Source organism: Pelmatolapia mariae, linkage group LG18 (assembly GCF_036321145.2).
Source record: "Pelmatolapia mariae isolate MD_Pm_ZW linkage group LG18, Pm_UMD_F_2, whole genome shotgun sequence".
In the NCBI taxonomy this organism is placed as follows: Eukaryota; Metazoa; Chordata; class Actinopteri; order Cichliformes; family Cichlidae; genus Pelmatolapia; species Pelmatolapia mariae.
This window is the reverse complement of record NC_086243.1, coordinates 25,348,047-25,462,772: the sequence shown is the minus strand read 5'-3', so window position 1 is coordinate 25,462,772 and position 114,726 is coordinate 25,348,047. Positions and strand designations below refer to the sequence as shown.

The window sequence follows — 114,726 nt, the reverse complement described above, 5'->3', positions numbered from 1 at the left end:
TAAGTTTAGAAGAAAAAAATGGATCGTAGTCTCACAGTGGTTTGATCCACCAACTTTCCCTAACACATTTATTTTTGGGAAAATTTGGGTTGAGCTGAATCTTGCTTTCACTCCAGTACAAGGAGTACAGGCAGGTTCTTCTGGCTTCCTCTGGAGCCGGAAGAACCTGTTTGGCAGCTATAACTGGAGCCGTTTTAATTCTCGAAATGCTGGGAAAGATGCTTGAAAAGCTCCTTTTAGTTCCCTCTTTAGCAGAGTAGTTAAGGAAATGAGAGTGCCATGCCTTATGGATTAGCACTATCTAATAGTTACTAAAACAACAATTGAAAAGTGACTCAGAAATGTAAATGTTAATAAGACATTTTTCCTATTATGCTGCATTATATAGCCAAAACTGCTGAGCCCTTACACATTACACCTACAGGAGCTGCTCAGCCATGAAGCTCCCGGTGTACAGTTTCTGTGCTGATGATAATGCCAGAGGAGTTTTGGACCTCTGCAGTTATTACCACTGTGAACCTCAGTACTGGTGACTCTGCTCTGTAATTTTGTGTGGTCTGCCTCTTTGTGGCTCAGTTGCTGTGGATCCTAAACATTTTGCAATAACACTACATGTAGTCCACCACTTGCACAGCACTTTGCTCACTGACTTACTTGGAAGCACTTGTCACTGTTGCCAAGTGCTTGCTCATAGAAGATTGTGTGATTGGTTTCTTTCTAATATTGTAGGTGTTTTAACCTTACAGTAGAAAGCACCTTGAGGTGACTGTTGTAGTGAATGGGCACTACATAAATAAAATTAAATTAAATTGTGCAAAATCCTGGAGAAAAAAATTGAACAAACCAACTTGTTGGAACAATGACATCCTATCACAGCATCACATTCCAATTCAGGGAGCACTTTTTAACAACCTAGTTCTTTATGAAGATTCGTAAATGGAGGCTATAGAGAGAGGTATTTAATTTTATACACCTGTGACTGAAAGCAATTGAATCCAAAGATTAAGACATGGCCCAGTCATGTTATCCATATGATGAATTTATGGCTGTAATCAAACGGCATTTTTTTTTCAGCTCCATTACACCATTGTTGAATGAAGTGCTTTAGTGTGGGCTCCATATTGATAAGTGGTAGTCATATTACTTAATGCATATTTATGGAGATGGGTGGTTGGCTTGCAATTTTCATTATTTATTTTTTTCAGGGCAATTGATATAGTAATTATACAGTATAAAATGTTCTGATTTCTCATGGGCTTCCCATTATTGGACTGCTCCCTACTCTGCAACACTTCTTTAAAAATGGGGATGATTTTTTTAATAATATAAAAATACTTCCTTACCAGTGAAAGTACTTCATTAAAACTTTTTATGAGGCACAGCAGAAGCATAATCTGCAAAATATCAAAAATAAAAGCGGTCCTATGTTATCCCGCTATGATACACCAAAATAGTGTGCGCTTGTTTTTTGTTTAAAAACTCATCCTATAACATCAAGAGTTGAGCAGAAAAACCTGACACACAGGTTCTTATCTATATGGGATATTATGACATCATCATGTTACCTTGCTACCACCTAGCAACCACCTAGCAATGGGTGAAAATGACCATTTTAGTATTCATGTGCCTACAACAACCTTATGAAAGAACTATAATTTTTATACAGTGTATAATTCTACTTTATATTTACAAAGGTTGAATTAAACATGATATATTATGGCACCATCACATCGCCTGGCAACCACCTAGCAGTCAGTGTAGCCTTTCCCTGTTAGGTGTCAAACCTAAGGCCCAGGTAACAGAATTGGCCCAGAAGACCAACTGGACAACTTGAAAATGAAAATATGAAGGAAAGCATCAATTTTGTACTTTTAACTGTATTTTCATACATTTTACAGCTTTTCCTAATGAGACAAATCTCCCCATTCATACTGCACCAAAGTAAGTGATAGTGAAAGTAAGTGATAGACAGTCTATTTGTCTATCACCCCCCCCCCCCCACACACACACACACACTATGTACTATAGAAATTTTAGCAGTTACTAGTCCGCAGTCCTACAACAGGATATTTTCTGTCATTTTTTGTTAACTGGAGTTAATAAAAACATTAAATGTTGTAATTACACAACAGCATTGGCACTGAGCTACCAGAACTTGTTTCAGTAATTTTACACATTTATTTCTTGCTTGCTTTAATTTCTGTATTATTTGTAATTGAATTACTTGTTTTCTTAAATGTAAGCCATATTTTGTCTCATGAGTAGGTTGTTGGAACTTTAAACAGCATTTCCATATCGTATAAAGCAGGTTGAAAAAATATTATAATAATAACATTATATTGTAATAATATATCCAAATTTCTTAGATTTATAGTAAAATGCTGCAATGAAGTCTATAATCTTTTAATGTTAGTATTACAGTACAATGTAACAAAATACACAACATTTACTAGCATTACTACTTAGGATAGCGTAAACAGCATTTCAGCTGTCTAAATATAAGAAATTAAACTCATGTTGATAATTTTTGACAAGTAGAACAATAATAAAGAGGGGAAAAGTTAATAAAAGTGCTCTTCTGTATCATTAAAAACAGGCTGACTATCTAAAAATAGAAAAGAGGAAGTGAGCAATTGTACTCTGTTTCATTTAATTTCAGTTTTATCTTTCAGTTTTATTTAGTTTTATTATTTCTCTTATTATTATCCTATTATTATTATTATTATTACTACATTACAAACCAATAATAAAGTTATTAAGACTTTTATTAGTCTTTTATATCTGCTTGAGCACTTTACATTCTCTTTTGGTAGGTTTGCATCCATTACTACAGTCACTGTTTTTCACTTTCCCGATCAGTAATTACAGGAACTGTTTATATTGCTTTTAACACTGCGTTATTAAAACTGCAGCCGGGTCTGCGAGTACGGAGGGGTTAAAAGAGTTTGGGTGGTTTTACACATCACATCCCATTTCATTGATCACCTCTGACGGTGCTGCATCGTGCTGATCAATTCCTCCATGCCTGTCATCCTCTGCGAGGGCTGGCAAGGTTACAGAGAGTGGGGATGAATGGGCCATTTTGGCTCTAGGGTGTCGTGAGCGGGACGGAGCCGCGGACCCTCCCCGGGGCTCAGCACCTCACCCTCCGCTCCGTTTGAGCCAAAATGTCCCTGCTGCTGCTGCAGCGGCGGCGGCTGGACCACAGTGCAGGCTGGACGGAGCTGAACGGTTGGAGGTTTGTCAAGTTTGACACTAAGGCTTGGTTCAACACCGGAAACTGCGCGATTGTTTGCGGGAAAGTAAGAGCTCAGAAATTAAACTTTAATAATAAGTGGGAATGGCATTAAATCATATGTTACATACACGTGATAAAAGGCTATAAAGTGTTGTCCTTTTAAGAGCCTTTAGTTGCTTAAGTCATTTCTAAATAAAAAATACAGTCTGTTCCTCCTTTACAAATATGTGTGGGTTTAGCCTAATATTATAGACTGTCAAATAGATTTCAACACAGCCAGACCTTTGACTATATTAATTTTAAATCTTCCTTATTTGAAAACTATTTTCTTCCTGTTTTATAAACAAGCAAATCTCTCCCTAATATTTTAGGGTCTTTCCCTTACAACACTATGAGGTGACTGTGGTGTAGAAATAAAACTAAATTCAAGGTTCAAGGTTCTTTATTTGTCACATGCATAGTTATACAAGTATAACACACAGTGAAATGTATCCTGACACGCTCCTCAACATGTGCAAAAAAAAAAGGGGGGGGGGGGGGGGGGTAGAGGAATAACATTATAAATATATATATATATATATATATATATAGTATATACATTGGGTGAATGTGCAGTAGTAGCAGCAAGCAGGTGAATTCTGTACATTAATATGAATAGACATCTGACTATTTTACAGAATGGACAATATAAACATATTTAAATTGAGTGTCTGGAGGAGAGTCTCAGTCAATTATAGATGATGTGAGAGGGCGGGTGTGTGTGTGTGGGGGGGGGGGGGGGGGGGGGGGGGTTTGGTTTAGGGCCCGGATGGCTTGAGGATAGAAGCTCTAAATTGAATCATTTTAAAAAATGTGGATGTTTTGTATTTCTTTTCCTGTAAATTTGCTAGTTGTTTTTTTTTTTTCATTCATTATCTCTTGAATATATTCTTATTATTATTATTTACTACTAACATGGACTGGCTTTTACTGAAAGACCCCTCCAAACATGTTTTAGGAATAAAAAAAGGAAAAAGAACTTTCCTGAAAGTTGTTTATCTAGTTATAAAATAATACAATAACAACTTACACGTAAAACGTACACACTTTGCTGTTACAGCATCAAAAAGATGGGTTGTTTTAATCGATATATTATCTGTAACCGAATTGTTTGTTTTTCTTAAAGGTAAACATAGTAATTATAATTTGGGTTGGTGTGTTTATTTTATAAAGCAGTTTGAAACAAAAAAAAATAACTAAAGATAAAAGAAAAGTAATGATGATATCCAAATTAATTAGATCTGCATTCACACTTTTTCTCTTGCCGTTATAATGTAACCTCTAAGGGAGATGCTTTGCGTCTTATTTTGAAAACCGGTAGTTTAGGATTTCCATTTTGGCTGACTTACCGCTGCTCCTTCTTTTCCCCAGTATTAAACCTTGGGGGAGGGATCCTTGAGTGCTGCTGTCGCACAACTACGCTAGACTAGAAGCTTTACTTTCCGACTGTTTGAATCAGGCAGCCAGGAGGTGGTGGGTCTACGCGAGACGGATACTCAAAAATAGCTCTGAAAGGCGATCAGGTATGGCGGATGCTAACGGAGGGGCTCCGCGGGACTTTACGTAAAGATGAGGATTCCTCCGGTGAGTAACTGGATTTGTTTTCGTGACATTTCACGGGTCTGCTGTTGCTCCAACGTTTACAAAACCGCCATTGCAACGCCAACTATCGATGCAGCCCAAGTGAGCGTGGACGGCTGCGGTGCTATCTTTTTTGGCTTATTTGGTGGATAAACGGTGAGGAATATGGAGAAGGTGCCGTTACGGTAACACTATATCTTACGTCTATTACACAACGCGCTCTCCTTTACATTGCGAGCTGCGGATAGACAGCTAGTGAGGTTGATAGCAGTGCGACAGGAGGAAAATACTTTGGTGTGGGTGACCTAATGTGAGGAGGAAGGCTTTTTATGGTTTCTATTAACCGTTATGACTGGCCGTTAGCAACGGAACCCACCGAGTCAGTGACGGCGTGAGTGTCCGCCAGAGCAGCAAGTCTCTCCCGTCACTCGGCACACGACTGCCCGCTCAATCTTTAGGGCTATTTCTAGCTTTCTCCAGTACAGCCAGCTGCTGTTAAGTGCTATTATTTGACGCCTAAAATCTCAATTTTTGCCACACTGCTAAGATGAATGGGTCAGAATTGTTTTGGAAACTTAACTCGTGGCCTTTTTTTGTGAATTTGGTTTAATTCAGCTAGCTGCCCAGCTAATACAACTATCCAAGTTAACAAATAGACAAACACTTCACCGCTGCTGTCGTGTAGCTGCACCAGTTTAACCCACCTTCTTTTAATGAAACAGAGTAGCTTTCCATGTGTTTTCCCAGTCCACCTGAGAGTGATCTTCATCCAGCGAGGCTGTGTTTGGCCTGCAGGCAGCAGGCACAGCCACAGTGCCACTTATGGTTGCATAATCCAAGCAAGTGGTCATCTATGCGCTTTCAAGGGTTGGTTTGGTGAGCTTTCCTGGTGCTACATCTTTTGTATTTGGTCTCTTTGCTTCTGTCCAGGTCTTGGATAGTGAAGAATTTCAAAATCAACTCGGAATATATTAAAAAAAAAGTGCAGTTCAGTTAGGATAACTTTTTTTTAAACGTTTTGATTAGGTAAGTTATGCTTCTCAGGTTGAACAGTGCTACTTATGATTTTATAAGCTAATCAAATGGTCATCTACCTGCTCTGCACAAGTGCACATCTACAATAAAGACTAGGATCTTTTTTTGAGTGATCTGTATCTTTTATCCTGGCAATTTCATTAAAAAAAAATGATATTATGCCTTATAAAATAAATTCCTTACACTTTCTAATAGATTTTAATAATACAAGGGGAAGGTGGGTTTCCCTTTGGTGCTGGCTTGAACCCCTTTGGTGGGTGCTAGAAATTCAGGTTACAAAATAATGGAAAACTAAATTTAGAAATGGGTTATAGTAACATTTAGACTAGATTTTGATTAATGCTCTGCTCTATGTCAAAGTCCTCTCTTATCTATCTGCTGATGATGAGCAGTTTAAACATGGTCTGGTGCAAAATATTTGCAACACAAGTCTCTTTTTTTACAGCTCCCTGAATTACTGACCTCTTATGTCAGTGAGTAGTCTCTTAAAGGGGACCCATTATGAATATCCTTTTTTTGCCACTGTTACGTGAGTGGATGTTCATATTACACATGCTCAAAGTTTTACAAAAATGAAAAAGGTGAAGTAATGAAATAATGTCAGTGTTGTACATACAAGAAACCACTGTGAGCGAAAAGCTCAGGCTTCACACTGCTCTGCATGCTCGGTTTCAGGCAGTTTTGTCCCTCTTTGATGCCAGCAAGAGCAGATATGCCTAACTTAGTCATCTCAGGCACAAATTGCTAGCTTTGAGAACAGAAGCTCCACCCACAGTCCGTCTGTTTGAAAGGAACAGCCAATTAGAAGAAGGTTGGCTTAAAAGAGGAGATAATACAGCTTGTCATTGAGTTGGTTTTGTATCTATGGTAGTTTAGTCCAAACAAACTTTATCAGGTTTCTTGCTGATGCGACTTTTGCATTTGCTGTCCAGACTTTAGTCCAGGCCTGGAGGTGGATTTATCCAGAAGTAGGCCTGTCCCAAGGGCACCTTGAATAGTCATCAGCAATGGCAAATTAAAAAATGAATTTGGGACCAAAGAAAAAGCCACATCACCACCACATATCTTAACGTATATTTATTAATCATCTGGTACTAGATGGTATTTGGCAATATTAATGTGAAAGTTGTTTTTTCCCATGAAGCATAAAGATATCCCACTTCATCTTCAGGTGGTTATCAATCCCAGTGAGGATGTGTGATTCGACTGATCCAACAGACGCCCGTGCAGAGACGGGCTCTCATGTGTGCAGAGACGTCCCAGATGTAGGTTACTGTATGCTTTCAGAAAGAATTACAAGTCTCCCCAATGGCAGACCAGCAGCCAGTCTCCCTGTGCTGATTTTTCTTTCTTTGTAGTGGTGGTTAAATGTAGATCAAACATGAGGGAGAAAGGAAGCTCGTAATAGCTTCTGACACGTTCTGTGAAGCAGAGCAGCTCTTTATAACAGGAGGACAGCTACTTTCCTCTTTCCTCCTGAAGGTAAATCTCAGGGGATTTAACTTTTTCAACCTCTCCTGTCAAAGAAATTATTTTATTTTTAAGCGAGCATGACCTTTCAGAGGATACAAACCTGTGGCATGTTTTCCTTTTATGTGTTTTTGCTTTTATTTATTTTGTCTTGCAGAGCAGAAAAAAAAGCTTAAAGGAGTAGAAGGAGGAGGTAGGACAACTCCCAGTGTACTTCCAGCTTGGGCGTTAAGCATATCACACATTACATAATAATGTGTCACTCAGTCAGGCGATCATGCTGGTAGAAAGTGATGTCAGTCTATTCTTAAAGAGAGGAAGCGATCACTTGAGGTTTCCTGTGTTCACCCTTAGTAGACGGCGTCTAGAACGCAGCGGTGCTGGATGTGGAGCTAAAAACATTGTTTCTCAGGATGTGACATCGTAGTCCTGGGAATTCTTATAGCATCAGAAATAATGGGAAATTCAACGCGTTTTTATTTTATTTTTTTAATGATTTATAATATGTACATTTTTTGTTTCTCCAAATCCAGAGTTGCCGGTTAATCTCACAGCTCCAGATAAATATCATTCTCTTGAATCATCCATTGATTATTTTCATGATTATTTTTTAGCAGTGTGAAAAGGGCAGCCTGTTTTCTTTAGTTTCTGTTAATTAAAAATCTTGGCCAACCACCTGTTTGCCTAACCATAACTTTCAAAGGCAAGTAAAAAAAAATAAACTTCTTATTTAAAAATATAGTTGCAGATAATAATAAATAATAAATACATTCAGTGTTTTCTTTTTACAAAATGTTATGTCCTACTTGTTTGTGTCATGTACATGTCTGCTGTGGAAAATTAATCCATGCCTGAGGACGAATTTATGCTAATCTACTTATAATTTACTACTAATACTAATCTATAGTAATGTACTATACTGCTTCCATGGAGCCTGAGTTTCTTGTAGTTTTTAAAGTGATCTTGAGCTTGATTCTCCTGTCTTTCTGAAGGTCTTTTAGAGTTTTTCTTTGGACATTGTCTGCTTTTTCACTCATTGTAGTCCAGTTATATCTGACCGTTTTCAGAAGAATTTTTTTGTTTGCTTGTTGGTTTGTTAGGCCACTTAACACTGACATTATTCATTCCAGCGTAAAAAACGCCCCTAACTCGAGGTGAAGCAGTGTTGTCTACACATAAGACAACTTGGCTAAGAACCAGTTTTAAATTGTATTTTTATGCGGTTTATGGGCAGCCTGTCACAAAGACACATAAGTTGTTCCATTTTTATTACTTAAATTTACAAAAAATACCCAAGCGAACACAGTTTGACTACACAAAATAGTATTTTTGACCAACAAGGTGTTCATGTCCTTAAGAAATGGGAAATCCAGGAAAGACCTGACAGAAGACATTAGAAATGCATCTGGCTCCTCAGTTGATCCATTTACTGCTCACTGAAGACTTCTGTAATGATCTCTGTGGAAGGTATAACAAATTAGACAGGAACTGGACTGAAAATGGGTAAAATTATTCAGTGATGAATAAAAGTCAGATTTGGTGTTTTTGGTTCAAATCTTCATCAGTGTGTACGAAGAAGTTGGGAAGAGAATTACAACAACAAGTGTCTACAGAGTTATCTGTAAAATACTGCCGAGGCTCTGTGGTGGATTGGGGCTGTATTTCTGCCAATGGTGTTGGAGATTTTTTTCAAAGTTCCAGAAATTACAAATGTAAAAAAGTAACATCAGATTTTGATCCTCTATGCAATATCATCTTTAAAACAGCTTCATTTTCAGGATGACGATGATCCCAAACACACTGCTTATGCAATAAAAGAGTAGCTGGATAGAAAAACACACAATGGAACATTATCCGTCATGGATTGGCCTTTCCAGAGAACAGACTTCAATATTACTGAAGCAGTGTGGGATCATCTTGATAGAGAACAGAACAAACAGCAGCCAGCATGCAAAGAAAGAGCTTTGGATGTCCTTCAAGAAGCCTGGAGAACTATTCCTGAAGACCACTTGAATAAATTACAGGAGAGCTTAGATTTTAAAGTTTTAAAGGAGACATTAATGTTAATTCCTAATTCCGTGTTTTTATTCTTGGACAGTAAAAATGTCTGTCAGACATTCCAAATTTTTTTTCTAATTTAAATGTTTCGTTTTGTCAGAACAACATTGCAATACCAAAAAATAAACAAAGTTTTGGGGTTTTTTTTGTATTTACATATGTACTGAAGAATTATGTCAGTATAAAACTATAATATCTTTCTTTCTGCGATGAACGAAAGGAGACAGATTTTCAACGCGAGTTGTTAAATGGCCACAAATACTAGGAAAATGCACAGACTTATGTTAGATAAGTTAATGCACACTATTTGGCTTGACACTATGCAGACTGATTGTGCTTATGTACGTAGTTACCCCCCCAAAAAGGTCAAATTTTGAGCCAAGAAATAGAAAGTTTCTGCATAATTGAATACAATTAGGACTGTAGTTTATGATTGATGATTAATATACTCTGCCTTAAACCACTGGGAGCTGGCAAGGGCTTCATATTCAGCCAAGAAAATGATAAGAAAGAAAGAAAGAAAGAAGTTTTTTTTTTTTTTTTCATTTTCTTTTGCTTATAAAAACAATTTTGTGTTTAAATCATTTACATCAATTTGCGATACTGGTCTGTGTGTGCGTGAATGCAGCCGTCAGCGATGGCTTCTAACCGGGTTACCGTTTGCCGTCGAGCTCCCTTAAATACTTAATGAGCTGTGACCAAGTCTGAACACTTAGAAACATTTATGCAGGACATTTATTTTTAATTTCACCAGGAATTCTAGGGTCATTCTCAGGGTTCAGATGGCAAAAACACCAATTTTACTCTTGAGTAACTTTTGGCTTACAGGCACAGATTTATTTATTTATTTTTAACAGACTTGTAAGAAGCACATGTGGAAATGATAACTTTAATGATGAGCAACTAATATTTAAGGAGCCCATGCCAATGAGTGACCTAAATCTTGTTGCACTTAAATGCTGTTAGTAATGGGTTCATGGTCTTTTAATTGGTGTGACATGTGAAGTGCATGTCATACCAATTAAAGGGCCTGCTGATAAAATGTGGAGAGTAGAGGACATTTATGTGCACAAATTCAGGAAATAGCCACAAAATTGTTAGAAATATATTTGTAGTAACACATGAAATATTGAAATAGTCCAAAGCTTGTGTATAACCAAAACATAAATGTCTGATTACACTAATGATTGTAGAGGATATCCACCTCATTGGCGAGGAAGCAAATGCAGCTCCCTCTCAGGAAATAACAACAGGATACAGGAGTCGTTGTTCTGACTGCGTGGACCTAATGAACTGTTTAGCATTCTGGTATGTCCGAGCTTCCTCGCTGTTTATGCCCTTGTCTTATTTAATTTGGCTGCCATGCCAGGCAGGTCCAGTCGGGTATGGTTTATCGTGTTAGTAGCCTGATAGGCCACTTCAATATTAGCATGTCTGGCTGACACTGGAGCGTGACTGTTGGAGTGAGCCTGGAGATCAGCTGCTGGTTGCTCGATTTAAAAATAGTTATTTGTTGTGTTTGGTACGTGTGCTCGTATTGAGCGTAACCAAAGTTTCAGTTGGGGCTGGGCGGTTAATTCAACTTTTAATCTCAACTGATTTTAATGACCAACAGTTATGAAAATGAAATAAATTGGAAGGAATGGTTACTGATTTGCATTCATGATCAATACAAAGCTGTAGTTCTTTTCCAATTAATTAAAGCTCACACCTTTCCTTTACACTTGTGCGCTTCCACCCTTCTAAAAGTTTAGATTCATTTGCTCTTTAGTTCAGTTCTAACAAAGATGACTGAAAGAGAGCCCTAAGTTAGTAACATTGATCCAGAAAATTCTCCTACTTTTAGTTGAATATGAAGGACTATTAATGGTTATCTTCATGAAATATCACACAGTTCTCACATTTTTTGTGGGGTGTGCCAGTTGACCGTTTCCCTGCGGCTGCTGTTTACTGCCAGCACTGCCTCCCGTCGCCCCAGTCTGCACTGCCAGCCTCAGACATCCTGCGGTAAAGACAGATCAGTGGTTACCCTTGAGTAATAGGCTGTTTAGGTAATAATTAAAATAATTATTCTATTTCAAATAAAATAAAATCTCTTTAAAAAAGAAAACTACTGATTGATTGAATAAACATGTTAAATAATAAAGATTATGATACAAACCATTATTGTGCTGCCCTGCCTCCAGTCCGCTGTAAGCAATCCGTTTCAAACAGGCTCTTAAGATCTGTCTATAACAGGGGTGGGCAACTCCAGGCCTCGAGGGCCGGTGTCCTGCAGGTTTTAGATTTCACTCTGGGTCAACACACCTGAATCACATGATGAGTTCATTCATTACCTCTGGAGAACTTCAAGACATGTTGAGGAGGTTATTTAGTCATTTAAATCAGCTGTGTTGGATCTAAAACCTGCAGGACACTGGCCCTTGAGGCCTGGAGTTGCCCACCCCTGGTCTATAAACAGGAAAGCTCCACCCACCTGCAGTTCAAACCTTTTGTTTACAAGGGGCAGCCAATCGGAGGAAACCTGTCTTAAAGGTAGTGAGAATGGAGCTAAAAGTGTTTGGATTGTTTTGTTTTTTTTGGTTTTGGACTTTTGTTCGGACAAAACAAGACATTTAAAAATGAACAGCACGCTGTTTTAATGAGAGAGTAAATAACATTTAAATAAATATATTGTGTATCAAGTTTATTATTGAGGTGTATTCCAGAATAGATTAGTTTTACATTTCATGCCAGTCTGTCAAGTTATTGATGAGGCACTGATTTTAAAACCACAGATGTGCATTAGCCAAAGCAAATTTAAACACAGTGTTGTGGCCTCTCTATTAAATAAATCATTAGTGTATTGTTCACAGAGGGGTTATAATAATTATCAGCTGAGCTGTTCTGTCATGCACAATCTCGATATTCTTGCTTTACTGTAGGCGGCATCACACGCTTTCTTCTTTGATCGTTTTTGATGAGTTGCAGCATGTTTGTACACAACATGTTCTTAAGAATTTGTTACTGCAGGACTGTTTTCCTCTCTGACTGACACCATTTCATGCACATATGCCTCCTCTGAAGCATCTTTCTGAGTTTACATGTCTAAAAATATGACTTGTTCATGCACTTTGACTAAAGATGCATTATTCAACGCCTCTGCAGAGTAATTAAATCTTAATCAGGGATGGGCCCCTGTCCTTATGGAGGCGTGTCTGTGAGAGTGCGTATGTGTTTACGACGGCTCCACTGGATGCTTTTATAGTGTAAGACGGTTTTAGAAGTCTTTCATTAGGAGGGAAACTTCTCACCTGGGGAAAACGATGCAGAGGTTGGCTGAGGTTAAGACTTGGTGCTTAGATGTTTCTTCGGTTTAGCGGTCAGAGCAGGAGGTGTGAAGATAATTTGCTCTCCAAAGCGGATCACCTCGCATGCTTTAGTTGTAATTTTTCCATTTAAAATTTACTTTTTTTTGTTCTTTGTCTTGCTGATGCTATTTTAGTGTCCAGCAACAGCCTCCAGCTATAGACTTTATATAAAAGATGGTGGATTATAACGCCTGTGTCTGGTGCCTTGCATCTGCATTCTTTCTAGTAACCAACAGGAGGTTGACTCCTTTATTTGAAGACGTCTGGTTGTATAAAATTTTGACACCCCTCAACTTTGACCTCTGTCAACTTTGCTGATAGGCTCATGTCTTATTTAATACAGAATGGTGTTCTCTTTGTAAATTACAGCGCTCAATGGAAGGACAATACAGCAGAGTGTCCTTTAAGGTTGACCTACCTTGTGATTGACAAGCTCACATGCAATACCAAAACGTCCACTATACTGGTGAACATGCACAACTCCAAGTGCTGTCACATTTTCGATATCGATTATTACAGTAAGTACTGGTTTTGGTGACATGCCTACTTAAATCATGCCTTAAATCAAACAATCAGTAAAAACTTGGCACTTTTGCCTGAGTAAAGTAAACAACCTCTTCACTGTGGCTGTGTCCATCTCTTTTATACAGTTTATGTCTCTAGCTTTTTTTGTTTGTTTGTTTGTTTTGCTCATTTTTGATTCAGTCAATATGACTTGCATTGAAGAAATGCATAATAAAAATGATTCTCAAAAAAGGAAGTTGTTGAGATTATGCAGATAACAGTTTATTGATTCTCAGTATTTCTTAGGGTCCAGCAAAATTCAGTAACGTATAGTAATAGTAATAGTATGAAAATGAAATGTCTAACTCTTGTTTAATGTTCTTTTTAAATCAGACAATTCCAGCCCAATAAATAAAGCCATCGGCCATGAATTGCATGCTGTTATAATCAGTGTTGATCAAAGTTCTGCAGGCTGTTAAATTTTGTAAAAACTCAAGCACCATGTAGTACGACCTAATATTTCAGCTCGTTCACTTTTTATTCAATATTTTAACTTGCGTGTTGCTTTTCCCACATGTATAAAATCATTTAAGTTACCTGAACGCATCATTTTCCATCAGATCAAAGAGACTTTGAGCTATTTGCCCATTTTTAACCTCTTGACTTGAAAAGGGTAGAAGCCAGAGAGTGTGGGAGTGTACAGATGAGGGAAAGTGAAATTTCATACACTGAAGTGTTATTGAGATTGCGGTGGTTGGTGGGTGCCTCTTTTGTTGGAATTTCCCACCTGCATGCAAAGGTTAAATGAATCGATAGTCATTTATATCTCTGTTACCTGCTATCCTATCCAGAGTGGATTTTTTTTTTTTTTTTTTTTTTTTTAAAGCCATCATGTGAAGTTTTTCTTAAAATGCCACGCTTGGTCTCGTCTGTTAAGTCACTGTTCTCCATCTGGACTGTGCCTGCTTAAAGGTTTCAGAATTCCTCAGTCTTGTTTGTATACCATTAGCTCAGAGCAACACTCGCCTTCAGGAGCTTTGTATTCCAATGCAAAGTCCCTAAAATGTTAGAAAGCAATTCCCCAACACTCAGTCGACTCAGCTGCACAAAAGGCATGGAATAAAGCTCTGTTCCTCTTTCTGTCAGGAAAGCTCTGGACTCGATCATGTATTAGCTTTTTTTTAAGGGGGGGGGGGGGGGGGGGGGAATGTTCATTTCCAAGAATTTTGGCATATGAGTTTAGAGAAAATTTTCACCACCCTGCAGCTGTGGAGTGTTTTTAAGCATGCAGTGCACAAGTTGATTGAATCATTCAGCGCTTTTTAAATGTCAGTCTGACAGCTTATATTGTTCGGTTTGTTTTCACTGGCTGTGAATATTTCAGTTTTTCACCACTTTCTCAGAAAAGTAATGGAAAGCACCTCTGGTGAGCTCCAGCAGCACTACCTCAGTTTACTCCTGTTTGTAGCCGTGATAACCTCCGTCAGCCATGTTCTTCTGAAATGGTACAATCCCACATCCATATTCCATGTTTACGCTCCTGTCCTGTGCCTTTACGGTTTTGTGCTGACGTCGTGCCCCCCACTTGCATCTTAAACTAAGCGGGAAATATGTTGACTCTGCTCATTTCTGCGAGGCCTTGGCCCTGTGGAATATTTGGTCTCTGGTGTAATCCGTGGTTTCGTTTGTCCTTATGAGAATGACCCTGAAGTTTAACCTGGCTGTTACTCATTTGCAGCCGCACCACGTTACATCCTCGCGCCAAGGTCTCCTCGTCAGCAAGGACACGTGGGGCAGGTTTACTGTACAGGCTTCAGCTGCTGTCCATTCATGGCTCTCATTACCCTGTCAGGCTTTGATGGGTAATGTGTATAATAATGTGCAGCATACATGGTGATCGGCCGTTGCTGGGTATTGTTTATTAGCTTTAGTCTAAGAGAGTAGCAGCATGAGTGTCTGAACACTAAGCTGTCTGATGTGTAGCTTCCCTTTTTATCAGCATAATAGAGTATCCGCTTGTTCACTATTCGACCCCTTTTCAGGGTCCAACTGTTTCCTGTGTTGGATGATTCTTTCATTTTAAAAAAAAAATTTAAGAGCTGCACTGATTTTTTATTTTTTTTTTCCTTTTTACTTGTTTGGATTTTTTTTTGTTGTTTTTTTGATTTTGTTTTTTTAAAGACAAGATCCTCCAAAATATTCAGTTGTTATTTTTGGCCTCTCCGCTTGTTATTAGTACTGTCTATTACCTCTTGGAGCTAAGTTTTTAAGAAGACATAAGATAAGATAAGATAAGACAAGATAACCTTTATTAGTCCCACACGTGAGAAATTTGTTTTGTCACAGCAGGAAGTGGACAGTGCAAAAGTTATGAAGCAAAAATTAGAATAAAATAAAATGAGAATGAATACAGTACACAGCTGTACAGAATAGAATAGAATAGAATAGAGGCTGTAGGCTGTAGAGACATGATGTACTCTACAGCCCATAGGCTCAAATATTTGATCTTGTCAACTTGGGTAAGATTTCAGTGTGGACGTTAACTTAAGGATCAGCGATAGAGCCACTGAATCCATCACCAGCTGGGTCCCATCTTTGTGAAATTTACATGTTGTTCTTGTTTAAGTTCCCTCTGCGTTCTCTGGATCCCTCCCACAGTCCACATACGAAGCATATTAAGTTAACTGGTGAGAATTTGCCATAGTTAGAAATGTGAGCAAGATTGGTAGTCTGCGTGCTAGCCCTGCGATAGATTGTAAACCTGTACGCCACCTCTTGACCCCATGACAGGGTTAAGAAACGGATGGATCTGGCTTGTTAACAGAGTGCAGCACACAGATTCCTGTCTCAAGACCAAAACACCTGTTAGCCTTAAGTAACACGGTGTCTTTGCCTCACTTGGTTCCCTGTCACTCTGTTTTCGGAGCTGCCTGAGCCAAAGGCTCATTTCAAGTGGAGCACAGAAGCATTGCAGCCAGAGATGAATCAAAATGGGCCTCTCTCTTTCTCCTTTTAATATCCTACATTGGACTTTATTGCTTTTAAATATAGTGACAGACCTTTTCACAAGTACTAGACTATTAGCTAGCATTGCCCAGTACACCTTGATCAGTGTGCAATTTTGTAAATGTGTTGTTATTAGCTCCTTTTTTTAAATGTTTAATTCAAACTGTGAGTATGACGCCACAGTTCTCCAAGCACATGTTTACAGGGAAAAAACACGAGAAGTGTAATCCTCAGCTGTAACCTTACTCGCTGTATAATAGTTAGACAGCATCATTTTTTTGGCACATGAGTTGATAAGCAGCACTTTACTGAATAGTGTTTCCTCTCCTTATCTCAGGTGTGGGCGCTGGGCGCTTGCCAGACTGGGTGAGCTGAGAACTAAGACTGAAACCTGTTGAGAGAGAGAGAGAGAGAGAGAGGGGGAAAAAACATCACCTGGGACTGCTGAGGAGGACCTCTGGGCAGGTGAGGACTGACAGATGTGAGCAATATTTCAAGATGAAGTGTTTATACAGGCTTTACTTTTCAAATGGATCAATCACACTGGTTTTAGGGTTTGTGATTCACAACATGTGACAGTGCAAAGCAGGTGTAAAACATGACTGATATAAATTTGCATGCTTTTTTATGATTTCAGCTAGTGCTGGGCGATATGGAAAACATATTTATCACGATATGAATTATATCACGATATACCACCTGACCTGTGGTCATCTGTAAAGTATGCAGTCTGTAAACAGCGAGTGGAGAGGGTGCAGTCTTTGTTTTGAGTTACCATAAAGCATGTCGCAAATCCGGGTGCACGTAAAGCAGCACCATGTCGCAAAACCACAAGACGGAGTTTCTTTGCGAAAAATATCATTTTTTTTATACTTTATTTTCTCTTGCATAAAGTTCAGAGTATGTATAGTGAGAAGACAACACTAATATATTTGCACAGGCTATTTAACCCTTTAAGATCTACCATAGAACCAAGTCCGCCAGAGCTTATCTTTACATTTTACATGCTGTAGTGCCACTTGTGGGAGCATTTCAAGTTGCTATACATCAATACAACCATTATAGCCCAAATTTTAATAATATGTATGCATTAAGTCCATAGTAACTACATAAATTGCAAAAAAGTGCAATAAACTACAAAAAATTGAAATTTTTATATTTTTTTTAACATACATTTTTACATTTTATAGTTAGAGAAATTTAAGAGGCTTATCCCTCAAAACTGTAAATACAAAAAAGTTGCACAAAATAGTTTCCAACCACGAGAAATTTATTTTGAGTGTCTTCATAGTTTTATTTTTGAGATACACTAATTTTTATATACTACAGGAAAAATGAAAATAAATAAATGCAAATTTGCAAAAACACAGCATGTGCATCAAAATAAACTATTTACAACAGTGTAATTTGACTTCTAAGCATCCCAGAAACGATACAGAAAAGCATAAAGTCAAACATGACTTTTAAAAACACCAACATAGGCTTTGAAGCTTAAAAAACTACATCTTCCGCGAAAATGACGCCACTTCCGGTTTCAGACAGGTAATGGAGGACATGCGATAGTTCGTGCTGACTTATATTCCAACGTAGGAAGTGTTATGAACAGCTGATCAGATCGGCAAAGCGTGTTAATGGAATATTATGTTTTTGTTGCTGCAAGTCTGGAATATTATGTTTTTGTTGCTGGAAGTGCTTTTTATGCAATTTTTGCAAAGCTATATGTGGAAGAAAACTGTGACCTAGGGCAAGCTAATGGAATAAGATGTAAGTACGACTCCTACGGTTTCATATGCAAAAAAAAAAAACCATTATTGCGCTACCTTACGTGGTTCCAGTTCTACAGGGATTTAAAAATAGTTAGGGAAAACGGAGTGTGCCTGCTCCGACCGACAAATGGCACAATAGACACTTTTCTATCGTCCTCACGATATATATCGTCATATCGCCCAGCACTAATTTCAGCTTAATAAGTGTAAACTGTCTGAGTAGCAGTGCAGAGAATATGAAAAAGTCCCAATAAAACAATTAAATAAAATCATAAACAAAGAGGATAAAATGCAAAATAAACCCCAACTACCTGTTTTGTATTTTATTTTTCTGCTATCATTCAAAACATTTCCAAAGCGTGTCCCTTTAAAGCAGAACTCCAGTCTTACCAGGTAATATTACAGATCTAACAGGCAAAAACCATTGTTGTTTATACCTGCACACCTAGCCTGCTTAGGTATGCATCATGAGTTACCATGGCAATGCAAAGTGAACCACCTTTGTAATACTAAAAAGCAAAGATTAAACCTGAAGATACTTCACTAAAGCCCCAAATCCTGCTTCAGAGTACAGGCCTGTGGCTTTAAATGAACAAAATATTTTGTCTGCATGACTCACATGTTAAACGCGTTACTCTCTGGGTTGGATTCACAGCGTTTGTAACACTGAAAGCTTCATTTTGCATTATTAACAAGCTATGAGCAAATTAGATAGTATTTCCTTGCTCTGAAGATCCTCAGATCTAAAAGATTCGGTATCCTTTCTAAAGTTGGTGACAGTGGAACACGTTTTTTGCTAAAGTCTCCCTCTATGCCCTCACACTTTAGCCTCTCGGCACTTTTGGTACTCCAGAGTTGAAGTTTTCTGTCACAGATCTCTGCAAAACGAACTCTAAATGCTGCATCTGTGTGCGACTGCTGCTCGCAGAGCTCGTACTGTGTTTACTGTGCATTATTAAAAACGCACAGTAATCAAACATGGTTTTAATGATACAAACCTTTGGCAAACTGCAGCGTTGTAATTGTGGAAACCACCTACCATTTCTTCCTGCTTAATTGATGTCCAGAGTTCGGCAACAAAAACAGGTTTTTCATTTAATTGTAGCTCAAGACAAAAATTTGCATTCTTCTGAAGTTAAGAGACGCCACTTTAGGGAGGTGTATTTTCACTAAAGCAGACAAAATGGTTGTCAGATTTATTAATATTGAAAATAAGCTTAAGTCTTAATGTAGCAACATTGATAGGACAGGCCTGCTCTTTTTAAAAATGAGGAGAATAGACATAAGGGACACTGAAACACCTTTTCTTACATTGAAGTTAGTTTGGCTACTTTATATCCTGACTGTCAGCTTCAGTTGGGAAATTTGCTAATCAGAAAGATTTAGACCATGCCCACATGTCTCTGTCATTATCCCTGTGACCTCAGAGTAATCATTAAAGAGAGAACTGCTTGGGAGGGAAATGAGGAGAGAGAAAAGGGAGTTGGAGAGGATGTTTCTCCTCAGTCAAATGATTTTGGAGTGAGGAGAGGACAAGGATATAAAAAGGAGATATGATTCTGGCCGTGCGAGGCATTTACATACGGTATGGAAATGTGAAAGACTCTGGCGTTGAGGACACATTTCCTGCTGCTCTTAGGTTCACACGGCCGTCAGCAGGGTGGAGCTTCCTGACCCATGGAGAATTACTTCCAGGCCGAGGCCTTCAACCTGGACAAGGTGCTGGACGAGTTCGAGCAGAACGAAGGTGAGCTTTAATAGATGCAGACAGCAGACGAGGACGAGCGGTGAGTCATTGCGCACGAGAAAAGGAAGAGCTGCTGTCAGCGTGCCATTGCACAACCTCTGAGAGTAAATCATCAAGGTGTCAGAAAATCAGCCACCGCCCATTAAGTCTGAGTAACATTCACAGGTGGGGATTGAGGGCGGGCCACGAGGGAATAGGATTAATTGAATTTCCCATTTCCCTTAGGCTTTGAGACATCGTGTAACTGGTGCAAGACAGGAGGGTTGGCTGTTTTCATCACACTTAATGATCCCAAAAGTGTGTCGGAGCCTTTTTGGAGACTCTGTGATTTCACAGTTTATTTATGGTAATTGTGAAGTAAACACTGCATTACTGAGCTGTGTATCTGCATTCTCTCAGCATTCCAGCACAAATGCCTGTTATAGGAAAAAAAAGGATGGCTCTTCTTCTAAATTTGTCTTCTAAAGTCCTGCAGATCCATGGGCACAAACTAGAGTTTAATGTTACTGTGAGCTTGGTGTGTATTTTGTCTGTGTGTGGTTATCTTTGACCTCTGTCAGAGATCCAGCTTGGCAGATTAAGTGTGTGTGTGTGTGTGTGTGTGTGTGTGTGTGTGTGTGTGTGTGTGTGTGTGTGTGTGTGTGTGTGTGTGTGTGTGTGTGTGTGTACGCTGCACACTGAAACAGCATGAACTGCAGTGGATGAGGCGAGAGCCGACTGTGTGAGGAAGTCGGTTTAAACAAATATTTTAAGAATTTCTACTTGTATTACACAGCAGTTATATGTCGGCTTGACTGATGGCTCCCAGGGGCGAGCGAGCCATTTTGGCCCACTTTCTCAGAATTTCCCAGTCCATCCACACACTAATTTCCCACTCCATGCCAACCTCATTTCTCAGTTCATCCCCTGCTTTGTTCCTGCCATTTTTAGCTTTTTCGATCACCTGGAAGTGTGTATCTTTGTATCAGTTCTCTGTGGCTGTTCTTGTGAGGCTGCTCAAGGGTTCATGATCTCCTAACCACTTCCTCGTATTTCAGATTTCATGTGTTAAGCAGAAAATTGGAAGCTGTTTGGAAAGTGAAGATAAATGGTTGTGTCCGGCAAATGCAAAGTGCAACAGGGGACTACATCACAGCAAATATTAATTTATGTCTTCATAGATATTAAATGGTGCAGACTTCATAAGACCAGGCATGAGGACCAATTTTTCTGACATGAGGATGACAACACCAGTTCAGACATTAATATTTTGGTTGATTTGGTAAAAAAAATTAGTTGTAGATATAATTTGTGAGTACATTAAAATACGTTCAAAGAGCTTCTGCTGAGATCCACACAGTCTTTCATTTTCCTTTTTTTTTTTTTTCTCTGCAGATGAGACAGACACTCCCATTCTCTCAGATGCTAAGTGGACCCAGATCCTGGCCCCACCAACCCACATGCTCTCTTTGAACCCTGCACTGGCTCACGCAGACCTCAGCCCCCGGGAGAGTCCCCTGTCTTTTAAGACCCTTCCCGACTCATCCTCCACCCCTTCCCCAGGGGCTGATCCTAAAAGGCATCCTGGTCCCGAACCTCCATCCTGGGCAGAGGAGAGGCCGGCAGACGTCCACAGCCCTCCCCTCCCCCAGCCCAATATCGGCAAACTGGTGGGCACCGACGACCTCTCGCCGCCACCTGTGACGGCCTCTGACACCGTGGAGAATGGCTGCCTGTCCAGTCCACAGCTGGATGGCCTCAGCAAAGAAATAAGTTCTCCTGCAGACATCCAGCTTGGTGATTCTGGCCAGGAGACTAAACGTGAAGAGACAGCTGCCTCGTCCGGAGGAGAAGGCTCGCCTGTCAGTCACACTCGCTTCAGCTTTGAGGTTGGATTACAGGAACAAACACCGTCCAAGAAAATTCTCCCAAATGTGGAACACACGACACAAAATGGGGATGATGGCAGTTCAGCTGCCTTACAGGACTTTGGCCCAGAAACGCAAACTGGAACTTTAAAAGAGGAGCAAGGGGAAAGTCTCCTGAATGGGAGCAGGGTTGTTGAGATTGGGTGTGAGTTGGAGGAGAACGGTGCGTCTCCTTCGGACAAGGTTGGGCTGGAGAAGGAAAGGAGATGTGGTCCAGAGGGACAAGTAGACCAGCACCACAGAATAGCAAATCTTCCAAATGGTTTGGAACAGGAGAGCGGGAGCAGCTCTAAGCCTCAGGAGGTGGAAGAGAGTGTAGAGGAAGGTGTTTCCCCCTCTCCTGTCCCCTCAAAAGAGGACTCTGTAACTGAGGAAAAAGAAATGGAGGAGAGCAAGCAGGAAAGCGGCGAGGGAGGAGCAGGGGGATCGGGTTGCATCCAACCAAAACTCAACAACCGGCTGCAGCCGGTCAGCATTCCCTATGGAGGCGCCCGACCCAAACAGCCCGTCAGCCTCAAGCTCCAGATCCCACAGCCGTTGTCGGGCCAGGTGCAGAACCTGCTCGGTCCGTCTGCCGCCAACAAGAACAAGAACCTCGAAAACCAATGCCGGAAAGGCACACCCTCCGAAACGTCACCTGGCGGGACTGACCAGAGTGCAGTCAGCGTGAATGGAGAGGGCATCATCCACTCTCCATCCCTGATACCCCCTGAGAGCCCAGACAATGATCTTCAGGCAGGGCAACAAGGTGCTCTGTGCAGGAAACCTGCCAGCTCTCTGGGAGAGGTCGCCCCTGTGTGGGTGCCTGACTCCCAGGCTCCTGTCTGCATGAAATGTGACGTCAAGTTCACCTTCACCAAGAGGAGGCATCACTGCAGGGCCTGTGGCAAGGTCAGTGGTGTACTAAAACTGTGCTAATCTCACCCATAAAGAGCAGTCCAGCTATAACGACCTATTACACAGCAGTGTACCTTGGTGATTATGTTGTTTTTGATGTTTAATTAATCTCATAAGTGTGCCCCAAAAGTAGGACGTGTTTCTGCTGTTTACATACAATAAAATATTGTTAAGATGAGATTGGGGGTCAGCCTCGCAGAACCATAACCAGCCCATTTTGTTGGACTGCAGCTACACTGTTCCCCAACTTACATCTACACATAGGAGAACAGCCTTTCTGAATGAATAAAAACAACACAGCAGCTGGTCCCTGTACATACGGTGCTTTCTAAGAATACATGAGTGATATACATTCCCTACTTTTGTCTCCTCAAAGAAGCTTTCCTGATCTTTACACACTGAGTGTCAGAGATCTTCCAATTCCTGCAATTTCTTTGCTGTCAGTTCACTTCAGCTGTTGGAGTTCAGCCCTCCAGTAACTCCACCCCCTCCTTAGGCATCTAAAAAGTGTGTGCAGATTATAAAATGTTCTCTAATGGTATTAAAACACGGAACAGCGTTTATGCCATGATAACGTGTAACAGTGACTTTTCACAGAATTTCAAGTCTGCAGTGGAAGTGGTGGAAGATTTATCGTGCTTTAATATTGAGCAAAAACAGAAACGGCGAGATGGAAAAACATGTGGAAATAGCTTTGTTAGATGAAGGAGGTAAATTTAGTGTAAGGCTGTGATAGACGATTTCCTCTTTAGGCATTTATTTGCAGATAGTTGGGCAGGTAGCTTTATAGCATTATGCCCACCCACACACACAAAGCAGGTTCTCTGCACTGTGCTCTAAGCTGAAGATGCAGTCGCTGACAGTGCAGTGGAAAAATCGGCGGACTGCTACTTAATTTCCCATGGTGGTAAACAAAATCACACACACTCCTTGCCACTTGAGCAGGGGGGAGCTGGCACTGCAGTAATACTAACACCTGCACTGGGGCTGCAAACAATAGACGCAGCGGGAACCTCGGTGCACCCTCCACCACAGTGCTAGATCCACTACTAGATTATAATGGTGCTGCGTGGCTCTGAAATTAAAAGGATCATCTACCCTCTGTCTAATTATTTAAAGTACATGATACTGGAAAATGACACGTAATGAGGTACTAATCCATTGAAAGAAAAGTGTCGTGTACGCAGCTGCAGCTCATTGAAGCGCTGGCTCAGTACATGAAATCGGTGTCCACAAAACGCTACATTTCCTGCACATTTAATGACAACTTCCTGTCCGTTCTTTAATTAAAAAAAAATAATAATAATTTTTACATTGAAGGTGATGATGTCATGTTGGAGGTTTGGTCATTTGTAGGATTCTGGTGTGAATTATTTTTCTGTCTCTCCGTGTTGTTTTTAAGGTGTTCTGTGCGGCGTGTTGCAGTCTGAAGTGCAGGCTCATGTACATGGACAGGAAGGAGGCTCGTGTCTGTGTCACCTGTCACTCTGCTCTGACAAGTGGTGAGCATCATTGCAAGTACTGCAAGGTTTCTTCTTTACAACTTATAAAGTCAGATGTTAGAGTTGCACATTGCTAACTATTTCCTCCGTATCCTTTTAATGAATTTAGTATATCCAGATAAATCTTTGTCCAATTTTACATTTTCTTTATTTGCAGTCACACAGTGGACAGCGGTATATAAAGTCATCTGTGTTTATACAGCTTTCCAGTGTAATTCCTCTTAGAAGTTTCTTTGTTTTTACATAATGACAGAACACAAAAACAGACCATGGAGTATTACTTGGTTTAAGAAAGAGAGAAGAATTGGACAAATAAAAGTGAAATAATTTACAAGAGACTAATAATAGAATAAATAACAAGATTAAACAGTAATAGGGATTTGGTAAGATGTGCTTTCTCTCTCGTGGGATCTCATGGAGAAAGCAATTTGTTTTTATTTATGAATTTTTCTCCACATTATGAAGATTGCATAAGCAACACACAAGTTCTCTAAGGCTGGGCCACCTGGCTTTAGAAATGTGAGCCGCTAAACTCGCAGATAGTTTATTTTTGCGTTTGCAAATCCAAAAAGAAAGTCTTTCCAATTGAAAACCAAACTTGTTCTGAATAAAGTGTCTAATTTTGCATGACGTTTGCACCACAGAGTTTGAAAACTTTTGAAAAGCCTGAAATCCAGTTGAGCAAGTCGTAATGGAACAGTGCATGACATAATATACAGCAAAACAAAACAAAGAATCACAGCTTTATGCAAAAGTAATCCAGTAAATGCTTCAGAAGAAATAAAGATCGGTTCAATAAACAGAGTAAAGGAACAGGTGTATTGAAAACCTGATTTGAGGCGACAAAACAAAGCGTGTAAACGAAAAGGTGACGAAGCAGAAACACGAACGGTTTTTGACCATGCAAAGGGAAGATCAAAGAGAAGTTGATCAGAGCTTGTTAATGAATAAAAATGCGATCTGTGCAAAGGTTCAGTAGTTAGCAGCAGTTTGATTTTATCTGTAATGTGGCACAGCTTCTGTATAAAAAATCATGTTTACAGCACACATTTTGACACATCGTGCTATGAAAGGAACAGGTGATATTAATGACTTTAATTATCAGTGCAGGTCAGTCCAGGTTCACTGATTAATGACTTAATAATGAATTTTAATAATAATGTTGTTCGTTGGCGCCTTTCAAAGGATTCAAGGTCACCTTAAAACACAAAATGAACAAGAACAGCATTAAAAGAGATTTAAAATCCAAGAATACTATGAATGTAAAACGTATAAAACAAGATGGTTACAGCTGATATGCTAATGTAAACAGATGGGTTTTGTGCTGCGATTTAAAGAGTGTCAAAGAATCTAGTTGATGAGCTGAGGTGGAGCACAGCTGTAGGCTGTAGCAGCTTTAAGGCCGAAGTGAAGACTTACAGGCCTCATTAGAGAAAATAGTAACACCTGTGAATTTTGTGCTATGAAAAAGTACCTGCTTACAGGAAAGTCTTCTAAATTCCCCAGGAATTCTCCTGGTGTGAAAAATGTCTGTGTACTTATGTTACACACGTCGACTCGTAATGTTTACTGGTGCCATTTTCTCTCTGTCAGCTCAATCATGGGAGACACCGGCTGCTGCGAGCAATCAGAGTCCAAACCCCAACAACCCAGCCGAGTACTGCTCCACCATCCCCCCTCTGCAGCAGGCTCAGGCCTCTGGGGTGCTCAGCTCGCCCCCTCCAACCGTCATGGTGCCTGTGGGAGTCCTGAAGCAGCCTGGCAACGAGGGTACGACCTTTACGGCGAATAAAAATACTCTTATGCTAACATTTTTTTGTAACCCTTGAAAGTGACACTCTGTCCTCTGCAGATTTTTCCTTATATGCTGATATTTCATTTACTGTGTGTGTGTGTGTGTGTGTGGGGAAATCTCAATGACAGTTTTAGCTTTTAACAGTCGATATAAATCGTAATGTAATCGATATGTTGTGCTGTTTCTTTCAAAATAATAATTTTTATGGATCAGTGCACTACTTTCCCAAGTGTTTACATTTCTAAATGATCACATTCACCTCCACATCAGGCAGTAGTAGCTATAAAATTTATATGTCCTCCTCCCCCAAGTAAATTTAAATTAAAAATCCAAGGTAGTCCACTTAATTAAATTTCTTTTTTAAAATAAATCGACTAGTAGGCAAACAATTTATTTATATAGCACTTTTCAAAGACAAGAGCAACTGTGTTTTGTGGAAAATAATCAGACAAAAATTAAAAAGAATGTCCCGAGAATATACATTTAAATTAAGAAGACGGAAGATTATTACATTGCAAAAACTGCACAATAATTGATCAATTGATCAATAGCTGTACAAGAAGCAAAAGACAAAATGTAGACTGCTCAAATGCAGAACTGCCACATGTTCTTGGTGTTTTAGTGATTTTTTTTTTTTTTCAGTCCGTATGACCTTCAGACCTACTACAGGTCAGGCTGCACAGCCTCAAACACTCCACCACCACGTGTCTGTCTACTTTCAACAGCATACTGAAAAATTATGTATTTTAATATGCTTTAAAATCCTCTAACTTCACATTGAAGCACAGATTTCCTGCTGCGAGGAAGATGAAATCCAAGGTCAGAGGAGAGGTCAAAAGCTCAAATGGAGATGATATAAGATTCGAAATTGGACAGTTGAATTTCATGCTTGATATCAAACTGGATGAACAGTTTAGGAAAATTGGCATCAACCTACTTCAGTTGGCTCATTTTTGCCAAAATTCAGGGGTCAAAGTGCCTTTATATTTATGTTATTCCAGGTTTCAGTTAATAACTTTTTGTCAACCAATACCCTTAAGTGTCCTTTTCAGTTTTAGCCCCACAAAATCATTTATGTGTGGCTTAATTTATTTTGAAAGAATTTTGGCTGTAGCCCAGTGTAATCATATTAAATAATCGTGATCTCAGCGTTGATCAAAACAATTACGATTGATGCTTTTAATCTGACAGCGTGTCTTTGACATTCAGGGTCCGTCTCACGAGAGCAGAGGAGGGTGTGGTTCGCCGATGGAGTCCTACCCAATGGTGACGCAGCAGAGTCACCCAAACCGCCGACCTCCAGCTCGGCTCCTTCACAGTCACTCGCCATCAATAAATCCTCCACTTCTGAGTCCACTGAGGTAGGCTTGGCAGCCCCAACTAATACTATTAGGTTAGCTATGTATGGCCCTATTTGCTACTTTGCATTTTGCTGATGGGAGTCACAAAGAACTCTTTATGTGGTATTGTTGGTGGTATGCTGGCTCGGTCTCAGACTGTGATAAACAGCAGTAGGTCAAAGGAAACATTCCTTGTTGCATTATGAGAATTAGAAAATCCACTTGATTAAAATGCTTAAAGCTGGAATGTGCTTTACTCGGGTCACTCAGCTTGTCTCTAAGTGGATAACAGAACAGCAAGCCGTATCCGGTTGTTTCTGTGGTTTTGGTGTATCGAGCATCAGCTGTCAGGATGATTCATGGCCTCTAAAACAAAGTGACTCCCTGTGAATCCCAGAAAGCTTTATTATGCTTTGTAGACAGAACATGAGCTTAAAACCAGACTTTAACATGTGAAAGTCAATGTGAGAATTTAAGTCTTGGTGAATTTGATGCCAGAAATTCTTCTCCAAAGAAGGCAAGCCCTTTAGTTTGACCGGAGCAAACGAAAGGCATCTGCTGTGCATTCATGACTGTTTTCATGGTTTGCTTCTCAAATAACAGCGACTAACCTAAAAAGGGCAGAGTGAGAGAGGCTTTGGTTCAGGCCAGAAGAAAAAGACCCTCAATCAGTTTTTCATTTTACTTATCACAGGGAAGAGTACGATGGAGCCAGTGAAAGAAGTTAGACGATGTCCTCTGCCGCTGTGGAGGAGCTTTATCAAATCTGACAAAATGACTCAAGCAGCATAAGTAATCACATTTTGGTAGATTTATAACAGACCGGTCGCAAAGTCTTTGAAAGAAGGTCGAGAGCATTTAATATAAGATGCTATTAATTTGTATTGAGCTTGTTCAAGAAACTTAATGTCGAAATAGCTGTGGTCTCTAATGTCGACCCAATATTTGTCTTTAAATAAAATTTAAAGGGACTTGATTGTGTTAGTTTTCCAGTGTGACGATTTCATTTTTGGAATCTAGTAAAGTAGCTTTGCATGATTTACAGGTCATAATAATCCTTATTTATGTTGTAGACTGTAAATAAACGATGGGTGTAGCCACCATGATGCCACCATTTTTTTCCTCAGGATATAACATTAGTCTTTTGGCCACTGCTACATTATTTATTTTTATGGACAGAAAATGTCAATATTTGGACAAGAAGGTGGAATGCTAAGTTATCAGCTAATGCTCACAATCATGGTTAGCAAGCTGCATTCATAAGGTATAGGGTTGCAATGTACAGGCACTGAGCAGTGCCAAGTAACAAACTAATAAAGTACTCCAACAGGAAGCCACAGGAATATTAGAATTCTCCAAAAGGCACCAGCAGCACAACTCTGGTCTAATTCAGTGGCTTGAATTCTCATTGGGCACACACAGTGGTCAGCTGTAGCACCTGTCAGTCAACGGAGCTGCGGTTCCAACTTTGAGCCTTAGAAAAGTCAAACAAATCAGTAAAGGGGGAAAAAAATCACCATCACACACATACAATTGTAATGAAGTGTCTACACCAAACAAAACATGTTTATTTATTTTTTGTTCCAGGCTGCAAACAGGTATGCCAACTTTCTTCTGATTGGCTGCCCCTCAGAAAACAGAAAGAGGGGTGTGTGGCTGGTTTCAGCTCACAGGGATTAATCATAATACATGCCTTTTAAATCTCTCAGGCGAAATTGTTTTGGATCATTACTGAACAGTTCAATAAATGTAAAAATCACATTGGCAAAAATATCCAAGGTAAAGTTTAAAGAGAGGTGAATGAGTTCATAAGCAGTCGTCTGTCTACACATCCAGCGGAGCAACAATTAGTATTTATGTGGAGTTGTTTTCTGCCCACCTGATCAGCGTGGCTCTAATTTCTACTCCCTTACCCTCTAACCGGCTTTCAGCTGCTGAGTACTTCACTCTGTTACTCCACAGCGGCGTGACTGTGCTGTAAAAGCAGTCTTAGTGAACTAGATGGTGAAGTTATGAGATGCTATCGAAGCTGTGTGACTCATGCTCTCCACCTGCTAATATTGATCATTGCAGCTTTAAGGGTATAAGGGACCAAATGGCTGAAATGTCAGTTTGTATTGTTTCGAGTATTTTTCTTCTTCTTGGATTATTTTAAAGAGCACTGCTGATATTTAAATCCAACCTGCTCTGTTATTAATATATAGTTACACTTAATGCTTGTTGAACCTGTTCTGCCAATAGTCTCAGCCATAGTCGTGTTCCTGAGTATCGTCTGTATTATTACATCTCACTAGTGCTGGGCGATATGACGATATATATCGTGTGGATAGAAAAGTGTCTATCGTGCCATTTGTCTTCTATCGTTTCTATCGTTTCTAACCCGAATTTTACAAATTATTAGATAAAATATATCATTAACCCTTTACAACCGGTCGGAGCAGGCACACTCCGTTTTGCCTAACTATTTTTAAATCCCTGTAGAACTGGAACCACGTAAGGTAGCGCAATAATGTTTTTTTTGCATATGAAGCCGTAGGAGTTGTACTTACATCTTATTCCATTAGCTTGCCCTAGGTCACAGTTTTCTTCCACATATAGCTTTGCAAAAATTGCATAAAAAGCACTTCCAGCAACAAAAACATAATATTCCAGACTTGCAGCAACAAAAACATAATATTCCAGAAACAGGCTTTGCCGATCCGATCAGCTGTTCATAGCTTCCTAGGTTGGAATATAAGTCAGCGCGAACTATCGCATGTCCGCCATTACCTGTCCGAAACCGGAAGTGACGTCATTTTCGCGGAAAATGTAGTTTTTTAAGCTTCAAAGCCTATGTTGGTGTTTTTAAAAGTCATGTTTGACTTTATGCTTTTCTGTATCATTTCTGGGATGCTTAGAAGTCAAATTACACTGTTGTAAGTAGTTTATTTTGATGCACATGCTGTGTTTTTGCAAATTTGCATTTATTTATTTTCATTTGTCCTGTAGTATATAAAAATTAGTGTATCTCAAACATAAAACTATGAACACACTCAAAATAAATTTCTCGTGGTTGGAAACTATTTTGTGCAACTTTTTTGTATTTACAGTTTTGAGGGATAAGCCTCTTAAATTTCTCTAACTAGAAATATATCTAAAAAACAAAACAAAAACGATTTTCAATTTTTTGTAGTTTATTGCACTTTTTTTTTGCAATTTATGTAGTTTCTATGGACTTAATGCATACATATTATTAAAATCTGGGCTATAACGGTTGTATTGATGTATAGCAACTTGAAATGCTCCCACAAATGGCACTACAGCATGTAAAATGTAAAGATAAGCTCTGGCGGACTTGGTTCTATGGTAGGTCTTAAAGGGTTAAATAGCCTGTGCAAATATATTAGTGTTGTCTTCTCACTATACATACTCTTAACTTTATGCAAGAGAAAATAAAGTATAAAAAAATGATATTTTTCGCAAAGAAACTCTGTCTTGTGGTTTTGCGACATGGTGCTGCTTTACGTGCACCCGGATTTGCGACATGCTTTACGGTAACTCAAAACAAAGACTGCACCCTCTCCACTCGCTGTTTACAGACTGCATACTTTCCAGATGACCACAGGTCAGGTGGTATATCGTGATATATATCGTTATCGTGATATAAAATAATTCATATCGTGATAAATATTTTTTCCATATCGCCCAGCACTACATCTCACTGTGTGTTATAACCTTCAGTACATCTAACTCCACACCCCCCACCCCTTCCTCTCCACCCTCAGGCAGCCCATACCCCTGTTGCCCCGGTGGGCAGCCCCGTGGGCAGCTCTCTCAGCCTGATCCCGGAGGACGGGCTCCCTCCCATCCTCATCTCCACCGGAGTCAAAGGAGGTACGGGAGGCCACATCACAGGTGCTTGCCCTCATCCTCACCGTTCTGCTGCCTCCTCATTGCTCCGTCAGCTGCCGTTTTTGTGCTTTTCTTAAATGTTGTTTCTCTCGTGCTTATACCGTCACCGCTCATGTTTCGACCACTCATTGCTAAGAGGGGGCGGGAGGGTGGGTTTGAACACGGTAATGCTGTGGTTATATGTGATTGCTTGGGAGAGTTTTTAGCTGCTTCCTAATTTGATTTTGTACTCATTTTACCATCTTCAACCCTCTCCTCCTCCCTCTTGACTCTCATTCTGACATCACCGTCTCTCATTCTCCGTTCCTCTCATTTATCTTAACTTTGCCTTGACTCCTCCCGCTACCTGTTTCTTCTTCTGCTCCGCTCCGACCACCTGCAGATTACGCAGTGGAGGAGAGGCCGTCGGAGATCGTCCTCATGCAACAGTTGGAGGAGGGAGGCCCAGACCCGCTGGTCTTCGTGCTCAACGCGAACTTGCTCGCCATGGTCAAGCTTGTCAACTGTGAGTTATATCTGTAGTGGTTAAAGCACTGTTCTGGGGGGAGGGTTATTTTTTTTTAAAAGAAGAAGAGCAGCAGTGAGCGTAGAGTCAGACTTCTAAATTAATAATTTTTTGATGACAAAAGGGAAAAAGGCAAAATACATATTTGGACTATATACATTTTTTATGATGGCTGATTTTAGCTCTTTTTTTTTTTTCCTTTTCTTGTGAATTACTGAGTAGCCATGCTCAAACATGCTCAAATGCCTGAGGAGTTCTTCGCAGCCCTTCTCAGACGTAGAATATGTACTGCCTGGTTCACTTACTGTATCTGTTAAAGTAACAGCTTTTTGTCATTCACACACACGGCTCTGTTACCCAGATGTTCATTATGCATTCATTCAGACATTCCTGAAAGAGCTGCCACGCTAATGCAGTGTTTGGCGTATAAGAAGAAACGCCACAATACTACTGAATAATACTCACAAATGTGTATCACAAATCATGATTTATAAATGTTGTCTCATACATCAATACTTTACATTATATATGACAGTTTTAAAAATCTGCATTGCAGAGTTTCTGGGTTAAGCCAATGAGGAGCGCCTTAATAATAATAATAATAATAATAATAATAATAATGGATTGCATTTATATAGCGCTTTTCGAGACCCTCAAAGCGCTTTACAATTCCACTATTCATTCACTTTCACATTCACACACTGGTGGAGGCAAGCTACAGTTGTAGCCACAGCTGCCCTGGGGCAGACTGACAGAAGCGAGGCTGCCATATCGCGCCATCTTCCCCTCTGGCCAACACCAGACACAATGACCAAGACATTCAGAGCAGGGGATCGAACCGGTAACCTTCCATTTACAAGATGAGCTTCCCAACCCCCTGAACCACATTCTCTAAAATGACCAGCTTTCAAGTCAGGGTTGTGTTGTTTGTAAAACGTGTTATGAATATGTTGTTCGGCCTGACTGTATGTGGTGGTTCTTCTGATTTTTTTTTATGGATTATTATTCATATAAAACATGTTAGATCACTTCTGTAAAGGGGCCTCTAATGTAACTGTGCGCTGACACGTTTTCCCTCTTACCCCACAGACGTAAACAGGAAGTGCTGGTACCTGACGACTAAAGGGATGCATGCCGTCGGCCAGGCCGAGGTCGTCATTCTCCTCCAGTGTCTGCCAGATGAGAAGACCATCCCCAAAGACATCTTCACCCACTTTGTGCAGCTCTACCAGGAGGCCCTCAGTGGTAAGAACAACATTAGCAGCTCCACCAGGAGGCTCTCTGTTCCACCTGCACCGTGGAGCCACTCATCAGCGGTTCTGTCTGGAGGTCCACAGGTGGGGTGTCTCAGGCGGGGGCCTGCCCTGTTAAAAATGAGCAAACTCTAAATGTAGTGCACAAGAGGAAAATGTCTGAGCTCTACTTTTTGCTTCATAGAGACCACAGGTGCGCCCAGTCGAGCTCAATTTGGAAATCGGGTTACGGTCCAACACTGCTGTGTCTGGTTCATGAAAAATGGTCCAAACATTAGCGTCCTGCTGTCAGGTTGCGTCCCCCCAGGCGTGACTCCTCGCCACCGCTTTGCAGTTCGTTTTTTCTTTTCTTTTTTTAACCTCCATATGCTGCAAAGCAAAAACTGCTAATATCGGCTGACTTTGACGGCTTGCTACCCTCAGGCTGTTTCCTTTTTCATATTCACACTGGAGCAGTTTCAAGCATGTGGATGGGAGCCATATTGTTTGTGTCTGTCTCGGTTAGGTCGGCGTCCGTCAGGCCTCGAGAAGAAGTGCTGGCTTTAGCAAGTCCTAACTGCTGAGCTTTTTCCTGGCATTGGGGTTATTATTTTATGTGCCATTTAAAGGCGTGGATCTATCCCACAGATAATTAGAGACATGAACCCTTTTATGGGTAAAATTAAGTTGTAGAGTGAGCAGGCGCGCCTTTGGTGTAGAACTTAATGCAGCCTAAACAAGGCTGCTTAGCCACACTGAGTAATCCCTGAGCCTTTCATATCTGTCTCCTCTTCTCAGGACCAAAGCTCTTCCCTTCTTAGCTTTTCATTTGTGCTCATTTTCTTACTTTATTTTTTTCTTCCTCTTCATCTTTTTTAATTTCCTGCTTTTTGCATTCCCTGCTTTTTATTACATTGCTCCCAAATGCCTCTTCCATTACTCCTCTATTTTCTCTTTCCTCCCTGCTGTGCTTTTCCTCTCTAATTCAATCAACCCCTCCTCTTCCACCTCCTTCCATCTCTTATATCACTAACCCCTCTCATTCCCCTTATTTTTCTTCTGCTTCTTTTAAGGTAACGTGCTGAGCCACCTGAGTCACTCGTTCTTCACGCAGAGCTTCCTGGGCAGCAAGGAGCATGGCGGCTTCCTTTACATCAGCCCCTCCTTCCAGTCGCTGCAGGACCTGCTCCTGCCCAACCCGCCCTACCTCTTCGGGATCCTCATCCAGAAATGGGAGACGCCCTGGGCCAAGGTCTTCCCCATCCGCCTCATGCTGCGGCTGGGAGCAGAGTACCGATGTGAGTTGAGAAGAATACGAGGCTCCGTACTGTGCCGTCACGGTGATTAAGAAGTAATAATGATGTGATTATGTTGCTTTAATGGCACTCAGACATGTTGCTAAAGAGATGAAGTTCCCATTTAGTTTGATATGCAAAGAAAATGTAGTTGAGCAGTTTAAAAGCACAGACAAAACAATCCCAGATGTTGGATGTAATTTACAAATTTGCCCTTACACTTTGTGCACATTTGTTTTACCCACAAAACCTGTTCGTCACTATTTTTACCAGATTTTTTTTTTCTTTACGGTGTGGACAGACTACCTCAGATGATGCATATGCACAAATGATAAAGGTGCGGGCGTCTTCGGTGTCTGACATGAAAGAACGGTGGACATATCTATGGCTTTTCCTCCAAACAGTGGTCCTGTGTGGCACAGTGAGTGAGGCTCAAAGTGTAGTCAGAAATTAAGGAGGGCTGTGTCACAATATCCCTGCTGCCACTTCTGGTCACTAACCAACCAAATACCTTGATGATTAATGCAAAAACAAACTGAATATATAGAAGCAAAAGATTCAAAACAAAAAGTTTGCTAGAAGAAGAAAATTGGGCTGTTTCGGCAGCAGGAGCTTGTTTGTAAGGATGCGTTCTCCAGCTGTTGTCTTGAACCACCCCAGGAGGGCGTAGCATGGAGAATAATGGCAGCCACACCTTTCGGCTTCAACTCAGCAGGTATCATCAACATTCAGTCAACACACATCAAACTTTTTACCGAACTTTATTAGATCCAAGTCAAACAGGCTAATGTGCTGTGAACTTATAAATCTCTTAAAATCACAGAGGTGACTTAAATGCTTTTTTGTTAACTAGAGGCAAATAAAACACTATTGTTTTAATTTTCCAAGGCATAACATTTTTTCTTGACTTCTCTCAAACATCTTCACTAGTTTCTTAATAATACACCGGTTTCCCGATTGGAGTTTCTCAATCGGCGTTATCCACACATACAACACCTGGTTGCCAGGCAAAAGTGAATTACTCATATTACTTCCTGTTTAACAGACATTTCTGCACACAGTTGCGATGATGTCATTTTTCTGATGTAGGTTGCAATCACTCTGGGACTGATTTAATCTGGTATGAATTCATTTTGTAGTGTTGCTGTTAGTTGACTGGGTACATCACTTCAGTTATGTTTGGTTTTTTTGCTGTACTTCACAACCACAGTCACCTCAAGGTGCTTTATGTAACGGTAATATTAGAGAGAAAGATGATCCCTGTAAGAGCAGAACTTGGCTATGGTGGGAAGGAAGGAGTCGGTTTTAGGAGGTAGAGGCTTCAGAAATTTGAATTGTGGACTGAAGTGAAGTGGAGACGCAGCAGATGTTTGTAGGATTGAATTAAAATGAGCTGAGGTTACTCCAAAATACTGCAGAACAAAAACGTTGCTCCTATTTCAAGCTTAGACAGCACTGAGGTCCCTGGGAACGTTAAGTGTGTGAGTATCCTGTAATGGTCTGTTGGGTCTTTATGGTAAAATATTAAGATCTAGAGAACTTAGTATGTCAGCTGACTTCATATCATGGCTTCCCACATGAAGCAGGGATTTAACGGCGACGCTCCTTTCACCAAATCTTCTTCTCTCACAGCCAGACCTGCCAGTGCCGAGCTCCGCCCGCTCGGCTCTGTGAAGCGCCTTGTCTGTATCCAGCGAGCACGGATAGAATACATTAACAAAACCGCACACAGTCGAAGCTCTTAAACACAAAACATTTGCACAGCCATGAAATCAGCCCACCACACAAACGGCGCTCTTCTCCACGCTCTCACCTCTTACCTCCGGCGCTGACCAGCAGAAGGCCGAGAGACTCGTCAGCACGAAGTGCAGATTGAGGCTGAGCTTTATTTATTTCTTTGCTAATGAGAGTTTATACTGAGATCTCTTTTCCCCCGGCTGTTTGCAGAGATAAGGCTAAAAATAGTCATCTAAGAAGCTTTAGTTGCTGAAGGAAAAAAGCAGCTGCTGTATTTTTTATTTATTTATTTTTTTCACTTGTGGATTAGGAGTTCACTGTGTGTGATGCGTGGGGTCTCTTGTTCTGCTCATTTGCATTTATGGATGAAGAGGAGGAAAAAAAGAAGTTGTGTAACATTGAAATACCTGGAAAAAAACCTACAGACCACAAAGCCCCAGAGCACTAATGAAATAAAGAAGCAGCTATTTTCTGCTGCTTGCTAATTCATAAGGAGTCGTCACGGCAGGGGAGCCACGTGTTTGATTTGGCAGCTTTTTACGCCAGATTCCTGACACAACTCCAGAGGGATTTCTGTCTTCTGTCTCCTCTGAGTTATTTCACTTTTTAGGGGATTGTGTAATGAAATCAGCTGTGAAATTATTTTGAAAATAGCAAAAATATAAGTCCATGAAACCAAATTTGTGGAAGAGGAAGATTCTCCTGTAATCACCAGTAGTCGTTGTGTTCTGCAGTTTATCCGTGCCCGCTGTTCAGCGTTCGCTTCAGAAAACCGCTCTTTGGAGAGACCGGTCATACCATCATGAACCTGCTGGCGGTAAGTGCTTTGTTTTTCTCTTCCTGAGTTCACTTTTTAATTATTTTAAAGGTTAAAGAGCCCCCCGCTATATGCTGGGTATGTAAACAGGAATGTAACGATTCAAGTGCTTTGTTTGTTATGATGTTCATTTCAGTTAAACTTCACACATCTTTATGTTTTTCTTTTTTTTTTTTTCACTGTCCCAGGACTTCCGTAACTACCAGTACACGCTGCCGGTGGTCAAAGGTCTGGTTGTGGACATGGAGGTGAGGAAGACGAGCATCAAGATCCCCAGCAATCGCTACAATGAGGTGAGCGCCCATCCAGTTTTATTTATTTTCACACAATAATGATAGAGAAAATGATAAAGATGATAGAGATTTCCACTTCATAGTGCTGCTTTTTCACTCATTCCACACACTTCAATCATGCAATGCAACCACAATGCTCTTCTTCACCAAATCTCTGTCTGTCCCTTACACGGTGCATGCATACATTTAAAAACCATCACCATTAACAGCAGGCTGGTGAGATGCATTAGCTAACTTCACAGTTAGAATACACTGAGGAATATGGAAGCCTGTTTCTGCCAGCAGGAAAAAAAATGCAATTCATGAGCTAAAATTCCAGGTTATTATCTCAAAATTTTACGTTACTACCTCAAATCTCTGAAAAAAGCTAAAAAGTTAAGAAAATAACGTGAAATTTTGACCTGCTGCTTATTTATTTATTTACTGGCAGAAACAAACTTTCATAGAGAGAAACCCTAAAGGTGATAACGAGAAAAAAATTCCTCTGGCCATCCAGCTTGTTAGTCTCTGCATGTGAGAAGATTAATGGTGTAAAAATTACATCTATACAATTAAAGTTGATGACCTGAAACCTTTGCTGTGTTTCAGCAGTGCTTCAAACTCAGGAAAAAGGGACATTGTTTGGGTATTTTTCTTATGTGGGATACTTTCTTTTTAATAATATAAACGTTTTAACGCTATTCATTTAGAACTGAGTGAATCACAAGCCTGGTGTTTAATTATTTCGTAATTCTTTGGTCCACCTACGATTGACATTTGATTTACCACAACTAGAAATCAACATTATATTCAGGACATGTGTCCTGAGATTTTATTGGAAACATTCACTGCCTCTCCTCTAAGTTGCATAAACTTTGGTTGCGTAGTTTTTGTTTAATCTCTGACAGTCAGTCAGATGGACTCACAGCTGCCTGTATACATTTGTTATATGGAGTCTTTAGTTTCAGTCTTTCTCAGTGTGGTCAAATTTCTTTAATCAGCGTGAAAGAAGACTTAGTGTACATGTTTTTATTTAAAACTGGGATTTGTTCACCTGTTCTGAACTCGTTATAACGTCCTGATAAACACCTTCCAAATTATAATGAATAAAAAGACAAAAATTGGTGGTGAAAGTAATACAATCCAAACTTGAACAAGCAAAACCTACTTAGGAAGCTGAATGAAATTAAAATAAACAGAAATGAAATAAAAATTACAAAATGAAATAAAATTACAGAAATTATAAAAGAATGTTATAACTCTGGCTTGCACCCCACCTCTGTGATAGATCTCTTGACTTGATTTTTTTTTGAGTGTTTGTCTTTATAAAATGAATAGAAAGTAAAATCCTCGCATTAAACATTAAAAACAAATTCCAGAAAATGAAGGAAAGCAGATTTTCCTCTTATATAATTCATATTTAAGCATTATTTTCAGGATCAGGCATCATTTTTCAATCTTCCAACATGCAGACTCCCTCCATCAGACTAATGACATCATTGAATGAGGCTGACTGTGTGTAGGTGCTGCGTGACAAACTCTCTGGAGTCCCTGCAGCTGAACATGAGGTGTGGGCTGCCCACGTGTTATAACGCTGCTGCCTCGAGGGTGTGAATGAACGGCGTACCAGAAGAAGTGATACGCGTTTGGGTGAGAAATAAAGCCGCGGCGGAGAGTGCGGTGCCGGTTGTAGCGTTTGGCTGTCGATGCGGTAACAGATGGGAACCCAGTAATGTGGAGCGGGCACTGTTGCTCAACAGCTTGCAGTCGAGCTTTTTTAGCGCGGCGAGTGGTTAAAACCCTCCAGATTTTCAGTTTTATTTCTACATTTTCAAAGGACGGCTTCAAAGAGAGGCAGAGGCAGGAGAGTTAGCAGAATTAATATGGGAGATCTTTCGGCTGTTGATATCCACCCGTGACGTGTCCTTTTCCCACAGTCTGTCAGCGCCGTCCCGTTTAAACTGAGGACTTTACCCACAAGCCCACTGCAATTAGGCTTAACCAGGCAGCCTCTCTGCTTCACGCACACCCAAAGGGCTACTTAATTAGTCATGCATATTATTTGTCCTTGCAGCTGATGAAGGCCATGAACAAGTCCAATGAACACGTGCTGGCCATGGGGGCGTGTTTCAACGACCGGGCCGACTCCCACTTGGTGTGCGTCCAGAACGATGACGGGAACTATCAGACGCAGGCCATCAGCATCCATCACCAGCCGCGCAAAGGTGCCGACTCAGAAACCGACTCGACCGTCACACTTGAGACCTCCTTTATCTCTGGCTCGTCTGGAAGGCTGCGATGCCTGAAAATCCTCCCCCTGACTGTTTGTCTCATCTGTTTGCCTGAAAGTAGCTCAGCCTCTTACTTTATCTCTTTGTTTGTTTCAGTTACTGGAGCCTGCTTCTTTGTGTTCAGTGGTGCTTTGAAAGCCTCGTCTGGCTTCTTAGCCAAGACCAGCATCGTGGAAGGTGAGAACGGCGTCAACAGAGCTACATGTTGGCTGCAGAAATGTTGAAATGAGTCAAAAGAATTGTCACTAAAGTTAAAATAAATAAATAAAGTAAATAATCATGATCCTCAGTACTGAGTAAAGCAACTGAGCAGCTTTTTTCCTCCTATAGATGGCGTCATGATTCAGATCACAGCTGAGACGATGGACTCTCTACGTCAAGCTCTGAGGGACATGAAAGACTTCACCATCACGTGCGGTAAAGCTGACCAGGAGGAGAACCAGGAGGTCGTCCACATCCAGTGGACGGAGGATGATCACAACTTCAACAAAGGGTGAGATGGGGTGGGGGTGGGGGGGAAGACAGGAGGGGAAGGGGAGCTGGAAGAGATGCATTTATGTCACGGACAATTGAACTGATAGCTTCCCGGGCTCTGCATTTACTACTTTGCTATAAAAAGTCATTATGCACGCCGGGGGAAGCCCTGTGAGGGAGAATCTTAGCAGGGTGGAATGATGCGGTCTGACACGGCTGTGAGATCCGGACCGCTGCAATCAATTTTAGAGCAGGATGATAAAATCTGCTCATTTAAAAGCGACTCTTCACCGTTCAGTCTAATTCAGGCCTGTCACCAGATACGATATGACTTCATTAAGAGGATATTTTCACTGCACAGAAGCTGTTTTAACCCTCAGCCACTGTCACACAATCAGAGTTGGTCTACAGTGTATATTACGCTCTTTTCTTTCATGTTTATTCATAAAATAGAACAGCCCACCAGAAGCCTATTGCTGCATAATTAAGGGGTAGTCCAGGGTCACCTGATCCAGCATTGATCCAGTGACTGAAACAAGCTGTTTTAGCTCATCTCCCTCTAAGACAGCTTTTTTCTGATTGGCTGCCCCTCACAAACAGATGATCTGCGCAGCAGGTGGGCTGTATGGCTAAGATGACCATTTAACTACACATTCGTTCAACATTAATTTTATACAGTTAAAGCCTTTCACTCAGGGCCGTTTACAGTTAACAGATAACCTAACATGTGTTTCTTTGGACTGTGAGAGGAAGCTGGAATACCCAGAAGGAAGCCATGCAAACTCCACACAGAAGGAGCCCAGCCAGGGTTCAAAGTTCAAGGCACCTTAGTACCAACCAAGGAAAAACAGCCTTAAATGGAGCGTTTAGAGCAGAATGAACTTTAAAGGTGTCCACGCAGTGGAATAACTTAATGATGCAAGGCGGCGAGGTCTCGTTTAACATTTGCCCAGGAACTGTTAAAAAACAAACTGGTGTTCGCTCACACAGAGGGCAAAAAACCCTGCAATTTTAAAAATCAAAAACAAACCAACAAAAAAAACCGAGCTGGCTTCGGCCTCTGCCCGATGCTTTGATGTTGGTGCTTTTGCTGCTCCAGCCGAGCAGCTGGCAGGTCAGTGCTTTGCTCAAGGGCAAAGTGCTGAGATGCTGCAGAAGCTGTTTATTTGGGTCTCCCACAAAGAATCAGCTTTTGCTTAGTTGCGCGCTTCATTTGTAAGTTGTCTTTTGTGTGTTTGTTCAGCGTCATCAGCCCAATCGACGGGAAGTCCATGGAGTCCATACCCAGTGTCAAGATCTTCCACGGCTCCGAGTTCAGAGCAAACGGCAAAGTCATCCGCTGGACCGAGGTACAGTCTGCTCATTTTACCGAGCGCCAGTGAGGAAATCAGGCCACCACTGAAGCCTCTCAGGACAGACAGCTTAAACTGTTTTAACCTTCATCCCGCGAGGCTACAGCTCCATTATTTCAGGCTAAAGTAAACTCTGATGACACACGCCAGCACGGCATGATAATTTCTCCTCATATACAGTAGGAAGACGAGAGGATTTAACATATTGTGTTAATACAAGTTCAAGGATTGTTTTATTTAGAGAAAAAGTTGAGTGCAGCTTTAAGACCCTGTTTTTGTGCTCAGGAGGTTGAAAAAAAAGAGGTCAGTTTATCTCAAAAAGTCTGAGTCACCTTCCTCTGCTCCTCACGGACCCTCGACTTTCTGTTCTAACCCAATCTCCTCATTATCACATATTACAAACAACCCCAAAAAAATATATGTATCTGTTTTCAAGTCTGCAGGTCTTATTATAAGGTTCTGTGCTCCTCCCAGGTGTTCTTCCTCCAGAGCGAAGACCAAACCAGTGTTCTGAGCGACCCGGCCGACCACAGCCGCCTCACGGAGAACGTGGCGAGAGCGTTCTGTATGGCTCTGTGTCCACACCTGAAGCTGCTGAAGGAGGACGGCATGGCCAAACTGGGACTGAGGGTCACTCTGGACTCTGACCAGGTAGGACTCTGAGAAGGTTTGTTTTATAGATGTAGACCCTGATGTGTAAACAGACCTTTGCATCAACAAAGAATGAACACACTTGAGGCCTGTAAACCAAGGTTATTATAGTTACCTCAAACTAGATCACAAACAGAAACAGAAAAATTGGGGACATGTGGAACGAATCCTTCTAAAGACTGAACCCTGCCACAGTCCACATTATTTTTCAAACTGCTCATAAATCTGCAGAAAACCATCAGAAATCTGCCCGATGTGCCAGTTTACACTAGATCTTTGGTATGACTTCACCCTTTCATTCTCCGCAGGTGGGTTATCTGGTCGGAAGCAACGGCCAGCCTCTCCTGCCTCAGTACCTGAGCGACCTGGACAGCGCTCTGATCCCCGTCATTCACGGCGGGGCGTGTCAACTGAGCGAGGGCCCGGTGGTCATGGAGCTGATCTTCTACATCCTGGAGATCATCTCTTAAGAACTTAAGACATCGCACCAACCTGCACCCCTACTCACCTCCAAACTTCTTTTTTTTTTTCTGACATCATCTCCCTTCGGCCGTTTGCACTTCAAAAGAGCCCGAAAACTGTGCCGTGCCCGGCAGGGTAGCATTCCTCAAGTCAAACCTATGCATCCACCCACGGTCTGAGGAAGCTCTGAATAGGATCACCTGTCACCTCAGTCAGGATGTCTCCACAGATCACACTGTGTCCGTCCTGATACCCACACTTTTGCTGCCTCTGAGAAGCTGCCACGCGACGAGTGTCAGGCGGCCGATATTGTGCAGTTTGTCCTCAGATAGCGAACGCATCCAGGAAGGGATGAAGGCACTAAGTAAAACTTTCTTGTCTCATTCGGAGTTTAAGTAAGAAGAGTGTTTATTACAATGAAAGGGGTCACAGGGTGTTTAGCCTTGTTATAAATTAGTAAACCAGTACCATTAGAATCGTGTCTGTGAACCTAAAAGTCGAGCGTGATGAATTGTGGGATTTATTAAGCCTCTCAACTTTTCTCTTAAATGCAGCCTTAGCTTCATGATTTTAGACAAATGAGTGAATTATGAAATGAGTAAAACCAGGGTGTGTGTGAATAGGATGATGAATTATTCTGTCTATTATCAGAGGAGCTGTAGAATTAACAATCAACTCCATCTATTTCCTGGTTTAAGAGCTGCAGAGTTTTCAAGGAGAAAGCACTCTCTCCTTTCTACCGGACACAAACCGTAGTGATCAGTGACGTCTCTGTAATTGCAGCCATCCTCACAGGTCAGGACACCCTGAGCTCTCGTGCATTTTGACAAAGAGACAGATTATTCCCTAAAGGTCGCCTTAACACTGTGAGAGTAAAGCTGAAACGGCCATGGCTGCACAAATACCAACTAATCAACCAGAAGTAGTGACTAAATTACGAGCAGAACTGTGTCAGATAGGACCTCTCCTGCAGCCTTCAATCAATCAATTGCTATGAGAGAATGGGGGATAATACAGCCTTTAATACCAATTGAAAGAGCCACGTGTTTTGGTTAAACCTGCTGCAATTCTGCCATTTGGTGCATAAAGCAGCACTCCAGAGCTCAAAACATCAGTTGGGGCCAAATAGTTCATTTTGGTCTCTAAACACAAAAGAAATCAAATAAACTACATCAGCGGTTCCATCTTATAATCTAACCTGCAGATATGTTTTGACCCGTTAGACGTAACACTATTTTATTAAAATCTGCTAGTTATGAGCTGGTCATCATATGTGAATCACATTGCGATGCAGGTTTACAAGGGTGCTCTGAAATCTCCCTAGATGTCTTTCTGACGTTTAAAAATTCAAAATAAGCTTTGTTTTATTCAGCACGACATGACACTGGTGATTGAGCACAAAAAGTCATAAGCCAAGAGCCAAGCAAGTTTTTTCTTACAGCCACAGGACTCGCCCCCTGGTGGCCATTACAAAAAATGCACCTGCACAGTGATGGAAACTACATTCATGGTTCCTGCTCGGATGCTCCTTAAGTGTGGGTATCTGGACTGACCTCCTGCTTCCTGATCGCACATCACTGTGGCAGCCGGAGGTCCTGAAGCATTGAATTCTGGGTAAAACCTGCCTCTGTGTAGCACGGATGCTGGTGCAAGGGAGAGTCATATCCGTTACTGAAAAGTTTGGACTATTTCTGTTTCAAGACAGTACTAATCATCGTGGAAGGAGGTGGTGATTTCTTTCTTTTTTTTTCTTTTTTTTTTGCACCGTGGTGCTCAGTGCCTGCAGTAGTGTTTCATCAAGGGAGAAAAGGAAAATGAAAACCATTTCAGATTCACTTAAGCTTTACTCATCAGTCACCAGATGCTTTACTTCACTCGTTGTACATACTTTTGTAGGCAGGACGAATTCTCCTTGATCACACCTGAAACATCTGTAGCCTCCAGAGATCCCAGTATTATCGTTCAGACAACTGATTTAAATAAAGGTTCCGATGCTTTATCGATAATCAATCTGTACATAAATGTGCGAGGGCGGGGAGTCAGTTTTTAATCTCATCAGTCATTCAGTGTTGGTTCAGCAGAGGTCGAAAAAATCTTCACCTCATTTTTGTCTTTTTAATCATAACGAGAATAACTGTTGAAGATGTAAAGGTATATATATAAATAAATGAATATATATATGAACTGTATTAAATTGCAGATGCAGTGCACTGGATTTAAGCCATTTACAGGAGAGTTAAAGTGAGCATCAGGGTGTCCTGGAAGTAAGAGGTCCGTATTTGTCGAGACTTAAATGACCCGAAGCTGAATGTATCTCATCTCAAGTTGTCTGCATCCTTCCAAACCTCGAAGTCGAGACTTTTCCAAACACCCTGAACCTCTGAGGTGTTTTCTAAAATCAGGCACGTTAGAGGTTCACCGTCTGATCTGGACTCTGCTCTCCTTCAGCAACATGGACCTGGACAAGAAGTCTAAGAATGTATTCCTCATGTTTCTTTTTAAATCTGCAAAATGTGCTCTTGTTTCTGACGAGACTAATCACAAAAAAAAAAAAACCCCACCCTGCTGTGTTTAAAAAGCTCTGTACAGTAACCATTCTGCATTATGCTAATTTCTCCATCGTTAATTGTGCTGATGTAAAACAATCTCGAGTGAGAATCAGACAATCACAGGAAAATCTGCAGAAGAGCCGACGCTTGAAGTTTAAATCAGACCTGTAGCCGCTCTGCATTCATTTATTAATCGGAATCTTTTAGGAGCTACTGTAGCAAAGTAACCTTTAGTTTAAAAGGGGGAAAAAAGGTCAAAGGTCACCACTTCTGGGTTATTTTACTGTGATCATACTAGAGGCAGTGTGGTTCAATCACTGTGTTTCTTAAAAAAATAAATAAATTAGCATAATGAAGAGGGGGGCACGAGGATCTATTTTTCTGACTCACTGTTTTGTTACTGTTTAATTCTTTTTTTCCTTTTTGCATTATCTGAAGTGTGCAATATGTACTAAATCCAAAAAAGAAGAAAAAAAGGTGCAATTTGTTTGAAAAAGTAGCATTTGTTTTGTATTCAGTTGTAAGATGTTACTGTTTAAACCTATAACACTGCATGCAAACAGAAATGAGCCGGAAAAGGCGACTGGAGCGAGTCAACTTTGCATTTCAACAGTCAGAAAATCCTCCACAAAAATATGAACTTGTTCAGTTTATTATTATTTTTTTTAATAAATCAGTTTGAAAAAAAAAATTTGAAAAGCCAAAAAGCCTGTTCATCTTTCCCCCTCCTTTGTCAAAAAAATACTGTAGTATATGTAAAATAAAAACTTATAGAAAACTGAGACGAGTATTTGTTATTTTTTTATGTTTGAAAAAACTTGACAGTACACGTTTAAAACAGGATTTATTTTTATTGGTTCGTTTTAGAGCAGGATCAGCAGATTCAGTCAAAGATCGAAGAACCGATTCTGTTAATTATGAAGCATTGAACAAAATTATGATCTGTGTAAACATCTATATGGTAAAAACGAAAACATTTTAATGGCTTCCACACAGGAAGCGATGACAGGCGACATAACGGTTGGTGAGGGCAAAGTGGGCGTATCCCGAGATGAGCTTTACTCAGCTTCGAGCGCCGGCCAATAAGAGCACAAGATACCGTTAATTGACATATCACAGTGCGGTAAATGTGTTAGAGGGTTACCTAGGCAACCGGGGTCTAGAAAGTCCACAAGCGACGAACCTTTTAGCTTCAAGGCTACGCGTAATGAGTGACATCGCTTCCTGCGTGGACCCAGCTTCAGTATTTAGGTCAGTGTTTACTGTCAACTGAACTTTTTTCCTTTATACTAAAAATTAGGCGCAGATTTAAAAAAAAGAAAAGAAGCAGAAACTGAAATGTGTGACCATGGTAATAATAATAATGATAATAATGACGCAGACAGTCTGAGGTACACCTGCTTGAGGTGGGATTTACGTCGTTGGCTCAGTTAAACTTGTATGGCTTCTTCTGCGGTTCATTTTTTTAAAGGGTTAGTTCACTCGGTATTATTGGAAGCATTCGTTTTCTTGCCTCACTTGAATCGACATTAACCTCCTAATGAATTTAAGGCTGTCCATTTACCCACTTATGTACTACATGCAGAGAGTTTGCTACAACTCTTGGCACATTTCAGACACTACATGGATGTAACACAGCAACTGCACAGAAGTCTCTTTAGCTGCAAAATGCTCCAAAACAGGGTTGCAAAGCAGAAACAAAGAGCTGAAAGACGCTGCAGAGTCATGTGAAACGACTCTGTTTCAGTCATTTGAGCCATTTTAAGGCAGCTGGGAAAGACTCCGCTTAGAGCTTTATCTTAACTCGAACTCACCATGGCAATTCATTCAGTCAACTGTTTCTGAATGACATGTGAAAAAGTGCTTGGCTTGACGTGGTTTGGTAATTTGAGTGAACTGACCCTTTATTAAAACACTGAGAGGTTTCACTCCCAATATTCAGTTTCACTGAGGTTTCACTCCCAATATTCAGTTTCCCTCACATGAGATGGTCCATAGATTTAAAAAGTAGTGACAAACATGCCTGTTGAGACTCTATGACAGCACATGAGGGCCATTTTAAATAAACAATGGAGCCAAATTTCCGACTTATTCTTTGAAACATTGCTCGACTTTGCAAGGCTGGTTTAACCTCATCGCACTGTACATAAATATGTGATTCGATTGGTGTTTGTTGAATAACAATGATGTTACAGAAACTGACATATTCTTGAAAACTAAAGTGAAAAAAATTCCACCCCTTAAAATTTCAAAATGTATTACATTTTTCCCTGTGAACTCAAAACTTTAAAGTGGAGCTAGTGTGTTTTATCTTTTATTTCCTGTTTTATATATATGCTAGCCAAAGTTTCAAATAATCAGGGCAGTATACCTAAAACACAGAAACTTGAAGCTGGTGTATGCAAGGGGCAGCCAATCAGAAGGAAACTGACTTAATAAAGGGGGAGGAGCTAAAAACAGCTTGTTTCAGACAGAATCAACTGGTGGGCTACACCTAAATAAATTATTCAGGAATTATTGTGAACTGTGGATTATGAAAAGCCACCCAGAATGCCCCCCATATGCTGTCAAAAGAATAAAACCAGAAGAGTAGAGCTGCTTTTACATCAGGTTAGGTTAGCTGAGCATAATGACTGAGACAGCCAGTGGTGAGTCTTTTTAAAGGTCCTAAACTCCTTCTACAAAATGAGTGGGTAGAAATAAATATAAAATGTGTTCATCTGTGACCTTCAAAAACTAGTAGGTGTATTTTTAAACAGGATTCAATTTGCAGCCCCCTTCCAGTTTTATGCAAAGCTAGGCTAAGCTTAGAGTTTCCTGACATTTAAATCTTTCTTTCCTTTACACGATGCTTTTTAAAGTTGATCCTGTGTACTCTCCTCCTCACATGTGACATTATTCGTCTCCAGTTTTTGTGCTATTCAGTGTAAACAAGTCAAATGCACCTAAAACGGCAGGCAGGTGAGTGTGCAGTTTAGTGACCACAATTAGAGGACTTGCAGCGCATGTGAAATGTGTGGTCTCTAAAATAATGATCGTACCTTGTGTAATCTCATCATTTCTTGGCTTACTTTCCTGTTAAATAAACATGAGGTGGCTACTGCAATATCTGCCTGACGTTTTCACACCGAAGTCTGTGACAGACTGTAACTGAGCGGAAAATGTACTGAAAACTCCCAACAGCCCAAGCTGTAATTATATAATTTAAATGTATATATCGTAACAGATTTGGCAGCTAAAGGCGGCTTTCAAATACGCAGGATTTTACAGCAACTGTGATTACTTTGGTATTAGTGCATAGGTGCAGTTCTAGATACCACAAGGACTATTTACACATTCTTTGATATATTAACTAAAAGTTACGTCAGGCAGCAGGATCAGCTTAACTCGACACCGGCCCCCTTTGTCACTCGCAGAGGACACCCTGCTGGACCCACACATCAGGAAACAGTTTAGGCAGCTGTGATCTTTGCCTGAGTGTTTTTCAATCTCAAAGAGAAGCCCTCATCGCCTTCCGGTGGAGGCAGACACGAGGTTCATGTCTCCATAAGGCAGCTCCGTGTCTCCTGCTGAGTGAAGGGGAGCGTGTGTGTCGTGCAAATGTGCAAAAGTTACTACAAGACCCGTGTAGGTCTGAGTCCAAACTGAACAACAGACCGTCTTCAGAGCTTCCCAAACCACCTTCATCATCTCCTCCTCTTCTCCCTCTGAGTGTTTTTGATTGAGTTCCTTACATCTGCAGGGCAAAGACATCACCAGTATCAGTCAAGGAGGAATTAAACGTAAAATAATCAAATACAACAAAACCTATCTGTAAATAACTAGATTTTAAGGATTTTTTTTTTTTTTTTGCTGAAGCTGTTTTCACAGACGCACTGCAGACATTAACTTTTCTAGCCATAACCTAAAAATCTTGGATGAGTTTGAATCCTGGTGACCTTGAGCTCAAAGTCAAGATTGGAGGTCAAGTGTTCTGAAAATCTTGTAAATGCAATAATTCAATGTAATACAATGTGATGTAGGATTCTAGGACTGATCCGATAGCTGTGTCTACCTTTGAGGCTGAGGGGTTGCCAATTTAGTTTTTTTTGTTTTTTCCCCCCTATTAGTAGCATTGAGCAACAATATTATAGGATATATCATAATTTCAGCAGCAAAACTATACAACCTAATGTCTAAGAAACATTGGTACTCTGGATGTTGGATCTTTTTTCTTATAATTCACTAGATCAAACCTGAAAAAGTGTGTTTGGGGTACATTTTAAGGCATCCATCTGGGAAAGGTGACCAAAAGAAATTAAAGCATCTAAAAAGTCTCTTCACCTACATTGTGATGGCAGGCTCATCTTCTAGCTATGATTGTGAATGTAAACCGTATAATTAATTACCTTCTTCTTGCATTTCATCTTCAGTCTTGCAGTAACATCTAAACAAGAACCTACCAAAAAAGAAAGGACAAGTAAAGCTCTGAGAACATTTTACAAAACCACACACACCTGGCTACTAACATAACCTTGTGTGTCCATAATTTTATAAAATATGAAACAAAACAAAAAAAAAACCCTTAACAACAAATTAGTAAAATTAACTAAACAAGGAGAAAAAAGCCAAATAAACTATAAACGCAAGCAAATTAAAGAAAGCCATTCTAAGTAAAGCTGAATACATTGAGGGTTGATCATATTCTAATTACCGAGCTTTTTCATATCTTTATATGTTACCTGCGACTGGTCGATCACCAGCCAGCGCTCCGTGCTCGTCTGCATGTCCTGACCGCTAAGAGGCTCCCGCAGTCTGACCTTCACTTCAATGCGACCCCCTGTGGGTTTCCGTCCATCCATCACCTGGCACACGAAACACCGTGATCACATCCTAACCCTCTCAGACAAACGGCCTCCTGATTTCTGTCTTAACGAATTAACTTAAAAACACCACAGATCAATCTCCTTATCCTTTCAAACTGAATGTCATTCACCTCGACAATCTCCCTGATTTCACTGTGTGACTCCAGCTTGTCCAGCTTCAGCAGGGCTGTTCCGATCGGCTTGTCGCTCCGCAAGAAACCGCTGTGAGACGACAGACACAGTTACACTGATGAGCCACAGCTAAGGACAGCGTGTGTGAAATAAGAAAAATCAAGGTTTAACCTCTAAACATCTACCAAGTCATTGGCAACCCATTCAACATCCACTGAAATAGAAAACCTCTATAGAAAAACTGTGATGCCAAAATAAACAAGACATCATTTAACATGTAGGATCATCTGGTTTCTGAACATCTGCTCATTCAGCATGTGTGTCATTTTTATTCTCTTCGTTAATCTGCACTTCTTCCTTTATTTAAAGTTAATTGTTTCTAAAAGCTTTCTAAAAACTACCCTGATCTTAAGCCCACACAGCAAACACCAGCAGAGCCGGCTGACACATTTATATAATTACATTGTGATAAGAAACTAAACCTGAAGACTCTCATCAGAGATACTGGTTATTATGCGTTTCCACTTTCAGATCTTCTTTTTTGCAGCATATTGAAACATCACCAGTAATCCCTAACAGTAAACACCCACTAGCACGACTGATTTGACTAATTTCTCACATTTAGCTGAAATAAACAGGTAAAATTACAGCCCTTCTTGTGTCAAAGTCCCATTGTTGTAACATGCTAATGACTAAAGAGCCAGCAGCTGCTCGAAAAGTTCTCACAGCACATTTTAAATACTCACTACGTGCCGCATGCTGTCCGACCAGCAGCTCCTGGGACTCACCCTTTGTGCAGCAGCTCTAGTTTGAGGCCTTTAGCCGTCACCACCCTCCTGAAGCCGCGATGGTTGCGGTTGATTTGAAGCTTGAAACTCTGGTTGTATTCTGACAAAAAGAGACAACAAAAAAGTCAAAATCACTCAGCAAAATGAAGCAGTTTAGAGGACAACAAATAAAGCCAACATGGAAATATTAGGGAATTCTACCCAACTCCTTAAGAGAGTTTTTAAAAAGTACCACAACTTTAAAACCAAAATGATCTCGCATGAAAATGAACCTAAAATAAGGCTCTGTTTGTTTTGAACAGCAAAAATGCTTGTGTCCTTAAAAAAAAAAAAAAAAAAGAAACATTTATACACTCTGGAACTAGAAAAAAAAAATTCATGTCTGAAAAGCTAAATCCCACAACTAAAGCACACCTGAAGCAAGAGTCATGTCTCACCTGGGGAGTTAGTGTTCTTGATGACAGCTGTTTTGAGTTTCTGTGGTTGCTCCTGGTGGCAACAAAACAGCAGATGAAACTTTAGCAAAAACACTCACTGGTGTTAATTTTTAAAAAGGCGGATTTTGAGGCTCTTACCGTGCTGGGATAGGGGAACTCAAACTTGACGTAAGCATCCAGATCGTTTGCTTGGATTCCTGCAAGAGGAAGAAAAGCAAAAGGCATGAAACTTTTGTTTTACCCACACTTTGAGGTGTGACCTTCAACTCGATTTATGGAAAATCAGTCTGAGTAACTGATTCAAGATCACTGGTTTGTTCTATGAGTTGAATTCCCCGTTTATCCCTGTTCCTCCTCCTGTTTTATTGCTGATATGAATATTTTTAAATTCTGAATAAACACGTCCTGGGGGGAGGACAAACAAACAAACAAACAAACAAAAAACAGGAAAAACTGATAAATGCAGATTTTTACCGCTGGGAGCAGGAAGATTCATCCCTTTTACGATAATAACAACCATGTCAGTGCTGCTCAGCTCTGGAAATATCCTGAAAACAACAACAGGAAAAAAAGCAGGGAGAAAGTCGAGTGATTTATTGTATCTGCTTCAGGTGTAAAAACTAAGACAGCTGCACCAGTCACTGAGCGAAATTATGTTGTATTTACTTTTAGAAACAAATAGAAAACTGCTTTTCTCTAAAATTTGTTTAGTGCAAGCAAAAGATGAAGGCATGGATGAAATTATTTACTACCCCTTTAATATATTAACCGTCTATTAAAATAAACGGATGGCAGATTATTTTCTAACTTTATAACTAATGAATAACTCAGCAGGAGTAAAGAATTGATGGCAAATGTTCCCACTTGGCTATGCGAAATAACTTCTCCTCAAAATGATGTTTAGGAGGAGGCAGACCCCTCGACTGAGCCAACTTCAAGACTTCCATACTCTTCTTACAGCTTTCAGCCATTTTCTCAAACCTAAAAAAACATGATAAAAGGAATAAAACCTTTTCATGTTTCATGTCATCAATCATTCAACAATTAATTTAGAGTTTAAATGTAAATCTCTGTAGGTGACAAGGAAGCTTACTTTGTTGTTTCAGTGACGTTTCCCAGGTGTTTGAACTGCTCGGAGTAAGTTAAACATTTCTAAATAAAGGAAGAAAGCCAGGAGAAATCTTAACACCTTAACATTCTCCTCCTTATAGGAAGAGGGTCACAGTTTGGAGAAACCAGAGGCAGAAAATCTGTTTCTGGCAGCAGCAATGATTCATAAACAAACATATCAGAGAGCTAAAAAGTTTCTTCTGAGGGGAAATCTTGTTAATAGTTTAAAGGCATAAATACATTTATTTAAAATCACAAATAATCTGTAGAATTTGGCTGAAGAAAAATCTAATTCTGTTAAATTTCAAAAATAACTTTTTATAAAGACTCTGCTGCGGTTTTACCTCGTGCTGCTCTTTCAGGATCTTGGCCAGCTGCGTGTAAACTTCCTCGGCTTTCTCTGAGATCTGCACGTCGCTGTGGTGAACCAGGATGAAGTCTTCGTCTTCGTCACCAGGAGGCGACGGCACCTGCAGGCAGAGAGAGAGAGAGAGAGAGCATTTTTAGCCTGTGTTTGTGGCTCCAAATGCAGACACTCAACACAACACATCAGTGTGGGTGAGATTTCTCTATAGTCTCATCTCAGCAGCTTAATTTCAACCATACACTGTTCATAACACTTTATACCACATGTGTGCAGAGACACATTAATGTCACCCGACATTTCCTTTCTTTGTTTTTTTTAGCCACATTTTATTTAGTAGGCCATCTTTTAAATAAAATTAATTCTTTTATTCTCTCTATATTTTACTGAGATTTTCTTTTTTTTAAAAATCAGCGTGTTTAGCATCACTTGATAGCTTTGTTTTTTTATTTGATTTCGATATTTGTTTATTGACCTACTTTATTTTTGTTTATTTGAGCTCTTTTACCTTACTGAGCTTTTTTTTTTTTTTTTTTTTTTGCTGTTTTACTTTATTATTATTGCTTTATTTTGTTATTAGTTGTGTTTATAATTGCTGTAACACCAAATTTTCCAAAGGAGCTTGGAAAGAAAAGCGTCTGGACTTCTTTAGGTTTCCTTGAAGACGTTTCACCTCTCATCCGAGAAGCTTCTTCAGTTCTAAGAGCAACTGGTGGAGTGGCCGAGATTTTAAGCCCTATGGGAATGTCCCCCAAGAGGGTCATGGACCCCCTATTGATCCTCTACCTAATCACACGAGCCAAGCTTAAAATCTGGGACTCTCCACCAGTTGCTCTTAGAACTGAAGAAGCTTCTCGGATGAGAGGTGAAACGTCTTTAAGAATCTTAAAGAAGTCCAGACGCTTTTCTTTCCAAGCTCCTTAGACTACAATGAACTGGATAACTGAGAACCTTCACAGACAAATTTTCCAAACTTTAATGATAAATAAAATTTCGTATTTTATCTTAAATCTGATCATTTAAACAAACTGAACTTCTGATAACCTTCTGATAACTTTTGATATTTAACTATATTGGCCAAAAAAATGTTTTGGGAGTCAGATTTAAATATCTAAAGCCTTCTAAAGCCTGTCATATAACGTGCAAGTTTTTAGAAACAAATTGTTGTCATGTGTTTTGCAGCTTCAACCTAATTCTCACATAAAACACAATGAAATTTCAACAACAAACATTAACGTAACTCCATCAAGGCACATTCAGAACTAACTTTCTCACTTAGTCATTTTATCTAACTTTAAATTGTGTTTAATAATCTGAATCAGGCTGATCTTACTGAGCACCTAAGGACCATTTTCATCACAGCTGCTGTTTTTAGATCTTTTCCTGGAAGTCAGGTTTTTTAATAGCAAAGGCAGCACTGAAGGTGAAGAGCAAGACAGGAAACATGCTCTTCATTTCTTTCTCCAATTTATCAACATTGATCAGGTTTTGCACTGAGGAATGGTGCCCCAGTGTGAGGCTGTCCACACAAGCAACATCCTGCGGTGTCTAAGGGAAGATATTAGGCAGAAACATCTGGACTGTGGTGAAAGCCAGCACAGCATCACCAGATGCCAACACAGTATTTCCTGACCACCTGTCCTTTTTATCAGATTTGCCTCCCTGCAACGTCTTCTACGGCTCCAAAATGAAAACACAGTTGAACGACTGACATTTTACTTCCAGCCCACATTTCAATTTTTAATAAACAGAAAAACTGAGTGGACTTTCTGTGACTAGTTTCTAAAGAGCAGTAATTGACTCTGTGGTGGTTCAGAGAACCAAACTGAATGATCTTGGTTTAGGCACGCTGGAGCAGGTGCAGCGCTTATCACAGAAGGACAGACAACAGGACTTCTGCTGACAGATTTAAAACCAGCAAACATTAAAAATGTTCTAGAGGTGCAAGTGAAAAAAACCTTTGGTTTTTCTGAACCTGTTATCAGACCTTGTAATCTACAACCTGAATGAAGCCTATTTTTAACTGTAAACAGGTTTTGGTTAATCCAGATATGAAGCGTAGATCCACTGTCTGCTCACCGTGCTGATGTCCACAGTTTTGCCGCTGCGTGCCGCCTCGATCATGGGCTCGAAGCCCTTGGCGGTGCGGAGAAAAATCTTTGCCTGCTCCATATCATTTTTCTGCTTCGCCTGCAGCGCCGCCTTCATGTATTGCTTCTTTCGACCCTCCAAGAACTCCAGCTGCTGAACAGCTGGAAAATGAAGACAGAACAGACACAAAGCGAAGTAGTTTATAGATCTGTAATGAGCCCCTAGGTTCTTCAGTCAGTACTTCTCTCCATCTACCTTGTCCAAAACTTTTTCAGTACGAGTTGAGAGGATGTTCTGTTAAAGAGTTTCTCAGGAGCCAAAAGAGTCTCTGGGTTTTCAGAGGATGTCTTATATCCTTCAGACTTAAACTCTTGTGTCTTACCTGTTTGTGAGAGTCCTTCTCCGATGGTTGTCCTGTCAGGTGAAGCTGACGGAGTCCTCTTCTGTTCGTGACCTGCTGTGGGAATGTCTAAAGTGGGCTTCTTTGGCTCTTCAGGAGCAGCAGGCTTTGCCTACACAGACAAAACACTCCAGTCAATTTTTCCACAGGAACCAAATATTTAATTACCTTGTAATTCTGTGATCATACCAATTCTTCCTTTGCCTCATCCTCTTCCTCATCTGCTACTTCAGCAGCATCACTAGAGGCAAGCTTATTGGCTGCCTCCAGAGCAGCAACAATCCCCTGCTCAGCTCCCACTGCCTTCTGGCCAGGGATCGGAGGAAAGCCTGTAAGAAAAGGTGTTCACTGACCTTTTCAGCTTAGCAGAAAAATAAAATGTCCATGTATTTGTGCTGCAGCAATAATAAAAGTATACAAAGTAATCCTGCACTACAGAACTGAGCACATAAATATAATTGGGCTTTATAGAGTTAAATTTAACTTGGAAAAATAAAAAACATGTATCTCACCGGGGGGAACCGGCAGCTCGTCAAAGTTGACTGCTTTTCCTGCTTTGTGAGCTCGGATGGCGCTCTGGTATTGCTGCAGGAGGTGGGAGTTTAAAAATATGTTAGCAGCAGAGCCAATCCTCTCATCGGGGGGTAAACGTAGAAGTTTGCCGATGCTAAGTGCTGGGAATCTATGCCTTTATTATTATGTCTGTCACTTTAATTTATTGCCTCGTTTTATTTACTCATACCCACATAATTATTCGAGATTTTAAAGTCTTAGACACAAACAAATCCAAGCTTCAACAAAAAAGGGAAAGAGGATGGTCTGTCTCACATTTTGGAGCGGGCCCGTTTTCACTCATCCAGTACAATCCTGAACATTTCCAGAACTTTTTACCCGACAGAGGAGCACGTAAGAACACAAATGTCCTTCGCAGCTGAATCACATATAATTCTCTTTGTAATTAGCTTAATTAGCTTAGTATGCTGCCTCCAGCGCTTTCTTTTCAGGCATTCGCCTCATCTACAAACAAACAATACTTCAAGTAATCCAAGTCTTGCTCTGTGCTAGATGTGAAGAAGAATAATTGTGGAAAAAAATCCCGTTCTGATTCTGTTCAAAGTGTGCAGTTCATGTGTGGAAACGACCCAAGATTGCATGAAAAATAAAACGCTGTGTCTATGTCAGAGAGGACGAGCGTGACAAAGCTTTAGTAACAGAGCACTTTGACTGTAAGGACAGACTTCAGAAGTTTCTCCTGTTACCTTGGCAATACGGTCGTGCATTCGGGCCTTGCGGTCGTCTCCGCTGGCCTTGGCCTGTGCAGACGCCTCCATGTACTTGGCTCGTCTCTGCTCGAGAGCCTCCAGCACATCTTTAGGAGCTGAAGGGGCTGAAAGAAAAAACAAAAAAAAAAATAAATAAATTAGAGCTATAAATTTCTGCCGTTACTTACAAGAGCTTAAAGCATGTTATCATTTGTCTGTTGTCATGTCTGATAAAAATAACAATCAAAAAAACATCTTTGAGTTCACAAAGTTTTTTGTGTTGTTTTAAATTATTTAATTTTCCCACCAGTGTTTGGTAGATGAAACAGAAATATCTTTTACAAAAGCCTTTTATTCTAAAAGTATCACAAAAACACAGAACTGTTATTAATCATAATCAGTAACAACTAAATAAATAAAAATCAGCATCTGAGTGAATCTGCGTATGTATTGGGAGACTGGTAAAATCATTTGGGGGCTGTGTCTGGAAGGGTCCGCAGCAAAAATAAGATTTAAAAACTGCCAAATCAAACAGAACTACGCACTGTAGCAACCCCGTGAATGAGGGAGTAGCTTTATCTGATTGAGTACAGAGGCAATATGGACGTGATGAAAAGACGAATTGTTTGCCGAACAAACAGAAGTTAAAGATGCAAATGTCTGTCGGTCGGTGCAGGAAAAATGATCAGATATAAAATACAGTTATTATTTTGATTCGTATCAATGATAAAAATAAGATGATAATAATAATAATAATAATAATAATAATCTGAAAGAAAAAAATTACTTTTCCACACTCCTTTTTGCTACAAAGCTCTCGTTTTACAAGTTAGGCACACCTGTTTCCTTTATAGTGGTGCATTTGCATCCTCCTAAAAACTCATGACAGTTCAGTTCAGCTTGAGCCAAGATGGAGAGAGAGAGAGCCTTTGGTCGATAGCTCAAAGGACCATTACAAAACCTGCTGCAGCTCCTTTTGTCTCCATATCTCTGAGGGACCTGGTGTCATTCGTTTATCAGCTGCAGCTCTCTGCTGCGCTCCTGGCTACCATGTAGGTTCAAAAGACCCAAGTAAACTGTCACCCCAACCTGTTGTTGCCCCCATTTTCACCCTCACAGCGGGTAATTGCCCTTATGAAATGCCTTTCCACTCGAAAATATCTAGCAATATGAGCTTTACTCCTTACCAGACAACCCAGAGTCCCCCACCAACTCCAAATCATATATTTGTGGTTTTTCCATCTTTTGAATTACTATATTTAAAAGTACAAGGAAGTGCCTGTTAAAAGCACAATTCACGTATAATGTTTGTTCAGTTAATTAATAACTCATACATACATATACTATACATTTTTTCACAACACAGGCTCATTGATTTTACTATGAATGAACCATGGGTGCTTATGAGGACTGTAAATCTCATCAGCCATGTGACATTTTGTGAATGTTTACTTTTTAATGCAAACAGCTGAATGTTTATCAGAGCTGTCATATTTGGGGTCACTTCCTGCTACTCATCTTTATGTAAATTAACACAACGCTGTCACCAAACAAACAGCATATTTTCTTCTGATATAATTTGCCGTATTTTAAGAGAAATAAGCTGAAAACAGAACTACGTGACTGTTAAAATGATTCCTACCTGGAGCTGCTGCAGCCGGCTGGGTCGGCTGTGTGCTTTGACTAGCGGGAGCTGCAGCCACCGGAGCGGAGCTTTCTCCTGGACATTCAACACAAAAACACAAAGTCAACTGAAACAAAAAGAAAACAAGTTTGTGGAAGATTTGTGTGATCTCTATTGAGGTTCTAGAATAAGGTCCTTTTTTAAAAAAGACTTTTGTTATTAGTAGTTTACTGCATTTTAGATGCATAATTAATGTGACTACATACATACCCCAGTTTAGTGTGTTATAGCTTAAAGTTGAACTATGGTGCTGGTGTACATAGAGGTGTACACCCCCTAGAATTCATGGTAATGTGTTATTACCCATTTGTGTAGGTATTTAGCTACACAAAGTAAAGGATGCATTTTTTGTCTGGAGTCATCTAAAAAAAATGCCTTTGCGGGAAAAGGAGTGACAGGAGAGTTAACCAGGAGGGGGAGACGTGAAAGAAAAAAATCAGTGTTCAAAAAAGTGACATGCCAAGCACAGGTGATGGCCATGGCAGACGGTTTTCATTGTTTTGAAAAGTACATTTTAACTTTGGTTCTCCCCCTTTGGCTGATTGAAGGACCAGAAACGGCACATGCATGAGTACTCCACAGACCGGTTGTTCCACATATTTTTGACATTGCCCCCTGGTGATGGTAAACATGTAGATGATGGCCTGTGAAGCAGTACACCGAAGAACTGACTGAAACTGAATGTCAAGTCTGAGCTTTTGTCTCAGGTTGATTATTTGTGCATACTCTGACCTCATTATTTACATTTTCTGTCATGTTTAATGTGGACATTAAACATGACAACCCCTGTAACAGCACACACATGACAGAAAATTAGATGAAAAAGATATACTTTTACAATAATTTGTAATGCTGACACAAAACACTAAAAGTGTTTTTTCTGGCTGATGGAATGTTGACAAAATGTTCAGCTTTGGGTAAAACGCTGTCAGAAACTACTTAGGTAAGTACTAAACAGAAAAGTTTATTACTGCCTGTGCCAAACAAATATTCACCATACTGATGTGGAAAATAAAGCTTAGAGGGAGATGTAGTTTAGCCTTGGATGTTACATTTTTGAATAATCTCACCAAAACATCCCAGCTGAACAAGCCCCGCCCATCTGCTGTTCAGGCCTTCTGTTTGCAAGGGGCAGCCAATGAGAAGAAAGTTGGCTTAAAAGGAGAGGAGTTATAACTGAGGTTCTGCTCTAAGGCCCAGTATAAGATAAACAATGACCCTATAATAACCCTAACCCCAACATAACAGGATAGCAGATTTATAACCAATTAAGACAACACAGACTGATTGCTTTTACTGTACTTGGACCACTTGTGCCAGTTCCTTGGTGTGTTCATCATAACAAAACTGAAATTTGACGCTAGTGTTTCTCACCCTGTCCTGGAGGTGAAGGAAGGTCACTCAGATCCACTGACTGTCCTTTTTCCAACGCCTCGATCACTGCATCGAAACTCTGGATCAAATTTAAAAAAAAAAAAAAAAAAAAAAGGTCAAACATAATGATGGTCTTTGTGAGGATCCACATTTTTGGCATGTTTCACATTCTTCAGAGAGAAACCCTGCCAACAGAGTGTGCAGCAACACAGTGTGGGGATAACAACGTGCAGTACTATGCTACTATCTTAACTCTAGATTCAAATAAGTGTTTTCTAAATCTTACAGCACTGGAAATCAAATCAGTCAGGAGCAATGAATGTACAGAGGATAACAGAACACTTTTTCTTTTTTTTTAACCATGTTTGTTAACTCTACAGGATTTGATGCATGCTCAATAATTCTGGTGAGGCAATCCCAGAAAGTTTGTATGGATGCAGTGTTTTCGGGAGAAGAAACGTTTCATCAGTCATCACAGTAATCAAAGAAATTAAATGTTTCTTCCCCTGAAAACGCTGCGCACAGATAAACAGAATGAACTTTCTGAGATACTCCAGGGGTGATCAGGAAGGAAATAAAGCTAATGTTCAGAAGAATATAATTACTGTATAATAAAATGACCAAGCATTAGTGGACATCAGTTTGTTTAAGGCTGAAAACTTTAGATGACTCAAATTTCCCACTAAAAAGAAGAACATACAGCGAAGGACACACAAAGTGAATCTAGACAGTTGTTGGTGGTAAACCACAACGTTTTTGTTCTGAATTCTTTGCTGTGAATGTCACGTTTCGTTCTATTTTGGTTTGTAGCATTTAAAGTAAATCAGCATATTCTTGAAAATGGTGCCACTCGCCAGTGCCACCCTCCTGTAGTACAATCTTTAGGTGGCACCTGGAAGTAAAAGTTAGAGAACAGCTGCCCCTGAAACACCTACCTCACCAGAAGCAGTAATCACGCCCTCTTAATCACCTTAATCATGACAGCATACACGACCAAACAGTGATTATACTTCATTGCCTGTTATTTCTCAAAGGTCTATTTAAACACATCAACTGACTTTCAAAAGATTTTCAGTAAACTTGACCTCTGAGCCTTCCCTTGTTGTCACCAAATGTCACCAAAATTTGAAAGGTCCAAGATTTTTAGCATGTACATCTATGATATCTATCGATTTGAAAATCCCACATTGCCACATTTCAAATTATGTTCACTGGAAATCATTTAATCTGATCACGTCTGATAACAAAGAAAAAAGCTGGTGATACAAGTTTAAAGAGCAAAACAAAGAGGACAAGAGCAGTGTGAGGATACGCGCCTCATGAAGGCTCTGATTCCACAAAGATATCTGGATTAATTAATTAAATTCTTCATGTTTTTTTGAGGAAAAAAAAACATTTATTTGAGAAGAATTTAATTCCAGTTTTGTCCCCCCCATCTCAAAATGTTCCCAGATCCAAATAGACACCAAATGTTAATAACAGAAAAAAATAAAAAGGAACCAATTCCTCCTTGGTAAAGGTAAGTATTAGATTTTTCTTAAAACTAATCCTGTGAGACATCATGTTGAAAACAGACACAGGGTCTCTATTATCAAAAATGCAGCTTCTACAACATTCCTACAGAAGAAACTTCCTTGCTCAGAAACATTGCTGCACTTCTCATCGGAAAAAGGCTTCATTCTGTGTATACACACAGATACAAACACGCTAAACAGGAAACAGAAACACCGTTTTGAATTACACTGTTGAAGCCCAGAAAATACACAATTTCTTACAAAGACGTGACAAATGGCTACATGTTTCTGTCTGAAATCCTTTTATCTGATTTAATATAAAAACATCACATTGAAAATGTTTTTAAACCATCTACAACAGACCTGTCAGACCACAATTCAGTCTGCTGGTTATCTGTCACTTCATTTTGAACACATCACTCATAGCTGCCGGTCTCTGACTCACCTTGCTGGTCTTGAAGTAAAGCTTAGCTTGCTCCACGTCTCCTTGCTTCTTGGCTCTCAGCGCTGCCATCTTGTACTCTTGCTGTCTCTCCAAAAGCATCTTCTTGGTGGCCTTGTTGGCTGAGGGTTCACCGGACAAATCAGATGTCAATTCCCACAGTGAAAGGCCTCATTCATCGCAATAATGAGGAGGGAGAAGACGACGGATTCGCCTCGGCTATTACAGTCATCAGCTTCCCTCCGATCCAAACTCAAATGTGTGCAAACCATTACCAGTTACACATGATCAAATGCATCATAGCGTGATAAAATACAGAAAAAATATATAATCTAAACCTAAAATGTGTTGGTGGTCACTTTATATAGCCTGTTTAAGAGTTGAGAAAACTGAGGTCTTTACATAATACATAAAATAAATTTTGATGAAGATGGGGTTTTTTTTCGTCGATTGGAAGATTAAAAAACATCTACTTGTTACTGTTCTCTGGTCAGTTTAATCTGACTTGTTTTGATAATCAGAGTCAAGCGTAACAGATATTCTAACACAGACAGACTGCTTTTACTGTGCAGCTCAATTATGCCTATGGCTGTAGTCTCCATGCCAATTCTGAGCAAAGAAAAACACGGTCTAATGTGCAACTCAAGTGAAACTGACCATCTGATTGTGAAACGTCAGCAGCTTCCTCATCGGTTTGCTCCTGAGGAGATGGGAGGCTGCTCATAGTGGATAGAGCAGCAGAAGACGATTGCTCCTCCTCGCTGCTGGGCGTGATGACATCGGGCGCAGCAGGTGACTGTGGTGATGTGGCCTCCGACTCCCGTGACTGAGAGGGCTGAGGTGGCGATGGTACAGGGGGAGCAGGCCTTGCAGGCACAGCTGGTCGCGAGGCAGCGCTCGGGGCTCCGGTGGGAACAGGCGGAGGGATCTCTGCCTCATTTACAGGCCTTCCTTTTTTCACAGCACCCAACATTGACTCCAACGTCTGTGAGAGAAACCATAAATTCATAAAGTCAACAAAGACGTCATCATGTGTAATAAAAAGGGTTCATCGCAGAAATCTAATCACTTAAGACTCACAAGTGTAAACAATGACCAAGAGGTTTCATGGGCAGGAGTAAGAAGTAGATGAAAATCTTTTACATAAGGTGTTTTAAGAAATGCGAACCAAAATTGCATCTTCTGACGGTGACATAACGAACAACTTGGTGTAAATTCATGCCCTCTGCATGTCGTACCTTCAGACCACGATCATATCTCCTAGCTTTTGAGGACTCCCCTGCTGTCTTGGCGTTCTGCAGGGCTGTCTTGTACATTGCCAACCTCTCCTCCAGGGTGTGTTGGAGGCTGCCGGGGGCTGCGGCAGAGACTTTTACTTCCTCCTACGAGTGTGAGACCAAAACAACCTAAGAAGCAGCTGGAAACATCTGGTTAAAGGAAGAAATGACTCACCGTGCAAAACATGTTGACATAAACAACATATTTTTCAGTTTCTGTCCATCTACATCTTAACCTTAATCATATGCTTAAAATTTGAGGCACGTTAAGCATCCAAAGTTTTTAAAAGACACTAAAATGCAGATGTGAGGAAATACATTACCAGGAATGAAGTCAGACTTACTAGAAGGAATGAAAATAATTTACCTCAACTGCATCTAGTCAACAGAAGCTGATCACGTGCCAGTTGAACAACTGTTGTTTGTGTAAAAATTTAAAATATCTTTGATTTCATATTTAAAAAAAAAAAAGGCAAGTTTTATAAAACCTCAACAGGTAGGATGTTTCCTTTCCCTTTCTTTGCAGTTACTGGCAACAGGCAAAAAAATCTCCCATTTGACACACATGTTGATGGTGTCAGTTTCAAGTTTGGCAGAAGCAGCATGTATTGTACCTGTGCCGCTGGGGACTCTGGTGTTTCACCCTTAGAAGATTCAGCAGGGGCAGAGGATGTGGAGGAAACATCCTCAGCTTCCTCCTCACCCACCACTTCCTGTAGCTCTGCCTGATAGAGGGGGGAGAAAAAAAAAAAAGCAACTGATCAACAGTAAGCTTTCTCTGTGCACACACAGAGCTGGATTTCAGAAGCAGTGAGTGGGAGTCACGCTTTCCATCTGTTGTTTGATAAATGGAAATACTGCAAAGCAGAAAGTGCAGAACATTTAAAAAAAAAACAACAACAACAAACCAACTGTAATTTACAGCTTAATAACACCATGATTACTGTGTGAGCTATAAAACTGAGAGGCCAGAGTGAATTTATTTATTTGTTTTTATTGGTTTTAGCTCATGGAGTGAGTTGATAGTGACTGTGAGTTAATATGAGTAAAATGCTGTTCTGTTCCAGTTTTTCAGGGTCGACAAGACGAGCAGTGACTTAGAACAAGCACACATTTGCCAAAGGAACGTCATCTTTTTGGCTACAGATCACTTTCTGACTACTATACACTCAACTGACACTTTATTAAGTACACCTAGTGCCAGGTTGACCCTCTTTTGCCTTAAGAAATGCTTTACTTAGATTCAACAAAGTGCTGGAAATATTCCTCAGAAATTCTCGGCCCATATTGAGATGACAGCATGCCACAGTTACTGTAGATCCAGCCATATGAATCTCCCATTCCGCCACAACCCAAAGGAGGTCTATTGGATTGAGATCCACTGACTGTGGAGGCAATTTGAGAACAGTGAACTTGCTGTCATGTTCAGGAAACCAGTTTGAGCTCATTTGAGTTTTTGTGATAGGGGATATTATCCTGCTGGAAGCAGCCATCAGAAGCTACACTGTGGTCATAAAGATGGTCAGAAATTACCAGCAACAACATTTAGGTAGGCTGTGGCATTCAAGCAGTGTTACATGGATACTAAGGACCCCAAAGTGAACTGCCACTTGCTGGATAGTTTAGGTTAGGCTCTTTTTCAAACTATTCTCTGTAAAGCCCAGAGATGGTTGCATGAGGAAAAAACCCCAAATAGCCGTTTCTAAAGTCACTTAAATCACCTTTCTTCTTCATTCTGATGCTCATGTTTGAACTTCAGCAAGTTGTGCTGACCGTGTCAACATGCCTAAATGCACTGAGTTGAGGCATGTGATTGGCTGATTAAATATTGGTATTAAAGAGCGGTGGAACAGGTTTAGCCGAGAAACTGGCCAGTTGGTGTAATTGTGGATTTGTTAAAACACCGCTACAAGAAACTGGAAAACATGACTCCTAAGGAATCTAACACGAAGCACAATTAATGGGTTAGTGAGCCACATCATTCTAAAAAGATGGAATAAAGTGACCTATATTTATAGGTCACTTTATAAATATAGGTCCAGTGGAAAACTGGTCAATGTATTTGTAGACTTTTGATCACCAAGAATATCCAAGCTCGCTTTGATTAGGCCGGAAAGTCATTTCCACGTCTCTGCCATGTATGGGACTGTCACTGCACTAAGTAGCCTTTCGTCTTTAAATCTATGCAGTTTACAGTTTTAAAGCTCTAGTGTGCACTGAAAGCATACCATGTAATAAAATAAACACATCAGCCTAACTCCTAAATTCACAAGATTTCTGCAGAATTGCTCGCTGGCCTTGAGCAGGTTATTTAAACACTAACCAACAGGTCTTCATCGTCTTCGACATTGTCGTCATCATCATCATCCAGGTCCTTCATACACTCGTCTGCCATTCTTGCGATATCTTCCATGGGTAGGGGGCCTACAGCACAATCAAGGTGTCATGAATTCACATTATAAGCAGAACAAATGAAGCGATGCAGTGTGGATGAAATCTTCTAAAACAAAGAATTCACAAAGAGTGATTGTCCGGGGAATAATTATTCATTAGACTCGGCCAACAGTCAAAGTCTCAAAATGAAAGAGAGCATTCTCACAAAAAAGTTTTATAAACCCAAAACTTGAAGATCATCTTTTCTTATGAGGTACTATTCAGCTGTTAAAGAAGTTAAATCGAGTTCACACTCTTGACTTAAACCTCTGAAATACACTTAGAAGTGAAAGACTCAGTCGTGTTTGGGGAGAGCACAGCAAAGACTGTTGAATCTGTTTCAGTGGTTTTGCTGATATTTTTACATTTAGCTATGATAGGCTAAATGATTCACTGTTGTACATCAACAATCCTCTCCCACTGGTATAGTCTGTTTCTTTCTACCACTATCTTCAAGTGGGAATACACTCCCTGGTGTGTTGTTGTTTTTTTAGCACTTTATGGACTGTGAAGTACAGCTGCTTAATTCCAGTATAATGCTAATTATTTTGATCATTAATAAAATCAGGAGTGACACGATTACTCACAGACTTTAAGAAAAAAACTGGTTGATTCATTAAACTTTAGAAAAAAACATATTTATTTTATTTTATTTCTTTTACCATTAGATGAACTAAACCCGCCGCAGTCTGGTAGGGAGGTGAAGTTAGACACTTATGGAGGAAAGAGATGTACTAATTGTTGGAAATAAAAATGTAGCACAATAATTGTTATGTCTCAAGTATCTGGTTTTAATAATTGTCGGAAGTCAAAACTCAAACTTAAATTAAAATTCAACTTCTAGCACATCCCAACTATGGAGGGTACTTGCGTTTTCTTAACGAGGTCTAAGTCAAATTATTTATATACACATTTGTGGTGGCTAAGGGGGCAACCTCCAGAGCTAAAAAATGATGCTAAAGTGCTACAAACTGCAGTTTCTGGAGGCATGTAAATCCCCAGATTCCTGCTTAAAATGTTCAAATTTACAGCATTAAAAAGTTTGCTTATAGCCTGGTACAAAAAACAGTCTGGGCTTCTATGAATAGTTACTACTGAGTAGCTTTTTTTTTTGGCATACATTCATCTTTACACTATCTATGGTGTTGACAATATTCAGGACAACTCAGGACATCCCCTCAGGAGATCTAAACCCCGACTTTAGGAGCTTTGAGTTTTTGTTGCAAAAAGAGAGCTAACTTACACGCTGAGTGAGCTTCCAGACTAACAAAGTCTGTGCACCTAACATGCTCACTGACAGTTTTTCTTCGACAAACTCTGATTTTATCTCTGAGTACTGCGTTCCTGCTATACCTTTATTTTTTATTCATTCATTAAGAGTCCCCTCAGGGGTAAAAGATCAAATATGAACAAGAAATATAAAAACAAACACATGTATCAACAAATTACCCGGTGACAGTGTGTGTGACAGTGGGCAAGAGAGGGAACTTTTACTATATCTTTTTTCCCTGATTCTGTCTAACAAGCCACAAAAATGAATTTACTTTGCAATGCCTCCATATGACAACACACTGCTGGTCCAAGCAAAGAAATCTCTGATCATACTTTTGGTACCTAATGGTCTTCCTGCATAGCACATCTGCACAAATAATCAAATTATATTAGCAATAACAATGTCAGCTTCCGCTCAAAACCCAATTACTTACAGGTACACTTCCTGCTGGGCTGCAGCATGCTTTCAGTTAATTTATTTTTGACATTTGGGATGGCTGTGGCACTGGAGTTAGATTTAACTAGTCAATAGATTGGTGGCTATCCTTCGGCAAGACACTGAACCCTGAATTTCCCTGATGCATCCATCAGAGTGTGACTGGATGAATGAGAGTAAGAAAACATTACAGAGTACAAAGGAATCCGCTGTTAAAATCAGTTCACTAAATATACAAAATTACAAAGGCTGTGAGTGATCTCAATACTGACCACAATAACAGCTATAATTAAGCAGCTCTACCAACCAACAAACCCTCTGCTTCCTGTTTACACTGACACATAAAGTGTAGTTGCATGATCATGCGATTCATGTCTATAGGCAAATTAGTAAATTCAGAGGTTATGTTCGAAACTGCTAAAACACACACCTGGATGGTGACTGCATTTGTGTGGATGTAGCCTGAGACTGTGAGTGCAGCGCTTACATGACAGCAAATGTTAGCTGTGCCTACCACAGGTGTAAAAGGGTGCGTGTGGAGGTGGGGCCTTTACATAGACTTATTATTGGTCCATGTTTGCAGAACTTTAAGTTATAAATACTGCACTCACTTTTCCCCTTCTGCCTGGCTTTTCCTCCAGCAGCAGCCTTTTTTCCAGTAATAGCAGCAAGTTCCGCCTCCAAGTCCGGGTCGTCCAGGTTTCCGTCCATGCCCATCATCATCTCCTCGGGGTTCAGGTCTACAAACAGACCCATCTGAAAGCAGGAAGTAAGGGGATAAACGTCTCCACGCTGACATATTTCTGAAGAGAAAGCCTCCTGTTTCTAACCTTATGTTTACTGGAGTTGTTACCTGCTTGGCAGCAGCGGCGCCCTGGCCTTTGGGCTGCGGTGCTCTCTTCTTCTTACCAAACATGTTTGTTTTGGTTTCTTGTTGTAGAAATATCCCCTCGGAGACACCCCAGTGGTCCAAACCTCACCTACACGAACACACGTACACTTTAAGAAAATATGTCGGTGTTGTAATCAGTGTCGGTTGCAGTAGTTGTTGAAATCATGTGAGCGGTTGTCAGGTGGCTCCCGAACAGGCTGCGATAACGAGCTGCCAACCAACGGTGACGTTAGCCCAGCTAGCTGCTAGCCAACCATGTCTGTCGGCTCTTAAGTCTAAAAGTTAATTTATAAACAAGATGGAAACTACTTCTGTATCTGCCCGCGAGGGCTTCAGAGAGTCTATCATACCGCGAAAAGACCGTGTGTGTTTACCTGTTCGTTCACAACTTCATCAGGTAGTTTTCAGAGGAACAGTTTCATTTCTATGCTTTGACATAATAATGGATATCTTTGAACGCGCATGCGCTAAGCCTGGGAGCACCCTAGCGCTGCTTGAAAGTTGAAGCCCTGAGTCATGTCTGCCAGGCAACGAGGGGGTCCCCACTGAGTAAAGAAGCAAAAATACAAGCCACGTTTATTGAGTAAGTCAGGTTTTCCTGCGTGTAAAACATTTGGTAACGAGGTTTTTCATAAATGTATTGACTTACTTCTCTAAGTAGTAAGCAAACATAAATACACTAACTTCAAACAAACAGAATACACGATAGTGATGCAGATCCTTAAAAATGCTTTTCTGCAGCAAATAGATAAAAGAGAAAACACAGAGAACAAAATGTTCAAATTCAACAAATATTTCAAGTGACATACTGTCAGAAACTGTCAGATGTAAATCTGTCACACAATTCAAAAACGGTTCAGAGATTTTTACAGATACTTTCATTTGGTTCATAGTACACATCTTTCTCTTTGCAGTGAAACTTTGAAATAGTCTTTTCATCTACTGCTCAGTATTTATTTTATTTTTTCCCCAGGACAGTAGATCATTCTTTTTTCTTTTTTTTTACGTTTTATTTATTTCCCAAAAGCCACTTCTCAAACTGTTTTGATCTTTCTACACTGCCAAATAACAATCTTCTGTATTTAGTTACAGTCTCTTTTAAAGACTTACTTATTGTTTTTGGGCTAAATCATTCTTATTTTGTTTTTAACCACCCTGTGTCCTGAGACAGGGACATTTTTGGCTTTTCAGCACACACGCAATGGTAACTTTATTATGTTCTGCTATAAATTAAAATGCACTGTTCCAACATAAAGACAGCCTTTAAAAAAGACTTTAAAAAAAGACTATTTATTCAAAGACGAGGCTTGGTTTTTATACTTATCAGGCTCAAATAACGCCAAGTAGCAGTGAAAATGGTCAAATCTACATGTTTATCATACATGTTTGTATGTATTCATACTTTGTTTTTTTGTTTTTAAATTTCTTAAAATGGAGATTTAGTTTCTGAAAAATTACAACTTTCATTTACACGCTGTACTGAGACTTAAAATATTTGGGCTATTTTTTCCTAACACAGAATACAAATACAAACATTTTGTTAACAAAACACTTTTTATTTTGTCTGTAACAGCTCATATGACAAAAATGTGTTCAATAACCGGTATATACTTCTCATGTTTAGTGCAAAGAGAACTTGATCCAGGTTTATGTTAGGGTTATACTGGGTTATACTGCACTGAAATAAAGTTTCCATTTAAACAAAAACATTTGCACACTCTCGGCTGGTGTAAAGTTACAGATCCCTGTTGTTGCTGCTGAGCAGTTTGGGATAGGACGTGCCGATGGATCGCCCGTGCCGACAGACGACCAGCTCCAGCACGTACTCGTCCACTTTCACCACCACAGACGTCATCTTCTCAGTTGACATGAGGAAGATGATGGTGAAGAGAGCGACCTCAAACTCTGGACTGACACCAATGAAGGAGCCACCGACGGGCTTCACCAAGCCTTTCCAACTGAACTGCAGGTTCAGGACGTGGTCATCCTCATCAGGCTTTAAAAACAGTAAATGCAATTCAGCGACATGTGTGGCTATTTACTTTTCAGTCAGTGCTTTTACAGTAACGAGCTGCTGTATCAGTTTCTTACTGTGTCTTTGTTATCTCTTGCTTTATAGCCTTTATAGTCCACATGGCCGTGCTTTTCCTGAAGGTAGAACTGCACCCAGTTGTGAAGACCTATGATCTCCTGTCCGTATTTGGCTTCTCCCACAAACACATGTTCAAATCCACAGGAATCCTCACTGTAATGAAAATAAAACCAACCAGCACACCCAGAGATACTTAAGTTCAGTCTCTAAGTGCCGTATGTCCTCATTCATACCAAGACGTCTTATCTACAATGTTAACATTGTGGGGCAGACAGAAGGATAACAGCACAGACGGCAGCAGAGCCTGTGACTCACTTTTAACCCTTGAGTAACCAAGCTTCATTAACGACTAATTTATGAATGACTCCATTATATTTTATACAGGAAAACCTTTCTAATGGCTCTGTGTGTGATTATCATACCTATGCTGTTTTATTGTAATTAAAAAGATAAGTTAAAAAGCACAAACTGTAAGAAGAGACAAACTGTCACATCTTATAAAACAAATTTTCTTTGTTTCAGTGTAACTACAAAAATAATACATTTTAAATATTAAATTAAATAGAGATTATAACTTCTGCACATTTGTACTCAAAACTTTAAAAAAAATTCCTCCTAGTCACCTGTCATTGATCCAGGTGTGCAGAACTTTCAAAATTAAAAATTCAAGTAAAAAATTAAAGAGTGAATTATGTATTACAGTATGTTAACATCATTTTAACACCCAAATGTAGATAATCTAGTGACTCTGATCAAGATATTAGAATTAAGTTATCACACTCTGTTGTTCATCCTGTGCAACTGTGAAAATTAGATGAAAAAAAATTAAAGATGACAATAATAACAAAGCCTATAATATTACTGTATAATGTTAAATATCAGTCTTTCCATTGTGTTTGCTACACTGGGGCCAATTTCTGGAAGCATTTTTTATTTATGATTAAAAGTGTCACAAAAACAGATGTAAGTATTTGGCTGGAGTTACAAGGTTAACCTCAGGAAGATTTTAATACATGTACTTTATTGTCAGCCTTTTCAGACAAAAGCAGCTGTTACTTAACACTGAAAAAACACAAAAATAAACCCAGAACACACTCAGGGAACACTGTGTTTTATTCTTAGATTCTTCACTGATTCTTGAGTTGTAAATTCATCTGCTCGTTCTGCTCCAGACCTGGATCTCATTTAAGTTTGCCTTTAACCAATCATTCAAACCAGTATGTGGTTCCCTTCCTTCTCTTTTAAACATTGCAGCAGCGCCCCCTGTTGTTACAGTTACTCACCCTCCGCTCCTGTCCCTGTGGTACAGGCGGAACCAGATGTCATACAGCTGTCTCTTGAACTGCCCAGGGTCTGATGGTGACTTCCCCTTCTTGACCAGATACTGGTGAGCACACTAAGAGTAAAAACACAGTAACATACTTTGAAATTTCAGACATCCGAGTAAAAAAATGTGACCTATCAATAGTATGGGAATAAACCATCGTTACATTAGAAAATTTATTCTTAGCCTTGAAAAAAAACAAAACAAAACAAAAAAAACGGATCCATGCCTGGAATGAAAATTTGAGCCGGCATAGATCAAAAGATCAAAAGTGCCTGGAAAATAAAAAGATCCCCCCCCCCCCCACACACACACACACACACACACACCCCAACGCAAACTTAAACACAACACTGAAGTTAAAGTAATGAGTCACAGGAAAATCTAATCTTACTATAATAAACTAATCTCTATTTGAACTCCTACACAATCAGGAGATGATAAACTAAACTTGACACACAGGTTCATCTTTGGCCCCAGAAGGTTCTTATCTATATCAGATATTCTAATGTCATTGTGTTGCCTGGCAAACACCGACCGACAGACTAAAATAACTCATCATTTATGTACCTATATAACATCTTATGAAATCATAGTATGGCATCATTTTTGTTTCATTACACAACATCTGTTTTTTTTATATACTCAGTGTTACATTACATCATTTGGGACATTAATTTATAAAAGTCAAATTTCCTGTATTTAGAGACTACATTTAAAGTTACTCTTGGATACATAACTTTATAAATAGTATCAAAATCCATGTGAATTAGTTAAGCCTACAAAAAAAACCCCAGTTCATGCATTTTTGTCAGCGGTATATTATTGACATGCACATAAGGTATGTAAACTACAATGAAAATTATAAATCTTTTTTTTAATAAATGTGTGTCAAGCGAACAAAATTTTGCAGTTATAGTTAACAATTGTACAGTTTTAATTATACACTTAAAGTGTACTAGCAGTGTCTGGCTGATGAGTGCAGAAGTTCATTTATTTTTTAGATAATTGTTCATTGATTTGGTCCCTTGACTGTAAATTCATTATTCTGTATATAAGCATAAAACGACTTCCATATTGGTCTGCTGTTTATTTGTTTTTAACATCTACCACACCTCTTTTTTTACTTTTCTCTAACCGATCAGTAAACAACAGCTTAAATTATTTCTGAGCTCATGCTCTCCTATGAATCCGCTGTACCTTCATGAGATCTGTCTCCACGATGGCATCGATGAAGAGCTTGTTCTCTTTGAGCTCTTCTGAGGTGACCGTCTCTGACACGCCTGTGGACATCTCATAGTTGTCCAGCAAGCTGATGAAATCTGGATAAAAAGGCGTAACCTCGTTAAACTGTTTAATCTCTGTTGTTCCAAGTAAACATAATAAAGAAAATCTATATAGGCCTGACTCATACTCACATTCATATGTCTTAATACTCTTCAGTTTGTCTTCATTGACATATGTGAAGAGTGGAGCTTTGGCCCGGTCTCTGGCAACGTTACTGCCCTGAGCCACATAACCCGCCTTCCCCTAAATATAAAAACACAAACATTCAGCAACATGTTAAAACTGAACAAACAAATATGAGGATTCATAAATACTGTTGATGCACCTGGTTAATTGACATGTAAGCAGCTCATAAAAGCATCATCCAGTTTCAATGCTAAACACACTTAAGCAGCTGCTTGATGACGCCAACTTCACTGAACATACACACACCCACAACCACCTATAACTGAACACACACACAATGGACAAAAACAAACAAATGTCCGACTGTACCCTCATACACACAATAACATGGACTGAACTACCACTCACACCACTAGCACTTTATATAACCACTGAGGAAATTAGCCACATATCTCACTGATCTAAACTGCACGACTGTAAATGCTGTATAGACAATCATTCTGTACAATGCAATAATTATAGTCCTACAACTGTTTACAACTGTTTATAACTTGTATAGTTCAATTTCATATTTCTGTATAGTTTTCATATTTATATCCTGTTCATAGCCTGCACATAGTTTGTACACTCACTACAGCCTGTACATACTTATAGTTATAACATATTCATAACATACCTTCATACCGTGTACATTGTAACATACCCATAATAGACACATATTTTCACCCTCATTCCTATAATAGACCCATTTTTATATTATTGCTAATATATATTTTGTAAATATATCTATATTACTGCTAAAGCACTTTCTGGATCGATGCAAACTGCATTTCGTTGCCTTGTACTTGTGACATGTGCAATGACAATAAAGTTGAATTCTATTCTATTCTATTCTATTCAACCACTTGAAACACTGAAGGAAAAGAATTAAAATAAAATTTACCAGTGGGCTGTGAGGGAACAGTGCTAAACACCATGACTCATCCTTCATTTCTTGCTTTAGCTTTTTCTGGCACTAGCCAGTAAATATGGACCTAAAGTGAAGGTACAAACTAGAACAACATCTCCCCACACCAGGCACTGTGTGACGGGGAAAATGTGCAACAAATCAGAAATGAGCCGGGCTTAACTTTTAACAGCACTGAGTGTGATGGAGCACTCAAACCAACCATTGCAAAGTTAATCTTACTAGTTATCTCCAAAAGTTTATTTCTGTTCATGTGGACGTAGCGTTTTCAGTGGGAGAAAGTGCTGAGACTGAAGAAGTCACTTGGATGAGTGATGAAACGTTTCTCCCACTGACAACCCTACGTCCAGATGAACAGAAATAAACTTTTGGAGATTTACTTACCTGGATGATTGAGCACGCATCAAGACGTCTTACTAGTTATTATGTTATGACTAAGTGTTATGTGTTATGACTCCAGTAATCTGCACTGACAGCTAATTGATGGAATAGGAATCCTGTGTGGGCATGATGGTTTGACCGGACTTAACAATGACAGCATGTTCATCATTGTGTGAATTCTATGTGCTGTCTTTAGTGTTTTGTAACATAATTTCATTAGGGATTATTAAAGTACTCTGATTGTGATTCTAATTCTGATTCTTTAGCTTTAAAATGTCTAAAATTAAATTTGCTTTGTCATAGACCTCCAAACATTCTGATTTATTTACTGCAAAACTTTTCAGTCTGTTAAGTTTCATTATAAAACAGATTTAAAAACAAAACTTTTTTGTCAAATAACATTCAGAAGTACTTGTCACTGAGCAACAACGCTCACAGAACGTCACCACTGTAAATGTTTGGATATACATTATTACACCTAGACTCCAGAACCCCATCAGGCTTCCAGTCCACACAAAGGTTTGCATTTATTGCATGCATCAGTGACTGCCTGCTTTGCATTGCAGAAAAGCTGCGATGGCCTTTTAGCACTGACCTGGAGGGAAATCCTGTAATCGGTCCCAGGTCTCAGGCGGTTTTTATCCAGGTGCCAGAGCTGGTTGAGTGCCTTGGTGAGGTCCTGATCGGCCTTTTGACTGTTAAAAAAAAATTAATTAATTTTTAAAAACACAGGCAGACAAACATGGTGAATTAAGTAGCAGGCCTAAAAACTGCAGTGTATGTGTGAATGAAAACATGGACATGGAAAAGGAAGACACGCAGAGGGTTGACGTGACAGAGGAGGACGCTAGGTACAGGTTGCGAGGCAGATGACCTGTTTTGCCGACCCTTTAAAGAAGAAGAAGACAACAAAGAAGACAAAGAAAAGAAGAAGAAAGAAATGACTAACCGGGGTGTAATGTTCACATGCTTTTGCTATTTCTTCTGTCCTCAAGTAGCGTTTTACAGACAAACACACTAAAATAACTTCTCTCAGCATATGCTTGCTCCCACTATTCAGATTAAAAGAGAAGTGACTTCTCATGCTGTCTATGCACTGAGAGGAACTGGAGTAAATGGGCAGTCTGTTTACTTTATTGTTTTTCATAGCTACCATGCAGTTTGGGATAGTCCTCCTTTTTGTTTCAAACTACTGGTGATGAAATCTGCCGTGACAATCTTGTTTTCCCTACTCATGTGACTAATTCTTTCTGCGAAAAGCAGTTAACAGGAAGTTAACTGCTCTTCTTAGAATGAATTAGTAAGGTATACAAAACGAAAACGGCGTTTCCAAAACAAACAAACTTACTCCTGTGTCTCAGTTGAAAGCAGCCTGTACATCTGTTTCAGGATGTGTGTAGTTATTTTTTTTTAATTCTCAGTTACTTAGGTTTAAAACATAAGGCACCTGTGGTACAGTTAAGGACCTATTCATCTAAATAATAAAAACAGTTTCCCACATAGTAACAGCAGTGCTTAGCTGTGTAAATGACTCACATATCTATACAGCCGTGCACAATGACTCTCCATTAAAACCCAGTTTGTCTGACACAGGTGATCTAAATAATGTTTTAATTAAGTGATGACTCTTGACTTCAACACAAGCAGCAGCTGAAGGCTTTGTGTTGTCTCCTATCGCATGTTATGCTGTAAGTCTTCTCCTTTGTTAGATAGCACAGTGGCGCCAGATAAAAACTATAAAACAAGTGTGGAAAACTTCAGCTTTAGCTCTAAATAATGACCCCACCTCCATCATCAAGTTACAGCTGCATGGATCAGTGAATGTGGGAGGGCTGTAATGTGAGACAAAAACATAACCTGCAGATACCACTAAAACTATAACATCTCTGCTTTACTTTTCTTCAATTACATCAATAAATGCTAATACAATTGCACTGAGGCGGACTAACAACCACACCCTATGTCTGACACGTTGAAAAACGTTGAGCGAGAAGCAGATGACAGGATGGAGCACATACTGAGACAGAAGGTCCTCTGTGTTTAGCCTGAGTACATGAGGGAGCGACTACAGTTTTATTACAGCAGAGGAGGCTCCATGAAGTTCTCCAAGTCCTGTTTGTTCTGTTGTATAATTCAACCCACTAATCATTCCCAGACCCCGCTGCAGGCTCCACTTATGCACACAACGTCCACGCAACAGCTGCACAGAGCGCAGTCTGCACTGAGGAACAGCTCTCAGGGAAACAAACCCGGACTTTATCGTGACAAAACTATCGAGGAGAACCATCAAAGGTGTGACGTTACACTGTAGCTACATGTTTACATCAAACATGTCTTCGTTAGACGGAAACAAACGCGTTGAAACGGTCGAAAAGCGGCTGAAAACGACAACACGCAATTTTAAATTTCTCTAAAAGTTGAGAAGACGCTTTAAAACACAAGTCATCCTTCTGCGCGTGCGTTATTTTAATCCCAAACTCACCTTCTCGACATGATTTCGTTGAGAGGAAAAACTCACTGAGACTTCTCACATCCTCTCTGAGAAACTGCCAGAATTAACTCCGCGGTCAATCATGACGTCTCCAAGGGAGCCAGCCAATTACAAGACAGGAGGGTAAACGCTGCTCTCCACCCCCTCCGCCCTTCCCCTCGCTCGTCAGACGTGGGATTAATAAATTACAGTAATTTTGCTCTCTATCCTCATAAACTCATAACTCAAACTTTTCATTGTCAAAGTAAACTCATTATGGATGTCAATCCAGCAGTTCTGTGTGAGAAAAGGTGCAATCCTCTGAAACAGAAAAAATGTGATAAAGGTTTTAGGGTCATAGCAATACTTTTTAGCCTCACTTGGAATTCACACGCACTTGCAATCCCTTTTAAAGGCAAATGTTTTCGCAATCAAATTCATTCAATTAATTATTATAATCATCAACTACTATTATCAGTAAGTGTGAGCACAAATATCAAGGTAGAAGTTTGGGGAGTATTATGATCATGTCGGCTCAATTTGGAGGCAAAGGCATTTGGGCACCTTGCAGTCACTGAGTCGACCAAGAACCCCTCTGTATACCAAAATATTCTAGAGTCATACGTGAGGCATAGCTGCCTGACCGCTAAAACCTGGGTGAAATCGTATCAATTAACAGCAAATCTACAAAAGAATGGCAGAAAAAGAAAAGAATGAAATGAAAAAACCCAGCCAAAGTCCAGATCTCATCCTGATTGAAATGGTGCTGCGCACAAATAAATGCTGGCAAACCTCAATGAACTGAAGCAACACTGCCACGATGATGTGAGAAACTGATAGGCTCCTTCTGTACTTTGACTCAGTTTGTATTAAATAAATAACAACACTGTGTAATGTTTTATATGTTGCTGTTCATCTGAGCTTGTACTGGTGGCAAGAACAAATGATTTTTTTTATTATTATGTCCTGATACATAAAACCTTAAAACTAGAAGGGGCGTACTTTTTTTTAACCATGACTCCATACAAAATTATAGAAAATCAGGCAAAGATTAGTCTTAGTTTCTCCTGTGGTCCCTTGGAATAATTTAATTTCCCACCAGTCTTTTAGAGTGTCTCTGAAAATCAACGTAAAAAACCATAGCTGAACGATGAAGACTTTTATTTTGAAAAAGCCTTAACGACAAATGGTAAGAAAGTGCTTTTGCGCAAGCGCAGTGACTCCACATGTTATTTTGGGACTGAACGTGTGTTTAGCTAAAAAGAGTTACCGTTTTCTCGTGCGAGCATTCGCACCACGCTTTTTACTGTCCTTGCCTTTCTCTTGTTGGTGTTCTATTACTGTTTTAGCAGCTGTTACACAAACTGCTCGAGGAAATCTGCTCAGAAAATCGGCAAATTGTAAGGAAAGCTAATTAGCCGGCTAGCTGAGCTCACTGTAGTCCAGCAGCATGGCAGCTGTGTTGGAGCTGGTCGCTGGCAGTTATGAACAGATCACCTTCGGTTATCAAGTAAAAACTGACGAAAAGGTAAGCTGGAGTCTCACAAAGCAACGACCTGTGTGTGTGTGTGTGTGTGTGTGTGTGTGTGTGTGTGTGTGTGTGTGTGTGTGTGTGTGTGTGTGTGTAAAGGGTGTGATGTGAAGTTGTAATAATAACAAGCTCAAGTGTTTGTTGGTTGGATGATGAACATTATGATTTCCATTAAAAAAGCTATTAAGGCATAGAAAATTGTTTTTAATAGTTTTTCAATAGCTAGTCACAAAAAAAGCAAATAGAATATAACCTAATTAAAAAGGGCACTAAACTAGAGAAATGTTTACCGTTATAACTGTAGCTGCTCAAAAGGCTGCATTGATTTTGCAATCATATGCTTTCTTTAAATAAAATCAGTAAAAAACGAGGAAATTGTTTAGGTTTTTTTTTTAACCTCCTTTGTACTTGTCATGATTTGTATGCAATGCAGTATTTATTTGGTTATGAAGCACATTCATTGCCCAGTATATGAAAGGAGTGTAACGTAAGAAGTTTCGTGATTCACTCCTTTTTCTCTAACAGTCTGTGGATTAATTTATATGCAAATAAATTGTTTTGTTATAAAAAGTTTTCTTTAAAAATAATTGTCATGCAGGAGTGGACAGCCAAAGCAGAATTCACACATCACGCTCACACAGCATCAGTATCTGCTGTGGCTGCCAGTGAGAGGTTTGTGGTGACGGGGAGCAAAGATGAGACCATCCAAGTGTATAACATGAAGAAAAGAATCGAGCACGGTGCTTTGCTGCATCATGACGGTGAGTTTGTAAATTGTAATTAGTCTGTTTGATTTCTTCAGTTAAACATCAAAAACACCTAATATAGAAGTGACCTGTTGAGTAATTCAAAGTGCGCTAACTTGATATTTTGTTTAAACTCAGTTTATTTCAAATTATTTTCTCAGCAATTTGAATTAACCTGAGGTTTAGATTGTTTTTGTTTTTTTTGTGGTGGAAACTCACAGGTATGGAAAGCTTCCATAGAAAGCTTCCATACCTGTGTGTCAAAGCAGTAATGTAAACGTCTGCCTGGTTTCTGCTTGTGGTGCTGACTGACTTCCTGCGCAGGCACCATCACTTGCCTCGAGTTTTACGGGACGTCTCACTTACTGAGTGGAGGAGAGGACGGACTCCTGTGTGTGTGGAGCACGAAGAAGTGGGAGTGTCTGAAATCCATCAAAGCTCACAAGTAAGCGCACAAAAGGTGGCACAGACACACGGAGAGGGTTACTTCTTTATGTTTGGTAGCATCGTCAGTGTTGCTTTGTGTTGTGATGTCTTTCAGAGGTCATGTGACATCGCTGTCCATCCATCCGTCTGGGAAGCTTGCGCTCTCAGTTGGGACCGATAAGACACTGAGGTAAATTTCACAGCTCTCTTTAACGGTAGATGACTCAGATGATCCGTTTGCACGGATAAACAATGTCGGCTGTTGTGTTTTTGTATCAATGCAGAACCTGGAATCTCATTAATGGAAGATCAGCGTTCATCAAAAACATAAAACAGAGTAAGCTCCCCTTTAACCTTTTGAGCGGTGAGGAAATTGTTGACACATTTATGACTCAAACCTGTGTTCTTTACACACCTGACAGATGCACACATTGTCAGGTGGTCACCAGACGGGGACAGATACGTGGTTGTGATGAACGACAAAGTGAACATCTACGAGCTGGAGACGGCCACTGTGACGGGAACGGTCGCAAACCCCAAAAGGATCGCGTCTGTCAAGTTTTTAAACGTGAGCTCGCTGAATAGAGATTCGAAATGCATAAAAGACCTCCCAAATTTTGGCAACAGTTCTGACACAAAGTAAATGCCACATTTTCAGAGGTAGAATCACACAGACACAACATTAAGTGTTGTTGTCAATTTTCAAGAAGTGGATCCCCTCATGATGAGGCATTTTCATATGAAGGATAAGCATATCTATAAAAACAACCACCGCTTATCTTTCAGAACTCCATCCTGGCCGTTGCAGGAGACGATGAAACTGTGAGGTTGTGTGATGTGGAGAAAGCAAAATGGGTGTGTGATTTCAAGGCTCACGAAACCAGGTGAATTCATTCATTCATTGTTTTCCCACCAATCATGCATAGATCATACTGTCAATATTCTGATACGCGTGATGATGGGAGAAGAAGTCAGCTTATCTTTGTGTCCGTTTGTGATGTCAGAGTGAAGACGGTGGACAGTGTGAACGTGGATGATTACTCTGTGGTGGTGACTGCTTCAAATGATGGTTTCATCAAAATGTGGAAAATTCATCTTAAAGAGGTATGCTGCGTCCTGATATTAGCTTTCTGGAGAACATGCATTCTTCGTTAATGTGGAAATGGACTTGTTGTAGACTACAAGCCACTGAGACCCACACACACATTCATACATCACCTTTATTCAGGGCTTTTGTGCACTTTTTACCTGTCATACTGACAAATTTGGGGTTAAGTATTTTGCACAAGGACACCAAGAAGCTTGTTTTTTTTTGTCTTCTAAAAACCCAGCAGCTGGGTCCTCCAGCTTTCCCTCCAGGAGCATTTGTTTTAGTCGACAAAAAGAGATCATAGAGGCTGATTTTTTTAAATTAATTTATTAATTTATTTTTGCATTAAAATTGCTGACAATATTAGTAATACAATAAAATAAAAATATCTTGATGGGTTCCTTTTAACAAAAACTAACTCAAACTGAAGTGTGTTTAAAATAAAAATGGTATATTTATGATTATCCCGGTGAGCTAATATGTCTGCTGACCACCAGGAGCTGGAATCTCCCACACTCCTTGGGGAAGTGAACACATCAGCCAGACTGACATGCCTTGCTGTGAGGAGAACTTCACTGATGCAGCAGCAGATCACTGAGGAAGAAGCACCTCAGGCAACAATATCTGAAGGTGAGGTCGTGGAAACACTTCAGCTGCTTTATGATGATGATCGGTGAGGGGTATCCTGCAGGACACTCAGCTCGCCTGAATGTGCGACCCGCTCATCGGGGCATTGAGTCATTACCTCACATTCTGATCTGTTCGTCTCCACTTAATATCTCTTCCTTCGGGCGAGGGAATGTAAACCTGAGCTAACACCCTGCTCTGTGTTTATCCGCAGAACTACTTCCCGAACTTCTAAGGACAAAGAGAGTCCGAATTGCCACGGAAGAAGTCGTCCTGGAAGACGAGAGCAAGCCCAAGAAGAAGAAGAAGAAAAAGAACAGTGGAAAATAGAATAAAATGTTTTATTACCCATACACATGTGGATTTTTATTCTGACGACCTGCAGTGTTCTACATCAAATGTGAACTTATCGCTGATGAAAGAAAAGCAGAACAAGATAGATGATATAATATTTCATAACATTCAAAAGACTGGCAGTTCGTGTAGAATCAAACTGAAAGTTACACGTTGAACAAAAGGAAAGCGGACTATAATAAGACCCATGTCCGTGAGTTTCCCCAGGCTGCACACAGACAACTACTCACAGACAACAAACGCAAAAAAGTGCCTCGAGTCTGAAGCTACCAATGATGTAATGTGCCAGAGTAAATGTAACAAAGATTTATTATTTTTCTCCACAGCTCAGTACCTTTCTTAAAACAGCTTAGGCTGGACATCTGCCAGCATCTTGGTATGTTGTACAGATTTTGTTATAGGTGAGATAAAGCACAACTGCTGAGTGTATTTTTTTTTTTTAAATAAATACATTTTCTGTCCTCGTGAGTCATCTCTTTTTCTCCTGTAGGGGAGTCAGGAAATTAGACGTTTTAATTTGAAAGCGCATGCAAAAGGCACCGGAACTGAAAGACATAACTCTCCATTCGGGAAGTTTCTAAGTGATAATCAGTGGAAACGACTGTGTTTCAAACTTTTAGTGTGTTTTAATCGGCTGTGTTTGGCTTCACTTTACAGTTACGAGTTAAAGTAACCAGTTAAAACGACCTGTGGTCACCGTGTTAATTAAACTCGCTGTAGGTTTATCGCAGTAGAAGCTGCTGCTTTGTGCTCATGGCTGTCGACTGGATTGGGTTCAGCTATGCTGCTCTGGTGTCGGCAGGAGGGGTCGTAGGTTATGTGAAAGCAGGTAGGCGAAAGCCTTTTAGAGTAGACACATTTACATGACATGAACCCTGTTAAAGCGGACTTTAGACACAGATAACCACCTTTACCCTGCCACTTTATTAAGTACATCAAACGTCATTTTACACCAGAGTCATGCTGCCAATGTATCCACACATATATTTTTGTCCAGCTGACTAAACGCTTCCTGCCTGACCATCTCCAGGCTGGTTGCTCACGTTTTTTAAATAGAAAAACTGTCGGATTTTTAGCTCTTTACTATTATTAGTTTGCTCACAAACAAATATTTCTGTGGTGAAGTTAAAGGCATTTCAAACTTTCTATGGAGAAGTTTTCAAATTCCTTAATCTACTTAAGATAGGTCAATTAATTTTTTTTAAGCCAAACATTTGCTCCTATGTCCTCAGGAATACAGAATGCCAAAGGTGTGGCTGAGGGTCAACATAAAATCCCGAGAGCTTGAATTTCCTTGAAAAAAACATCAGCACAACCTACAATATCATATCTGAAGGAAACTTAATATTTTTGGTCACAGGCAGCATCCAAACACCCAGAGTGTATATTCCAGTACTTGGAAAACTGATTTTGTGAGAGAACTTAAATTTCACAAGTGTGTCACACATTGGCTAAATAAAATAGGAATGAACTATGACTCCAGGGCTACAGAAGTAATCAAGTGTGAAAAATGATGAAAAATCATATTAAATTTGGTAAATCAACACATGTATTTAACCTCTAGTGGAGTTGTTACCTTGTAGAGTTACTAAGGTTACATAGGTCAAGGTGTGAGTTGGGTTTCAGTCGCATCAAGATTGGGTGTTGTCGTCACCCGGCTGGGTGGGTGGGCGACCTGGGTTTTCAAATTGATAACATAGATGCATCTATTAGGAGTCTGAGGGGTAGAACTGGCAGCCACCAATATTTTTAGGCTTTGCATGCATTTTTGTTTTTATATCAACCTACTTGTATCTTGGATATGCATTTTTATTTAATAGCATATTTATTATTTATAGTGGCTCCATAGCGTAGTGGTTTACATATCTGTCCAACAAGTAACAGATCCCAGGTTCAGTGCTGTGAGGAGACACAAACCGCTTTGAAGTTTGTCAGGAAGGGTGTGGTAGGGAACAAAATTTCCCAAATCAAACATGTGGAATTAGTCACTGTGAACAAGGGAAGAACCGAAATTAGCTTTTTATTATTGTTTGTACCTGCCAAGGGACAACAAATGAAAATATACTGAAGGCTAAATCAGCACAAGGTGTCTTTTTTCACACAAGCTCAGTGTGTTTGTGGTTAATCCCTGATAAATAAATGTCTTTCAAATGTAAGCATTGCAGCTAAAATCTAGAAACTCATCGTAACACAAGCATTCAGTCTCTAAAGTAGATTTTAAAATAAAACCTTGATGGAAAAACAAAATCACCATTACCGAATTTCCCAGAGGAACCCACCCGAGGGATTAATAAAGTTCTATCTTATCTTAAAGCCTTTATGAAGACCGCAGTTGCTGAATTATGGCTAGCTGTGCATTTGTAGTGCAGCTCTGACTGCACACTTAGCTGCTTTACCTTTACAAGGCATTCTGGGAAATGTAGGTCAGTGTTCAACATTAACGGGGGTGTTTCGATGACAGCTAACAACATCTCCTCCACAGGCAGTGTCACCTCTCTGGTCGCAGGGCTCCTGTTTGGCGTGCTGGCTGCGGTCGGCGCTTATCTGACATCTAAAAACCCCAGGAATGTGTGGCTTTCAGCAGGTGAGTGAGTTCAGGTGTTAAACAGCTTAAATGAGTTCAGTTTCCCGAACTTAGCAAATCTTTGCTCTTCCTTGAATGTAGGCACTGCAGGAACTCTCTGTGTGGTGATGGGACTGAGATTTCTCAGCTCCTGGAAATTCATGCCAGCTGGTTTGATGACTTTATTGAGGTAAAAGCACAGTTTCTGTCAAACTGTACCCATTTCCCTGCTCACTGATAATATATTTTAATATTCTGCACCATGTAGGCTGTTTTCAGACATTCAGTGATATACATTTGTTATGTTTTCAGTTTGCTGGTATTGATGAAGACCTTCGCCAGAATGGGAAAGACACAATCGCACAAATCTTGAGCTAAAATAAGCGTTTTCAGTGAGTCTGTAAATACATAAAAGATCAAACTTACAGCATTCCTCACCATTTATTTTCTTACTGCAGTCATACTTTTATTAAAAATGTAACGTGAAATGGGATCATATAGAAAGGGCTTCCTGGAGCCTGTCCTGCCTCAGATCACACAGCTGTGGTATCAATTATTTTTTCTTTATTGTATGAAAAACATTTTTAAATAAAGTTTTTGGCTGTGCTTAAATGTAATTTTTCGACCCATACAAAAAAAAATACCATGATACTAATATTCACTAACTTAAATAATTACTTTATTAAACTTCCTGTTATTTAACATAAAGAAGATAAAAGTCTCGACTGACTCATACAACACTGAATGATATTTTATAGCAGCGGCAGACACATTTCCTGCTCTGGGAACCTTTCACAGGATTCCTCTGGAAAGCCGAGAGACTGCTGCGCTACCGGCGGCCGCTGTATTTGGCGGTCCAGTCTACTCGTCCAGTCACTGGCTGAGAGTTTGAGCTCCTGGAGAGGCTGGTCTTCGCTGGAGTGCTGGTGATGAATCCAAAGACCTGAGAATTCAGTTGCCTGCTTTTCCATCCTTCATACTCTGAAATCAACACAAAAAACACAAGATAATGTCAAATAGCTTACACCGTTTTTTATTCACAGTGTGTGCCGCTCTTTTTGTCTTACCTTCATTTGAGGGTGCCAGCTTGTTTAAGGTTTTGCTTTTCAATGGTTTGGTTTTCGGCTCCACTCTCAGATCAGCAGCAGACGACAGATCGACTGAAAGATTCGAAAAAAAGCTGAGTTTAGAGGACAGATACGCCGCGTTTTCCACTGATGCGTCAGTGCCTTATAATAAAATTCCAAATTTCTTCACGTTTAGGAAGATAACCTCTGGTTGAGAAACAATTTACACAACAGGCATGACTGTATTGCATATTATTGTGCAAAAGTCTTGAGCCACCCTTCATTCCTTTATATTTGGCTAGGAAAATATGAACTAAGTGCAACGATTTAATGGAACGTGCAGATGTAAAGGCAACAGCAATTACAGCAAAAACAAAAACTGGTTAGTGAAAAATTAGATTTTATGCATGTCGAACTGTGTTATCATTTTTTGTAGACTCAACTAAAGAAGTGTGTTTTTGCAACAGGCCGCTAGTAACAAAGCACCTAAAAAATGCTTAGTTGTCTGTTATGTGTAGATGCAACATTGGTTCAAGCAGCCAGTGACCAAAGCAAAACTATGAGAGACCTTCAGAAAGCCTGGAGAAGTATTGCTCAAGACCGCTGTTAGGTTTTGTATTGTTGATTGTCATTTATGCTTAGAAATATCTACTCATATATACTTAGAGTTTTATAATTAGTTGTAGATTAATAGAAGTTTGATCCTGAGTAGTCTGCAGACACACGTTGTGTGCATTCCAGAGCACTCTGGCTTTCACACCCACATCCTGGGAGCATGGGAGAGGTCGTACCTTGTCTTATTGTTTTATGGTAGGATAAACGTATCTATGTCTGTTTTACTCTAAGTGCATTTTGTTTAGATGAACTGCTGGACTTCCAGGCCAGCAGGGTTAGGAAATCATTTTATGGCCACACACACACACACACACACACACACACACACACACACACACACACACACACAGGGTATTCTTTGTTCACATGTATACCTGGGAACGCTGTTATATGTTAATGACCCTATGCATATTCATAGAACCACAATAAAAGAGCAGTGTTACGGGGGAGCGGACGAGAGCAACTGGGGTCAAGCGAAGGAACGGCGCCTGTCCAGTTCTCTCCCGTGCACGTGAAACATGAAGAACTTGCCTACTCGTGTCTTGTTTGCTGTGTAATTACATTGCCTTCAACGTTCCAGCGAATAGGTTCAAGCTACAAACCTATCATTAATTGGTCCTTCGACGCCGGAGCCCTGGAGTCGGCATTCACCGAGGAGAGAACCCTGACGTCAACGAGACGTGAGAATTTGTCATCGGATTGGTGGATTAGCTGTCTGTTTTCTCTCCTCGACGAATGACGATTGGCGGGATCCGAGGCTGATATTACACGCTAAGCAACGCCGAGTAAGTTGAAAGAGTGACTCTATAATTGCGAAAGATTGGGTTAGTGTCCCACAACTGGGTTAGGGTCCCGAAAGAGAGGTTTTGGTAAAATCGTCTGGTGAGTGTCCGGTTTTGAAAATCGCCCTGGGTTTGTGTCCCGAGCGTCCCTTCATTGGGCTTTATCGCGCGACTGGGCTAGTGTCCCAGAACGGGGTTAGGGTCCCAGAACTGGGTTGGTGTCCCGAGTGGTCCGGTGTGAGTCCGGAGTAGGCCTATTTTGTGTTGTTGTGTGAATGCTGCGGAGCAGGCATGGTCTGTGACACGGTTGTTGTTATCATGGGTTCCCGAGCAAGTAAGACTGCCTCACAGGGAGACAACACATTTTTGCAAGAATTTACTCCCAACAGTGCGAGGTATTTATTTTCTCATAACTGTCATGAGCGTAAACTGGTTGCGGGAGAATGTCAAATGTTGGAAGTTTTCAGAAAACACGGCAGCCTTGAAGAGCGTGCAGAGGAGGCCAGCCCACATCAGCAGCAGTTGAGCTATGCTCTGATGAACGGCTTTCACCCACCCATTGCTGATTTCATGCCCGTCAAAACTGCCAATACACACATGTTTAGATTATTATTATTTTTTTTTTTTTTAGCTTGCCCTGATCAACAACAGCCGTGTTCCAGACCACAGATTTAATTGAGGTGGATGAGTGTTAAAAGTAATCTGCATTAGGCTTAAGGTTGCTCAAATACAGTACAATGACATATGAGATGAAGTACAACAGGAAAATATTTAAACTAATGACGTGCATAGAGGCACTTGACCTGTTTGAAAATTGTCGTCCTAATATGAGCCATTGTTGAGATATAGAGGACAGATATGAAAACAACTAATATGCTGAACCCTATATGAAGCAGTTGAAAACTACATGATGGAGAAGCTGAGTGAATATGAAGGTGCAAGTCTTTGCCATTGTGGGCAAAGCACACAACCACTATGTGAGGTTGCGTTGCTGTCTCTTCTGAGCTGATGAGCAAGCTACACATTATCAGATCAGGAGCTGGCTGAGAACTCATCCAAGAAAGGGGAAGAGAACTATGATAACTCGAGTATGTAGCGTATCCGTGAGTTCAGCTTCTTCTTTCAGATGCGCAGCAGTTTTCTTGGATCTTGACTCGTGTGTAGAGTGTTCATAGCATCAGCATCATGTTCTTGTTTATTTGCTTTGTTGGGCTGAAAAATAATTACATAAACTTGTGATCATACTTATGGATCACCATGGCACATATCATCAGCCACATGATTTATTTATGCAGATGAAAAAAAAAGTGAGTGTGAATGTGCCTGACGTCGCAGTGTGTGTGTGCGTTGTGTAAACGTAATTGTCACAAATTGTGAGAGCGGTGATTCTGCAGGTCACCAGCTATTGTAAAGAAAAAAAAAAGAGTAAAAAGAGACGAAATTTACGTTGTAGATGAAAAATAATCATAGGAAAAAGGTTATGTGTTTATCAGCCAAGAACAACTACAATCTCATTTTCTGCTTTTAAGAAAGGGGAGTTCACGAAAGACAGAGAGATAGATGTGTGTTGGTTAAGCAGTGATGATAATAATGAAAATGTCTTAGTTTGTCACTTTCAGGTGAAAAGCAGACCTGGATCGATTTTCCACATGCAGCAGTCGGAATAAAGTTATAGTTTAACATCATTGGAAACGTTTAGGCCAAGTTTTTGGCTAACTTATTTACAGCACCATGTGTCCCTCAACCTCACAAGCGAGCTCTCACTCCTCCCTGAAGACAAGGAATGCAGCTCCAAGAGCAATAACATGGCAGATAAAGAGACAGCAGAGTCCTGAGCAAAGAGACCCAGCAAGCAGCAGCAGTGTGGACAAACAGCATCGCAGAAGAAGAGCAAACCCATCATCCTGACTGATTGATGAATGGCACTGTGTTTCCAACAAGCTGCAACTTCACTGTGCTTGTGAAAAGAACGTTTGAGGAGAACTGGGGAGACTGTTGTAAGTTGACATTTGCCACCTTTGGAGAAAATGGCAAGAAGACACAGTGAAGAATACAGGACAAAGCTGGAAGAAGAACTGCCGGCTGTTGGACTGTTGAAGTGGGAGAGGACAACAGAGTGAGAGCAGTAGGTGAGAACACAGAGGAAAGCTGTTGTTTAATGTGGGAAATCAAAATTTTGGGTTAGCAAATCTGGGCAAAATAATACTGACTGCTTAAGTAGGAAAATTGTGAAGGAATCTGAACCACTACAAAAAGAAACGTATACAAAATCACACACACAAGCAGAACATGCATTAACCCTACTAACACAACCAAAAGAGAGCTCATGAAGATTAGGCAGCATCTTGAGCATGTGAGTCTGTTTATCATCTTGTCCAAGTCACCTCGTGTGATGAAAAGATCAGTGGACTCATAGCACGTTAGTTAAAAATGATCAATTAATAGCAGAGAAGTGTGTAGGAAAGGCAGCTTTAAGAACATGCCCTGCTGGAGATGCAGCTCCAGAGACATTGATTAAACCTGCTTAATAACACAAACACACGTGCAATGAAAATCAGCTTCTTATCTCTCATCAGTGCTAAAATAGTGTAAATTTAACAGACACTTGTTATCAAATGCTGAATTTACCCAATGCTGACAGTTAACTCTCTAGGTTACAGGACAACAGTTTAATTTTTGTGGGAAACAAGATTCTGGTTTGACCAACCAGTGATCAGACAATAAATTTAGTTGTTAATATAGTAAATTGGGAGATGCTTTCTGCCTGATTGATGCAGCACAAAATATTTTACTGTATGAGGGAAATTCTATTGTTGTGATAATATTTTGAACATGCATTTCTGTTGTCCTGCCATCTTAGTGGGTTAATAGCTGATATGCAAATTAGTTGATCGTTCTTAGATTAATGCAAGGTGATTGAATTCTAGCACGAGTGAATGGGATGTGTTGGAGTTTATTAGTGTGGAGACTCTAAAACACTGAGTTTCCTGTTGTGATGTGCGAGTGAATCCTGCACCCAGATACACAACTCTGCACACATAAGAACACACTTCTTTTGTGAAATATCTGATGACATGTCACATGTTTTATGATGACGGGGAAAAAAGAAAAACTAAATGAGATCTTTGGCCTAAATGAGTAAAAAAGTACAGATTAAATTCATAGCTGATAAGACATTAGGTTTATGTTATATGTTGTGCGGCTGATGGTTGGTTTGGAATTAATCTAGCTGATGATTTTTCTTTTGTTGTGAAGTTGAGCCTGGCAATTAGTATGATGGTTTGATAAATCATGCTAATGGTATGATTTACCCTCCTGAGATGAGGAGTGTGTGTCATGACTGAACGAGGCCTTTTTATTTTGATACTTTCACAGTGCACTGAAAGTTTTGTTTGATAATCTCTGTTTGAGCAGATCTGCACGATTGGAACAAAAGCGCTATACGACATGTCGAGAAAACCGTTGCAAACCGTTGACTTTCTCCAAAAAATTAAAATGGGCTCCGGAGAAAGTCACTTATCTGGGATAATTAAAATGAAAGTCCCTGTCAAAAAGGATTGAGCGAGATAATCCAGCCTAAATTCTTTTGAAATTTTCTTCTTTTTCTTTTTAAAATGACGTCATTTTGCTATGTGTGGAAACTGAATGCGTTGATGGGTTCCACTTTTAGCAAAGAATGAATGAATGCATGAATGAGTGAATGACAAATGAGTAAGAGAAATAAAACTGACTGGTTGACAACAGCTGACAAAAGCTGACGAGACTGACTGACTTAACACCATTGTGTGAAGTTAACCCTCACCTGACAAAGGTGCAGATAAATCTATGTGTGTGTTTCTTCTTACAAGGAGCAGGAAGATGATAGCACCATCCGAGGTTGCATGACAATTTAGCCTTTTAAATGCCACTTTCTGTGTTTGCATCTACCAAGGGTGTTATTCACTACCTTGTGTTGCTCACAGAGGTAACTGTGAGAAAGTGTGTATACACCTGCGCAGCGCTAACTTTTCTACAGCATTACAGTTCTTCATGTGATTTGATCATGTGGTTTATACCAGGATAGCTGGTTGATGTTTTCCTACTACAGGATTTCTGGGTTCATGTATGAAGAAAACTGTGTTTGCAGGTTATGAGTTGGTGATGCTGTTACACTGTGTTGTTGGGGAAATGTTGAAGGTTACTTTGACGATGTGAATAACATGTGAGAACTTTATGGTCTTTTTACAGCACCTCTGGACCCTGTCAATTTGTGCCTGACCTCCAGGATTGTCCATGTGTGTTGTTAATGTTTGTTTTTCTAAGAGTACATGTAGAGGATTCAGCAGAGACGGACAAGTAACGTGAGAAAGCAAATAAGAGATGCAGTGTTTATGGAATAGTTTAATATGGGGCTCATTAGCTGGCCACTACTGAGCTCCTAGTGATAGCTAAGTGGAGTGACTTTGCTTAAGGGAAGTCACCGATTACATTAATGTTAACTGAGTACATGGGATGATCCATGTCTGAGGCAAATTATGCCAATAATTGCAGTTTACTGATTTGAGAAAACCTGCACATGGTACTTGTCCTCTTGATGCTGAATGCTTTCATACTCGTATTATACAATTGTTTATAAGTGTGAAGTTTGATTTTACTTCTAGATCTTGTTTTCCAGGCCATGATGGTGTGTATGCAGGCTCCTGGCGGAGCGGGGTTTTAAGCAAACCTAATATGCAAAACACACTAACATCTTTTATTGCAGGGTTATAGGTCCGGGGTGGTGCTGCTCCAGAGGGGGAGACACCCCGATGTTGCCTGGGACATGATCTCGCTAACTTTTTTCTTTCAGACAGGAATCTAGGTTTGATGAGTTGACTCATGGGAGTGTCCATGCGTCAAGAGGAGGGGTCCTGAATTATAGAGTTACATGGAACAATCTTTTTTTTATGTTTTCTAAACTATGTTTTTATGATTTTTGTGTGATTAACAGTTCATTTACAGGTATTAAACCTATGCAAGTGGTACATCCATGTTCAGATGAGGCTTTGATGGTCCATAGATAGAGTTCACTGAACTAAAGAATGTGGTTTGATGATGATTGACATGCTTTCAAAATAGAAGGTTTTTCCTCCTAGCAAGGAAATACAGGTGCAGCAGTCCAGGGTATTGCTGAAAGGAATCTCCTGAGAAATCTTCTGAGGCCCAGTGAGAAGCGAACCCATTCCAGGCATAGCTGACAGCCAAGGCAGTGGTTGAGGTCAAAGGTCGAGCTGTTTGGGACCCATCATGAGATCAGACTTTGGAGCCACAGCAAGGACCACGAAGCTGCGTTGGAATGAGAGCTGTGCCAAGGGGGCTTTCCAGAGGCCAACAGAGGAGATTGTGGACGACAGACAGGCACCTGAAGGATGAGGGGAGCATGCCAAGCTCCACCGACATCGCAGGCGGAGTCCAAGGATGGCATCATGATTCTGTGAGAAGCACAGGAACCAGAAGCGATGGTGGTGATGACAGCAGTTTCCTATGAACGTCACCTAATGCTGTGTCACTGTACTGTGCATACGATAGCACACTGAAGAGTGCTGGGATCATAAACAGCAGTAAGACAACTGGATCCAGCACCCTTTCCACAGAGGGTTTTTCCTGCAGAGAATGGACAATGGAGGAGTCATAAATATCCCCCACAGGACAGAGGCCTGAAGTGAGGTGATGGGGGTTGGCAGAGGCCATAAAACTAGAGTGCTGAAGAGGTCTGCCGCTTTCAAGATAGCTGAGACCCACGTTGACAAACAACAAACTCAACTGGTATGTTTGAATGTCTATTCTACATACATTTGGACTCTGGTCCTATGGACAGTGATGGAAACAATTGGAAGAGACATTGATGACGCACTAAAAAAACCACCCTGTAGAGAGACGTGTGATTTACATGTCTTGCAGAGGAGCACCACCAAGCTGGAGTGTTTTGAAAATGTTAATTTCTCTTTTGACCATTAACAATTCATTTGTTCACTTGCACGATGCAGGTTACCATTGAATGAGATCAATGAAAAATTGGATAACTTCTAATACATTTGTCAAACTGTGCGTGTTACAGTAATTTAGAGTGATTGACATATGCTGAGTATAAAAATGTTTGCATTGACACTGTCAGACACGACGTATTCATAACTGGGTACTTTTCTAGCATAACTGTCAAAAAGGGGGGAATGTTAGGTTTTGTATTGTTGATTGTCATTTATGCTTAGAAATATCTACTCATATATACTTAGAGTTTTATAATTAGTTGTAGATTAATAGAAGTTTGATCCTGAGTAGTCTGCAGACACACGTTGTGTGCATTCCAGAGCACTCTGGCTTTCACACCCACATCCTGGGAGCATGGGAGAGGTCGTACCTTGTCTTATTGTTTTATGGTAGGATAAACGTATCTATGTCTGTTTTACTCTAAGTGCATTTTGTTTAGATGAACTGCTGGACTTCCAGGCCAGCAGGGTTAGGAAATCATTTTATGGCCACACACACACACACACACACACACACACACACACACACACACAGGGTATTCTTTGTTCACATGTATACCTGGGAACGCTGTTATATGTTAATGACCCTATGCATATTCATAGAACCACAATAAAAGAGCAGTGTTACGGGGGAGCGGACGAGAGCAACTGGGGTCAAGCGAAGGAACGGCGCCTGTCCAGTTCTCTCCCGTGCACGTGAAACATGAAGAACTTGCCTACTCGTGTCTTGTTTGCTGTGTAATTACATTGCCTTCAACGTTCCAGCGAATAGGTTCAAGCTACAAACCTATCAACCGCTTTAAAAATTACAAGAAAGTCTGGCTCCTTGGTAGCAATGTATAAAGAACAGAGTGGTGACTCAACACTTGCACAGTACTGTACATGCATGTGAACCAGATGCAATAAATTCCCCTTCACAGTTGAGTAAAAACACTTAAACTTACAGTTGAACTAATCAAAACAAGTGTAATGACTAAAAACGTGTTGACCAAGAATACCTGACGCTAACTGGAAATGAAAGTTCACATCCTTGGTTGTCAGCATTGCCTGCCCGCCCACCTGGCAGGCTGATGACAGTCCCCATCAGCCTTTTTTGGCTGAGGGGTAAAAACCGATTGTTGACTAAGAACAACTGATGTTAACTGTAAATGGAAACTAAAATTTAAAAACTAAAAAAAATATAACAACTCTGCTCATGGCTGTTTCTAAATCTAGGGGGTACTAAGCTAAAGTTTGGTTGAGGAGGGAATTAATGGCATTTTTAAAGGCGTTTGTGCCTCAGAACATGAAGGATCTGAAGAAAGAAGCCATGGAGTTAGAGAAGCTTCTCAACCATTGGGACATTTTTAGTACCATTCGTGCCAGTAGATACTCAACTAATAAAAACTAAAAACTGCAGAAACAGAGAAGAGTAATGAAAGGGTCTCACCAGCAGAGGTGCCTCCTATGGGTGCCAGTATAACCCTCTGTCGGGCTGCTCCTGTTTCGGTTTTATGTAAAGGTGTCATGACCGTCTTGGTGTTGGAGCTGCTCACAAAGGAATCTGAAGGAGAAACCCCATCACAAGTTATAGTTAACCTCTTTAAGGCTTTAGAAAAATACAATTGAAGCCCTAACACACTTTTAAGCGATACCTTTCAAAAGATTAAGATCCTCTGAGGTCTTTTCTTTTAGAGGCATCTTATCTGGTATTTTAGGAAGACCAACATCTAAAAACCCAAAAGTAAGAGTAAGCAGAGGAGAAACAGTCTTAACGGAAGCTGAAGAAGTCTTAGGTGGACATTCAGTATAATTAAGCTCATTGCTTAACAAATTAAACAGTTTGTCATTGAAACTTGCATCACATAAACTTTCACTTGACCTTTATTGACCTGGAAGCACCAGGTTGGGCTGGGTTGAGTTTGATCAAATCAGATTAGAAAATTTAGGCCTGCGATTGAAATTAAAGCATCCCCTAAAAGCATCAAACATTTGATTAAACTGCTGTGTGGTGAGTATATTCAACAGTACAGAGAAGGGCAGGCAGGGAAATGTGTGTCTTTCAAAGGTGTAATGATAAAACTTCTAATATGCATCCATGAAGTTTTCTTGCCTCTCCTGAGGGGGATCTCCAGGCCGTGTCCTCTGGATAAACACGAGGACACTCCCACCTTTCTGCTGGACACTTGGCCTCTTACTGAGGAGCTGCTTTTTGGATTTATACCTGAAAAAAAAAAGAAGAAACAAACCTAGCTCAGGGTGAATTTTTGTACATTTGTACAGTCTGCACATTAAGAAACCAGACACCTTAACGTAAAAGCAAGCTGCAATCAGGCCAAGCTAATGTTTTTGGGGGGTTTATTTTGTGACATATTTCCTGTGTCCTTTTATAAGTTGTATGTGTGATGTTTTGTTGTTTTCTTTCTAATATTGTAGGCTCCTTGTCGTACAATATAAAGTTCCTGTTGTCGTGAATTGGTGATATATAAATAAAACTGAATGGGATTGAATATATATTTTAACTTTATTGTTTAATGAAATTTAGGGCAGGTGGGATTTTTGTTTCTGGATTATGTTCACCTACCTTTGGTTCTTTTCATTGTGGCGTTTATGTGTAAACATGGTTAATTATTATTGCTATTATTATTACTATGTTTTTCTCACCAGGCATATATCTGGACTGGTGGAGGTAGTGCTGCTTGGCTGACATGGTGTTGGAGTCATCTCGGCTCAGTCCGCTGTTGCTTGGCAGTTTTGATCCTCTGTTGTTCTTTGACTCTGATAATCTGCATTAAAACGTTATTTTTAACGTTTCCTGAAACTCTGATGACGACATTTCACCTGATGATGAGGGTCTCTCACCGACAGCTGTTCCTCAGAGAAGTGATGGTGGGTTTTTTGGAGATGGAAACGCCGGTGTCTTTATCGTCACTGTCGTCCCAACTGTCCACCGACTTGAAAGATGTTTGGCCCCACCGCCGACGTGCAGGCCGGGCATGTCTATTCTCGGCTCCTCGCTGATTTAATGCGAGGCAAATGTTAAACAAGAAATGAGTATTAAGTTATTATTTTTGTTATTCTTTATTTTTAAATAAAGCTGTATCCAGTGTGGAAGCGTAAATAAAGAAGATAAAAGTTTAGCTCCCTCAAAAACCCAAGCCTTATACTAATCATCCTGCCATGATTGGGTTCACTGTTTAATGCTGCAAGCCTTCACCTCAGTGATGTTTACAGGCTGACAGTGCCCTGGTGGTCTTCTTTTCACCAGACTGAGAGGCTCCTGCTGCCCCTCTGTCAGTGTGCTGCGACACACTGGTTGAAGTGTGCTCTGCTCTATATCCTCCTGAGGAAGAGGGATCTGCTGGATAGGCTGATGGAGAGACTGGCTGCAGGTCTGAGGCTCAGCGTGAGTCGTGACAAGCTCGCAGGGCTTACAGAGGGACAGAGGCTTCAGATCTGCAGCTGTCTCAGAAATCTTCTTCTTCTGGGCCTTGTGCTGTTCTGAGTGCTTTAGTGGGGCACCAAGTGTCTGTCCCACATAGAAGTATGGATACCTCAAAGCCTGGAAAACAGTCAATGGAAAAAAGTACAACATCAGAAATTGCTACTAAAAATTTTAGGTTATGTTTTTACTTTGTATTTTATAAAGATTTTTACTAACTGAACTGCTTTCTTTTGTAAATTGTTATGTTATTAAATATTCTGTTTTGTTACATCACATTTTATTTGCTCAAGCTACTTGTGGCGTGGGTGTGGTTTCTGGCAGGCTGCAGAGGAGGGGTGACGCAGCGAGCTCCCGGGGCGGCGCAGGGGCGGGGTGAACAGGTGTGCTGGGATGTGAATGTGATTGTGACTCTTTATATGTTCACAGTGACAGTCGGAGGGGAGGAGAGCGGACGTGACAGCGGAACGGGAGTGTCTGTGTCCCATTGTAAAACCACAGTAAAACCGAATGTCAAAATAAAGAAGTGCTGTCACCACTTCCGTGTCTTGTACGTGTGTAAAGGGTCCAACTTCACTCTATTCTACTTAAGCTGTTTTGTAACAAGTTGTGTTTCATTCTTTGACCCATATAACAGGATTCTCCCAACCTTTGAGATAAATAAAGTATACCTTATTTCTCTATCTATACATACACGTCTACATCTACACATAAGCACATATGTGACGGCCTTTTAAATATATATAAATTCCAAAAATAAAAATCCTTATTTCCACACAATACTACGTGTAGGTTCACTGTGTGCTGCTTTTATTGCACTGTAAAACCTGTGATTCAGAACGCTATAGTTATTAACTGTTTTATCTTACTATTATAGCTAATATTAGCTTCTTAACATTTCAAGATGCTAAAGTAATTATCCAACATGTGAAATGTGAAATTCATCCAGCTAAAAGCTGAAGTTTCAGGCCTTGTTTGGATATTATGGTGTAGACTGTTTTCTGAAAGAGTACCTAATTAATTCTTCATATTTTTAGCTTAGATTTCGGTGTCATGCATTGAGTTACGCTGGTGGATGTTCACTCCCTCAGCACATCCAAATGTCAAGTTAAGTATTACATTAACTCCCAAGATAAGCTGATTGATTCCCACTTGGATCATATTTCTAAAATTAGAAGCACTCAAGGTACTCAAAGGTGCTCGGGATAAAAGCATTCGGACGACTCGGGTGACTTTGGAGCTCAACATTAATGAGTCGTCCTCACTTCTGTCTATTTGTTTGTTTTTCAGACAATCTATGTTGGAGTTTATCAGGATCAGAAGTGGGCTTGTTATGCTTTCACTTATTTTACCATGTATTTAAAAATGTTTTTTGGGGTGACAGCCAAGGGGTTTGCCTTAAAAAATACAAACACACAGTGGATGATAAAACTATACTAACCACTCTAAGGTTTCCATAACTTTCAATCCCACAGCTGACAAAATCCAACACACACAAAAAATAAATAATTTAACCTGAGAAACTGATGAACTTAAAAAGAGCTGGTAATTAGCAGAATAAGTTCCCTTTAAATGTACCTGAGAAGCACTCGGTCTTTTCTCGGGGTCCCACTGCAGCATGTCTTTCATCAGCGTGATCGCGTCATCACTGGCGTTGGGAATCAGGGACCTGAGGCTGGTGGGAGCGCACTTCAGGAAGCGGAAGTTCATTGAGGCTGCGAGGTTGAAGCCCTCGGGCCAGTCCAACTGACGGGGGGTATCATTGCAAAAGAGATGCTATTAAAGTTGGTCAGTTTTGGGATAGTCATGAATATTTATCACTAATGTGTTTGGTTCCGGTGAGGGATGGTGCAGAGTGCAGCAGGCAAGAAGCTCTACAATCCATAATCTACCAGACTTTATACTAGGGAGCAGCCAGGCTGAATACCGACTCTTTTAAAAACAACCACATCAGATGTTTGTGTTCTCAAATACACCTCTGTCGAGCGATGTGTAGAAAAATTCAGGTCTGTAGGGCATGTGTGAAAACAGCTGTATAGTAACAAAGTAATACAGATGTATTTTGATGGTTCCTCACCTTCTTCAGCGTTCCCAGCACCTGACAGATTTTTAAGATCTCGTCCACCTCGCTGTTTCCTGGGAACAAAGGCGTCAGGGTGTACAGCTCTGCCATGATGCAGCCCACTGCCCAGATGTCGATGGGAGAGCTGTAAGAGTTGGACCTGAGCAGAACCTCAGGGGCCCTGTACCTGAAATAACAGCCCAGAGGAATATATAAAGAGGGCTTTTTAAAAAATATAAATATAAAATGTGACCCCCTCAAAGAGGATACTTTGATTACTACAATTTTTATTTTTATATGATAGATCAGAGGTGAAGAGTAGATAAGGAAGAGGGGAGCGAGAGTGGGGGGAGACAGGCAGCAAAGGGCCATGACTCAGACTTGAACATGGGTCCCTGCATCTCTACCATGAGGCTCAACCAGCGAGCTGAACTGGGACCCTAACATCACATTTTTAAAATTCTTTAGAAATCAATGCAGTACAACCATCATGCCATGGAAAAATAGTTTAAAAAATAACTAAAACCTCCAAATCAGCATGAAATTCATACTCATGATGAGTTGATGCAAACTGACCACGGGGCTCAGTCGCCTGTAATCTCAGCACTTATGATCCTGTGTTCAGTCCATCAACTGCAACTAGATGTTGCTTTATCTTCAAGAATTACTTCAGACCCTTTGGAGTTACTTCATTTTTTGTATATCCAAGAAAAAAAAAAGAAACTCTCACCATCTTGTGGACACATAATCTGTGTAAGGTGGTTGCGAGCGGATTTCTCTTGCTAGGCCAAAATCTGCGATCTTCACGAGCTCCGGGCCCATGCACAGTATGTTCTCCGGCTTCAGATCACGATGGAAATACCCTAAAATGCCAAGAAGCATTCAAATTAACCCCTGCTGATGTTCATCTGTGTAGAGATTTGCATTACTTTCTACGTTAGCTTCTACAACTATAACAACCACGACGTGACATAACCCCCTAATGAAGCAGGTCACAGATTTTAAACAGAGCTCGCACAAAAAAACGAAGCCTTAACCAGACAGCGGGAAAATAATAATAATGTAAAGAAAAGACAGGAGAAGTCTCTTACCGTGCTTATGCACAAATGCTAAGCCAGATAAAACCTGGAACAAAATGTTCCTTATCTCATTTTCTGAAAACATCTTATCTTCTCTGGCAGCAGCGAAGTGGGAAAGGACAAAAGAAAGAAGGGATAAAGAAGAAAGAACAACATGCAAGCTTTTATGACATTAACACCAACAACTAGTAAAAACTGAGCTTTTTTTTTTGTTTGTTTCTGCTGAATTAAGCTTTGTTACAAGTCCTCTTCTCACATCCGCACAGAAGAAGCAAGTCACTTTTGCTTGGACAAAGTCCTGTGATGGCCTACAAACTGTCCAGCATGCATCTACTTATCAGGTTTAATATCATTTCCATAATTCTTATCTTATGTATTCCAAGCCACTACTCACAGCATTTTATTTCTTATTTATTTAGTTGTGCATTAGTTGTTAGGGAGTTATTTTTCATTCTACCTTTATTAAAATACCTCTGTGAAGTCACCTACCACGTCTGTGAATAAATGACAGTCCCTGTAATATCTGAAATGTCACGTTTTTGACGACTGACTCAGGGAACGGCTTGTTTCTGTAAAAACCGAGACCGACACACGATGACTCAAATAAAACCCAAATAATTCTCACATTCACAGCGGTGATTAAAAACACACAGAAATAGCTAGGAGGCTAACACATCACACATGCTGCGATTTTGCTTTCACAGAAATTCATAATTCTGATTTTCTTACCGTTCTTTCATGAGCTGATAGAGGTTTTCTTTCATATACTCAAAGACAAAGTAGAGGTAGTCATTTTCTCTGATGACTTCCTTCAGTTTCACCACATTGGCATGGTTCAGCTTCTTCAGTGACTATTTGGGAAACACGTGGGAGAGTCTTCAGCTGATTTTCGAAGAGGATCAGTGTGAATTAGACTGCAAAACTATTACAAGTGTAGTTCGAGCTAAATAAGTTGTTATTTAGCTTATAGGCTCAGGTAGCATTCATATAAAGCTTGCTCATTTATGTATGCCAAGTTATAATACAATTAAAAAGGTCATGAGAACAATTTAAAGGTGACATCTAACTCTTTTAGAGAAATAAAATGAATGCTCATTTTCAACCTACCTCTATTGTGGATTTTGTAAATTGATTTTGTTTAAGCACCTAAATTAGATTCTTACCTTCACTTCTCTTAGGTTTAAGCATTCATCCCAGGAATAAAACTTCCTCTTCATCCTGTTGGAGTGGAATAAATCAGATTTCTATGAGAAATCAGCTTTGCTTGCTAGGAGAGCATGGAGAAATATTTATCAATCCACATGATCAACTAATGCTAAGCCCAAATAAATATAAATCTGTTAAGACTTTGAGACAAATTCTGGATAATTTTCTCTGTTTAAGGGGTGCCTGGCTCTCAGAAAACACCTGTATCTCAAACTCAAACACCTCCATACATACCATTAATATGTTTAATGGTAATTATATGCTACAGTAAACCAGTTGATGTTAAGCTCAGCATTGTGCTGTTCTCCACATCTGCCTTGGTGCTTCCCTCTTATCTCTGTTTCACTGTGTTGTAGAGAGCAGCAAAACACTCTCACTGAGCCAAAACCTTACAGGTATTGCCTTTAAACCCGCTGATGGCACAGGCATTTGGAAACTGAAAGACCTTGGTGCTCCATCAGCAATCCACCCAGAAGACCAAGCTGATTAGGACAGATTTCAGGAAGAAAAGAGATGACCTGAAATCTGTGACCATAAAAGGCAAGGCCGTGGAGAGAGTGCCTGGCTTTTCCGGGTCTGCATACACGTCCACTGTCATCAGCAAAATACAACAATGCCTCCACTTTCAGAGAAGAACAAGAACAACTATCGGAGGTCTACCAATTTGAAAGTCGGTGGATCAATTCTCCAGCAGCTCCAGTCTGAATGTTGAGGTATCCTTCATGCACCCATTAAAACATTTGCAAAGTGCTTTGAGTGTGCTCAGTTAGAGCAGAAAAGTGATATAGAAGTACCAGTCCATTCCCTTAAAACACAGGTGTCAAACTCCAGGCCTCGAGGGCCGGAGTCCTGCAGGTTTTAGATGTGTCCTTGATCCAACACAGAAGATTTAAATAACTAAATGACCTCCTCAACATGTCTTGAAGTTCTCCAGAAACCTGGTAATGAACTAATCATTTGATTCAGGTGTGTTGACCCAGGGTGAGATCTAAAACCTGCAGGAAACCAGCCCTCGAGGCCTGGAGTTCGACACCCCTGCCTTAAAACATAACCACTTTGTTGTGGACCAGAGGGCTTTGCAGGGACTGTGGAGGACATGACTGGAGCACAGGTGCCTGCAGCTGAGGACATGTACTTGTCTAGATGTCTGAGTAGGGGCTCAAAGACTTATGGAGACCCGACTCACACTCCTCAAAGCCTCTCTGAACTGTTTCCCTTTGGCAGAGGTTACAGGACTTTCCACTCACACACCACAAGGATGAAAAACAGCTTGTGCTAATGCTGACATCTACTACTGCTTGTATTAATTCTTGTATTCCTGTTTATTACGCTATCTACTGCACACAACTCTATACACTTGTAGCAGCCACTCGGGCTTTAATCAGCTTAACCCGCTGAAACTAAACAACACAGTGAATCCCTGACACGTTTACTGGTGCTCCACGCACTCACCTCTTTATGGCCACCAGCTCACCAGTCTCATTGCTCTTGCCCAGTAGCACGCTGCCATACGTGCCGTCCCCAAGCTGCTTGAGTGTGGTGTAGCGATTAATCGTCCACACAGAGCCCTGGCTCTCCTTCAGCGAGGAACCCTGACAATCCCAGACGCTGGTCATTGTGAGCCCATTAACAATCGTCCACAGGTCAACAACTGATAGGCTGATGTGTCCTGCAACTGTGAGGCTGCTCCAAAGCTTTCACTGCAAAAAAACAGACATGAAACATCCATTCATCCTTTACTTTCCTCTCTGCAGACAGGTGATGTAGGGTAAGGCTTACCTTAAGAGGAAGACTGGAAAAGCCCTGCCCATTCCACTCTGCCTCACCTATCCTCCAGCTAAGTCTTTTACGGTGGTAGAGGAAGGGCGAGAGGAAATGGATTAAAGTTTTCATGGGATTAAGAAAGTCTGACACAAAGCAGACTAACAGGGGAAGCCTGCTTCGAGTCTGAGGAGTGTGAAAGTGGGGCACATTTGGTGTAGAATCTTCAAGTAAACAGCAACATCAAACACCAGTATAATTTAATCTTTTTCAAAAAACTGTTAGCACACAGGCTCATTATGTTTAGTTTGGTAGGCTTCCTTAACTTTTTCAGCAAGATGAATTCATGATTTGTTGCTAAAAAAAAACACACTGGAAGGCATCGTAGCCCAACAACAACAAATCATCTACCATTTGGAGCACACCTTCAACTCCAGAGCCCCGGGTTTCATTTGAAACCCAATTAACCTACATTCACAGTGGGTAGAAGCAGGATGTTGGTCATCATTTAACAAATTAAGGTCAGTGTGTATTTTTAACTGACATAAGATGTGATTAAATGAGGGCCTGTAGTAATTATAGCCCCATGATTAAATACTGTATCATCCATCCATGGCTTCATGGACCTTGCTTTGTGCACTGGTGCACAGCCATGTTGGAACGGGGAGGGCCATCCCCGAACGTTTCCGACAGATTTGGGAGCATGAAATTGTCCAAAATGTGTTGGTACTCTGAAGTATTAGAAGTTGGGAACTCGGGGGCCAAGCCCAACTCCTGAAAAACAACCCATAATCCCCCTCCACCAAACTTTGGCGGAGGGGGATTATGAGGTGTTTTGAGATGTTCAGAGATATTCACTTGTTGAAGACTTAACTTGAGACAGAAAGGCCCACAAACAAACAGCAGCTGAAAGCCGCTGCAATACAGGCCCGGCAGAGCATTAAAAAGGAGGAAACCCAACATCTGGTGATGTCCATGACTTCAAGACGCAAAGGGTTTTCAACCAAGTATTAGAAATAAACATTTTATTTTCAGTTATTCAGTTTGTCCAATTACTTTTGAGTCCCTGAAATGAAGGGATTTTGTTAAAAATGCTTTAGTTCCTCACATTTTCATGCAGTGTTTTTGTTCAGCCCACTGACTTAAAGCTGACAGTCTGCACTTCAACTGCATCTGAGTTGTTTCATTTAAAATTCATTATGGTAATGTACAGAACCAAAATTAGAACAATGTATGGACCAAACTGTTTTTCTTTTGCTCCCCTTATGAGTTGTAAATAAACTTTATTTATTGCTTGCTATTTATTGCTCATATTTGTTTACGGTATTTTGTTTTATAATCATTTTACTGTTATCACAATTTTATTTATTACTTTATTTTTTAGTGAGTTGTCTAGACGTGCCTGAGAAGGCAACCTTGAACTTTAAATCAGCTAATCAAGTAAAGCGTTTTATTTTTATGGACCTGTTCTCAGAACTTTTTGATTACAGCATGTATTTTCCACCAATGTCACAGTGTTGAATTTATAATTAAATGTTACATAACAGCATAATTCCAGTGGAAAAATAGCTTTGAATTTTCTCTGTGTTTGTGGTAAAAGGCTGGGATTAAAACAAGACAAGAGTTTGTGCCTTAAAATAATACCTGTTAACTTTATAGTGTAATTATTCTCCTTCATTTAGCAACCTTTTTCAATACCTCTAAAAATTATTTTGTACAGCTGCCTGTTTGATGTTTTTCACGTGTATTCTCAAAGTTCATAAAAAAAATACAGGAAAAAACAAACCACATTGAAGAAAATGTGAGCTCTGTTTCGAACTTTACACCACTTAAACCATTAATATTATCGTTTGAAAATCTTACCATTATATTTCAGATACTATTGGCACAGGTTTGTAACAGAGTTAGCTAGCTAGCTAGCTAGAAAGCATATCTAGCTACAAATTTCAACTCTATCATAAAAAATATATATCACATAATAAATAAAAAATAGACATTTTATTTATTAATTATTCTGCATTGCATAACTTGAGTATCTGTCAGATTAAAGTGTACCTACCTCAGGAGACATTTCACTGCTGGAGATAACACAGAAATGCTAGCTTTCAGCAGCTAGCTGTCGCTTAGGCAACAAGACTTCCAAAATAAAAGTCAAGAGAACTCTGATAGAAAAACACATGAGGTATTGTAATTTAAATAATAATATGGGCAGACCTATGATTAGGCTTGTATTAGAAGTATATCCAATATAATTAAATTCATGTGTAATAAAATGCAAACTTTTTTGTTAATTCAGTTTTATTTTTCTTCACATTTTTCGTCACAATCTTATTTAAATTTCTACTGTACTTTATTGTATATATGTATGTATGTATGTATATATTTATTTATTATATATTTACTTTTTATTAAGATATCTTAATTTTATTTTACTGAGCTACAGGCTAGTCTACTTATACTTATTTTGTTATATACTTGTGTCTAATTGCAATAATTAAAAGAGTTTCCAGCTCTGAGATAAATTTAAAAGAAATCCATCTTATTTCACAAATGCTGTGATGTCATGTCAATATTTAAACAGAAAACCAAAAGGAACAAGATAATGCTGTTAACAGTGGGCAAGATTTAAATCTGAATATTTTTGATTATTTATTGAGATTTGCAATAAATATTTTTGTTTTATTTTGTTTTTTTGAGTTTGACAAAACAACCTAATAACTTTTAGTTCACTCACATGATATCATCTTTATCAGCACATGGAACACACAAGTTTATATTTCCATTACCCATCCATCCTTGCATAATCTGACCCCTCACATTTACATATGATCAATATTTCAATATTTAATGATATTTAATATCAATATTTCACATGTAGTAAAACCAGAAAAAGAAGAGCACACACAGGAAAACTACACCGACACTATATGACAAAGGGAAGGCAGAAATATTTATACACAGAAGGCTAATTGGCAAAGTAGAAACAGGAGGGGAAAGAGGTGAACATAATCAAGACAAACACGGGACACTAACTGTCAAAGGAAAACAATAAATAACAAGAAAATTAAACACAGTGACAAGAAAAGTCACAATGAACAAGATACAAAAGCACATGAGGGAAACTCAGAAAAAAAATGAAAATTGGTACACAAAATAATGAAACCAAGGTAAGGACTCAAAATAAAACCACACAACAACACAACCCCCCAAAAACATCAAGAATAGACTCTTCAGATGCCCAAACCCAGATGTGTTAACTCCGGGCAAACTCAAAAACGTGATGCGTCCCACGCACCATGTCACTTTGCTGACCCTTCCATCCCTCCCACACAATAAATGCACTTGTGACTATCCCAGAATCTAAACAATGTAAAAGGACATTGTGAAGTCAAAACAAAAGCATGGAACCTGCAAGGTTCATAATGTAAAAACATGCTGGTGCTTGTCTTTTGGGGTTCAATTGTGGCTCCAAGTAGAGGGTTTCAAACTATGCTACAGATCTTCTTTACTAATGCACATCATGCTGTTGCAGAAACAGCCTCCCAGAGGAAGAGGCACTTCTGTCACTGGCTTACTGTTTCACAAGTGCTCCATCTAGTGGTCCATTTTGCTCTCTGCACCTGTTTGTGTAGTCAGAATGTTTTCTGATCCTTTATGATTATTCACGTCACAAAGCTCCCCAGTTATCAGACACTTAATTCAAGTGCCCCACACTGACTCTAGTGCTGTTCATGAAGCCACTGAAATATTTTTACCTTCATATGATGAAGGTAAAAGTTAGACAGCCTTGAAGTGCCAATGGTGCTAAATATTTGGCACTTTGTAAATCATCACATTTCAAAAGTGCAACAAGGTCAATTTTACAGCCATTCTCAGTGCCAGAATCAAATTGATATGTCATAGTTTTAATAGTAAAACCGTACTGATTTAATGTCTATGTCAGAGTAACAGGAAGAAGCATCTGTACCCTGGATGTTTTTAAGTTAAGGTTTCTGGTAATTTAAAAACTTAAAAACGTGGATTTCTGAGTACAATTTAAAGGATTGTATCACTGTGTGGGACAGAAGGCTGTTCAAAACAAGTTATAAAGGTCTGATTAAATATATAAATAAATTTTGATAAATTTTGATACAAGACTCATCTTCTTACTGTGGTTTCTCCATTCAAAAAATCAAAAAAATCAGAAAATCATCATAGCATGAAGGTCATATTTTGCATGGCTTAAATATGTTACAGTTGTTATATTATATGGAACGCCTCCAAATTATGTTGTTTGGACTCACAATACAAAAAAACAGTTTATGAGAAAATAAAGGAAGCATTAAAAAACATTATACATGCTGTGATAATGTAATGAACCATGAGAAAGAGGAACCAGTGCAGGACCAAACAGGTCATACACTGTCATGCACGTGTAATAAAAATCCAGGACATTTTGCCAAAAGGCAAAATTCACAAACAGATTAAATCTGTTTGTGAATTTTGTTATGCACAAGGTTATCAATCATAAACACAAGGAAAAACAGGGAAAACGCTAAACGCAGGAGAAAAATGGCTGTAAAACAACAAGAAGAGAGGGAGCAGCCAAAAGTAGCTTTAGATAGCATTTAAAACTGTTTTTACTGTTCAAACAACATTATTTGATCTGGGAATACTCAAAAAAAGGAAAAATTTAAAGTACTTATATTTTTTATCGGTGGATTTAATTCTTAATGCACTGGCATCCGCATATACATTTTGCTGCTGGTAAGAGTGGAGTTAATTTTTATAACTTTATACACTGTTTATAAATAACAGTCTAATTTTTACCTGGTATAATGGGCCTTAATTTATTATACATATATAATTGATACAAATTGTGTATGTAGTTATATTTTCTACAGGTAAACAGTTTTTTTAGCACCAGCTGAGCAGACAGAGAGGGGACTGTGCCACCACATCCTCTCCCTTGTTGACACGCCCCTGCTTAAGACACTAGATCCCACTGTTAAAGCACACAGTAGTGCCTAATATATATATATATATATATATATATATATATATATATATATATATATATATATATATATATATATATATATATATATATATATATAAAATTATCACAGAAACAATGTTAGGAGTTAAATTGCCATTTTGATAATATCTTTCTAATATTCTTGTGTGCGCCACAGATCGTGTCAGAGGAATGTTTGCAGGACCAAATAAAGAAACGCTTTGGTGCCGGTGTCTTAAAATAGAGATTACGGTCTAGAGAGCAGGAGACACCAACTGATTTAGAGATGCAGGCATGAAATGTGAGGAATGAAAATCATGACCAGCATTCTCGAAATGGCCATACTGTAGTAATGTGACGTGCCGTGCATTGCACCTAACAACTGTGCAGTGAGATTGTTGCCTGTCTGTGAGGCGCATAGACGCGTTTTTTTCCAAGGTTGTGCTTTTGGTTACTTACGGTAAGGTGGACCCGCAGTGTCCACTAAAGGATCAGGTGATCCACTAACTACGAAGCGAAGGCTGACTGGGGAAAATGCAAAATGACATATAGCAAATGTCGGAGCATAATTCATTCACGTTTTCGGCTCAAATTCGGACCTGAATCGCATCGCTGGAGCTCCAATGTGACGATGGCTCGTTAGGGCTCGTGGCACAACGGCGATTTTTTTGATATTTTAATTTATGAAAAATCACATTCACAGACACATATTGGTTTCAACATGGGGCTGTGCTACAGTCTGCGTCCCCGGCTCTTCGGGGACCTGAGCGGCTCTATCTCCAACGCTACCTCGGACTCGGACCAGCCTCCGGACGCCGCCGTGCCGACACGCGCCGGGGGAGCTCGCCAGGAGGACACCGGGGGATGCGGGGAGACTTCGTCGCTACGCGGCGGCCTGGTGCGCCCCGGGGACCCTGCCAGGCTCCCGGCCGGGGAGCACCGCCGTGGAGACACCGGTACCGACGGTGTGCTCATACAGAACGGAGGCGGCGGAGGTGGAGGCAGCGGTAAAGGGACGGGGAAGGACCGCGGCCGCCGCTTACAGCTGCTGCAAAAAACAAGCACCCAAAAGCAGAAAAACTGTGACAAATTGCTGGTGGAGGAGAAGGAGGCCGAGAAGGAGGCGAAGAAAGTCAGTAAGAATATTGACAGGGTGCTCAAGGAGCTCAAACGGGAGTACAAACAGACGCATCGGCTGCTGCTGCTCGGTAGGTTGTGTACCTCTGTTTTATTATTAGAAACCAAAAAACGCACTGGCCTTTCCAGAAATTATGTCACTGCTCTGGCGAGGCCTGTTGCCACATCTGTTGGCTTGGCTGTGAAGACTAAACTCCCTGCGGCTGTCAATGACAAGTGATGAAGATGGACGTTTAGACTACCGGATCCTTGCTGTCATAGTTACATTCAGGGTTATGGGGATTTTTGAATAGCCAATTAAGCGTAATGTCGACTGTTAAACAGGGACAAACATAAACATTACATGGGCACACAGACACTTCTTAGCTGGAGGCTTTACTGGGCCGTATTTGCCTTGTGTAGTAGCCTCTATCATAGTATGAGTGTGGCATATGTCCAAGGAGACAGAAAACAAATATTTCTTTTATTAACTGTCACATTTGGACTCTGGAGTGTCCTATAAGTGCAGCTGACTTACTCTGTAACGATAATCTAAAGGTGCCTTAGCTTTGGCTGTTTGGTCATTCCCACTCAGCACTTATGTGGAGGAGCTGGGGCACTTTTTAAAGTCATCTACCCACCAACAAATATACTGTAATACAGGCTGCTTTAGTAATGCTCTAGTGTCTATTAAATTAGATGTTATACCTAAAACAAGTTGTTTTCACACATTTTTGTACCCAAGGCACCCCAAGATTTCAAGGCGTACGTCAGTTTGTATTTGCAGAAAAAAGCCCACATGTTGAAATGTTGTTAATTCTTCTTTAAATTATGAAGACACTTTGGATCACAGATGTGCAGCATCTGCACTTAAATGACACCTACAGTTTAGATCAGTGTAGTTTGGCCCACACAGGGAAGCAATTCATCAATCGGACTGCTTGTTCACTAATACACTACATTTACATCTCATTTATTGCTTTTTGTGCTGCTGGAATAATATTGTAAGTTTGGGACAAAATCACAAGGCACACAATGTGCAAACCACTCCTGTAATTATATAACCGGAGACAACAGGTACATCTAGTTACAGTAGTCTTTTTTTTTTTCCCCTCCCGCCAGTAAATGAATCCATAAAGTGTGTAAGGTGACCTTAGTGTACAAATATGTACTGCATAGAGATCATTTAGCTTCTTGCTGCTGTGCCTTGTTCAAGTACAGTTTAGTGTACACACAGAATATAGCTCGCTGGTTAGCTCAATAAATGTACGGACTTATGTGGTGCAGTATAGTAAAGCATTCCACTCTGCAATATAGTGACTAGAGTTGGCTAGTTGTGATAGACTATAATATGCAAAGATGGTTCATAACAATTAGAGTCTGTCTGATATGGGAGCCACAGCAGGCAGAGATTTATATTATATATTTTAAAGATATACTCAGAGTTACATTGTTAACGTTACAGTGACACTGCTCTGCTACATGTGCTGCAGATATTGTACTGTCAAGCTAATCAACATGATCACACCATTTTAAAGTTATCCCAAAATTATTTTTCTACCTCTATATTCTGTTTTTTAAATGTTAACTGGACGACATAGCATATCTGTGATCAAGTGACCAATATATCAGTTGGGTTCTTATAAAAAGACTACTTAGCTTTTGGTTATAGGACCATGTTTGCTCTAACAGTCATGTATGAGAGAGTATTTTATAATATTATTTGTTAAAAATGGACTTTTGGCTAAACTGTTACATGTTTACAGTAAGGGGGTTTCAATAACTTTATGTTATTTTGCTTTAATAAACAGCAGAGGAGTGTATAGGAGCCTGTGGGGTAGAGTGAGCTCACTTTAGGGATTTCCAATAAAATAGCTCGATTAACACTGACAAATGTAAATGGTGTAATTGTGAAAGATGAATAGAGATAAGGTGATTTGCATCAGGCACTGCGTGCTAAATTTGGCTCCTGTGATTCTTTAAAGGTTTATTTTTAAGTGCATTATCTGCCCAGAGACACCAAAAATAGTCTGTCTTTGAGAAAAAAAAAGTTAATCAGCTGAATAAATGGTTAAAATAATATTTTAAAGCATATTATGGTGACATTTAGTATTAGATCATATTTACTTTGGAGTTCTCTATATGTTTATAATATAATATAATAAAAAAATTGACCTTTTGGCTAACCGTTGCACATTTAGAGTCTGGGTTTTAAATAACCACATAAATATGATGAAATGATCCACTCAGAGTACAAACTTACAGACTGATCCCAGTTCTGACCTTCGGTTTGATGGTTACACCTTCATTTATGAAGAATTTACAAGTTCAAATAGATTTGTCAGCCTTTTTAAGTGATCAATTTAATAAATAATTGAGGGTTATGGCCCTTTTTATACAGTAAATTATTATAGTGTGGAGAAAAAAAACCCCATAACCAGCAAATTCATATTTAAATAAGTATGTGGGACACGTATTGATTTTAAATGTGTTTATATAAACTACAGGACTTCACCAGACCATCACTGGGTCCCATAGATGGATTGTTTATATGAATTCCAGTCTTATGCTCAGAATGATGGCGATTTTGGGCTGGACCTCTTCACCAGCGGAAATGGCTTAGAGCTCATTTCGACCACCTCGCAGAGCATTCAGCGCAGAAACTAAAATGTAACACCCATCTTTGAATTCAGCCCTCCAGCTGCTTTTGAGATTACACTTTAATTAATATTGTCATATTTGATATAGATTTATCTTGCAATTTGTGTTATTTCACCCCTCTACTGTAAAAGAAAACTTGCACAGTACTTGATATTTTTTTTCAAGAGAGAAAATCTTGACCAGGAGCAGAAGCTTAAAGGTGGCCAGGGCTAACCTGATTATAAAAGACTTAGATGTCAACACATTTACAATAAAAACAGAACTGATACTCTTTTGTTTTTCGCAGTTTCATGCCAGGCTTGATGCTGTATCGCATGCATTTGCTCTACTTCGAAAAGTGCACTGCTTCTTTCCTCGATTATTATAAATGGCTGCCAGTTTAATTTCCTGAGTAAACAGCTCCCACTAATTACACACAGGAAGAAATGGCTCATCCTAATGAAGCCGCACAGGCCACTGTCATACATTCTTCCATGGAAGCTTACAGCATGTTTGACCTGTGTTACTTCAGCGTGATCTGCCTCCATAGGATCACAGTTATTTTTGGGAGCTGGTTGACTCTCCTGGTACACCCAGCAGCCCTCACGGGCCACCTCTGGCTTCTCCCGAGAGGCCTCTGGGGCTTTATATCCTGCCAGTCTCCAGCAGGACTCCTCTTGCAGTGGACTGAGGTGGTTTGTGTTCCTCTGAAAGTGGACACCTTTCAACTAGTGTTACATTTCAAGGCAACGTATGGCGGCTAATCTGGGTCACTTTATCTGTTTGTATTTGCTGCAGTAATTTAGTGAAATAACAATGATTAAGAGGAACGAATGCTGACCATAAATGGGCTGCCGTGCTAGGCTTTGAGCACGCTTTGGTAATATTTATACAATCAGGTAAATGTTCGAATGCTGTGTTAGGCTTTTTCTTCATATGGTAGCAGCTGATGAGTAATATTTTGGAGAATAACATTAATTTGGCACTAACTTGGAAAATATAAAGTTAACCTGCTGAAGTGAAGCTGAAACAGTTTCTTTCCCTAAAAGTAAATAATTTTTCTTCATTTTCCAAGATTTTATGTTCTAATACAGAAATAAAGATAATTTCTTGTGGAGCTGAGACATTTCATCATTTAAAAAAAAAAAGTATTTAGCAAAGCTTCACACGTTCAAGCTTTTTTTTAAATACAGATATTTGTGAGATTCATTCATTGGTGTTCTGTGATAGCAGATTGACTTTCTTTATGTTCCTTAGATCTTTGACAAGTGGAAAAATGTGACCCATAATGACCGATAATGGAAATAGAAGTGATTCATATTTGTTTATGTATATAGTAGGGACATTGCATGCGCTATATTTAAATAAAATATATATGTAATCATAATTGTAGGACCTCTAGCCACAAATAATTTGCAAATTAGGTGTAAAATAAACATAAAGAAATAATAAAATGGAACAGATTAAAAAAAACCAGTCCCTGAGAACAGTGATCACAGATTTGCCTTAGTTTTTCCCTCGGTGTTAAAAGTTGTAAAATCAGTCATGTCTTTATTTCTTATGGCAGGGTTTTCCAGCTCTCTGGACTTTTAACCTCGAAAGGGAACTGATCAAATGCAAATTTTTTTTAACTGACCTTTTATTTAACCAGGAAGTCCCATCGACAGCAAATCTTTTACAGGAAAGGCCACCATCAAGGAAGCATACAAAGTCAGAACGTTAAGAACTGCGTGATAGTGCAAAATGTATAAATACTCTCAACATAAAAGACAAAACAACCACTTTCTTTACAGTGCCTTTGAATGCAACAAAAAGTATATATGAGTGTTTAAGTGTAGATCTTTCTGCAAAGCATCAATGTCCAAAGTGTGTAATATGAAAACACTTTTCCACTGATGCAGTCCTTGCGAACACCTCACAGTGGAATTTTAAAAACAATTTTATGGAGCAGATCTGTGACTAGTTTGTTCACACATTTAAAAATTGCAATTTGACAAAATAAGTCAGCCTGTGAGGGTAAATCACTTCTGATCCAATATTTTTGACCTCCTGAGACCCGAGCTCCTGTTTGGGATCTATTTGAGATTAGTTGGATACCTGATAACAATAAAAACTAAACTTCCATCCTTGAACAGGAAGTTGTAACTTTGTTACATGCTAAAAAAGTATTTCCTCATATGGGAAGTTTTTTTTTTATAGCATAGCAAAGTATAAGGCACTGCCGGTTTTCAGGAGGTTAAACCTTGCTTGTGTGGTTTACTGACGCCGTTACACAGAAATATAAATGAAATATTTAATGATAGCTTCTCTAATGAAGATGCAGCCCTTTATTAGAGGTTTTGAGATTGCCACATGCTCTGCAACTTTAACATATCCGATGTCTTTGAATTGCAAAGCAAGATGGCTCATTTTAATCAAAAATAGGCCTTTTCATTTATCTGTTTAGACACAGAAAGTCACGGATCTGTGTGTAATTATTATTATTATCTGGACTTCTCACAGCACAGTAATGTTATATTTTCTTCAAACCTACAGTAAAAACATTCTCTATTAGGCGTGTTTGAATATAAGACACTTCAGAAAATGTGAAGTAGTACATTTTTTAGTCACAGTGCAGGAATACAGGGATGGGAACTGGAAGGAAAGTTCCTATGATTTCTTGGAGAGGAAGTTACTTTATTGTTTGGCCTCTTGGCTCAGATTCAGCACAGTCCTCTGATAATATCTGTTACAGCTTTCCTAGATGTCCTTAACTGGCTGTTTCATATCTCAGCCTTATCGCCTTCATAAGCCTGAACAACAGGCTGCTAACAATGTGGTACTTCTGACCGAAATGATCACTGAAACGAGGTAGGCTGGCTAAATGTGGATTTCGTTGGAAGTCCCTATGAGATGTGCTTTTTAGTTTTGTTTTTGTTTGCCTTTTGAGTCCCTATCCTCCATGTGAAATCATGCACACTTTGGAAAATCTTACTCATTCACACAGGCCCCACCCCCAGCCCTTTCGAATACAAGCAGAGGCAGCTGAACTTTGCTTCTGTCTAAATGGGTTTTATCATTGACCACTCCTGAACTTTGCTACTCATTGCTCAGAGTTCCCAGTTAATGTAATGAGCAACAGCAGGTACTGGAGTATGAATTACAGTCGTGTTTATGATACTGATAGCAAGGTCGCAGTGTGAGTTGTCTTGATAGTTGTGATTGCTTCATCAGAGTGAACCACGCCACATTTGAAGGACATTGGACCGTGGTTGTTCTTCACGTTGTGCTTACAGTATAATTTATGCTTTATCAAGAGCCTCTGTCCCCACAGAGAGTGCTGTAAAGTTCTTTCCAGCCTCAGAAAAAATTTCAAGGAGGCTAATTTTAGCTGCATATCATTTGGACGCGTGCCTTGTTTATACAATACATGCTTCAATTATAGCCGGGCCAGTAAATAAGTGTAGAAGATTTATGTGGAGAAAAGAACTCTTTCAAGTGTCAGTTATTATTAGGTCTGCCGTTACAGTCCACTGGCAGTTATAATCTTTTCCCAGCCAGAAAGCCTTATATTTGATTATATTAAATGTAAAGTGCAATAGTTTTGGTAAAGCCTGTGTTTTACTTGCACAGTGCAACTGTGCAGCATTTGCAGCTGTGTCTAAGGGGCTTTAAGCGGGTGTGGGAAATAAACCCGAGTCACTCGAGGTGTGGATACATGTAAGGGTGAAAATGGAGGGAAGAACCATTAATGTCAGACAAAAAACAAATTTACTTGTAATACTGATCTGAGAGCTGCTTCCAAGGCTGCACATGCGCATACACTGACACAGACCTTAATTGGCAAGAATGTCTTCTACTGTATAAAATCAACAGGCCAAATCTGAAAAAAGTTCCCACCTCACCCTGTCAGAATTGGCTAATTTAATAACCTTACTCTATTTAATGAAAGCATGCAAACTTTGGTCCTCACATTTTATATTTTAAAAGTCCTAAAACAGTCAAAATAAGACTATGTTAGATAATCTTTCTGGCACAGTATAAAAGATGGTATCAAAATGGGGATAAAAATGGGGCTTTTCTTATTCTTTACCTCGTTTTAAAGAGCCATGATGATATAACTTTTTATTGTTTTATTGTGGGAATGATCAGAAAACCGATAGCACATGCAGATAACATTTATTACTCACTACTCATTAAAGTAATGAGGGCTCAAAACTGCTGCAAAAATAAAATAAAAACAGGTCCTGAATTTCAACCCATCCTTTGTACTTTAGGGCTCAGAGTCAGGTGGGAGGCACTGATTGATTTTTCATAGTGACCTTTACAGATGTCACACTGATAGATTAAAACTCTTTCACACATTCAAAAGTTTAACTGCTAGACAGAAGGCCTCGTACCTCACTCAGAAGCCAGTTCTCAGTACCACCTTCAAAGCCCTCTGATCGCCTATTTTGATTGTTATCCTGAAGTTTTATGAAAATTAACTTTAACTTCA

General features: G+C 39.9%; 7 protein-coding genes and 1 long non-coding RNA gene across 12 annotated transcripts in view; 4 read left to right on the top strand and 4 right to left on the bottom strand.

Annotated features, from left to right (window-relative positions):
- Positions 1 to 4,621: 4,621 nt before the first annotated feature.
- Positions 4,622 to 45,545, top strand: zfyve9a (zinc finger, FYVE domain containing 9a). Of its 2 annotated transcripts, none has more exons than XM_063461126.1 (19): positions 4,622 to 4,861; positions 16,619 to 16,746; positions 19,687 to 19,794; positions 21,169 to 22,592; positions 24,001 to 24,100; positions 25,694 to 25,870; positions 27,105 to 27,256; positions 31,000 to 31,108; positions 31,509 to 31,631; positions 32,721 to 32,876; positions 33,937 to 34,161; positions 36,630 to 36,712; positions 36,901 to 37,005; positions 39,059 to 39,209; positions 39,372 to 39,452; positions 39,606 to 39,768; positions 40,993 to 41,098; positions 41,576 to 41,752; positions 42,061 to 45,545. In XM_063461126.1, the coding sequence occupies exons 3-19, from the start codon at positions 19,725 to 19,727 to the stop codon at positions 42,220 to 42,222; spliced, it is 3,564 nt and encodes a 1,187-aa protein (XP_063317196.1). In that variant the 5' UTR covers positions 4,622 to 4,861; positions 16,619 to 16,746; positions 19,687 to 19,724; the 3' UTR covers positions 42,223 to 45,545. The 2 variants fall into 2 exon arrangements, with proteins under 2 accessions (XP_063317196.1, XP_063317195.1); XM_063461125.1 differs by having other exon boundaries at positions 4,623 to 4,861; positions 31,000 to 31,129.
- LOC134617219 (uncharacterized) lies at positions 8,716 to 11,727 on the bottom strand. Its single transcript, XR_010091504.1, has 3 exons — positions 11,583 to 11,727; positions 11,323 to 11,423; positions 8,716 to 8,821 (listed from the first exon to the last, which is right to left on the bottom strand). It is a non-coding gene; the product is annotated as an uncharacterized LOC134617219 (long non-coding RNA).
- A 61-nt stretch (positions 45,546 to 45,606) lies between the features above and the next one.
- cc2d1b (coiled-coil and C2 domain containing 1B) lies at positions 45,607 to 67,964 on the bottom strand. Of its 3 annotated transcripts, none has more exons than XM_063462058.1 (26): positions 67,890 to 67,964; positions 67,477 to 67,603; positions 67,235 to 67,379; positions 64,806 to 64,906; positions 63,097 to 63,207; positions 62,444 to 62,587; positions 61,863 to 62,190; positions 61,209 to 61,327; positions 59,250 to 59,328; positions 57,834 to 57,911; positions 56,189 to 56,316; positions 55,442 to 55,514; positions 55,119 to 55,258; positions 54,912 to 55,041; positions 54,518 to 54,690; positions 52,419 to 52,544; positions 52,058 to 52,116; positions 51,829 to 51,945; positions 51,439 to 51,512; positions 51,103 to 51,161; positions 50,965 to 51,016; positions 50,528 to 50,627; positions 49,739 to 49,829; positions 49,485 to 49,607; positions 49,152 to 49,201; positions 45,607 to 48,499 (listed from the first exon to the last, which is right to left on the bottom strand). In XM_063462058.1, the coding sequence occupies exons 2-25, from the start codon at positions 67,537 to 67,539 to the stop codon at positions 49,190 to 49,192; spliced, it is 2,625 nt and encodes an 874-aa protein (XP_063318128.1). In that variant the 5' UTR covers positions 67,540 to 67,603; positions 67,890 to 67,964; the 3' UTR covers positions 45,607 to 48,499; positions 49,152 to 49,189. The 3 variants fall into 3 exon arrangements, with proteins under 3 accessions (XP_063318128.1, XP_063318129.1, XP_063318130.1); XM_063462059.1 differs by having other exon boundaries at positions 67,477 to 67,622; positions 67,890 to 67,940; XM_063462060.2 differs by lacking the exons at positions 45,607 to 48,499; positions 49,152 to 49,201; positions 49,485 to 49,607 and having other exon boundaries at positions 49,735 to 49,829; positions 50,486 to 50,627.
- A 1,119-nt stretch (positions 67,965 to 69,083) lies between these two features.
- On the bottom strand, positions 69,084 to 76,262 carry LOC134617084 (uridylate-specific endoribonuclease C-like). The gene is made up of 7 exons (XM_063462255.1): positions 76,175 to 76,262; positions 74,288 to 74,387; positions 72,350 to 72,461; positions 72,132 to 72,253; positions 70,891 to 71,003; positions 69,607 to 69,760; positions 69,084 to 69,511 (listed from the first exon to the last, which is right to left on the bottom strand). The coding sequence occupies exons 1-7, from the start codon at positions 76,183 to 76,185 to the stop codon at positions 69,251 to 69,253; spliced, it is 873 nt and encodes a 290-aa protein (XP_063318325.1). The 5' UTR covers positions 76,186 to 76,262; the 3' UTR covers positions 69,084 to 69,250.
- Positions 76,263 to 77,378: 1,116 nt separating this feature from the next.
- Positions 77,379 to 81,379, top strand: pak1ip1 (PAK1 interacting protein 1). The gene is made up of 10 exons (XM_063461995.1): positions 77,379 to 77,690; positions 78,292 to 78,454; positions 78,764 to 78,884; positions 78,981 to 79,055; positions 79,150 to 79,202; positions 79,288 to 79,433; positions 79,652 to 79,749; positions 79,870 to 79,969; positions 80,453 to 80,585; positions 80,797 to 81,379. The coding sequence occupies exons 1-10, from the start codon at positions 77,613 to 77,615 to the stop codon at positions 80,910 to 80,912; spliced, it is 1,083 nt and encodes a 360-aa protein (XP_063318065.1). The 5' UTR covers positions 77,379 to 77,612; the 3' UTR covers positions 80,913 to 81,379.
- Positions 81,380 to 81,483: 104 nt separating this feature from the next.
- LOC134616330 (transmembrane protein 14C-like) lies at positions 81,484 to 84,046 on the top strand. Its single transcript, XM_063461129.1, has 4 exons — positions 81,484 to 81,765; positions 83,419 to 83,520; positions 83,602 to 83,689; positions 83,812 to 84,046. The coding sequence occupies exons 1-4, from the start codon at positions 81,690 to 81,692 to the stop codon at positions 83,870 to 83,872; spliced, it is 327 nt and encodes a 108-aa protein (XP_063317199.1). The 5' UTR covers positions 81,484 to 81,689; the 3' UTR covers positions 83,873 to 84,046.
- Positions 84,047 to 84,156: 110 nt separating this feature from the next.
- LOC134616328 (serine/threonine-protein kinase MAK-like) lies at positions 84,157 to 101,604 on the bottom strand. Of its 2 annotated transcripts, XM_063461127.1 has the most exons (16): positions 101,516 to 101,604; positions 101,189 to 101,436; positions 99,694 to 99,748; positions 99,260 to 99,381; positions 98,543 to 98,625; positions 98,182 to 98,314; positions 97,467 to 97,638; positions 96,968 to 97,135; positions 95,165 to 95,509; positions 94,810 to 94,964; positions 94,612 to 94,733; positions 94,061 to 94,171; positions 93,603 to 93,677; positions 93,398 to 93,511; positions 84,567 to 84,659; positions 84,157 to 84,480 (listed from the first exon to the last, which is right to left on the bottom strand). In XM_063461127.1, exons 2-16 carry the CDS (start codon positions 101,350 to 101,352, stop codon positions 84,329 to 84,331), a joined length of 2,064 nt encoding a protein of 687 aa, XP_063317197.1. In that variant the 5' UTR covers positions 101,353 to 101,436; positions 101,516 to 101,604; the 3' UTR covers positions 84,157 to 84,328. The 2 variants fall into 2 exon arrangements, with proteins under 2 accessions (XP_063317197.1, XP_063317198.1); XM_063461128.1 differs by lacking the exons at positions 93,603 to 93,677; positions 101,516 to 101,604 and having other exon boundaries at positions 101,189 to 101,508.
- Positions 101,605 to 106,981: 5,377 nt separating this feature from the next.
- gnal (guanine nucleotide binding protein (G protein), alpha activating activity polypeptide, olfactory type) overlaps positions 106,982 to 114,726 on the top strand; it is a 56,387-nt gene continuing 48,642 nt past the window's right edge. The window contains exon 1 of the mRNA XM_063461686.1: positions 106,982 to 107,701. Coding sequence (XP_063317756.1) covers positions 107,215 to 107,701 — 487 coding nt within the window. The 5' untranslated portion in view covers positions 106,982 to 107,214. The remainder of the gene's footprint in view (positions 107,702 to 114,726) is intronic.

Bases quoted from the DNA above. Each gene is read 5' to 3' on its own strand.
- zfyve9a (XM_063461125.1), top strand. From the start codon at position 19,725: ATGGAGAATTACTTCCAGGCCGAGGCCTTCAACCTGGACAAGGTGCTG. The intron at 19,795-21,168 runs GTGAGCTTTAAT...TTTTCTCTGCAG, and splicing joins CGAGTTCGAGCAGAACGAAG to ATGAGACAGACACTCCCATT. The intron at 22,593-24,000 runs GTCAGTGGTGTA...GTTGTTTTTAAG, and splicing joins ACTGCAGGGCCTGTGGCAAG to GTGTTCTGTGCGGCGTGTTG.
- cc2d1b (XM_063462058.1), bottom strand. From the start codon at position 67,539: ATGTTTGGTAAGAAGAAGAGAGCACCGCAGCCCAAAGGCCAGGGCGCC. The intron at 56,317-57,833 runs GTAGGAATCATT...TTTTTCTTTCAG, and splicing joins GCCGGCTGCAGCAGCTCCAG to CCCCTTCAGCTCCTAAAGAT. The intron at 54,691-54,911 runs GTAAGACACAAG...TTCATTTTCCAG, and splicing joins AGAAGGACTCTCACAAACAG to CTGTTCAGCAGCTGGAGTTC.
- LOC134617084 (XM_063462255.1), bottom strand. The intron at 72,254-72,349 runs GTGAGTATGAGT...CTTTTTATCCAG, and splicing joins GAGTATTAAGACATATGAAT to ATTTCATCAGCTTGCTGGAC. The intron at 69,761-70,890 runs GTGAGTAACTGT...TTTTCATTACAG, and splicing joins CACAGGGACAGGAGCGGAGG to TGAGGATTCCTGTGGATTTG.
- pak1ip1 (XM_063461995.1), top strand. From the start codon at position 77,613: ATGGCAGCTGTGTTGGAGCTGGTCGCTGGCAGTTATGAACAGATCACC. The intron at 78,455-78,763 runs GTGAGTTTGTAA...CTTCCTGCGCAG, and splicing joins TGCTTTGCTGCATCATGACG to GCACCATCACTTGCCTCGAG. The intron at 79,970-80,452 runs GTATGCTGCGTC...GCTGACCACCAG, and splicing joins GGAAAATTCATCTTAAAGAG to GAGCTGGAATCTCCCACACT.
- LOC134616330 (XM_063461129.1), top strand. From the start codon at position 81,690: ATGGCTGTCGACTGGATTGGGTTCAGCTATGCTGCTCTGGTGTCGGCA. The intron at 83,521-83,601 runs GTGAGTGAGTTC...CCTTGAATGTAG, and splicing joins GAATGTGTGGCTTTCAGCAG to GCACTGCAGGAACTCTCTGT. The intron at 83,690-83,811 runs GTAAAAGCACAG...TTATGTTTTCAG, and splicing joins GGTTTGATGACTTTATTGAG to TTTGCTGGTATTGATGAAGA.
- LOC134616328 (XM_063461127.1), bottom strand. From the start codon at position 101,352: ATGACCAGCGTCTGGGATTGTCAGGGTTCCTCGCTGAAGGAGAGCCAG. The intron at 98,626-99,259 runs GTAAGAAAATCA...CGCTGCTGCCAG, and splicing joins TATCAGCTCATGAAAGAACG to AGAAGATAAGATGTTTTCAG. The intron at 97,639-98,181 runs GTGAGAGTTTCT...CTGTTATTTCAG, and splicing joins GATTATGTGTCCACAAGATG to GTACAGGGCCCCTGAGGTTC.